The 120,417-nt window shown below is 40.3% G+C and overlaps 1 protein-coding gene and 2 pseudogenes across 2 annotated transcripts; 1 reads left to right on the forward strand and 2 right to left on the reverse strand.

Moving 5' to 3' along the window:
- The first annotated feature begins 6,482 nt into the window (after window positions 1-6,482).
- DNAI3 (dynein axonemal intermediate chain 3) lies at window positions 6,483-91,660 on the forward strand. Of its 2 annotated transcripts, XM_055402182.2 has the most exons (23): window positions 6,483-6,621; window positions 15,651-15,729; window positions 16,127-16,165; window positions 22,383-22,564; window positions 23,289-23,393; window positions 26,342-26,491; window positions 27,630-27,829; window positions 35,359-35,475; window positions 39,282-39,472; window positions 40,217-40,341; window positions 43,409-43,498; window positions 45,137-45,223; window positions 48,453-48,581; window positions 51,280-51,353; window positions 54,258-54,405; window positions 56,302-56,389; window positions 68,171-68,301; window positions 72,353-72,416; window positions 80,630-80,760; window positions 82,480-82,684; window positions 84,133-84,224; window positions 85,565-85,687; window positions 91,368-91,660. In XM_055402182.2, the coding sequence occupies exons 2-23, from the start codon at window positions 15,666-15,668 to the stop codon at window positions 91,509-91,511; spliced, it is 2,679 nt and encodes an 892-aa protein (XP_055258157.2). In that variant the 5' UTR covers window positions 6,483-6,621; window positions 15,651-15,665; the 3' UTR covers window positions 91,512-91,660. The 2 variants fall into 2 exon arrangements, with proteins under 2 accessions (XP_055258157.2, XP_055258160.2); XM_055402185.2 differs by lacking the exons at window positions 56,302-56,389; window positions 68,171-68,301.
- On the reverse strand, window positions 63,366-66,973 carry LOC129540784 (heterogeneous nuclear ribonucleoprotein A1-like; annotated as a pseudogene).
- LOC148778059 (small nuclear ribonucleoprotein G pseudogene) lies at window positions 79,591-79,849 on the reverse strand (annotated as a pseudogene).
- Window positions 91,661-120,417: the final 28,757 nt, after the last annotated feature.

A 120,417-nucleotide genomic window follows, 5' to 3' on the forward strand; every position in this document is an offset into this window, starting at 1 on the left:
GAGAATCTCATGGACCAAGAAGCCTGGCAGGCTACAGTCCATGAGGTTGCAAGAGTTGGACATGAGTTAGCAACTAAACCACCACCAGGCCTGATTGAGAAGTTAGCATTTTTGCAAAAACATGAAGGAGATCTGGTTTAAGTGTTCCGGTCAGAGGGAACAGCTAGTGCAGAGCAGGACCATGCCTGGTATGTTCAAGTAACCCGGAGGAGGCCAGTGTGTCTGCAGAGGCGTGAGCCACAGGGAAGAATGGTAGGAAATGAGACTAGTAACAGGGGCCAGGTTAAGCTGGACCTTGTAGGTCATTGTGAGAATTTTGTACTTTGGCTTTTACACAGAGTGAAATGAGAGCCTTTGGAGAATTTTGAACAGATGACTGGTATGATATGACCTACATTTTACAAGTGCATCCCTCTGATTGCCATGTCGAAAATACATCCCAAAAGGGTGAAGGATGGAAGCAAAGGCCTCAGAGGAAGACTGTTGGGTCTTTGCCTAAATAACTGTAAAGACGGAGTGGCCATCACTTGAGGTGAAGAAGACTGCAGGATGAGCAGGTAGTTCATCAGCTCAGCAGAGAATCAGGAGTTCAGTTTTGAACATGTGTTTGAGATGTCAGTTAAGTGCTTCTCAAACTATCTGTTGGAGGCAACGTGATTTGGTTTTGTTTCCATTTATCTCACAGATTGATATTTCTGTGAAATACAATAAAAATATATTCCTAGAAAATGGAATAAAGACATTTAGAGTACAAACCAATTTTTTTCATATGTGATAAAAAGCAGTAACTCTATCAAAATGCTAGAAAGCTTTTAAGCAACTTCAATTTCAGTACTTCTTTTGTTGTAGATTGTTAACAAATATTTCCTGGACTGGTAACAAATATTTACTGACTGATTCTGATCTGTGGGTCACACTTTGGATAGCCTTGTATTAGATATCCAAATGGAAATGTCTGTAGACAGTTGAATATTCACATCTACCTTCAGCTGTCATCAAAGGGCAGAGGCAATGTCTGAACAGACATTGAACAGAGTTTCAAATTAATTTTGATTCAACAATCACCATTGAACATATACCACTTTTTTTTAAATTTTATATGGTATGTGATTTTTTAAAAATTTTAATTGGAGGCTAATTACAATATTGTGGTGGTTTTGAGCATATACCACATTTGAGGCTCTATGTTGGCCTTTTTAATGGCAGTGCTATGAGGGAAGGACAGATTAAGATCTGTGGGTAATCTGGACAGGGTACTAATCTGTTATCCCTTTATACTAATATTCTTTAAAATTTTATTTTTACTATATATCTAGTGGGAATAGGGAAAAACTGATTTCTGCTAACAAACATGTATACGGTTTCTTTAAACTGAAAAAAAGTGTATTAAACACAATTTTTTAAACTAGTCACGTCTGAATAGGTTTTTACTGGGGACATACCGAACTGTTCAAAATTTAAATATGAAAACGCTAAACTCAGGAATGGAAACTTTACCCTTTTTAAAAAAACTTTGTGATTTGTACCCTCATATGGCAAACATATTAACATGATTTTGTTTCAAATCTGAAGCTACTTGGTTGAGAGAAGAATCAATTTCTCTCTCTCCTGGTATGAAGTCCCTGAACTAACTGACTGCCTATTTCCAATTCATACTGTGAAAAGTTATCTTTTTTGAAGAAAGCCATTTTCAGCAGCAGTGTGGGCGTTCTGACTCTTTATGTGACTTGGCTCCAAGGAAGGCATTATTATCCCAGATTTTGCAGAAGTAAAACTGAATTAGAGGGAGTTCAACAGCTTGTCTGAGGTCATTTATTCAGAAAGTGACAAATTTAGGCTCTAACATAATTTTTAACTTTATTTAACGTATTATTTGAATGATCCACTTAAAAAGTAGAATTTAAAGTACTTTGATAGCATTAATAAGTATACATGTAGAATTGGTTCCTGATGCCTGTTGATAGTGAAGGACTATCACCTCTGGACGACTCTCTCACTCACCAACTGTTTCTGGTGTAGAGTGGAGTCTCATCTATACTCACAAATAAGTCCACTCTGCTACCACATGACCCTGTATTCTCCTCAACTCCTGCATTGGTCCCTCTGGAGACACAGGCTGCCCTTAGCCTACAGACAGTCCACAGGCCCCCACCTGTTTGTGGGAAGTACCAACAGTTTTGATGGGAATGAGGGTTGTGCTCTTTAGTCACCATTAAACTTAAGCCATTCTGTCCAAGTGTCATAAGAAAGCCTATCATCTCACTTCAGTGTTGTTCATATTCTCATTTCTTATAGAGGTTTCCATTCATTTTTTTTTCTCCTAGAATTGCCACAGTTGGTCTTCTCCCCAGTAGATAAAGCTTTGTTCCCAGGTCAGATTTTTTTTTTTTTTTTGGTCTCTTCTCATTTCTGAATCTGGGTGCTCTTCTGGGATACTCCTCAGTTCCTCAGGTAGTCGGTTATGATAGTTTTCCCAAGCACTGTGCAAACGTGTCAGAATCCCAGCAACTTGGGGCTCAAACAAAGACCCTTCCTTCTCTCGCATCCTTTCTCTCTCCCATACATACTGATGCAGACAGACAGAATACTGGAGTGCATAGCCATTCCCCTCTCCAGAGCATTTTCCTGACCCAGGGATCGAACCTGGGTCTCCCGCATTGCAGGTGGATTCTTTACAGTCTGAACCACCACAGAAGCCCAACAAAACACATAATGACTCCTATTAAGGGTATTCAAGCTGTAGTTGCTGAACTAACCCTTAAACAAAATTCTGATAAGGGGTGAGGAAATCAAGCCCTAAAGTAGCAAAAAGCTAACTCATATCTAATTTGTCAAAGTGAAAGTGAAAGTGTTATTCACTTAGTCCTGTCTGACTCTTTGAGACTCCCTCGACTGTAGCCTGCCAGGCTCCTCTGTCCATGGCATTTTCCAGGCAAGAATACTGAAGTGGGTTACTACTCCCTTCTCCAGGGGTTCTTCCCCACCCAGGGATTGAACCTGGGTCTCCCGCACTGTGGGGAGATTCTTTACTGTCTGAGCCACCAAGGATTACCCTCTGTAAACCCAATCTGAAGTTATCAAGATGTCCTTAAACCATCAGAGAAGTATTTTTAGTAACAGCTTCTTGACTCATTACATTGTCACTCAACTAGTAAGTTTAGTCGCTCAGTCATGTCTGACTCTTTATGACTCCATGGACTGTAGCCCTCCAGACTCCTCTGTCCATGGGATTCTCCAGGCAAGAATACTGGAGTGGGTTGCCATTTCCTTCTCCAAGTGATCTTCCCCAACTCAAAGACTGAATCTGGGTCTTCTGCATTGCAGACAGCTTCTTTACCATCTGAGCCACCAGGGAAGCAACAAATAAAACTAAGCTGATTTTTAAATATCTTCAAATTGCCGGCAGATTTCACTCAGCATCCCCTGGGAGAGCATAGAAGTGTTCATTAGCCACCATGGGGACCACATCCATGAAAGAACATTCATTTATAATTTGAATTTGTAACATGAAGAAATTACTAAACATTTTCAATTTGATTTCTAGCCTTCTTGATATTGGGATTTATGACTCATTCCTCCAAATGGGCATCCCTTTGGGATGTCTGTAAAGATGACACAAAGGCTTGATATGTCATCCAAATCACAAGGTTATAATATTTACTTCCTTAAATCTGACTGTTTTTAAGAAAAGAAAACTCTTTGGAAGAATACAAAGAAACTTTTGTTAGAGAACTTTATCTAGATTTGGTCTCAAGAAGAGTTAATTAATTAAATGATTCAACATATATTAAATACCCATGTCAGATATTGTGCTAAACAACGGTGATATAATGGAATAAGACACCATCCCAGCCCTAAAGTCTAATGGGGAGATATCCATACAAACAAGCCATTGCCACACAATGTAATAGTTGCTATAAAGAAAAAGCAGAAGAAGCAATGACTAATTCTGTTGGATGTCTGGGTGTCTTTCAGGGAATATTGTATTTAAGTTGGTCTTGAAAAATAGTTTACTGAATAATGCAGATGAAGGAAGGCATTAGAGGTTGAGTAGAGGTAGAAGTGGATGCACAGTTATTAAAGGGCAAGGCGTATTTAGGGAGCAGTCCAGGGCTCTGCATAACCAGAGCTCCACCTCTCATCCTGGGACACACAGACTCCCGGGCCTGTGCAGCCGTATGCCAGGAGCTGTGGAAATCCTCAGGGTGAGCATGTCACAGCTGCCCAGGGCTTTTTTGAGTTTATTCCATGTTATATCCATTTTAGTTAATAGTGATTTTGGACACTTTTCCCAGTTTATTGAAATATAAATGAATAAGGGTTTTAGACATATTAAAGAACAAAAGCAAGCATGAACATGTTGTGGAGCAGAATGCTAAAACCTCATGAATTCTTTGTATGAAACAAACATCTCTCAGTTGCAGAAGTCCATTTCAAGTTGTAACCCCTCTAACTATCAGTCTGTTACCAAGCCCCAACCTTTATGGTTCCATGCCTCTCAGCTCTTAAAGGGGTTCAACTGAAAAAAACTGCACTAAAATGTGGACTGAATTAAGGTGAGAAGCAGGAAGTGAGGGTAAAAACATAACTCACTATCCTCTGGATATCTTTAAGGTGTCCTTCAGAACCTTATTTGTACGGGGTTTCATATGCCAGATTGAGAATATGTAAGCAGGGTGCTAACAGGATTGAATTTCTGTTTCAGAGCGCTCTGTGGCACTGTGGCAAATAAATTAGAGAGCAAGAGAAAGAACAAGTCAACAGACCATTGTTACCACCTAAAATAAGTCAGAGGCAGTGAAGATAGCTAAGAAGAGATAGATTATTTGAGAGATAATTTAGAAAGGGAAAATGACAGGATTTAGTGATATTGACTGTGGGAGGTAGGATTCAGGGATGACTCAGATTTCTTGCTTTGCAAGCTAATGGACAGTAAAGTGAAAAAAAAGTTTCTGAAGATACCTGAAAGACATATGAAAGATAATGATTGATTTTTGCTTCTGCTAAAATGTGATGCCTCTGGTACAGTAATTATTATCTTTATTTAGCAACCATTTAAACACCGTGAACTAAGCTAGATATACTTGAAAAGATCCAAGAGGTAGTCAAAATTCAGGTCTGGAATTTAAGAGATGTGTTCGGTTGAGAGTATAAAAATGGAAGTCACTGATGTGTTTGGAGGGATGGTTGAAGTAAAGCAGCATGGTTATGATGCCACCAGGAGAGTGCAAACAGTAGGAAAAGAAGATTCTTCAGGACTGAATCCAGGGGAGAACTAACCTTTCAGTGTGAGAAAGTGGAAGAGCCTGGAAAAAGGTTTTCGCAAAGTCACAATGATAAGACTTCCTCCTAGTTTTGTTTTTTAATGACTTAGTAAAATATACTTGCATTTTGAAAAACATAAATTCTTCAAATATTTGAAAGAATGTACATGATCTTCCTACACACCATATAAAGTCATCTTGTTCAGGGTTACTAAATTTCAGATATTGTTATGAATCTATCAGCTGTTGCCAAATATTTTCATTTTAATTGGGTATAAAATAGGGCTTCCCTGGTGGCTCAGAGGTTAAAGCGCCTGCCTCCAATGCAGGACACCCGGGTTCGATCCCTGGGTTGGGAAGATCCACTCCAGTATTCTTGCCTGGAGAATCCCATGGACGGAGAAGCCTGGTAGGCTACAGTCCACGGGGTCGCAGAGAGTCGGACACGACTGAGCGACGGAACGGAAAATAGTAATTTAGACCAATTACAGAAATCAATTGAATTACTTTATTAAATTCCGCCAGCTTAGAAATTAGGCAGTTTTAATTATTTTTCTAAAGGGGGGGAGGGCGGATAACAGAGGAGCTTTACTGTATGGATCCCGTAGGAGCCATAATTATAGATAAAATGAACCCTGGTGATGCTGAGGGATTTAATCAACTTCCCCTGGAGATTCATACTTTCATTTTGGCTCACACTTTGTACAAAAGTTATTTTGGCAAGAAGTAAATGTAAAACGTGAAAAGTTCCAGGACACCGCGAAACCCGATCGAGCCGTATTTTCTTTCCTTCAGACGGAAATCTAAGCAGGTTCCTGGGAGGGCATCAGGTCGCAGCTGGGGAGGCAGAGCAGCAGCCCTAAATCTTCACATCGTCCCTCGTTCCCTGATGCTAAAGACCTCACCCTAGAACGGTTCTCCTTTGGGTACGGCTGCTTTGGGTACGACGAGGCATGGATCAAGCCTGGCAGTCCTAAAGTCAGGCCAGGTTGCAGCTATCTACACTTTCAAGCTGCACATCTCCTTCCTTAGTGGTGGAAAACTTGCGGGCCTCCGTTCGGGTCAGGTTGAGTGACGTCATCACCATAGAAACCAATCACAAATCTGCTTTGAAAGAGACCGAAGGGAGCGGGCACTGTATTGGTGATGCCATTTTGTCAATCTCAGCAGAGGGCCAGCCTCTTTTCTCTTAGCAACGGATGCGTCAGGGTAACCGTTTGCTGGAGGAACAAGACTGTGTTCTTGGGACTCGTTTTTCTGAGAGAGGAGAGTCAAACTCTCATCTCCAGCTCCCGAAGGAATTTTTCTCCAGGGTATTGCGAAGAGACTTCTTTCCCCTTCACTTTAGCAGTATCAGGTAAGGGAAGCTCTGAGTGGGAAAAGAGGTTTGGAAAACAGTATTTTACTCACTCTTTCAAGGGCATTAGGAGCACTCGCTGTGCCAGCGATGTACACGGACATGGTGAAGACTACATAAATCTACAAAACTTTCCCTGCTTTCAAAGAACTTACAGCCTAGCCAGGGGACAAAAATAATAATGAGAGAGCAGTTAACGACACTCAGAACTTTGAGGGCCAGTACCTGTACACAGGTTTTATAGTCTCAGTGCTTTCACATTGCCTGGAACATAGTAGAAACCCGATAATTACTGGATGGATGGATAGATGGATGAAAAGGAAAACAGCATGATCCTGGTATAGCAGATCAAAGAAGTAATGATTAATGTGGATTGAAGTGATTAGATGTCATCAGAACTTAAGAAAGGGCTTTAGTAGATGGCATGAAGAAGGTAAACAGAGGAACATTAGCTCTTTGAAAGTAATGGCCTTATCTTATTCCTTTGTTGACTTCCAGAACCTAATTGACATTCAATAATTTCTCTTTCCTCACTGTGTATTCTGAAAGTTGAATGAACTTACACCAATCCTTCAGGCAGCTCTGAGTTTGAGGCTCTTGGCTTTGCAGAAGCCCGGCATAATTAACTAGGCTGCAGTGTGATTAGAAAGTATCAAGGAAAACAGGATTGTATTAGCCTGAGTGAGCAAATTGCAGAGGCTTCAGAGAGAAGGTTGAATTGAGCCTTTAAGAATGAGTAAGATTTCAGCAAGCAGAGATGTGCATCTTATGGAAGATGGGGGGTGGGGAGGGCAGGGAGTTTTCACTCTCTGTTTAGAGAATGGATAGTAATTCTATGAGGCCAGAGTAGAACTAGAAGAATAGACGTAGTAAGCTGACTGCGGAGGGTGTTAAAAGTGATGCTTAACGTTTGGACTCCCTTCTGTTTTGCTGAATCTGGTCTTCAGATCACAAGTGTAAGACTGCCTCTCATAGTAATTTAAAAAATGCAGAGTCCCAGGCTCACCCAGATCTTCAGAATCACAGTGGGAGTCCAGGAAACTTGCATTTCAAATGAATTCTATTTCTATACTGCTGCTGCTGCTGCTAAGTCACTTCAGTCGTGTCCGACTCTGTGCGACCCCATGATGGAAGCCCACCAGGCTCCCCCGTCCCTGGGATTCTCCAGGCAAGAACACTGAAATGGGTTGCCATTTCCTTCTCCAATGTGTGAGAGTGAAAAGTGAAAGTGAAGTCGCTCAGTCGTGTCCGACCCATAGCGACCCCACAGACTACAGCCTACCAGGCTCCTCCATCCATGGGATTTTTCTATACTACTAGAGGAGAATTGAAGAAGGAAATGGCAACCCACTCCAGTATTCTTGCCTGGAAAATCCCATGGACGGAGGAGCCTGGTAGGCTACACTCTATGGGGTTGCAAAGAGTCAGACACGACTGAGTGACTTCACTTTCACTGGAGGAGAATGCCTCTGTGGCTGATAGAAACCCACTTTATATTCCCTAGTATACAGGGAAGTGGCTTTTAAAGATCTGCAATTTAGAAAGAGCACTCTGAAGGCCTGCCCTGTAGGACTGTGCTGGTTGGAACAGAAGCGGAACATTTAACAGAAAGTTAAATGTTCATGATCTACTTGGTCGAGTGGCAGGGTAGGGGAAGAGGAATCCGTGGACAGAAAAAAAATTGCATGTTTATTTTGACTAACCACTAATTGAAATGCATTCTTTGGTAACAAACCACAGTAGTATTCACGGGACCTGTGACTTTCATCAAAAGATATTATACACCTTTTCATGTAATATCATGGATGTTATGTTATTTATGCTCACCACTTCTTCAAAATTAAGGCAGTCATTAGAACCACTGCTAGATCTTATTTAATATATTAATAAAGAAGCACATAAATTATTATACCATAATTTTTAAAATAGTTTGATAACTGTATTTCAGTATAATGTATTCCTTGTAATCCCATGTTTTTGTCTGATGCATGTTCTTCACCAAGCTGCCAAAGGGATTTATGGCACAAGACAGGAACTCCTGATACAGGAGGACATGTTGAAGGCCTAAACCAGAGGATGCTATGGGAAAGGAAAGCTTGGAATTCAGGAGATATATCAAAGGGAGAAGTCATGATTTAGCATCTACTTAAATAAGTAAATATCTGATCTTGGAAATAAATGGAAGTAGGTTAGAAGGGGAGAAACGAGAAGAGAAGACTAACAAATATTGTAGAAACAGTTATTTCTGGAGGGTGGGTGTCTTGCACTTCTCCAAAGATGGCAGAAGAGCCCAGGAGAACCTTGAAGCTTAATCATCAGGATCTTGGTAGAGACTGACCAAGAAGCAGCAGTTCTTGGAGACATACTTACAAGACTCCCAAGATGTTAGTCTTGGATCTTATTCTAAATCTCTATTTTTTAACAAAAGTGAAAGTGGTGGAGGCAAGCATGATGAACTTACATCTACTTTGGGAAGATAAAAGAGGATAAAGAGGCTGATGGCCATCTAGACAAGGTCAGATAATTGAAGAAGTCTTAAGGAAGTAATACTTTCATAGAAAGACACTAGGTGAAGATGAGATTCCAGTGTTACAGGTTTTCTTAGAATTAAAAATCTCGTGAATGGCTGTGAGCCACACAGGCATACGTGTAACAGATGGGAAAGTGTAAACAGGTATGTGCAATACAGCAGAATAAACTGAAGAGAGGAAGCTAATAACTGTTTACATTGCTGGATTATGTCAGTTATAATTCATGTCACTTATCCCTTCATTTGCAGTAGTTATCTTCCTGAAGCCTCATAGAAAAACACAGTCCCAGGCGAGTCTTTAGTTTGGAACCAAGTCATGGACAGCTCTGAATGCAATGCTCCTCATTATCAGTGGAGTGCCATCACAGGTTTTGAACGTGAACTGTTGCACAGAGCATTTACCCAGTACTGTTGTCCCTTAGTATCCATGGCAGGGTTTTTTTTTTCAGGCTCCCCCACAGATACCAAAATCCAAGGGTGCTTTTATAAAATGGTGTATTATTTGCAAAACCTAAGCACATCCTGCTGTACACTTTAAATCATCTCTAAATTACTTTTAATACCTAATATAATGTAAATAATAGTGCATGGCAAATTCAAGTTTTGCTTTTTGGAACTTTCTGGAATTTCTTTCCTCAATATTGTTGATCTGAGTTGGGTTGAATCCAACACTGGAACCCACAGCTATGGAGGAGGGTCCACTGTGCTCACTTCTTTTGTCACTCCCAATTGTCTTTTGCTGTTGTTATGGAAGGTAGAAAATGTGTCCTTTGGTACAACTGGTAGCAAAAAGGCATTCTGGAATGAGTGAGTTAATTTACAAAGAAAATTAATAGTTTTAATATCAGAAATACTTAAATGGAATTCTTAAATATTTCTAAGTATTATCTTTCATGAATTCTGTTTTTAAATTCAATCAGCTATGGTGGCTTTGAAAACCAATTGTAGTACAAGCCTCTGGGGTAGACATAACCTTTATTTTAGGAATAGATGAATATCTCTTCTGCTACTCTTAATCATAATGGAATTTACTTCCGTTGGGAACAGGAAAAATATGGTGAGCATTTCAGAGTAATCTTAGTAAAGTTGATAGCTGTATTGAAAGTTTTTCATGACCTTGAAGTAGTCAATTTAATGAGAGAATTTTGGAAAATATAATATAGCACATTCACTACACAAAATATGCTGTTAGTTTTATGAAAAAAATGTAGCAAGACCTGCTGTAATTTAGGGCTTCCCAGGTGGCTCAGTGATAAAGAACCCACCTGCCAATACAGGAGATACAAGAGACTAGTATTCCCTTTCCTACCAAGGATGCAAGGGATCAACAGACTAGCTAAAAATGTTTTCTACGACCCTAACAGGCTTCTCTGGTGGCTCAGACGGTAAAGAATCTGCTTACAATGCAGAAGACACAGATTCAATTCCTGGTTCAGGAAAATCCCCTGGACCAGGAAACGGCAACCCACTCCAGTATTCTTGCCTGGAAAGTCCCAGGGACAGAGGGGCCTGGAGGGCTACAGTCCATGGAGTCACAAAGAGTTGGACATGACTGAGAGACTAAGCACACCCATGCACATTTAATAGCAACATTTGAAAAGAACTGGGCACATATAATTGATTTGGTATTTCTTGGGATGGTTTATGTTGAGCTGAGACCTATACATTCAAGTAGCACCTGCCTGGAACCCGTGATTATTTTACTACATGTGGCAAAGAAGAATTAAATTTGTAGGTGAAGTTAAAATTGCTAATCAGTTGACCTTAAAAGAGAGAGATCATCCTTTATTACCGAGGTGAGTCCAGGGTAATCACCAGGGTTCTTAAAAGTGGAAGAGGGAGGAGGAAGAGAAGGTCAGAATATTCTATGCGAGAAGGACTTAACCCACCATTGCTGGTTTTGAAGATGGAGAAAGAGGGTCCACAAGTCAAGAAATGCTGGGGTCCTCCAGCAGTAGGAAAAGGCAAGGAATGAATTCTTCCCTAGAACCTCTAGAAAGGATGGAAATGCTGATTCATTTCCATGTTGACACATTGATTTTAGCCAGACTTTGAAACTACAGAACTATGAGATAAATTTTTATTGTTTTAAGATACTAAGTTTGTGATAACTGTTTTAGCAGCAATAGAACACTAATACAGCATGCATACAGCTTATTCACAGAAAAAAAAGAAGAGTGAAACCAGTAGTCACTCAGTCATGTCCACCCCATTGACAGTACCCCGAAAGGCTCCTCTGTCCATGGGATTCTCCAGGCAAGAATACTGGAGTGGGTAGCTATTCCCTTCTCCAAGGGATCTTCCCAACCCAGGGATCGAACATGGGTCTCCTGCTTTGCAAGCAGATTCTTTACCATCTGAGCCACGAGGGAAGTTAATCACAACTTAGGAAAAAGACTTTTTTTAGACTGGAATTTCATAAGCTAAGAATAGAAGAAGGGAAGGAAGGACCAAGGAATCATTAACAATTTTTCTTGGTACATATACTGTGCCAGTTACAGAGGTCAAAATAATAGGAAAGAAAATGAACTTCCATCCTCCCAGTATATAGTCTATTTCATGTGCCCCAAATTGAACTCCTGATCTTCCCTGTCAAAACTATTCTTTTCGGAGAAGGCAATGGCAAGCCACTCCAGTACTCTTGCCTAGAAAATCCCATGGATGGAGGAGCCTGGTAGGCTGCAGTCCGTGTGTTCGCTAAGGGTCGGACACGACTGAGTGACTTCACTTTCACTTTTCACTTTCACACATTGGAGAAGGAAATGGCAACCCACTCCAGTGTTCTTGCCTGGAGAATCCCAGGGACGGGGGAGCCTGGTGGGCTGCCATTTCTGGGGTCACACAGAATCGGACATGACTGAAGTGACTTAGCAGCAGCAGCAGCGATGCCATCTGAAGCAACATGGATAAATCTGAATATTATCGTAGTAAGTGAAGTAAGCCTTACAGAGAAAGACAAATATCACATGATATTGCTTATATGTGAAAATTTTTTAAATGATACAAATGAACTTATTTACAAAACAGAAACAGATTCACAGACCTAGAGAATGAATTTAAGATTATAAGGGCAAAAGGGTGGGAGACAGGGATAGACTGGGAGTTTGGAATTAACATGTACACACTGCTATATTTAAATAGATAACTAACAAGGACCTACTGTATAGCACAGGAAACTCTCAATATTCTGTAATAACCTATATGGGAAAAGAATTTTTAAAAGAACAGATACATATATAACTGAATCACTTTGCTGTATACCTGAACAAACACATCATTAACCAAGTATGTTTCAATATAAAATAAAAATTAAAAAAAAAAAAAACAAAAACTATTCTCCCCGGGAATCCCCGTCTCAATAGACAGCAAATCTATGCTTTCAGTTCTTGAGGCAAAACTCACTAAAGTCATCCTCGATCTCTTTCTTTCTCTCAGAACCTGCATCCAAGTCATCAGCAAATACTATGGGTCCTACAAAATCTATCCTGAATCCAGTCACTTTTTCCATCCCACTCTCACCTCTCTGATCTAAACTGCCACCATCTCTTTCTTGGATAATTGACTGTCTTTTAATTGGATTCTCTACTTCAGTTCTTTCCTTGCTATAGTCTTGGCATCACAGCAGCCACAGTGATTCTCAAAATGTGAGTCAAGTCAAGTGAAGTAACTCCCCAGCTCAAAACCATCCAAAGCTCCACACCTCGTTCACAGTGAAACCCAAAGTCCTTCTCCATGACCTAGCCCTCGTGTGGTACATTATATCATTGCCCCCAACTATCCACCTCCCTTGTAGGAGGGATCATACATTCTGACCCATTCCTAGGCAAGCATACATTCTTACCCCCTTATCAGGATTGACTGTGTGATTTGCTTGAGCCAATGGAATGTAAGCACAAAAAAGGACAGTGTACCAGTGCCAAGGAGAAGAGTTAGAAAGCATTACTCGATTTTATTAGCTCTCACGTTTTCTACTGCCGCAAAAGTAGTATGTGTCAAATAGGCACTGCTCCTTCAGCCTGTGTCCCAGAAAAAGACCTGAAGCAGCATCTCACCCACAGCCATAATACAGAACATGGGAAGAAAGGTTTGCTGTTGCATGTTACTGAGCAGTAAAGGGCATTTGTTTCTACAGCAAAATTGACTGTTAATATGACGGGGTCACACAGAGTTGGACACGACTGAAATGACGCAGCAGCAGCAGCAGCAGCATAGCTCCATTACCTCTCCAACCAACTTCAGGTCCTAGCCTTCCCCTCAGTCTCTCTGCTCCAACCATCATGACCTTCTTGTGTTTTCCTAAAGCACCACGCAAACACTTGCCCCAGAACCATTACACCTACCTTCCCCTCTGCCTGGAAATACCCTTTCTTCCCTTATTACCTGCATTTCTGGCTCCCTCCATTCTCTTGGGACTTTGCTTCAGTGTTACTTAAGTGAGGTCTTCCCTGAGTGCACCCTCTCTCCTCCTACACTCCCCCTCTGCTTTTCCTTTTCTCCTTGATAGCTATCATCATTTGAGGTACTGATTATTTTGTTCCTTTCTTTGCTATTTCTTTCCCCACTAGAACATAAGCTCTATCAGGGCAGGAATGTTGCCTATTTTTTCACAGCTATATTCCTAATACTTGGGAAAGCATCTGGCACATTATAGTCACTCAGTAAATATTTGTGAAATAAATAGTATGTGTGTGTGGGTGTGTGTGCATATGTCAGGTGAGTTTGGGTGACCTTCACGAGGTTTCTGTGTATTTTAAGTCAAATATCGCTGGGATAGAATATAGAGATGGGTACATTGATAAGAATCTTCTGAGACAAAGACTAGTTCCAAGATGGGAAATTACACTAAGGCTGGGAAGTAGGATGGAGGAGACTCAACAGGCTGAAACAGTGGGTCAGAGCCATCCATTGCACAATAATTTGCCTAAGGCCACTAAACTGGTATAAAGGTCTGTTTTTAAACCCTGCTGGTCAGACTCCTGAAATCACATCTTATGCATCTAACAAGATGGGTCAGAGCTGATCGCTGAGATGACAGGGATTTAGTGTCATGGCAATGACCTTGAACATGTTATATCCTGTCAAAATTGGTGAGTAATTCCACAGAAAACTTTTGGAGGTATTCTCTGAGAGTACAGATAAAGACACAGTGGTTACATGTACACATTCTAGGACAAAAGTACTATTTAAATTTTGTTGTCGTTCACTCTAAGTGGTGTCTGCACTTTGCAGCCCCATAGACTGCAGCACGCCGGGCTTCACCATCTCCCAGAGTTTGCTCAGTCTCACATCCACTGAGTCAATGATGCCATCCAACCATCTCATCCTCTGTCGCTCCTTTCTCCTCCTGCCCTCAATCTTTCCCAGCACCAGAGTTTTTTTCCAATGAGTCGGCTCTTCACATTGGGTGGTCAAAGTATTGGAGCTTCAGTTTTAACATCGGTCCTTCCAATGAATATTCAGGGTTGATTTCCTTTAGGATTAACTGGCTTTCTGTCCTTGTTGTCCAAGGGGCTCTCAAGAGTCTTCTCCAACACTGCAATTGAAAAGTATCAATTCTTCAGTGCCCAGCCTTCTTTATGGTTCATCTCTTATGTCCATACTTGACTACTGGAAAAATCATAGCTTTGACTATATGGATCTTTGTTGGCAAAGTGATATCTCTACTTTTTCATATGCCATCTAGGTTTATTTATATTATGCAAAAATCATGCATATTTGTACACATTGTGAGTCTGTGCCTGCCTATGGACTTTAAGCCTGTGTTTGTAGCTGGGACACCTGCCAGGCACAGGGCAGCACAGAGCAGCTTCCTAAAATGGAAACAGTAGCAGGAGGCAGGGGATCCAGTGTCCTCTTTTGTACTTCCATGTCAGGATCTGTGGTAGAAACCTTGAAGTGTCTCTTGCCAGAACTTCAGCTTCAGTTGAATGGCTGCCCTGGAATGGCAAGATCTCACTAAGAAGACTATTATTGCAATAAACTTTTGGTCACAAAACACCCGTCTGTGAAGATACATGTTGATTTGCTGTTGTTTAATCGCTAAGTCCTGTCCAACTCTTGTGACCCCATGGACTGTAGCCCACCAGGATCCTCTGTCCTTGGAATCCTCCAAGCAAGAATATTACAGTGGGTTGACATTTCTTTCTCCAGGGTACCTTCCCCACCCAGAGATTGAATCTGTGTCTTCTGTACTGGCAGGCGGATTCTTTACTCGTGAACCACTAGGGAAACCCACACCATGATTTCAGTTCAGTTCAGTTCAGTTCAGTCGCTCAGTCGTGTCCGACTCTCCGCGACCCCATGAATCACAGCACGCCAGGCCTCCCTGTCCATCACCAACTCCCGGAGTACACTCAAACTCATGTCCACAGAGTCGGTGATGCCATCCAGCGCTTTAGCCAAAGACAAAACTTAGGAAATATATTCTTATGTTTATTAGATGATAATACTTATTATTTGAAACTATAAATGATGCTAATTATATCCTCTCTTTATGCAGCTGAAAATCTGAGCCATGGCTCCAAAACCTCAAAAACGAAAGAGAACAAAACATGCCAAAACCAAAATGACATTACCTGGTAGGACGGTTTTCATTTATGGGATTTTTATGGATTTAGTATTTGTATGTCTGTTAGCAGCCAAAACAATCATGGTATTATCTCTCAAACATTTTTTGCTGTCATAAAGTCAAACGCAAGTGGAATTCAAAATATGGGGATTTATTATTATTTTTATTCATATCATTACAATGTCAACTAAATATCATGTGATAAATGACATAAATATTATAGAAAATATATAATTATATTATTCTGTGAGAAAGACAATTATTCAGTTTCTATTTGATTATTAATAAATAGCTTAAGTCTTCATTGTGTATTTGCTTTTGTGTTTTATGTTTTAAGACTTGGTAGAAGACTAAGATACATATCTGATTCAAAAATGTAAATTTAACATCATTTTATTATATTCTAGTTAGTGAAGAAGCAGAACCCATGAATATGGAGAGCATGGGTAAGTGGAAATACAATTCAGAGTCCATGTCCCCAGTTCTGCAACATTTTAATATGCAACAAGCAATATGCAATTATAAATTGAAATGATTGAACAAAATGTGCATGTACTAAAAGTACATCATGTTATTTAGAATATAAAATAAAATTTTTGAAGAAAGATTAAAAGAGTGGAAGAGAGAATTTAAAACTGAACAGTCTCTTAAAAATCTAACATCCTATGATTATTGAGACCTTTTGTAACTATAGAGTGTGTTGTTTATTTTGTAACGATAAAGTTGTTGATTTTTTATAATAATATTTTTCAAACTCTGGCTCATGGGCAACATATATCAGTACGTCATGTTAGGGTTCTATTATTTCAAGGAAAGAAGCTGATTTTTAAGCAAATAAACTAGAACTTAAACAACTAAACTGATGTTGTTCCTACTTTTAGAGGCTAAATAATCTTATTCTAGCAACTTTTATTTTTGTCGTTGTTGTTGAAACTTTCCCTTAGAGTTTTCTTAGATGATGCAGTTCATGTTTAGAAACAGGGAAATACATATATTGTTGATTCACTAACATTGAACTCACAGCCAACAGCACTGTAATTCAGGCCTGACTGGTGTTTATCTAATAATACACATGTTTTCTTATAAAATACATCACAACCTTCTTGCACTTCGGAACACTAGACAACACTTTAGCTGTAAGCTCAGGGACCATTTTAAACAGGCAAATCATCAGTACAAAGCACAAAAAATGTGGCACTGCATCAACAGTGGAAAGGACACTGCAGTTTGAGGGCAAGTAGACGTTAGAGCATCCTTGGCCACATGCACGTTGGGTGACTCACATTTTTTGCCACCTTGAAGCATGTCCACTAGTGAACGTGAAAGTGCCACAGCTATTGATCTTGGGTTACAAATGCATTTTAGAAAGTGAATTTGCAGGTACGTGATTTGTGAATAATGAGGACGGAGCATATTTATTAGTTTGTGCGTTTATATCCTGTTCACACACACCCATGCTGACTCGCCCTTGTGTGCGCTCGCTGCCTGTCACCCCCTCTTCCCTCTCCCTCCTGCACGTCTCTCCTCCGTCTCTCCCTTCCTCTCTCTCTGTTTCTTTCTTGCACACACACAAGCTTCAGGGGAACAGAAACTCTTGTTTACCACTGTACCCCAATGCCTATCTTGATGCAGAATAAACACTCAAAAAATATTTGTTGATTGACTGAGTGAATGAATAAACTGCTTTCCCTATTCTTCCTTTCTAAATAGACCACCAAAACTACTACCCTCCTTAGTTCTATGTTCTCTCACCCAGTTTTCTCCTAGGTAGCACTTGTCACCCTTTGTCCCTATTTGTTTCTGAGTGTATTTATATACTTAACATGTCTCCCCCTCTCAATTGTATACCCTAGCACTAGCACCATGTTTTTCGCGTGGTAGATGCTCAGTAAATATTTTCTGACTAAATAATTAACTAGTAAGCAGATCTATGACTTAGCATGCATGCATGCATGTTTCTTTAGGGAAGAAAAAAGAAATTTCAGCACTTTGTAGTGAGAGTTGAGAGGTTTGATTTAGCATCCCTTTGTCCTACAACCTCTCTCTACTCTCTACTCCCAGACTCCCTTGCTGTGGGCTCCTGTAATTGCCAACTGTCACTCAAGGCTTGGGGCTGTTGTGCTGCTTGAGAGTAGGATTCCCTTTCCTACCAAGGACCAAGGGATCAACAGACTGGCTAAAAAATGTCTCCTAAGGCTCTAACAGCCTTCCTTGGTGGCTCAGACAAGTAAAGAATCTGCTTGCAATGCAGGAGACACAGGTTCAATCCCTGGGTGGGGAGATGCCCTGAAGAAGGAAATGGCAAGCCACTCCAGTACTCTTGCCTGGAGAATCTCATGGACAGAGGAGCTTGGCTGGCTACAATCCATGGGTTTGCAAGACTTGGACACTGCTGCTGCTGCTGCTGCTAAGTCACTTCAGTCGTGTCCGACTCTGTGCGACCCCATAGACGGCAACCCACCAGGCTCCCCCATCCCTGGGATTCTCCAGGCAAGAACACTGGAGTGGGTTGCCATTTCCTTCTCCAATGCATGAGAGAATTGAAACAATTAAATCACCACCACCAAGGCCCTAACAGGCAATGTCTGGAGGTTTCTAGAGATGATGTGTGATTTTTCTACATAATTAACATTTATTGAGCTTTGTGTCAGGAATACTTCTCTCATTCCTTTAGCCCTAGGAAGTTAGTGTTACTGTGGCCATTAGAGGCTGGAGGTGCTATGACTCCCAAAAGTTAAATAATTTACCCAAATTATGTGTCACACTTTAATATCGGTTAGAATATCCATGGTATATTAATGGCTTATGGCCACTGTAACAAGTCATCACAAATTTATTATTGTACAGTTTTGAAAATTAGGAATCTGAAATTGCGTTCCCTGGGGTAAAATCAAATTGTCGGTAGGGCTGATTCTTCTGGAGTCTCTGAAGGGAAGTCTGTTTTCTTACCTTTCCCACCTAAAGGCTCCCAGTGTTAATTGACTCTTGGCCCCTTCCTCTGTCTTCAAAACCAGCAGCGTATCATCTTCTAATCTTTCTCTGACTTTGGCCTCTGCCTCCCTGTCACGTCTCCTCCTTGATATTGACCCTCCAGCCTTCCTCTTATAAGGACCCTTGTGATTTCACGTGACCCACCTCAGAAGCCCAATAACCTTCTCATCTCAAGATCCTTAACTTAATCACACCTGCAAGTCCCTTTTGTCACATAAGGCAACATGTTTCCAGGTTTCAGGAATTAGGATATGGCTGTCTTTGGGGGAAGCATTATTCTGTTTACCACAAGAGATTAATAGCACAGCTTTTGGAGTTAGACAGATGTGGTTTGAATCATAATTCAGCCACTTAGTGACTGTGTGGCCACAAATGACTTCACCTTTTTGAGCTTCTTCCCCATCTGAAGAATGAGGTAGCGACACTCATCTCATGACCATGAGGCAGAAGGGAAATTCGGTAGTACATGCATGCTTCCTTACACAGGGCGGTCACAGAGAAGGTCTGCATTAACTGTTGTTACTATAATACACTCCCATGCAGAGGAGCCTGGGTTCAATCCCTGGTCAGGGTACTAGATCCCATATGCTGCAACTAAGACCCAGTATAGCTAAATAAATTTTTCTTTTAATGCTCAGTGTGAAAGGATTGTTTTTATGACGAATATCTAGCCAGTAGGATTTGAAGTATGTTTAGTGGGAGTGGGTGACGTAGAATACCATCTTGGTCCCTGCCCTTCCAGTTTCTTGGATGGTGGGAAGCTTTCTGGCCTTTGTGAGCACGTCTGTTCATGAGAGACAGCCACCAGCCAACTCTAGCTCTGTGTGGGTCTCACAGTTCCACCTAGTGGTTTTCCATGGCAAAATTGCAGGAACTCACTATATATTGGACACTGCAAATTATAGCTAGCAGTATGGTTTTAAAGGATAATTGTATGTGAATCAAGTCAGCAGTTGTTTTTTGAGCACCTCCTGTATGCCGGGTGTTAGGATTAGTATTTTTCAGGAGATAAAAACGGGCAGTTTTTTTCTAATTTATCAACTTATATTCCAAATGTTTACTTATTATGCCAACTGATTGTACTTTGCAATATATTTCCATATATAATAAGTGTTACACCTATGCTGCTGCTGCTGCTGCTGCTAAGTCACTTCAGTCGTGTCCGACTCTGTGTGACCCGATAGATGGAAGCCCACCAGGCTCCCCTTTCCTGGAGACTAAAAACCCCCAAATCACCTGAATTATTATATCATTGAGCCACTAGGGCTAGAAGTCAGTGTTTCTGTGGGAAAATAAGCTCACAATTCCTACTTGAAAGGCCACCTGCACTTCTCCCCTCGATGATGCTCTTGTTGAGCAGTGGAGGGAGGGGGTCAGACACCCAGGTATGGGGCCTGGGAGGATGAGAGTGGGTTCTGAGACTCTGGGAACATGTTGTTAGGGGACAGAGTTCTGGGGGTAAATGCAGAACTGAGACTGGAGTGGTAGACGCTAGTGATGAGAAAAAGAAAATGAGAAGAAGGCTTGAGAGAGGAGATGGCAACAGGTAAAATGATACCTTGTTCCCTTCCATCCAGTGTCCTATGGCTTGCTGCTGCCCAGGACTGACCTGGGGTGGGGGCAAAGGGACAGGAAGAAGAGGAATGGAAGCCTCCTGAACTTCCCCTCTTCTTCTTCTGAGGGCAGTTCTGGGATTGGGGAACCAGAAGAGGGAAAAGGGAGTCCCTATCCCACCTTCCTCCTCACTGCCAGATTTACCAGTATGACCTAATTGGAAAGTCAGTAGCTTTAAGAAGTGAAGAATTGAACAACAAGTTTGACTGTGAAAAAGAGCCCTGGGGAGCAGTGGTACCTATTGAAGGGCATACTAAGGGCAAACAGCTCAGAGGTAGGAATGTCAGAAGGGAGGAAGAAGCACTGATGGGCTGAGAAGGGCGAAGAGGAGCAGGCAGGTCTTCAGACTGGAGGGAAAGGCAGAAAGTCAGGGCTTGTGCTGATCAGCTGGGCAGGGCTGCAGGCTGTCACAGGATCCTTTGCAGTACAGATAGAATTTTCTCTGTGAGGGGAAATGAGGTCACCTGGTGAGAGAAAGCAGCAGGTGAGCAGTGAGGGAGGGGGTGTTTTAGGAAGGTGATACAGGTTTAGGTTAGAGCCTCAGTTCAGTTCAATTCAGTTCAGTCGCTCAGTCGTGTCTGACTCTCCGCGACCCCATGAACCACAGCATGCCAGGCCTCCCTGTCCATCACCAACTCCCGGAGTTCACCCAAACTCATGTCCACAGAGTCAGTGATGCCATCCAGCCATCTCATTCTCTGTCGTCCCCTTCTCCTCCTGCCCCCAACCTTTCCCAGCATCAGAGTCTTTTCCAGTGAGTCAACTCGTCGCATGAGGTGGCCAAAGTATTGCAGTTTCAGCTTTAGCATCAGTCCTTCCAATGAACACCCAGGACTGATCTCCTTTAGAATGGACTGGTTGGATCTCCTTGCGGTACAAGGGACTCTCAAGAGTCTTCTCCAACATCACTGGCGATAATACCTTCAAACAAAAATTTCACTTTTAAAACCTATCCTAAGAAAAGAATTTGAAATGTGATAAAAATTTTATACTAGATATTTGTTTGTGCTGCTGCTAAGTCACTTCAGTCGTGTCCGACTCTGTGTGACCCCACAGACGGAAGCCAACCAGGCTGCCCCATCCCTGGGATTCTCCAGGCAAGAACACTGGAGTGGGTTGCCATTTCCTTCTCCAATGTGTGAAAGTGAAAAGTGAAAGTGAAGTCGCTCAGTCGTGTCTGACCCTTAGCGACCCCATGGACTGCAGCCTACCAGGCTCCTCCATCCATGGGATTTTCTAGGCAAGAGTATATTGTTTGTAGAGTTGTTTATAATCATTAGAAACAAATTAGAAAAATAAAAGTAATGCTTACCAACAACAGAGTGATTAAAAACTATGTTACAGAAATACGCTAGTTTAAAATGATGCATTAGAAAAATTATACAATGTCATAGTAAAATTCTACTGACATAATGGTAAGTACAAAAGGCAGGATTTAGAATTTCATTTAAGATACTATTAATATGTATGGAGTGACTGGAATAAAACAAACAATTAAAATAAGTTCTCTCTTGAGAGATAGTATTATGAGTAATTGTTATTTCTGGCTTTTTATCTTTTTGACATTTACAAAATTTTATTTCATTTTGGAGTGTAGTTGATTTACAATGCTGTGTTAGTTTCTTCTGTACAAAGAAGTGATTCAGTTACACAAATACATATATCTATTCTTTTTCAGATTCTTTCCTATTTAGGTTTTTACAGAATATTGAGTAGTGTTCCCTGTGCTAATCAGTAGGTCTTTGTTTGTTATCTGTTTTAAATATAGTAGTGAGTATATGTCAATCCCAAACTCCCAGTTTATCCCTCTCCCCCACCACGTTTCCCCTTTCGTTACCATAAGTTTGTTTTCTGTGAGTCTGTTTCTGTTTTATAAATAAATTTATTTGCTGACATTTTTTATAATGGACAAACTTACTTTTAAAATATGAACAATGATTTTAAAGTCTTTTAAAATTTTAACCAAGACCATTATTTAAAGCAAACAACTGCACATTTCCTAGTATTCATATTTTAAATGGTAATATTTAATGTCTAAATTCACTTTGCCTTTCCCAGGTCATCCAGAAATTTATCCTTTAGTGTTAACTACCAAGACCCAGGAAATATTTAACTGCAGAGTGGATGAAGATGTCACAGAAGAACAACCTTACAAACTTATCAGAAAAGAAGATATTTTTGCAGACTTTGCAAACAGAGCTGCAGTATCTGATTTCTACCCAGTCAAAAAAATTGTTCAGGTAAGTATGTCGCCCCTCTTTATTTTTCAGCCTTACCTCAAGAGGTTCCTGATACATAATTACAAAAATTGGAGAGATTCTTGAGTTCAAATCTGGCATTTCCCATTACCGTGGGCAAATGCTACCTTGCTCATGTCTCTTTGGGAATCCTTCTCAATGACCCTTTGTGAAAAACAAACTCCTATCAATGACAAATTGTCTTATTCCACACCCAGAAAAGCTCGTTCTTGCCCAATTTTAACTAGAAAGGGAACCTGCTCTATCTTCCCATACTGCTTTGATTGTAAACATTCATAATTTTGGTCCTAATTTGTATGCAAACATGCTAAAGAGTACAACACCAGATAAAAGGAATGCTTCCATTTTTCCCTTGTTAGAAATAAAATTGCGTGGTAAATTTCCCTGAACCTATTGTGGTTTTTATTTTTTTCCTTTCTTTCTTAAACTTTTTGTTTTGTATTGGGTTATAGCCAATTAGCAATGTTGTGATAGTTTTAGGTGAACAGTGAAGGGACTCAGCCATACATATTATCCATCTATTGTGTTTCAAGACCTTTTGTAAGTTAATAAGATAACTTTGCAATCTGGGGTTATTAATGATAGATTAGCACTATGGTTATCTTCTATGATTGATTGATTAAAGAAATATTAATTTTGTGTCAATATCTGAATAAACTGAATGACTGCTGAACATTAACCTTCTCTTTTGATTATATTTTTGTAGGAATATCCTGGAGAAGAGCTTCTCCTTGTTTACGATAGAGACTTCAAGTATGGACTTAACTTTTATCTTATTGGAACTGAAGAGGGCAAGGAAAACTATTTAAATGTAAGCACACCCTAAGTCAGTGCAACCTGTTGATTGTCAGAAGGAAACACTACCGCTGGGGGTGGGGAGCAGACACATTCATGTTTATTCTTGTTCGGCTCTGATTCCCTGGGACCTAGAGTTCAGTTCAGTTCAGTTCAGTCGCTCAGTCGTGTCCGACTCTCCGCGACCCCATGAATCACAGCACGCCAGGCCTCCCTGTCCATCACCAACTCCCGGAGTACACTCAAACTCATGTCCAGAGAGTCGGTGATGCCATCCAGCCATCTCATTCTCTGTCGTCCCCTTCTCCTCCCGCCCCCAACCTTTCCCAGCATCAGAGTCTTTTCCAGTGAGTCAACTCGTCACATGAGGTGGCCAAAGTATTGCAGTTTCAGCTTTAGCATCAGTCCCTCCAATGAACATCCAGGATTGATCTCCTTTAGAATGGACTGGTTGGATCTCCTTGCAGTCCAAGGGACTCTCAAGAGTCTTCTCCAACACCACAGTTCAAAAGCACCGATTCTTTGGCGATCAGCTTTCTTCACAGTCCAACTCTCACATCCATACATGACCACGGGAAAAACCATTGCCTTGACTGGACGGACCTTGGTTGGCAAAGTAATGTCTCTGCTTTTTAGTATACTATCAAGGTTGGTCATAACTTTCCTTCCAAGGAGCAAGCGTCTTTTAATTTCATGGCTGCAATCATGAGCATTAAGTGTGGAGTGAGGTAGCTAAGACATCTCCTTCTTTGCCCTTCACTTACCCAATGAGAGTGGAAATAGCGAATCTGCTCTCAGCCATTTGTTGGCCTATATTCCTGGTTCTTCTCCTGCCATCTCCATGACTTCAGGTAAGTTACTGACCTCTCACCTGCAAAATGGTGGTACCAGTAGAGCTGTCGTGAAGATTAAGTAAGCCAAAACAGGAAAAGCCCTTTGCACACTGCCTCACACAAAGCTGGGGCTTTATATATGTTTGCTATGATTATTCAAAAGCAAAAATTTGAAAGGACAACTTGGTCAGTGGGCAGTTGAAGGGAATTGGGTGTCAAAGATAAGCAAAAAATAACAGAATGGTAGTTTCCAAGGAAAAGAAGTCAATTCATCTTTGGGGTGTTGCATTCAAAGTGGTCATGAAAGGTAACAAGTTGCCTTCCAGTCTAGCATCCTCATAAGGAAGTGTAGTCAAAGTGAGGGAGACAGAGGCGTTTGCATGGTTGCCCAGTAGCAAGAAAAATAAAGGAAACCCATAGAGTTTTAAAATACCTAAGACTTTGAAAATTTGTTTTCAAAGTTATATATAACAAATATATATATAACTATATATTTGTTAGTCAACATTTTCTATTTCATTTTTATGGTTGTTTTTCTCTGTGTTTTAGTTTTTTATTATGCTGGAATATTTCCAGTGTATAGAAAGGTATACATGATGAAATAAATATCTATACAGAATTAACAAATGAACAAATTAACAAATATTGATATTTTATCATATTTACTTTAAATTCTTTTGAAACAAAATATAACAGATAACATTTCACTCCCTCTTACACATCCTTCTTAATTCGATTTTTCAAACATCTCTATAAGGAACTATTGTTCTAAGGTTGTTATCGTCTTTTGTTCATGGTTTCATACTGTCACCATGTATGTACGTTCTACAGATAATATATCTTATTGCTTAAAATTTACATAAAATTATACAACTTGTTTTTCACTGAATTGTAAAATTCTAGGATCTGTTCATTTTGATACATTTAGACATCATATATATACAGATTGAGTTTGTTCATTCCAATTGTTTTATGAGATTTTATTTTTTGATGATTCCACAGTGTATCAACCCTTTCCCTACTGACATTCATTTAATTGTCCTTTTTTTTCACTATTATGAACAAGGTAGCAATGAACATCTATCTATCTATGTCTGTATTTATATCCATACCTGTACCTCTCTGTACCTCTTCTTTATGGACATCCTGGTTTAAAAAAACATTCACTGTTTATAATTTAGTGGATATCATGTTTATTCATACATGTAATCTTCTTATCAAAAAGCATTATTAAATCAGAGAAAATTAGTTTTGTATTTTATCAAGTTTTAGCATTCCATATTCTTCAATACTTTTTTCTTACCACACATCTTTTCCCTTTATTCTTCTCCCATCTTTTTCTTCTTTCAGCTTCCTTTTTTGTCTTTAAATTCTTTCTTTTTTGCCATTTATTCTTCCCTTTTTTCTTAGTTTCCTTCTCATAACTGAACAGCATGAACCAACAAAGAAGAAAAATGATAAGGGAGAGCTTAATGAATTTATATAAAAGTAAAGTTTATTGCAAAATATACATGTATAATTATAACCTGAATTTGGTTATATATGTATGTATTTTTTGCTGAACTTATCTCTTTTTAAACAAATTGAAGTAAGGTTGATTTACAGTGTTGTGTTAGTTTCAGGTGTGCAGCAAAGTGATTCAGACATATATATACACACATACATATACTTACATATATATTCTTTTTCAGATTCTTTTCCCTTATAGATTATAACAAAATATTGAGTGTAGTTTCCTGTGCTATACAGTAGACCTTGTTGGTTCTTTATTTTATATATAGTAGTTTGTATATGGGGCTTCCCAGGTGGCGCTAGTGGTAAAGAATCCACCTGCCAATACAGGAGACATGGGTTCAATCCCTGGGTTAAGAAGATCCCTTGGAGAAGGAAATGGCAACCCACTCCAGCATTCTTGCCTGGAAAATTCCTTGGGCAGAGGAGCCTGGTGGGCTACAGTCCAAAGGGTCACAAAGAATAGGACACAACTGAGCGAGCTTGCACACATTCATGCACATTAGTATCTATATGGTAACCCCAAACCTCTAATTTACTTCTCTTCTCTTTTCCTCTTTGGTAACTGTAAGTTTGTTTTCTGGTAATACATTTTAGAATGCTATTTATTTTATTCCAGCCCCCAGAACTACCAGAAGATCAAGAAGAATATAAAGATCATATTCCTGAAGAGACATATATTTATAAGCCACCTATTTCTAAACCATGGGTTTCTTTGGGCAGTGAAAAAGAAATTGAAGAAGAATCAGTTAAGGATTCTACAAAACAGGTCAGCAGCTTGAATATGATCTCCAGTCATCACCTCCCTAGAGCTGAGCAACACTTATTCCTGAGGAATCCATATGCTCTGCTATGTTTGCTGTGGGGTTATGGTTTTTCTTTTGATAGAAGAATGGTCACTGTCTTAGGTGGGTGTTATGGGTTGAATTATAGCTCCTCCCGAAAGATAAGTTCAAGTCCTACCCTCCAGTACTTCAGAAAGAAATAAGGGGAGTTTTATCCAATATGGCAGGGGTCTTTATAAGAAGATGGCGTTGTGAAGAGAGAGACAGCAGGAGAACACCATGGAAGACGGGGGCAGAGGTTGGAGTGATGGATCTGCCCCCAGGGAACACCTAGGATTGCTGGCCGTGCCAGCAGAAGCAAGGAAAGAGGCAGGGAACGCGTTCTCCCGCGGAGTCTTCAGAAGGAACCAATCCTCTAACAGCTTTTTTCCTTTTTTTTTAAGTTGGGGTATAGCTGCTTTACCATATTGTGTTGGTTTCTGCTGGACAAGGAAATGAATCAGCTATATATACACACATCCATCCTTATTACAGACTTCTAGCCTCCACAAACAAGTGAGAATAAATTCCTATTGCTTTAGGCCACCTAGTCTGTGGTATGTGATTACGGCAGCCCTAGGAAACGAGGCATTCCCGGAGCAGCCCCTGCGAGGAGCAATTGTGTACAGGTGATTAACGTGTCTCAGAAAAGAATGGGGGGAGCAGCAGGACAGAGACATGGCAGAAGCTCTGCAAGGATGCACTCTTAGGCAAAAGTCTAGCAGAGGGAAGGCTTCAGCCTGCACCCCTAGGGAACTCTGGAGTGTAAGTTATACCTCAGAGTTGTCCCAAATAGAAGCAAAAGAGATGGGCTTACCTGTGTCTCCTACTGTCTATCCCTGGTCAGGATATAATCCAGTCACTTCCTGTTCCTTGTACCATCAGGCAAAGTGGCCTGGTAGCCCTAGAGCATCCTCCGTGGGGGAGCAATAGGTGGTGGATTTGGGAACTGAGAGCGCAAGACCTGGAAAGGTGCACAGAAATCGCATCCAAGAGGATATAGGCAGAACACCAGTGCTGTCGACCACACATCCGATCCTCTCCATAGACTTTTGTCTCCTTTACTGCTCACCTGTGTTGCAGATTACATATATGATTTCTCGAAAACGAAGTGAATTTGGCGCCCCCATTAAGTTCAGTGACCAGAACGCTTCCAGTGTGAAAGATGCCTATATTGAATGTACAGCCTACCCAGATAAAAATTTCACCCTTAAGCAACTTGAGAGAGATGTTGGCATGCAAGTGGTCCCCCAAATCAAGGAAACAAGTACTCAGACAAGATGGTAAGTATGAAATGAATATATATATATTTTTTTCTTTTCAAAAGCAACTATGGTAAAACCTAGCAGTATCTGTGATTACTGTGAGAGCTTTTTAATAGAAACTAATTAACAGTGATGCCACATCTCCACAGAGTAATCCAGCTCAAGAAAAACTAATTATAATCACTGATGCTTTTTAAAAATCTTACTAGGAAAATGAAATATAAGTATATATATGACTGTGTAAAGGGGCTTCCCCAGTGACTCAGTGGTAAAGAATGGGCCTGTAAAGCAGGAGATACGAGTTCAATCCCTGGGTTAGGAAGATCCCCTGGAGTAGGGTATGGAAACCCACTCCAGTATTCTTGCCTGGAGAATCTCATGGACAGGGGACCCTGGCGGGCTACAGTCCATGGGCTTGCAAAGAGTCAGACATGACTAAAGCAACTTAGCACACACGCAGGCTTATTTTTAGGATTAAAAAACTTTTATTTTGAAATAATTTTAGATCTATAGAAGATAAGTCACAAATGTTGGATATGATTTTGAGACCTAGAGAAAGAGAAAACTGCCCAGAATTTTTTTAATGACCTGAACAGTTCCAGGGGGTGGTATAAGCAGAGTTCGAAAAGGACTAGCCCAGGTTGGGTGGAGGGAGTAACAGAGGCAGAAGACAAGCAGATTCCCTGTGGCAGGCAGGAAGGAATTTTTTCAAGTTCTGAAGCAAAGAAGAAGAAAGATTAGAGCTATTAAATAAGTTGAGCCAGATTAATTTTTGAGAGCTTAGTATTGAAACTCCAATTAAAAATCTTAATTTATCTACTTAAAAAAATAGGAATATATAGTGGAACTATATGTAACCTTATCCCGTATTTTCCAAGTCTCCTGTAAATATGTTATCATACTTTCATAATTTTAAAAAAATTTAAATTAAAAGAAAAATAAGATGAGCAAGGCAGTATGTATTAGAGTACAGAGGGGGGAAAAAATCCTGTAGTTGAGGAGATTGGCTAGAGTCTGTTTGTGTGTGTGTGTGTGTGTGTTAGTCGCTTAGTCATGTCTGACTCTTTGCGACCCTGTGGACTGTAGCCTGCCAGGCAGCTCTGTCCATGGGATTCTCCAGGCAAGAATACTGAAGTGAATTGCCATGCCTTCCTCCAGGGGATCTTCCTGACCCAGGGATCAAGCCCACGTCTCCTGCATTGCAGGCAGATTCTTTACTCGCTGAGCCACCAGGGAAGCCCAGATAAGAGTCTTCTATAATTAAACCTGGTCACAGGTAAAATGTGACCAGTGTCTAAAATAAAGTGGTGGCAGTAAACCAAGAAGGAGTGAAGAGGAGACATGTATAAATACAAAATCCCAAAACTCCCATTATTAGAACCAACAAACAATTAGCTAATTGCTCTGCTTTATTTTTTCTTAACAACAAAACTCTTCACAGAAGCCTCCCACATTTTCTAATTCTACCTTCTCTTTTTCCATTCTGTCTTAAGCCCACTCTAGTCTTAACAAGGTCACCAAAGACCTGCAGTGGTCTGATTGCCTAATCCAGTTTTCAGATGCCCTCTCTCTCCATTTCTCAGCAGCATTTAACATGGTTGACTGCTTCTTCTTCTTGGCTTATGAGCAATATTCAATGTACTCTTTCAAACTCACTGGCAGTTCCTTCTCAGTCTCTTTTACTGGATCCTTGTCCTCCCAACTTCTAAACATTAAAGGACCCCCAAATCTAACTCCTTTTGATGTTTTTTCTAACTACACTTAATCCTTGGGTGAATTTTTTAAGTTAGAGCACATATACATAGATACCAGGGGTCAGGACAAGACATGAGTCAGAAGCCAGGGAGGCATATGGACAGACAGGCCAAACCAAAAACGATGAAGAGAAAGACAAGGATTGGTAAACAAGGACTAGTAGTCAAGTCTTGGCAGAGAATTAGGACATCAAAAATCACTAAACACTGACAAGTAAGGGTAAGACCAGAAGGAGAGTGGTGATTCATTATTACAAAAGAAACTTGGATTTTGAGACAAATTTCTTAGTCAAGCCAACTAGAGATTTCTGTTTACTCAGCCATAAAAAAGAATGAAATTGGGTCACTTGTAGAGATGTGGATGGACCTAGAGTCTGTCATACAGAGTAAAGTAAGTCAGAAATAGAAAAACACTGTATATTAATGCATATATGTGGAATCTAGAAAAATGGTACAGATGAAACTATTTCCAGGGCAGCAATAAAGATGCAAACATAGAAAACAGACTTGTGGACAAAGCAGGGGAAGGGAAGGAAAGGAGGAATTGGGAGATTAGGATTGACAAATAGACACTACCATGTGTAAAATAGATAAATCGTGGGACCCTGCTATAAAGTTCAGGAAGCTCATCTCGGTGCCCTGTGATGACCTGGATAGGTGGGATGCGGGTGGAGTGAGAAGAGGTCCAAAAGGGAGGGGATGTATGTATACATATAGCTGATTCACTTCATTGTACAGAAGAAACTAATGCAACATTGTAAAACAATTATACTCGAAAAAAATAAAAAGAATGAGTCAGCCAGGGTAGACTCAGAAAGGAACTTATGACCGCAGGGAACCTAATCACAGGATTTTAGATTTAGTAGGCTCTCCATGCATGTTGAGTGATTATGATGGATAGTTGTTTCTATGTAGATGGAGAGAAAAAAAATGAGAAATAGCTGCAGATCTTGACCCACAAAGTGAAGGAAAGTGTGGAGGAGTGAATCAAAAGGAATTCAGCGGCTCCAGCGGCGCAGGCGCAGACGCGGGAGACGCCCGGCTCCGGCGCAACCGACCACGTGCAGATTCGTGGCTGAGATGAGCTACCCCGCACCCAGGGTTAGGGCGGTGGCGAGAGGAGCTGTACCACATCCAGGAGGCGGTGGCTGCTTGGGCACCGGAGGGCCGAGAGGAGCTGATCCACATTCAAAGCAGGAGGGGCGGCCTTGAGGAGATACCCCTCGTCCAAGGTAAGGTACAGTGGCTGCGCCTTGCTGGAGCAGCTGGGAAGAGATACTCACGACCAAGTGGAATATAAGAATCCAGTGTTCTGGGGAGGAAGGAACAAGATGGCGGAGGGATAAGACGGCGAGATCACTTTCTCCCCAACAAATTCATCAAAAGAACATTTGAACGTGGAGTAAAGTCCACAAAACAACTTCTGAATACTGGCAGAGGACATCAGGCTCCCAGAAAAGCAGCCCATTGTCTTCTAAAGGAGAGAGAAGAAATCCAGCTCCACCCACCAGAACACCAACACATGCTTCCCTAACCAGGGAACCCGGACAAGTCACCCGTCCAACCCCACACACAGTGAAGAAACTACGTAATAAAGAGAACTCCACAAACTGCAAGAAGAGGGAAAGGCCACCCCAAACAAAGCAATATAAGCAAGATGAAGAGGCAGAGAAATACCCAGCAAGTAAAGGAACAAGATAATTGCCGACCAACACAAACAAAAGAAGAAGATATAGGGAATTTACCTGATAAAGAATTTCAAATTTTGATGGTGAAAATGATTCAAAATCTTGAAAGCAGAATGGAGTTACAGATAAATAAGCTGGAGAAAAGGATTGAGAAGATGGAAGAAAGATTTAATAAGGACTTAGAAGAAATAAAAAAGAGTCAATATACAATAAATAATGCAATAGATGAGATCAGAAACACTCTGGAGGGAACAAACAGTAGAATAACAGAGGCAGAAGACAGGATAAGCGAGCTAGAAGATAGAATTGTAGAAATAAATGAAACAGAGAGGAAAAAAGAAAAACGAATTAAAAGAAATGAGGACAGTATTAGAGACCTCTGGGACAATGTTAAACGCTCCAACATTCGAATCATAGGTGTCCCAGAAGAAGAAGACAAAAAGAAAGACCATGAGAGAATACTTGAGGAGATAATAGTTGAAAACTTCCCTAAAATAGGGAAAGAAATAATCACCCAAGTCCAAGAAACCCAGAGAGTCCCCAACAGGATAAACCCAAGGTGAAATACTCCAAGACACATATTAATCAAATTAACAAAGATCAAACACAAAGAACAAATATTAAAAGCAGCAAGGGAAAAGCAGCAAATAACACATAAGGGGATTCCCATAAGGATAACAGCTGATCTTTCAACAGATACTCTTCAGGCCAGAAGGGAGTGGCAAGACATACTTAAAGTGATGAAAGAAAATACCCTACAGCCCAGATTACTATACCCAGCAAGGATCTCATTCAAATATGAAGGAGAAATCAAAAGCTTTACAGACAAGCAAAAGCTGAGGGAATTCAGCATCACCAAACCAGCTCTCCAACAAATGCTAAAGGATCTTCTATAGACAGGAAACACAGAAAGAGTGTATAAACTTGAACCCAAAGCAATAAAGAAAATGGCTACGGGACCGTACTTATCAATAATTACCTTAAACGTAAATGGGTTGAAATTTTCAAAAAGGCTAGGAAACAATTCTCATAGCCATCAATAGTTCAGTGTTGAGTTCATGAATAGTTTTTAAAGTTTGGGACAAACTGTAGTATTTGCTATTTGAAGTACTATTTGTAATTGGCATATTACGATGTAACATTGGTCTTCATTTCCAACTTAAAACGCCTAAAAATGCCTAACAGGTTTTTAGATTTGTGAACTTTAGTTGAAATGTATTTTACGATGTTACTAAACCTGCAGAAATATTGAAATATTTCAGAGAACTCATTCACTGTACATTTAATTTATTTTATTTATAAAAGTTATGAACTGTAGAAAGTTTTACTTGTTGGGTCAAATGCTTGTTGCTTCAAATGCTTGTTGCATTTGAAGTGCTAGTTACAAGAAAATCAAATACCTTCAATGTATAAATGCTATTAAGTTTTTAAAGGACTCTGGAGTATAAGTAAGTTTGTTTAAAGAAATTTAGTCTGTTCTACTTAAAAAAAAATAAAATAAAATTGGAAAAAAAATAAATAAATAAAAGAAGAATAAAAGAAAAAAAAAAGGAATTCAAATAGTTCACATCCATGTAACTTAGGAGAGTGCTGGTACCATTTACTAAGATCAGAAATTAGGTGGAAAAGATGGGATATATGATTGTGATGGAAGAAGTAAAAAAAAAAAAATCAGAGATGAAGGTTCAGAGATTAATGACTATGAAAACAAATGTTTACAGCGGTCTTACGATATACCAGGCGTTTTTCTAAGTACTTTGCAGACACAACTCAGTTAATTCTCACAACTGCCATCTGAGGTAGACACTATTTCCATTTTACAAGTAAAGAAACGAAAGCAAAGAGGTTAAAAATGAAAGCACAAAGTTTAGAACATAATTTAAATTTCAAGCAGTAATGAATAGATTTGCTGAGAAACAACAAAACAAATCACATTTTAAGAAGTGAGAGTGACTCAGTCATGTTGCTACTTTGATGAAACCACCAGGCGCCACATAATTTCTTGCTTAATCCTACCCAGAGGGTACTAGTGTGGATAGAAACCAAAAGGTAAAGCTAAGATCTGAACCCAAGTCTCTGGTTCCAACACCAACATTCTCTCTTTCCATCATCCTGTCTTCTGCTGTGGACAGTGATCTAGGAAGGGAAAAAAGAAGTCACTGTTCAATTAAATATAAACAAAACTCTCTTTAGCACTCTTTTTGATTACTACCCATTAATATACTTGCCTTTCAGAGACATGTTACTGACATTTGTTCAACAGACACAGATTAAATACAACCTACATTTTTGGAGCACTTAAAATGTGCTAGGCACTATTTTAAAAGCTTTGCATCTATTAACACATTCAGTCCTGACCATGACACTGTGAGCTAGGGGACAGTAAGAACTTCAGTTAGAGATTAAAAAACAGGCACAGAGAGGTTCAATACTGGGTTGGCAAAAAAGTTCATTTGGGTTTTTCCATATGATGTAACAGAAAAACCCAAACAAACTTTTTGGCCAACATGTAATTAATTAGCTCAGGGTCACACAGCTAGTATGTGACAGAACCCGGCTTCAAAGCCAGGCAGCCAGTCACCAGAGTGCACTCTCTTAAGGACTTTATCATGTGATCTTTCTACAGCCCCATACCCTAAAATCAAGGAGCTCACCCAGTCTAGTGGGTGAGACTGACAAAGCCCAGAGGTATAATACAATGTATAATGTCCAAGGGTAGAGGTGAATACTGAGAGCAAACTGGGTGGCATAATTTCTCCCAGAATCCTGCTGTCATTACTGCCAAAATGTAAATTATTTCTGGTTTTGTATATTTAGAGCAGAGTTTCTCAACCTCAACACCACCGCCTGGATAATTCTCTGTTCTGGGGGGTCGGCGGGGGGGGTTGCCGTCTTATACTCTCTAGGGTGTTTAACAATATCTCTGGGCTCTATGCACTAGGTGCCAAAAGCACTTCCAGTTGTGACGACTAAAATTGTTTCCAGACATTACCAAATATTCCTGGATTGAGACGATGGGATAGGATCTCACTGGTTTAGAAACGCTGATTTAATGAAGTGAAGAAAGAATGAAAACCAAATGTAACAAAATGTTAATAATTGAGAACGGACTTGTGCACACAGTGTGGGAAGGAGAGAGTGGGACTAATTGAGAGAGTAGCATTGACATATATATACTGCTGCTGCTGCTAAGTCGCTTCAGTCGTGTCCGACTCTGTGCGACCCCATAGACAGTAGCCCACCGGGCTCCCCCGTCCCTGGGATTCTCCAGGCAAGAACACTGGAGTGGGTTGCCATTTCCTTCTCCAATGTGTGAAAGTGAAAAGGGAAAGTGAAGTCACTCAGTACTGCTGCTGCTGCTAAGTCACTTCAGTCGTGTCTGACTCTGTGTGACCCCATAGATGGAAGCCCACCAGGCTCCCCCGTCCCTGGGATTCTCCAAGCAAGAACACTGGAGTGGGTTGCCATTTCCTTCTCCAATGTGTGAAAGTGAAAAGTGAAAGTGAAGTCGCTCAGTCGTGTCCGACCCTTAGCGACCCCATGGACTGCAGCCTACCAGGCTGCTCCATCCATGGGATTTTCCTAGCATATGTGAAATAAATAGCTAATGGGAAGCTGCTATTAATATATAAGATAGGGACCCAGCCAGCAGCTCTGTTATGACCTAGAGAGGCAGGATGGGGAGGCAGTGGGAGGGAGGGGATATATATATATAATTATGGCTGATTCACGTTGTTGTATGGCAAAAACCAACACAACATTGTGAAACAATTATCTTCCAATTAAAGATTTTTAGAAATGTTAATAATTGATGAATCTGGGTGAAGAGTGTATGGGAATTTCTTATTCCCTTCTTAAAACTTTTCTGTAAGTTTAAAATAGTATCTAAATTTTTTAAAATAAAGAACTTGCTGATTACATCAGAGAGAAATTCACAAATACTTTGAATGGCAGCTGGTATCTAAGGTAAAGAAAAAATTCAATGTATAGAATTTAAATATAAAATAATATCCTAATATGGTCACAGAGAAAAATCTTTGCCCTGCCATGACCTATATTTGTCTTTGATCTAATTTTTGGCATTCAATTTCTTTTAATTTATTAGGACATGTCCCCAAAATGCTACTACGCAATATTATCCAAGAGAATTTTTGGAAGAAGAAAAAGAGGCATTGGGACAATCAAAGACTTTGTCTGAGTTTCTTAACAGTGTGTCCACAAGGTAAAAATTGTATATTAAATTTAAAAACATAAAATGTGTTTATTTATAAGAGACGTTAAAAAACAACTCCATACCTGATGTACAGGTAGAAAGTGTAAAGACAGTTCTTAGACACCCATGAACATGTGATACTTTGTACAGATTCTGTCTTCCTTTCCCTTCTATTGCTAAGCAACATCCTAGACCTTCCAAGCTAGGGCCACACCAAACGGTGTGAACCTGGAAGGTGTATACTGTTGAACATGTGAGGATGTTTTCCTCATGGCAAGTTACCATTTATTTACCATGGTTTCTATTATTTAAGTCTTTTTCTTGATTTTTCATAGGATTACAAAGATGGGGATGTTGTGGAGGTTGAGGATGATCATCACCATGTTCAGTTCAGTTTAGTTGCTCAGTCGTGTCCGACTCTTTGCGACCCCATGAATCACAGCATGCCAGGCCTCCCTGTCCATCACCATGTTAGGAATTTACAAAAATATATTTTAAATGAGAATCTGAATTCAGTTCAGATATAATTTTTGGATGTGTCATCCTTATCTCTAATTCCTATGTTGCTGCACTCTTATTGGCTCTGAAAGAGAAGTGTCTTCAGAATGCCCCCTTCACTCATACCAGGTCCCTAGGCAGACCCTGAGGACTTCTAAACCAGAGAAAAAGTTTGAAGGTCTCATCAAGTTGATATCAGAGTTCAAATGAGTGGAACCAATGGTGGACAAGTCTGCCAGCTGTGCCAATAGGTTGGGTTCCATTTTTTCCCAAAATTATAGATTTGGTAGACAAATTCAAACACAGCCCAAGTTAAACTTATTTTATTTTTAAGGGAACATTTTAAGAGTAAATGTCTTGAAAATTCCAACAACTCTCAAAAAGTTGTTACCTAGAGAGAATCTGGTTCAAATTTTCAGTATAATTATTCAGAAAGAGCTTATTAACTATTTGCCACTCAGTCAGAGAAGGAAATGGCAACCCACTCCAGTGGTCTTGCCTGGAGAATCCCGGGGATAGGGGAGCCTGGTGGGCTGCTGTCTATGGGGTCGCAAAGAGTCGGATATGACTGAAGCAACTTAGCAGCAGCAACAGCAGCACAAGTATGCTATAATTTTTCCTATGTGGACAATTAGAAAGAAACCAGAATACCTGAGGTTTCTTTTCCTTTCCACACAAAAGTTCAGTAATTATTGAAAATTTTCCTAAGAACATTAAAAATGAGAAGTCTGTCTATATACAATCAATTTTGAGGGAATAAATGCTCTATATATGCCAATTCTCAATTATCTACACTGCATATTATCTTTAGACTTGGACTTTTAATCTTCCCTTTCAGTTGCCATAAAGAGAGGGATAGTGAAGAGCTTCATAATTCCTTCCTTGAGATGTGGGATGGAGGAGCCAGAACTATAAGAAGAAAGAGGGAAAATTGGTACAGGAGTTTTAACAGCCCTGGCCAAGAATAAAAAAGAAACCCACATAACCATCACAGCCATGCTTCCCACTCTAAAACTGTTTTAAGGTTTGGTTAATTTTTTTTAATTAAAATAAACCTTGTTTTGTTCTGGAAGAGAACTCTTAGAAATGAGTTCCTTCTTTCTCATAGAATTTTGTCTAGAACAAACTAAAGCAAGCATCAATATGCAAAAGAAGAAAATGATCTGAGAGGAAAGTGAGAAACTTCAAGGGAGTTCAAAGCAACTGAGAAACATTCATCTTGAGGTTAAGAAAAAGAAAAAAACAATACCCATGGGCTTTCACTCAGACTACAAGCTTTGCAAGGCTCAGATTCATCACGCTCAGGAACCACGCAGTACAGTGCAGGGAAATCAAGAAACAGGAAACCAGAGAAAAGGTGTTGTCTTCACTTCTCCCTTGTGAATTACTTCCCAGTGCAGGCTAAAACAGAAATGATTTTCAAATGCTTCTACTTGAAACCGAGTTTAAGCCTTGAAGCTCTGGGTGTGAACCTGCCCTATGCAGGGTGATTCAAACTTTAATGTGCATATGAACCACCTGGGCATCTTGTTAAAATGCAGGTTCTGACTCAGTAGATCTGAGGTGGAACCTGTAACTGCATTTCTAATAGCTCCAGGTCATGCTGATGCTTCTGGTCCAAGGAAATGCATCTAGTTTCAAAGATGAAGTACAAAAAGAATTTAGCCCAGAATATTCAATTATGTAGTGAATGGTTGTTTAGTTGTTAAGTCCTGTCCGACTCTTTTGTGGGGACTGTAGCCTGCCAGGCTCCTTTGTCCATGGAATTTCCTAGGCAAGAATACTGAAGTGAGTTACCATTTTCTTCTCCGGGATATCTTCTCGACCCAGGGATCAAACCCACATCTCCTGTATTGGCTGGCGGATTCTTTAGCAACGTGCTACCAGGGAAGCCCACAGTGAACAGTAGTGAATGATTAATGACAGAGGTGTTAAATGGTACCCTTATTTAATGTGCTAGGAATATCTATTATGATACTTACTGCTTATATTTAATCATCTAACTAAAGGGTTTTTTTCTTTAGGAAATTCATACTTGAAAATCACTCTTTCAACTTATTGTATTTATTTTAAAAAATCAAGTCATTTGGACTTTCAACCATTAGGGTAAAACCTTGGGTGGCATTCTATTGTGGAAAAGCTCCTAGAGGCCTTGGGAGTGGGCTGAGTTTTCAAGCCTAAGCACATAAAGGGACAGTAGACATTATAGCAACTTATAAAACAGGAACTTGTCAAGCTGAGTTCCTTAAACCCAGAAGAGTACTCAGATTGTTTTCCAAAGGAGCAATATTAATACTTTTAGCAGGATAAATTTTCATTTTTAGGGACTGTCTCATGCATTGTGGAAAGATTAGAAATAGAATTAAACACACTAGCACTTCCCAGACACTGACAGCTAAAACCACCACACACACATGCATATACACACATTTCTAAACTCCAGATCTTCCCTTGAGAAACTCTCATTTGTTTTGAATTATATATATAGTATAATTATTATATAATACCATTATAATAATTATATATAAATACAGTAATTAGTATACATGATCATTTGGTACTGAATATGGCTAAAAATATTTGCTCTTTCTATCAATTTGGAGTTTTCAAAAAGCAAATGAGATCAAGTTCAAAGTAGACATTTACTGAGACGTTCACTGTGAAAAATAAAGGAAGAGGAAGCATGATTGAGCAGGGAGAGCTTCAAACAAAGTCTCAGCCAACGCGACAGGGAGCTGCAGAGGAAGACAGCCTGTTGGAGGAGTCCTGCCCAGGGCAGAATTGGCAGCTCTGGAGTCCGCTGTCATTGACCCACAGAGAGCACGATCTTGGCCAGGAAGCTGAGGCAGATTGTGATGCTGTTAGAAGCTATTGTGGGTTTCCCCAGTGGCTCAGTGTAAAGAATCTGCCTATGAGGCAGGAGACATGAGTTTGAACTCTGGGTTGGGAAATCCCCTGGAGGAGGGCATGGCAATCCACTTCACTATTCTTGCCTGGAGGAACCCATGGACAGAGGAGCCTGGTGGGCTACAGTCCATGGGGTTGTAAGGAGTCAGGCATGACTGAAGCAACTGAGCAGGCAGAGGCTATCAGCTAACAGTATCCTGGCACTAGAAGTTCTGAGTAGCACACTGCCATGAATTTTTTTTCTCTTAAGTCATTTAATATTTCACACAGGTATTAATCATTAGTTACCAAATACAACGGAGAACATTTTTTTCTTTCAGTATAAATGAAGCAGGAGGAGCTGCTGAAAGATGTATCATTGAATACTAAAATCCAACCTGTTAATTCTTCTTTTCTCATTTACAAAATAGTGTGGAAATAGCCCTACAGCAAAATGAAATCATGAATACATTTATTCATGACTGGAAATGCCTGGCAGAAGAAGAAGGCACCTTTGGGGATAAGACGGATACCCACCTGAAAGAGTACCAGTCCTTTACTGACCTTCACAGCCTCACCGAGAAGATGATCACCTGCGTCTCCTGGCATCCGGTCATCTACGGTGAGGCAGAGTCTTGACTGGGATTCCCTCCTGGGATGACATCAGAATAAACTTTTGCTTTTACATGTAAAGTTGCAAACTGGCTCACTTTCAGTGAGTCTTTATTTCTGAGTGCCTGCACCTGCCAGGAGCTTTCTTCACCCTCTCTTCATCTCTCCTCCCAGCTACCATTTGGGACCACACTGTGGTCTATACTTTATAAGGAGAAGACCAGAGCTCCCACGTTTCCCAGCTGGTGTTGACTGGGACTTGTTGGGCTCCCAAGGCTAGCTTCACTCCCTGCAATACTCTGCCTCTCTGATTACTGGGCAAGATAGGAGACACATCTCCTTTAAAGTTCTCAGCAGCTAAGATGGTAGGAATGTGCGAGAGCGGAACGATGGACAGAGCCAGCCTTGCTCTCTTTCTTCCTCCTTTCCTGCCCACTGTTGGCCCGCTCCTCACAAAAAACAAACATCTTTTGTTCTTACTAAGTCTTTAAAGTGCACCATTGATTTTATATCAGCAGTCCATCTCAGTTTGGACCAGCCACAGTCAAGTGCTAATAAGCAACAGTGGCTACTGGCAACCAATGTATTATTAGACAGTACAGCTCTAACAATACTCTTGGTCTCCTGTAGAATATTTTTACACAGGTTTCATTAAAATGGAAGTGAACAGTGACTATGTAGAAAAACAAAACCTAAAAACACTTCTCTGTGCACAATGGCTGCAGATTTTAATTCCCAGTTGTGTTCCAAACAGGGCTAATAGCTGTGTCGGTGGCTGTACGACTGTCCTTTGAAGAGAGGGTCCACTTTTCTGGTAAATTACTGCTGCAACCATCATTGATTCTTTTCTGGAGTTTTTCCGATCCGATACATCCTCAGGTAATAAAGGAGACTCATCCATATGCTCTAAAAATTTCAAATACTACTTTCACATATCTTTAGCAGTTTTAATTGCAAAACATTTTATAATCACTTAAGGTTGTAAACCCCTATAAAGCTAGATTTTCTTCAGAATTTTTTGTCATTCAATTTGAGCAAAACTCAAGTTTACACTTAGCTTATTGAAAAAGTTTATTGAACAAATCAGCATATTATTTTTAAAAATATTATAAGAGAAATGTTCAATTGATTTTAAAAGAACAAACTCTTTTATGGGCTTTATATCAATACTAATTGTTCAAATGCAAAGCGACTTTAGTTTCTCATGAACTTCGTCAATTCCGAGGATCACCAGCAGGAGGTGGTAATGAATAAAGATGACTATGTGGGAGATGGTGGGGAGTGGTGGGGACTGCAGCTCTGGAGAGTTCACAGCCCATCTGTGGTGACAGTACTCTTCAACTGTTGCTGTCAAGTGGTCCCGCTTGTCGACAGAATCCAGCAATTTGGTGGGAGATCTCCCAAGTTTTAAATACCTCAACTAAAACTAAACCAAAACACACAGAAATCCAAATAAAATAGGCTGATGGCTGGGTTTACCCCCCCACAGTGTTCAGTTTCCAATGTCTGCTCAAGATGAGTTCTGTTTAGGGGGAGGGAGTTTACAGTGTTAAGTTTTTTCAACATACTTAAATATATTAATATTTTGTTTCTATAAAGCATTGTTTAACTAAAGTTTCCCTAATAAGCCTTCAGTTCAGTTCAGTTGCTCAGTCATGTCTGACTCTTTGCAACCCGATGAACCTCAGCATGCCAGGCCTCCCTGTCCATCACCAACTCCCGGAGTCCACCCAAATTCATGTCCATTGAGTCAGTGATGCCATCCAGCCATCTTGTCCTCTGTCATCCCCTTCTCCTCCTGCCCTCAATTTTTCTCAGCATCAGGGTCTTTTCAAATGAGTCAGCTCTTCGCATCTGGTGGCCAAAGTATTGGAGTTTCAGCTTCAACATCTGTCCTTCCAATGAATACCCAGGACTGATCTCCTTTAGGATGGACTGGTTGGATCTCCTCTCAGTCCAAGGGACTCTCAAGAGTCTTCTCCAACACCACCGTTCAAAGGCATCAATTCTTCAGCACTCAGCTTTCTTTATAGTCCAACTCTCACATCCATACATGAGTACTGGAAAAACCATAGCTTTTACTAGAGGGATCTTTGTTGGCAAAGTAATGTCTCTGCTTTTTAATATACTGTCTAGGTTGGTCATAACTTTCCTTCCAAGGAGTAAGCATCTTTTAATTTCATGGCTGCCATCATCATCTGCAGTGATTTTGGAGCCCAAAAAATAAAGTCTGACACTGTTTCCACTGTTTCCCCATCTATTTGCCATGAAGTGATGGGGCCGGATGCCATGATCTTAGTTTTCTGAATGTTGAGCTTTAAGCCAACTTTTTCACTCTCCTGTTTCACTTTCATCAAGAGGCTCTTTAGTTCTTCTTCACTGTCTTCCATAAGGATGGTATCATTCTGCATATTGAGGTAATTGATATTTCTCCTGGAAATCTTGATTCCAGTTTGTGCTTCATCCAGCCCGGCGGTTCTCATGATGTACTCTGCATATAAGTTAAACAAGCAGGGTGACAATATACAGCCTTGACATACTCCTTTTCCTATTTGGAACCAGTCTGTTGTTCCATGTCCAGTTCTAACTGTTGCTTCCTGACCTGCATACAGGTTTCTCAAGAGGCAGGTCAGGTGGTCTAGGATTCCCATCTCTTTCAGAATTTTCCAGCCTTAGCCTCCCTTATCCCTTCTTCCTTAATTCATTTGAATAAAGAAAATTTTTACTGCTAGAGAGTCTAGGTGCTTTAATTATTATAGATACTGAGATCAAAATGACAGTTCTGTCATTCTTCCTCCTTGGTCTACTTACCACAAGAATGGTGCCATCTCTCACTGGGGTTTTCTAGCATTTTCCAGTAGTGTACAATTACTCTCCAGTCCATGCCATGGAAGTGTGGCTGAACCTCCTGGCACATAGGAAGAGCGAAGAAACACTCTCCTTTCCTCTATTTTGAAGAACAGTTTAAAAAAGATATGGAAATAATTTCTTAAAGATATAATGCAAGTGATTTTGCCTTTGTTCTAATCAAAACTATAAGAAAGTATTAAAAGATTTTATTTTCAAAAGTAAGAGTTTTCTCTAGAATTCACAAAATACCAAATAAACCAAGATAATCCATTCCAATTCCAATCTGAAATCTTTAGCTCAGTGCTGGTAAACCAGTGACCTTTGGAACCTGTATTCTTGGTCATTAATGTTTAGAGAAGAATGGTAACCGTGCCAGTGCTGAGCGTGGTGGCAACACAGTGGCACAGGTGCTAGCTATGGTCAGTATATCTGTTTCCTCGTACTGTTGTATTCCTTGCAGAGCTCCCTCCCTACCCCGTCCCCAGGCACTTGATTTTGTTTATGGGTTCTGTATTATTTTAAAATTTGAAATAATATCACTGGCAACTCCATCATCTATTTTTGTTCACACGTTTTTATTTTTGAGTACTCATTCTGTGCCATGCTGGTATATACAGATGGAAATAAATCATACAAATATCCTGACCTCCCATAGCTTGCTCTCCACACTTTTCAGAAGCACTGATTTCATATTTATTAAAAAAATATATAACATTGACCCACGGAGGGTGGAGGAGGGGAGACCAGGTCCCCCTAAGAACCCTGCTCTCATGTACACCTGGGGCAGATTCACGACAATGCATGGCAAAACAAACCAATATAATATTGTAAAATAATTAGCCTCCAATAAAAAAAAATAAATTAAAAAAATAAATAAATTGATTGAGAAAAAAAAAAAAAAGAACTCTGCTCTCATGTGCATGATCAACGTCCAGAATAAAATTCAGCAAAAGCAGCTTCTGCTCCGGAATGGACTCCATATGCATGTTTTTATAAACAACTATAAAATTAGACTTTTGACTTTATTAATATTATTTTCTTGCTATGATCATAATAGTTTTTCTCATTTTCTCTTGAATTTGGGGATTTACATTAGTTAATGCTGGAAAGCCCAGATGACATCTTCTGCTTCCAGTTCTGTCCGACTGACCCTAATATCATTGCTGGCGGCTGCATAAATGGGCAGGTACATCTGGGTTTTTTTTTTCAGCTCTTTATTAATTTAGGCAGCATTCTGTTTTACATTTTGACTGCTTATTTTTTTGAACTTAAGTGTTCAATTCAGCAGAGGAAAGGCATGTCAATTGCATGCAAATCACCATACAAAGAACTGGGGTATAAAAATGTAGTAGATATGGCATCTGGGCTCAAGATGTCCACAGGGCAACCCAGTTATATGGTAACTGGAAGAAAACCCAGTCAGATCTATTTGTGTGCTAAACTAGAACCATACATTGTGTAAGATTCCACGGAAGAACAAAAACCGTAAGCGTAATACCTCTTGGCCAGGAGGCCTCTTCTGAAATTTCCCTAGGGGTCGGAATTAGGGAATGATCCCGGATTCTCTGGAAAACATACCTATATTACTGAATTTATGTGTGTATAATTTGACACCTTTTTAAAATTATGTAATTTGTATAAAACTTAGATTCTCTCTTCCAATTGCCTGTTTCTCCAACAAAACAAAACAAAAAGCTTATAGCTATTTTATGATCAAAGTTCAAGTTCATTGTGATATAGTGAATTTGACCATTACAAAGGTATAATGATCTTTTATCATGTGGCTAGGAAAGCTTTCTTTTGGTTGAAATGTAAATGACTGCATCATCCATGCTCACTTATCGAGAACCAAAACATCTAAGTAAACTAATTTTCTTCCATGGTTTTGTTCAATAACAACTGGTGGTTATAATGAGGACCCAGAGCACATCCTCCAAGCCTCGCAAATACTGCCCTCTTTACTGATTGAGACGGTGACACAACTTTTCAGAATATTTTAGAAAAGCAAATGAGGAAAACAAAATCAGGCACAATTTTGTAATCTTGATATTTTAGTTTATGGAAATGACTTTTAATCATTGAAAATTGTTCTAGCTTTTCTCATTCTACTTTATTCTGATTTTTTTTAAAAATGACCATTGATGTATATGTAAATTCATAGCTGGCCATGCTGCTGCTACTGCTGTAGAGTTGTTAAGTTGTGTCTGACTCTGCAACCCCATAGACTGTAGCCCACCAGACTCCTCTGTCCATGGAATTCTCCAGGCAAGAATACTGGAGTAGGTAACCATTTCCTTCTCCAAGGGGATCTTCCCAACCTAGGGATCAAACCCAGGTCTCCTCCTTGGCAGGCAGATTCTTTACCACTGAACCACCTGGGAAGCCCTGGAATTGGCCGTGATATTCACTGAAATAGAAATCATCATTTCCTAGCCTTTCAGTCAATTTTGGGTGTTTGTACTTAATTCTGGAGAATGGACTTTTCTCCTGGGTCTAAAGCAGTTGTCCCCACAATCTTCCTCCAAACAGAGGAAGAACTGTTCCCAAAGCAGAGAGAATTGCATGATGTGTACCTTGGATTAAAAAATTTTGGCATTCATTAACACAAGCACAAAAAAGAGCTGAAAATGCTTTTAGAGAGAACAAAACTTTTCTATATTTCCTTTAAAAGCTGCTGACTTAGGATATAGGCTATTTTTTATTATCCTCCCAAGGTGATTGATTTATCAGAGTACATACAGTACCAATAGATTTTTTTAAATGTTCAAGACTCAATTTGCTAATTCCTAAAAATATGTTATGATAACATTTGTTTCTCTTTTAGGTTGTCATGTGGGATATTACTGCACATGCAGATCGAATAGAAAATATCAAGGCAGGTGGTAGTAGAAGTAAAAAAGTCACTCTCAAGGTTAGTTTTTATAACTGCTCACCTGCAAGTTTATTCCATTCAGGAGTTTATCAAAAAGTATATGACAAGGTTGCCAAGCTAAACAAAGACTCAACAGGAAAAAAAAAGTAGTATTTCCTGTCTTCGCATCTGCTGCAGACACATTTTGAGTTGCTTTTATGGAGGCCCTTGAAACAATAAAATGGGAAAGACTAGAGATCCCTTCAAGAAAATTAGAGATACCAAGGGAACATTTCATTCAAAGATGGGCACAATAAAGGAAAGAAATGGTATGGACCTAACAGAGGCAGAAGATATTAAAAAAAGGTTGCAAGAATGCACAGAAAAACTATACAAAAAAGATCTTCACGACCCAGATAATCACGATGGTGTGATCACTCACCTAGAGCCAGACATCCTGGAATGCAAAGTAAAGTGGGCCTTAGGAAGCATCACTGCGAACAAAGCTAGTGGAGATGATGGAATTCCAGTTGAGCTATTTCAAATCCTAAAAGATGATGTTGTGAAAGTGCTGCACTCAATATGCCAGCAAATTTGGAAAACTCAGCAGTGGCCACAGGATTGGAAAAGGTCAGTTTTCATTCCAATCCCAAAGAAAGGCAATGCCAAAGAATGCTCAAATTACTGCACAATTGCACTCATCTCACACGCTAGTAAAGTCATGCTCAAAATTCTCCAAGCCAGGCTTCAACAGTACGTGAACTGTGAACTTTGAGATGTTCAAGCTGGATTTAGAAAAGGCAGAGATCAAACTGCCAACATCCGTTGGATCATCAAAAAAGCAAGAGAGTTCTAGAAAAACATCTATTTCTGCTTTATTGACTATGCCAAAGCCTTTGACTGTGTGGATTACAGTAAATTGTGGAAAATTCTTCAAGAGATGGGAATACCAGACCACCTGAGCTGCCTCCTGAGAAATCTGTATGCAGGTCAAGAAGAAACAGTTAGAACCGAACATGGAACAACAGACTGGTTCCAAATAGGGAAAGGAGTACGTCAAGGCTGTATATTGTCACCCTGCTTATTTAACTTATATGCAGAGTACATCATGAGGAACACTGGGCTGGATGAAGCACAAACTGGAATCAAGATTTCCAGGAGAAATATCAATAACCTCAATATGCAGAATGATACCACCCTTCTGGCAGAAAGTGAAGAAGAACTAAAGAGCCTCTTGATGAAAGTGAAAGAGGAAAGTGAAAAAGTTGGCTTAAAGTTCAACATTCAGAAAACTAAGATCATGGCATCTGGTCCCATCACCTCACTGCAAATAGATGGGGAAACAATGGAAACAGTGTCAGACTTAATTTTTTTTGGCTCCAAAATCACTGCAGATGGTGACTGCAGCCATGAAATTAAAAGATGCTTACTCCTTGGAAGGAAAGTTATGACTAACCTAGACAGTATATTAAAAAGCAGAGACATTACTTTGCCAACAAAGATCCTTCCAGTCAAAGCTATAGTTTTTCCAGCAGTCATGTATGGATGTGAACTGCTGCTGTTGCTACATCGCATCAGTCGTGTCCAACTCTGTGCGACCCCATAGACAGCAGCATACCAGGCTCCGCCGTCCCTGGGATGCTCCAGCCAAGAACACTGGAGTGGTTTGCCATTTCCTTCTCCAATATGGATGTGAGAGTTGGACTATAAAGAAAGCTGAGCACCGAAGAATTGATGCTTTTGAACTGTGGTGTTGGAGAAGACTCTTGAGAGTCCCTTGGACTGCAAGGAGATCCAACCTGTCCATCCTAAAGAAATCAGTCCTGAGTATTCATTGGAAGGACTGATGCTGAAGCTGAAACTCCAATACTTTGGTCACCTGATGGGAAGAACTGACTCACTGGAAAAGACCCTGATGTTGGGAAAGATTGAAGGTGGGAGGAGAAGGGGACCACAGAGGGTGAGATGGTTGGGTGGCATCACGGATTCAATGGACATGAGTTTGAGTGAGCTCCAGAAGCTGGTGATGGACATGACCGAGCAACTGAACTGAACTGAGGCCCTTGATTAGAAACACCACAAAACAGATTGTACTGTCTATCCCAGGATTTCTTTTTTGTGGTCACTGTTGTTAAATAAAGGATCCGAGGGATTCTCTAAAGTGAGGCAGTTGAAAAAGCACTGGAGAGAAGCTCCACGTGTCCAGACTCTAGATCACAGTTTCGTGAGTTTGGGTATGTTCCCCTACCCCCAAATACCCCCAAGCATTGATTTTCTTGCATATAAAATGAGTTACAATCCTTCCTGGTAATAATATTCTCTGACTTGTGAAGCCATGGATTCTGCCAAGAGGTCTGGGAAGAGATGCCTCAGCTCCCAGCTCAGTACTCACCTACCATTTGTCCATTCCCATCCCCAGTCCTTCAACCTGAGCGTCACGGATCTCCACTCAAGAAACCGTGGGATGTGGTCTTCTGTGCATTTAAAAAAAATACTCCTTCAAAAATGGGATCTCATTGGTTCTTTCGGGTATGGGTCAGTCTTTCTTGTAAAAAGTTTAGAGGTAAAATCTTAGACTAAACTGAAGTGGAAAGAAGCTAAACTAATTAGGGGCTTCCCAGGTGGGGCAGTGGTAAAGAACCCACCTGCCAGTTCAGGAGATGCCAGCAATGATCCCTGGGTCGGAAAAATCCCCTGGAGTAGAAAATGGCAACCCGCTACAGTATTCTTGTGTGTGTGTGCGCGCTATAAAACAACCATTTATTATGCTCATGGATTCAGTGGGTAGGCTTTTAGAAGCTTAATATGTTGGCTTGTTTCTGTTCCATTGTCTGGTGCCTCATCTGGGGAGACTGGCATCTTGAGGAAGGGGGCTACTTGGTAACTTGGGGTGGGACCATCCGAAGGCATCTTCACTCACATACTTGAGGGGCGATCTGGCTTTTGACCCAGACTTCCCTAGGCTGTTGACTGGTACGGGTGCACCTCCACATGGTGTCCCCTCGTGGTGTCTTCACGTGACTATTTCAGGCTTTCTTCTAGAACATCATAGAACATCACTTCCACTGCCCGCTTCAGTATTTTTGACTAGAAAAGCTCCCTGGGAACTGAAGCAGAAAGAAGATAATCTAAATACCTAACTGTATAATACATAGAAATACTAATTTATGTTTTTCCTTGAACTGGTATTTCTTCAAATTATTGATTTTAATTGGAATGATACGTCAAGTATGAGTTCCTTCATCAGCTCTCTGAAATTAGCACATAACTTTCTTGTAACATTTTACAGCCTATGTTTCTCCTCGAACCAGAGAGTAATAAAGAAGCAATGTATATCAGACACTGTGCAGTCTCCTCAATAGAAAGTGGACATAGGAAAGTAATTACAGATATACATTGGCTGCCTGATACATTTGAGGTGAGTCTTAATGGCTTCATACTTTTCTCCTGCTGACTTGTAGGTTTTTGGAAAATTTTATTCAAAGAGTTTATTTCAAGTAAACAATTTATTTGCATTTAAATTGTAAATTACCAGGAACTAAACATCACACACTGTGTCACTGTTGACAAACCAAGATCTGACTTGGGGATGAGAAGAAGGCCAGGATTTCAACTTCCATGGTTTATAAACCATTAAAAAAATGTAGGTAGTGTCAACACTGATATAATACAATAATGAAGAAAATGAAGGTTGTAAAAACAGAAACAAATATTTTACACCTTCACGAATTTAAATTTTATGATTTCGCTGTTTAGAGCATACAACTGAAGATCTGGGACGTGTGATAATGTGTCGTTTTGCAAGGTGGTCTTGAATTGAGTGCATCGCGAGGCTGATAGGTGAAAACTCTCGACACCTGTACCGTGAGGGAGCCCGGCTGACTGCCCAGCATTTGTGCTGCAGTGTCACTTTGCAGTCCTGTGCTTTACATGCAAAGTCTGGTGTTTGTGAATTTGAAAACTAATAAACCTCCCAAATGTTTCCCTCAAGGGACTAGGGGTCTACTATGTACTTTCAAAAATTAAAAGATAAGAATATTCTAAAAACTTAGAGTTATGAAGGGAGAAGGCAATGGCAACCCACTCCAATACTCTTTCCTGGAAAATCCCATGGACGGAGGAGCCTGGTAGGCTGCAGTTCATGGGGTAACTGAGAGTCGGACACGATTAAGCGACTTCACTTTCACTTTTCACTCTCATGCATTGGAGAAGGAAATGGCAACCCACTCCAGTGTTCTTGCCTGGAGAATCCCAGGGACGGGGAGCCTGGTGGGCTGCCGTCTATGGGATCACACAAAGTTGGACACGACTGAAGCGACTTAACAGCAGCAGCAGAGTTATGAAGGGTGACAGGGTATCCAAGTGGATTATGCAAAAATATAATTACTTTTCAAAGTTCTAATGGGCCAAAATAAATACAATGAATTAGAATATCCTAATCCTAGATTCTATAGTTTTCTAAGCTAAATAATATTGAAAGAAATTTAAAATATGCACACGTAAATTTTTTAATTAAAAAATAAAGAGCAAGTAGCAAAATGAACAAAAACATTTGCCCCAAATATCGTAAATACAAATTTTCCAGTAAATAAGCTAAACACATATACTGAAAAGCAATTAGCAGATAAACAGGAAAATCATTCAGACTTTCTAATAATCAAAGAAATTAATCATAAAGCAACAATAATGTATTATTTTGGACCTATTTAATTCTTACGTGAGACTTTCAAGTATTATCTTGTGTTAGAAAAGATGAAATGGTGAAATCAATAAACTCTACTGGTTCCAATATAAAAGTTTTAGAATACAATTAGCCAATTGGTTCTTAAATCATTCACATTTTCAAAGTTTTTGACCATTAATACAAAATTTGGGGAATTTATACAAAGAAATAATCCAATTTGTGTCCTAAGATACACAGTCACAGGCATATCTTGACAAATCATGTCAAAGTGTATCCATGAAAAAGATTGGAAAAGGATATAAGGTAGAACTATATTTGATTTTAAAAATTTCTATTTCCCAAACTTTCATAATATGATTATGTTTTGTTTTTTTTTCAATCATTAATGCATAAAGCGCCAGAGTAAGTGCAAGTCTGGAGTCTTGAGCTTCCTACAAGAGGGAAGCCTTATTAGAGGGAAAGGAAACATGGGTTCCTGATTGTTTATCAATCACAGTGGAAGGTGACAGCTGTAACGGAACCTGACTGGGCTCAGGCCACAGCAGAGTCAGCCGGGTTTCCAGGGTCCTCGCCCCTGTGACGCCAACAGGCCTTACCACTGCAGCACCTGTATGCCTCTCCCACCCCTACTTTTACTGTTTATTTGCTGCTGGAACCCTCCACCTTTGCCGTTTTGCTCATCAGTTCTATCGGGTAGGTAGGGTATTGGGGAAAGTAATTTTTCCTGTTGATTTGAGAGTAGCGCTGTCATAGGTTGCCACAAAAAATCTTCCACCTCCTTTGAGAGCTGGCTGGTTGGAAATCTGGACCTTCGGCACTCTAAGCCACTAACCCTCCTTGGACTCTGTGTGCTTAGCAGACTTGTGCCACTAATTACTGAAAGAATGCAGGTGCCCAGCAGTCACTGCATGCTGTATCTAATTTAACACCAAGCCTCTTACCTATTGATCTTACCTGCTTAACAGTCTCAGAAAAGCACCTATGTTCAGCTCCATAATTAACAGTGAAAAGCAGAATGCATTTCTGTTTTTCTATTACATTTTGCATTTCTAATACATTTCTATTACATTTCTAATAATAATAGTAATGAAGTTACGGCACATCATCTATATATTAAAAACCAGAATGGCTTATGACTACCTAGATAAGTTTTCAAATTGCAGTAACTGAAAAATCTTAGGATGGAAATTTATATTCATGCTAACTAAAACTAATTTTAAAATGTAAAAATGTTTCTGTGAAAAAGGACTGGAAAAGATGTATGTCAGAATTATATTTGATTTCAAAACCTTCCAGTTTCCAAATTCTGTGACTGTGTTATGTTCTTTTTAAAAATGTTAAAGAAGAAAAGATTTTATCGTAAAAAGCTTTGAGAAAAAAGTCGTCACTGTTCTAGGTACACAGAACTTATTTCTAGCATTTTTAAAAATAGATTAACAGATTGGGAAATGTCTTTGAAAATCGGAGTGGAATATCCTGTCAACTTGTCACTTGTTCGGCAGACTGGTATGTCTTATTTTAATCATTACCTATTTGTTTTCAAACAATATATTCTTTATCTGATGCTTATAATATGATTGTTGTGCTCTTCTGTTCCTTAAATAATCTTTGTTGCAGCAATTAAGCCTAATTAAAGGACAGAATTTTACATTGTTGCTGGTTTTAAAAAAATCTTCTTATGGATATGGATATATTGTAAAAAGAAGAATGAACTAGATTTCATGACTGGTAATATCAAATAAACATTATCCATAATTGTTCTGGTTCTTCATAGTCACATATTTGTAATTTTGCAATGTTTGTTTATATTCAATTTTATCTCACAATTATGAAGATGACAATATTTAATTCTTTTAGAAGGTGGAAGAGTCTTGCATTTTTTATTGTACATTTATTACAAATGTTTTTAAAAATAATTCAGTAACTATGTTGAAGAATGTTTATTTTTAAAACTTGTATCACTCAATTTATAGAACTGAAAATTCATAGTGAAGTAGGACATATAAATGAGAATAGTATTATCTACAACCAGATACTAGCAAAACTTTACAATTCCAAATAGCTTTGACCCCCATAGAAATCACGACACCTTAAGCTTTAGGCACTGATTGCAGCAGAAGCAGCTGTGGAATGGCAGATGAAGGCATAAATAAATTGAATTAGTTAATCCTGTGAGCATGTATTGGGTAAGGTTCTGTGATTACAAGCAACAGAAATTGACTATAGGTACCTTAAGTGAACAAAATTAATTTATTGGAAGTTTATGCCAATACTGTAATACATGCTTTAGCAGGTTAACTCTTTTTATATTATCAATAACCCTGAAAAAATACTTATGGATCAAGGAAATGAGACATTGAAGGCAAATACATCATGTATCTATAGCTCACTATGTATACAGTGAATAGCCAGAACGAATGGCCAGCCTCTTCCATTAGAAGGGATCAATCAGTTCCAACCATTGTATCACTGTTCAAGATTCAGAGAAGAGATAAATCCAGAAATAAACCCATACATCTGTGGTCAACTGATTTTCAACAAGGGTACCAAGGCAATTTAGTGGAGAAAAATAGTGTTTCAACAAATGGTGCTAGGACAAATGGGTATTGCCTTGCAGAAGAATTAGCTCACACTCCATACAAAAATTAATTGAAAATGAAATAAAGAGCTAAATGTAAGAGTTAAAACTAAACAGCTCTTAGAAGAAAACATGGACACACATAAATATAAGTGTTTATGACCTTGGATTAGGTAATGATTTCCTAGATATTACACCAACAAAGGAAATGCAAATCAGAATCACTTTTTTTTTAGGTAATTAATTTATTTTTTATTGGAGGCAAATTATTTTTCAATATTATATTGGTTGGTTTTGCCATACATTGATATGAATTTGCCCTGGGTTTACATAAGTTCCCCCTCCTGAACACCCCTCCCACCTCCCTCCTCCCTTTATCCTCCCTCTGGGTCATCCCCGCATGCCAGCCCCGAGCATCCTATAACATGCATTGACCCTGAACTAGTGATTCGTTTCACATATGACAACATACGTGTTTCAATGCCACAGAATCACTTTTGATTAGATACCACTTCACACACACTAGATAGCCAAAATAAAAAAGACCAAAAACTAGTAAGTGTTGTTGAGAATGTAGAGAAATTGGGATCTTCAAGACAAAAGAAATAATCCATCTGGTGAGGATGTAGAGAAACTGGAATTCTCAAAAATGATTCAGTTGCTCTGGAAAACAATCTTAACAGTTCCTCAAAAGATTAAACATAGGTGCTACTATGTAACCCAGAAATTCAAGTCCTTAAATATATATCCAAGAGAGATGAAAACCTCCACCCACATAAAACTTATCAACAAATGTTCACAGCAGGATTATTCATAATAGCAAAAGGGGGAAGTAACGAAGTTTTATTTATTCGTTCATCAGTCCATCAAATGATGAACGGGTAAATAAAGTGTAGTATAGTCCACACAATGGAATATTATTTGACAATAAAAAGGGATGATGTACTGATATATACTACAACATGAATGACCTTCAAAAACATGCTAAGTGAAAGAAGCCAGTCACAAAAGACCACATATTGTATGATTCCATTTATATGAAATGTCCAAAATAGACAAATTTGTAGAGATAGTAAGTAGATTAGTAGTTGCTCAGGACTGGTGGGAGGGACTGAAGGAAATGGGGAATGACTGGTAATCTGTACACAAATTCTTGGAGGAGAGGTGATATGAAGTCTTCTAAAATTGATTTTGGTAATGGTTTGCACAATTCAGTGAATACATTAAAAACCACTTAATTCTGTACTTTAAGTGAAAGAAAGTGAAGTGAAAGTATTAGTTACTCAGTCGTGTCCAGCTCTTTGCGACCCCATGGACTATAACCCACCAGGTTCCTCTGTCCACGGGATTCTCCAGATAAGAATACTGGAATGGGTTGCCATTCCCTTCTCCAGGGGATCTTCCCCACCCAGGGATCAAACCCACATCTCTTGCATTGTAGTCAGATTCTTTACCACCGAGCCATCAGGGAAGCACTTTAAGTGTACTTTAAGTGGGTGAATTTTGTGGCATATGAGTTATATTTCAATAAAGTTGTTAAGTTTTTTCAAAAAATATTGCATCACAAAAAAGATTGTCAGTCGCCAAATTCAACTGCCATGTATGATAATATTAGTCTCAATACTAGCAAAATCATTAAATAATCCTATAAACTTTATAATTCTCTAAAATATGAAATGTAAAATAGTCCCATTTCATTAAAATCTTAATTTTGGAGATATCAAATATAGCCATAATCACAATGTTAATGTATAGCAGTGAGAATGGTAGTCTTGAGGTTATACCTTTTCTTTGTACTTAGTTAAAAAATAAACTGTAAACCTTTTTTTAAGCACAATATGCTTTTGGGATATCAGACCACAGAAAGCCTTAACCCCTCAACCACAGGCAGAGAAAAAGAAAGAAGAAAGTATTGAAATTCCTTTTGATATACCAACTACTTTTTTGCATCTAGATCTCAGCTGGAAACCTCTCTCAAAAGTAAGTAACATGGGATTTAGTCCATTTTATTTGCTTATATACACTATATAGTTTGTATGCATAGATATACATATATACATACTTTAAAAGTAGAGCAACTCAGATTAACACAGGACATTACAACTCATGTATTCATTCAACCAATAAATTCTTTCTTTGAGAGGTATTATAATGTCTGCCTAGGTCAAGACAGAAATCACAGTTACCGTGAACTCAAGATGGATGTTTGTTCATGTATAAGCAAGCAGCAACTTACCAATGTTTTTTAAAAACAATTATTCATTATTACATAGCAGTTGCTTAAAAATTAGTAAGCTCTTAGGTTAGCCCAGAAAAGCTAATTTTATCAGTCTTATAGCCAAAATTCTACATGTTTTACCCATCAATAGTAGAATTGTATCACAATACCTATGACCAAATAAAACTGAAGGTAGCTGAAAGAATTATTTGTAGTTGTCTTCAATGGCAGAGCTTGAAGAAAAGTAATTTTAATATAAGAAAAGTAGGGCTGTGAATGAGATGTATGTGAGAAGTATGAAGAAGCTTCTGACATTGATGGCTCCTTTTCTTTGAAATGTCTATTTCCAAATTTAATATTTTTATTTTCCTTTGATTTACAAGTATCACTAAAATTACATTATCATGCATTTGTTCCCATTGGAAGGGAAAGCACAGAGGTGAGAATATTCATGAAGTAACTAGGATTAGAAATTTTCTGGGCAGGATTTATAGAGCTGTTCAGTTCAGTTCAGTCACTCAGTTGTGTCCAACTCTTTGCAACCCCATGAATCGCAGCACGCCAGGCCTTCCTGTCCATCACCAACTCCTGGAGTTCACCCAAACTCATGTGCATCGAGTCGGTGATGCCATCCAGCCATCTCATCCTCTGTCGTCCCCTTCTCCTCCTGCCCCCAATCCCTCCCAGCATCAGGGTCTTTTCCAATGAGTCAACTCTTCGCATCAGGTGGCCAAAGTATTGGAGTTTCAGCCTCACCATCAGTCCTTCCAATGAACACCCAGGACTTGTCTCCTTTAGGATGGACTGGTTGGATCTCCTTGCAGTCCAAGGGACTCTCAAGTGTCTTCTCCAACACCACAGTTCAAAAGCATCAATTCTTCAGCACTCAGCTTTCTTCACAGTCCAACTCTCACATCTATACATGACCACTGGAAAAACCATAGCCTTGACTAGACAGACCTTTGTTGACAAAGTAATGTCTCTGCTTTTTAATATGCTATCTAGGTTGGTCATAATTTTCCTTCCAAGGAGTAAGCGTCTTTTAATTTCATGGCTGCAATCCATAGTTTTAAAAGGAACAAGTAAACAAAGTTCACCTGAGACTAGCTGTATAGCATGTGGACAAGATTTCTAACGGAGAAAAGTGGGGAGGGAGCCATGAGGGGAAAACCTTGTGTGTGACGGTTGCCCATTCTGGAGCAGACCCCGGCCACTGCCGGAACTCAAGGACTTGTATTTCCCTGAAGGGAACTGACAGTTCCAGGGAGGTGCAAGGTCCCTGCACAACTGTTTAGAACTTTCTTCAACTGAAAGATTTAGGGAACAGGGAAACAGGCCATTATTTTATATTAAAACTAACAATAAGATATTATGAAACAGAAGACAAAACAGTTTGAGAAATTTAACAACATATGCGACTTTGGGATTTGGAAAGGAGCCCCCAGACAAGCTCCCCTCAGTAGCCCGGTTTTAGAAACTGTGGTTTAGGTGCTTTCTGTGGGGAAGAGCAACCAAAATCTGAGGAAGAATGGAGAAGGGAGGAAAAGAGGGAAGTAGGGACATAGCCATGTGGGGACAGAGGGAAATGCAAGAATAAATCAGCCGTGGACAGTTTAAGAATATATGGTAATAATCATTCCTATATGTTCTCTCAAAAGATAAAGCTGTCTAAAGGTGAAACAACTTTAGACCACTGCCCAACCAAGTTAAGCCTGAGTGAAGACAATCTCCTTTTCAAAGCACAAGGTAACTGCCTTTGCTTATTAAAAAGGCATTTAATAAGGTTCCAGAGTTAGTAGTTTCAAGTACTACTTGCTGGGATAGTCTAATTTGTAAAAAAAAATACAGAAAAGCAAATCCTCCAGTATGGAATTTTACAATGGCTGTGATAGCTACAGCAAGCACATTAAAACTGCCTGAATACACCAAAAGCCTTGATAGAACTCAGTTCAGTTCAGTTTCATAGTTATTGAGCACATTCATATATTTTTGAAAGCTCATTATACTAAAACATTTAATGAAGATCACTTAATGAATATGTATGTGCTCAAAGAATAATTCTACAGAATGGAATGCATCTCAAGTCTAGCAAACTAAATTATGAAGTACTCAGAAACAAACCACCATTCTCAATCAGAATAGAAAAAATTAGTGTTTATATACCACCATAATAAAACTGAGCAGAGAAAGAACAATTGATTTTTAAATATATCTCAACCTGTATACTCTTTTGGAAGTAATTGAAGGGTGTGCTTATAAACTGTCAAAGCTTAAAGGTTTGCATTAATATCCCACCTGGAGAGCAACGCATAATGAAAGTATACTGGAATCACTAGCATCTGAAGTATTTTCCAAATATTTGCCCTATCAAAAAGATTTACATTTATAAACTGTTCAATGTTAATTAATAAGACACATAAGACAAACATATAACTAATATCAAGCTTGGGCAAAATTCACCTTGAAGGTGTATTTTTCATAGAAACAACCCGATACCTCATGCTGAAAAGAAAAAAATGGAATCACAGAATTTTTAGAGACATTTTCAAAACAATATTAACACATTGCATGTGTTTTATGTATTCGGGCCTCCTTCATTCCAGAGGGTGAGTAAGGAGAGCTCCCTCCTCCAACTCCTCTTTGTATTCCATTATTGGTTTCCATGTACTGAATTCCAGCCATGGGTCAGGTAATGTGCTAATATTGCACATGCTTTTATTCATTTAACAGATATTTATGAAGTATTTATTTTATGCTATGCTCTGGGAGTTCAATGGTGAGTAAAATAGACACTAGTAATCAAAACAGTCCTACAAGCTGGGAGTTATCATTATCAATGTAAAATTAAGGAAACCAAGACTGTAACTTGTAAAAAGTTGTCGATGTCCTAGTCTTATTTTTTTAACCTAATGAAAAAAGATGATCATCAGGGTATTAGTGCTTTTATCCAGTTTATAGTAAGGGTACGATTATGGCCTTTAAAGTGTGGGCTTTTTTTCCTTTTAACCACTTTATTGAGGTATAGTCAACATACAGTAAAATGCACATGTTAAAATGTTCAATCTGATATATTCTGACATATTAAAAACCCCTGAAACCATCATTGTAATCAAGATAATGAGCTTATCCATCACTTCCAAAAGTTAACTCCTGTAGGGACTCTCTTTGCAATCCCTTCCTCCAGGACCTCTCCCACCTCCACTCCCAAGCCACCACTGATTCACTTTATGTCACTAAGAGTTTGCATTTTCTAGAGTTTTATGTCAATCACACAGTTATACATTTTAGGTCTGTCTTCTTTTGATCAGCTCATTATTTGGGGATTCATCCATGTTGTTGTGCATATCAGTAGTTTATTCCTTTTTATTCCAGAGTAGTATTTCATTGCTTGGATATACCACAGATGTTTATTCATTCCACTGTTGATGGGCATTTGGCTTGTTTTCAGCTAGGACATAAATAAAGCTTCTGTGAATGTTCATATACAAGTCTCTGTAAGGACACATGCTTTCATTTGTCTTGGGTAAATATCTAGGAATGGACTGATTAGATCATATGGCAGATGCATGTTTAACTTTTAAACAAACCACCGGTGTTTTCCAAAGTATTTGTACCCTTTTACATTTCCCCCTGGCAGTATATGAGAGTTTGCTGTTCTCCTACGTCCTCACAAACAGTTGGTGTGATTGGTCCTTTTAATTTAATCATTCTGAAATATGGTGTGTGTGTGTGCTCTGCCACTCAGTGTGTCCAACTCTTTGCAACCCCACGGACTGTAGCCCATTAGGTTCCTCTGCCCATGGAATTTTCCAGGCAAGAATACTAAAATATGCTATTGATATCTTATTTGCCTTTATCTAATGGCTAAAGATGTTGACCATATTTTCATGTATTTGTTTACCACCTGTATATCTTCTCTGGCAAAGTGTCCAAAACTTTTGCCAACTTTTTAGTTGTATTGTTTGATTTCTTATTATTGAGCCTTATGAGTTCCTAATATAATCTGCATACTAGTCCTTTATCAAATACATAATTTGCAAATATTTTCTCCCAGCCTGTGATTTATACTCTAATAAATTGTTGTGTTATTCTTCTAACATTTCCTTTGAAAAGCAGCTTTTAACTTTAATAAAGCTAATTTATGCTCCTTCTTGACCCAAAGCAGAGGTCTTTCTAAAGTATCTAAAAGATCTTTCTAATGCTTTTTAAAATGCGTTATGAGATATGACTACTTATTTAAAAAAAAACAGATGAATTGTAACTTTAATGTTCTTCAAGTGAGTATAATTTCTATTGATCCTTCATTTCTTTACGTTAGACTCTTACCCCATCTCTTTCTGAAAATTTCCTAAATATGTTACCATCTCAGGAGACAGAAACCTTTTTTTCCTTAGAGAACATCATATTTCGTTTTAGTGTAGGCACAGCTAACAATAGGGAATGGGCACATAAAGCTCAATGTGGTAAGAGCATTATTTAGAAATACTGTCATCCTTTAACTTTTAAAGGATAATTTTCCCATTGTTATTATCTTCATATCTGTGTCTATTCAAAACATTTATTAAATTCCTACAAAGTACCAGTGTCTGAGGATATATCTGTGCATAAACAAGTCCCTACTTTCAACGAGCTTACATTCTGGTGGGACACACACTAAAATAAATGACAAATACATATCTGTATCTGCTTAAGGAAGGGCCTATATAAAATAAAACTTGAAGCATGCCCCAAATGCCATCAAACAGGAGCGTCATCAAATGAATGTTCTCTTTCCAGACAAAGTCATTTTGTTGAGTTCTTTTTGGTTTAGTCACTAAGTTGTGTCTGATTCATGATCCCATGAACTGTAGCCCACCAGGCTCTTCTATCCATGGGATTTTCCAGGCAAGAATACTGGAATGGGTTGCCATTTCCTTTTCCAGGGGATCTTCCTGACCCAGGAATCAAAGCCATGTCTCCTGCATTGTAGGCAGACTCTTTACCAACTGAACCACCAGGGAAGGGCAAAGTCACTCAGTCATGTTTGATTCTCAAATACCATAGTTAGATAGCCAACTCCTGCTAGCTGACCGGCGACAGGAGGCAGAACATGGCCATAGTAATGCCTTTAGAGATAAGAGGCATGTGTTAGATAGATCCAAGGGATCACCAAGTTAAGTATTTCACTTGATCCCCTGGATCTTTCTAACATATACTTCTTATGGCCCTTGGAGATTTCTTAGAAAAAGGGATATTTGACTAAATCAGCTCAGAAAAGAGGTATGGACATATGTTTTTAATTCTCATCTGAGACTATAGTTGGCCATGTCCTCTTACCTGTATTAAGTTGATATGTCAACGGTACCACAAATCAGAAAAAGACTTAAGTTTCACTTGGTGATCCCCTGGATCTTTCTAACATATGCCTCTTACCTCTGAAGGCACGACCATGTCCTTCCTGCCTCCTGTCGCCAGTCACCTTTCAGGAGTTGGAGATCTAATTATGGTATTTTGAGATCTTCCTTGCACACACTGCCATCTCTCCACCTACTCTGGCCAGATTTGGACCTGTTGACTAGAACACACTCATAGGCTTCTCTATCACATTTTGCTTGTTACGATGGGTTCACTGACTAAGAATCACGGGTGCGTGCTGTTCTACCATCATTTTCCTGAGTACGCCTTCAGTTTGTGTCTGGTACTCTGTTGCCATCTAGTGGCCACAGGCCTGCCATGTTCAGTTCAGTTCAGTTCAGTCGCTCAGTCGTGTCCGACTCTCCGCGACCCCATGAATCACAGCACGCCAGGCCTCCCTGTCCATCACCAACTCCCAGAGTTCACTCAAATTCATGTCCATTGAGTCGGTGATGCCATCCAGCCATCTCATTCTCCGTCGTCCCCCTCTCCTCCCGCCCCCAACCTTTCCCAGCATCAGAGTCTTTTCCAGTGAGTCAACTCGTCGCATGAGGTGGCCAAAGTATTGCAGTTTCAGCTTTAGCATCAGTCCCTCCAATGAACACCCAGGATTGATCTCCTTTAGAATGGACTGGTTGGATCTCCTTGCAGTATAAGGGACTCTCAAGAGTCTTCTCCAACACCACAGTTCAAAAGCATCGATTCTTCAGTGATCAGCTTTCTTCACAGTCCAACTCTCACATCCATACATGACCACGGGAAAAACCATTGCCTTGACTAGACGGACCTTGGTTGGCAAAGTAATATCTCTGCTTTTTAGTATACTATCAAGGTTAGTTATAACTTTCCTTCCAAGGAGCAAGCGTCTTTTAATTTCATGGCTGCAATCAGCATCGGCAGTGATTTTGGAGCCCCCAAAAATAAAGTCTGACACTGTTTCCACTGTTTTCCCATCTATTTCCCATGAAGTGATGGGACCAGATGCCATGATCTTTGTTTTCTGAATGTTGAGCTTCAAGCCAACCTTTTCACTCTTCTCTTTCACTTTCATCAAGAGGCTTTTGAGTTCCTCTTCACTTTCTGCCATAAGGGTAGTGTCATCTGCATATCTGAGGTTGTTGATATTTCTCCCAGCAATCTTGATTCCAGCTTGTGCTTCTTCTAGCCCAGCCTTCCTGATGATGTACTCTGCATATAAGTTAAATAAGCAAGGTGACAATATACAACCTTGACGTACACCTTTTCCTATTTGGAACCAGTCTGTTGTTCCATGTACAGTTCTAACTGTTGCTTCCTGACCTGCATACAGGTTTCTCAAGAGGCAGGTCACATAAAAGTCAGTGCTCTTCTAAATAGTAACTTTTCAGTAAGGTTTTTTAATTTTTGCAATCAGTCTGAATCCCCTTTCTTAAAAAAAAATTCTCTCTATATTTCTTAAAACTTCTCTTGCTATTGTGAATGGGAATTCTTTTTTAAAATTATAATTCTGAATTTATATTAAGTATAACACAATGCTGATTTCAAAGCAACTAACTTGCCTAAACCTTTTAGTTTATCTAGAGATTCTCTTGAATTTTCTTTGAAAGCAACTCTGTGAATCCTATTCACTTTGTCCTTTCTATCCATTTTTTTCATGGTAAATTTTTTCTAGTATTCTTTTAATAAATAGTGATCTTCAGAGAGATATTTTCAGGAGCCGATTTTATGAGCCAATTGTTGTATCTCCTCTTATCAAGAAAAGCACTAAAGTCCTTCATGGTGATGACGAATCCCCATGATACCAAAAGCTTCATGGGACTAGTAGAAACCTTCTGGAAAAATATGTGCTTAATTTCATATATTCTCTTTTCACCAAAATCACATATATACTGACCTTTCCCCCCTGCCTCTTTGGGGTAATTTTTCAGAGCTTTTTGAGGTGCTGTCTTTATATTCTTATAAGCAACAGGATGTGGATTTTGGAGGCTGGGTTTAAATTCAAAAGCCACAATTTATTATTTGAGCAGATCTGTCTGTGCCTTCCCCCACCCCCCCGCCATGTGTTTGAAAGGAGAGAGATGAAACTAAGGGGAGTAAATAATAGCAGTGACTACCTCCTAGAGTGTTATGAAGATAAAATGAGCTAATACAAGTAAGCTGTAAGAACTGCCTATCAGCAGCTCACAATCAGCATTAGCTACCATCTGTGAGACCTTGGGCAAGCTACTTAATCTCTCTGACCCTCAGTTTACTCACCCTTGAAGGAGGATTAACACTTCAACACCTTGGGAGTTATTGTGAGAATGGAATGATATGGTTTAGTGCACACAGCTTAGTGCCTGGTATGTAGTCAGCACTCAGTAAATGTTAGCAACTATTAGCAGCTGCTGATGGAAAATTCATGACCTGTGTGGATAACATTGAATTCAATACATATCCAAGTTATTCCAGGCAAGTCTGAATAAATGCAGCTGATGATAACATTTTTCTCAGGCCTCAGCCTCTTTGACTATCAAATTAAACACTATTGACTAAGCCCGTCTTCTTGGAGCTCCCATCTTGGATTCTGAGATTTTCCTGATCCCTGTTTAGTTTCCCTCCTCTGATCTTTTTCCTGGCTCCATTTCACCTTGCTGCCCTCTCATCAGGAATTTACCTCAAGCTCTAACTTCAGCTGTGTTTTCCCTATTGCACACTCTCCCTTTGATAACATAGTGTACTCTCCCACCTGTGCTGAGAATCCTTAAATCTTGTCTCTCACTGTCTCTTTGTACTGAACCCACCCTACCCATACAACATCAGTGCATCCAGAATAGAACTCATAACGTGAGTCATCCCTGCCTCTCTCCTCAGGCCCCCATGCCCAGTCTCTCACAGAGGATAACTAAATCTGTGTCCACAATGCCTTTTCCTTTTTGCACATTTGCCTTTTCCTTTGCATTATCAGCAGTGACCCTCGGATGAGGCACTTGGTTTCCCTTGTTAGACCAGGGGAGCACTCCCTCAGGAAACATTTTTTTTTTGAGGGTATTAAATCTTTTATTGATTACACATGATAATGGATGATACACAAGCTTCATTCCCATCTATAACTTTATCTGGTACCATAATTCAATTTAGATATATTGCATAGGATGTGTCAACAATCATTAATAATAATATTAAAAAAACTCCATGAATTTGCATGGGCGACCCTTTAAATGGTGAACTCCAGGTCACAACACAGTAACTGTCAGTTCAACTACACCAAGGTTCTGAAGACAATAGCTTCTCCACCAAAGCAGGTTGTAAATAAATTTCAAATGGAACCTGGTATCACCCTGAAGGAATTCTAACTTCAAACGGTAGTTTACCAAAATGGCTTCAGAGTAGACTAACTTTACACAGCACATTAAAAAAAAAAAAAAAGACATTTATTCTGTGTCATGATCAGACTATTACATTTAGCAATCAACAGCATGGGTGCAAAAAAAGAAATCTACATTAAAACCCTTTGTTGGAATGCTTTACACTTTCCACAGAACAGAAGCTAAAATAACCTGTTATACAATTAGTCACAAGTACAGTCCTCTAGTTTTTTGCCCATACACATGAGTATTGTCTAAAACATGTCTTCTTTGCAGCAGCTAGGCCCTGCCACCACTGTGCTTGGCTGAGTTCACGAATCTGTTGTAACCTATAGCTTCCCTGTCACTTCTCTGGCTCTCCTCTCCTGCTGAGCTTTGTTTCCTGGCAGTAATTAAAACCTTCTGCCACTGCCATAGCTACTGCTGCTGCTGCTGGAACCACCATAGCCACCTTGGTTTCGTGGGGCCAGAACTTCTACCTCCAAAATTTGCTCCTTTCATGGGTCCAAAATTTGAAGATTGATTGTTGTAACTGCCAAAATCATTGTAGCTTCCACCACTTCCAAAATTTCTTCCATCATTACCAAATCCATCATAGCCATCCCCACTGCCACCATATCTGCCACCACCACGGCTGCCACCAAAGCCACCTCAACCACTGAAGTTTCCTCCACTACCAAAGTTGTCACTCCCACCCAAACCACCTCCACGACTGCCAACAAAGTTTCCAGAACCACTTCAGCCTCTCTGGCTGGATGAAGCACTAGCCATCTCTTGCTCAGACAGGGCTTTTCTCACTTCACAGGTGTGGCCATTCACAGTGTGGTATTTCTGAATGACAGTCTTGTCTACAGAGTCATGGTCATCAAAGGTTACAAAAGCAAAGCCTCTCTTTTTGCCACTGCTTTGGTCTGTCATGATTTCACTCACTTCAACTTTCCCACACTATTCAAAATAATCTCTCAGGTGATGTTCTTCAGTGTCTTTAATGCCACCAACAAAAATCTTTCACAGGTAAATGGGCACCAGGTCTTTGAGAATGCTCTCTCGCAACGGCCCTCTTTGGTTCCACAACTCTTCCGTCCACCTTGGGTGGCCTTCCACTCACCTCCTCCACCATGGCGTATGTGACAAACCTGAAGCCTCTGGGGTGCTTGGTGTTTGGATCCCTCATTACCACATAGTCTGTGAGCGTTCCCCATTGCTCAAAATGGCTCCTCAGACTCTCATCAGTTGTTTCAAAGCTCAATCCTCTGATGAAGAGCTTCTGCAGCTCTTTCGGCTCTTTGGGAGACTACATGATGGCAGTGGAGGGGGGAAAGACTTCACCGATGCTTTCTTGGCAGTGTCCATGGGCAGAAAGGAGTAACCTAACGAACATATCTCAGGAAACATTTTTTAAGCATATATTCCCAATGAACATGTATTTATTTACAATGTATTTATGTATGTTCTACTCTGGTAATATATTTATGTACATTATTTTTAAAAGAAAAACAGACATAAAAATGTGAAGAATTTGAAATAAATATTTTAATTTTAATTTTATGTATTAAATAGATATGAAATGCCTTTTTTGCTCTTGCTAAATGCATTGTGAATAATATCTTTTAGTAAGAACAATGTGGTTGAATGTGTCTAGTTATTTCTTGAAATGTTGATGACACTGTGTAATACAGCTAGTTAAAGATTCCATGTTTGGCTTACTTTGGTACTTGTTTTTAATGTCTTCAGTTCAGTTCAGTTCAGTTGCTCAGTCATGTCTGACTCTTTGCGACCCCATGAATCGCACCACGCCAGGACTCCCTGTCCATCACCAACTCCCAGAGTCACTCAAACTCATGTCCACAGAGTCGGTGATGCCACCCAGCCATCTCATTCTCTGTCATCCCCTTCTCCTCCTGCCCCCAATCCCTCCCAGCATCAGAGTCTTTTCCAGTAAGTCAACTCGTCACGTGAGGTGGCCAAAGTATTGGAGTTTCAGCTTTAGCATCAGTCCTTCCAATGAACAGCCAGGACTGATCTCCTTTAGAATGGATTGGTTGGATCTCCTTGCGGTCCAAGGGACTCTCAAGAGTCTTCTCCAACACCACAGTTCAAAAGCATCAATTCTTCGGCGATCAGCCTTCTTTACAGTACAACTCTCACATCCATACATGACCACGGGAAAAACCATACCCTTGACTAGACGGACCTTGGTTGGCAAAGTAATATACTTTGGTTGGCTTTTTAATATACTGTCTAGGTTGGTCATAACTTTCCTTCCAAGGAGTAAGCGTCTTTTAATTTCATGGCTGCAATCAGCATCGGCAGTGATTTTGGAGCCCAAAAAAATAAAGTCTGACACTGTTTCCACTGTTTCCCCATCTATTTCCCATGAAGTGATGGAACCAGATGCCATGATCTTTGTTTTCTGAATGTTGAGCTTCAAGCCAACCTTTTCACTCTCCTCTTTCACTTTCATCAAGAGGCTTTTTAGTTCCTCTTCACTTTCTGCCATAAGGGTGGTGTCATCTGCATATCTGAGGTTATTGATGTTTCTCCCAGCAATCTTGATTCCAGCTTGTGCTTCGTCCAGCCCAACATTCCTCATGATGTACTCTGCATATAAGTTAAATAAGCAGGGTGACAATATACAGCTTTGACGTACTCCTTTTCCTATTTGGAACCAGTCTGTTGTTCCATGTCCAGTTCTAACTGTTTCTTCCTGACCTGCATACAGGTTTCTCAAGAGGCAGGTCAGGTGGTCTGGGATTCCCATCTCTTTCAGAATGTTCCACAGATTATTGTGATCCACACAGTCAAAGGTTTGGCATAGTCAATGAAGCAGAAATAGATGTTTTTCTGGAACTCTCTTGCTTTCTCCATGATCCAGCGGATGTTGGCAATTTGATCTCTGGTGCCTCTCCCTTTTCTAAAATCTGCTTGAACATCTGGGAGTTCATGGTTCACATATTGCTGAAGCCTGGATTGGAGAATTTTGAGCATGACTTTACTAGCGTGTGAGATGAGTGCAATTGTGCAGTAATTTGAGCATTCTTTGATATTGCCTTTCTTTGGGATTGGAATGAAGACTGACCTTTTCCAGTCCTGTGGCCACTGCTGAGTTTTCCATATTTGCTGGCATGTTGAGTGCAGCACTTTCACAGCATCATCTTTCAGGATTTGAAATAGCTCAACTAGAATTCCATCACCTCCACTAGCTTTGTTCGTAGTGATGCTTTCTAATGCCCACTTGACTTCACATTCCAAGATGTCTGGCTCTAGGTGAGTGATCACGTCATTATGATTGTCTTGGTCTTGAAGATCTTTTTTGTACAGTTCTTCTGTGTATTCTTGCCACCTCTTCTTAATATCTTCTGTTTCTGTTAGGTCCATACCATTTCTGTCCTTTAATGTCTTACCCAGTATGAAAAGGGATTGCTCAAAGTGTGTAGATCCCAAACAAAGTAAGTGTTGGTTGACTATGCTTAGTAAATCATGATGGTTATTTTTTACTTTTGTCTGAGATGATGGTAAAGTGTTTTTGAAATGCAAAATGTATTTTTAGTATAGTTGAAGTTTTCTTCTTCTATTTATTTTTCATTTATACTTTTGTCAGTTTTTCCATGGTTGATATATTTCCAGAGGATATATTAAGGGTGTGTGTGATGAGTAAAGTATTGTGAGCTTACATTTCTTTATGATCTTTCCCAGGAATATAATATCACATTAAAAAAAATAAGTGATTTGGAAAAATGCCCAAGATATATCTTCAAGAGAACAGAAAAGAAGGATAAAAAGCTAGAAAACCCACTTAAAAAATAAATTGTCTACATATAATCACCAAAAAGTAATATGAGGAAAATAGACCAATATTTTAATAGTGATACCTATGGGAAATGTGATAGTGAATGATCTTTGCTCTTTTATTCATGCTTTTCTCTCTTTTTGAAAGCTTCAGTTAACATTTATTAATTTAAGATCTCAAAAAATAGCATTTATTAATTTTAGGTTAATTAAAATCAATCAGATGCTTTTAAAAAGATAAAAGTTACAGATGACATTTGAATTTCACCCCCTAGTTTAGTTGTGCTCTTACTGTTTACGTGGAGAGCTATGATATAGTATAATCATTGATGTTCATAAACAATAAAGCTGAAATAATGAGCCAACATTAAATAATGTTCAACATGCTGTGTTTATGACAAACACAAATAACATGTTAGATGGATTTAGTTTTTAGCAGTTAAAAAATTTACACGCTAAAAAAAAAATTACACGCAAAAGGCTAACCTTGAATTATTTTTTAAAATTGCTGTATGAAGCCAACTATATAAAAATCATATGAATTGCTCATTAGAGATTTTCAAGGGTGTTAATTCAAGGGAAATATCAATGATATCTCTTATTGAGAAAATTCAAGGGTTGTTATATAACCTAGAGGATGTATTTTGTGTCCAGTATACTGTCAATAATTCTGAGATGATATAGATATTGTAGAAGTGACTTTCAGACTGTGCCATGGAAACTTTTAGAGCCCCTGAAAAGTGGGCAGAGGAGTCTTTTTCCCACCCAAGAAACACTTCAACCGGAGCAGTGTAGCTTTGATCAGGTTTACAGGCAAAGGATTCCATATAAACTTTGGCTTGAAAAAGGCATTCTCCTGCTAAATTAGAAGTCTAAAAATTCTTGGACTTTTGCCCACCACACTGGGGAGGAAGTAGGTTGGATGTGTGTGACAAAGGACAGAGAATATAAACTAATCATATTTTAGAAGATCTTTCACTGTAAATATGTGCTTCTTCTATCCAAATGTCTCTAAAAGAAAAAATATTAGCCCAGAGCAAAGCGGTGAAGGCAGGAGAAATGAACCCATATCAGAATCTGGAGAATGCATTGAACAATATTCTCAAGCCAATAGATGACTTCTGCACCAAGTTCTTTGTGGGAACAGAGGTGAGTTGGAATTACCTGCTTCTAAAACTAGCATTTAAATTACATTTAAAGATATGATTCTGACCTCTATAGTATGTTTGTCTTATGAGGGCTTACAATAATTTTTTTAGTCTTCTATCTTTGGGCCTACAGTATTTATCCTGTTTTCATATTTTCATATGCTTGCTCACATTTAAAAATTTTAAATTCAGTGTCTCATAGATTCATATTTGAATAGTCTATCAAGTTCTTAGATGTCTTTAAATTCATAAATGTGAATAGTCTATAAAATTAGATATGACTTTTTACTAATAAAATCTATAAAATTAGGTATGACTTTTTACTAATAAAAGACTATACAAGTAGGTATGACTCTTTTTACTAATAAATTATCAACTTGAAAATATTTATCAAACACCTATACAATATGGAAAAACCATGTTAAGTGTTTCAGATTTACTAAGAAAATATATTGTTTTGTTAGGCCAGTACAATCTAGTAGGAGAGTGAAAAACTCATTCAATTCAAAAGGTAAATAGCAATTGGATATAGTAACAATAATGACAAAATATGCATAAACATGAAATTTACCATCTTGACCATTTTTGTGTATACCATTCGGTGGTACTAAGTACATTCATATCGTTGAGTAACTCCAGTTGAGTTCCAGTTGAGTTATTTCAAATCCTAAAAGATGATGCTGTGAAAGTGCTGCACTCAATATGCCAGCAAATTTGGAAAACTCAGCAGTGGCCACAGGACTGGAAAAGGTCAGTTTTTATTCCAATCCCAAAGAAAGGCAATGCCAAAGAATGCTCAAACTACCGCACAATTGCACTCATCTCACATGCTAGTAAAGTCATGCTCAAAATTCTCCAAGCCAGGCTTTAGCAATATGTGAACCATGAACTTCCAGATGTTCAAGCTGGTTTTAGAAATAGCAGAGGAACCAGAGATCAAATTGCCAACATCCACTGGATCATGGAGAAAGCAAGAGAGTTCCAGAAAAACATCTATTTCTGCTTCATTGACTATGCCAAAGCTTTGACTGTGTGGATCACAGTAAACTGTGGAAAATTCTGAAAGAGATGGGAATCCCAGACCACCTGACCTGCCTCTTGAGAAACCTGTATGCAGGTCAGGAATCAACAGTTAGAACTGGACATGGAACAACAGACTGGTTCCAGATAGGAAAAGGAGTCCATCAAGGCTGTATATTGTCACCCTGCTTATTTAACTTATATGCAGAGTACATCATGAGAAACTGGGCTGGAGGAAGCACAGGCTGGAATCAAGATTGCCGGGAGAAATATCAATAACCTCAGATATGCAGATGACACCACCCTTATGGCAGAAAGTGAAGAAGAACTAAAAGGCCTCTTGATGAAAGTGAAAGAGGGGAGTGAAAAATTTAGCTTAAAGCTCAACATTCAGAAAACAAAGATCATGGCATCTGGTCCCATCACTTCATGGGAAATAGATGGGGAAACAGTGGAAACAGTGGCTGACTTTATTTTGGGGGGCTCCAAAATCACTGCAGATGATGACTGAGGTCATGAAATTAAGTTTCTCTTTGGAAGGAAAGTTATGACCAACCTAAACAGCATATTTTTGTCAACAAAGGTCCATCTAGTCAAGGCTATGGTTTTTTCAGTAGTCATGTATGGATGTGAGAGTTGGACTATAAGGAAAGCTGAGCTCAGAAGAATTGATGCTTTTGAACTGTGGTGTTGGAGAAGACCCTTGAATGTCCCTTTGACTGCAAGGAGATCCAACCAGTCCATCCTAAAGGAAATCAGTCCTGGGTGTTCATTGGAAGGACTGATGTTGAAGCTGAAACTCCAATATTTTGGCCACCTGATGCGATGAGCTGACTCATTTGAAAAGACCCTGATGTTGGGAAAGATTGAAGGCAGGAGGAGAAGGGGACGACAGAGAATGAGATGGTTGGATGGCATCACTGACTCAATGGACATGAGTTTGGGTAAACTCCATGAGTTGGTGATGGACAGGGAGGCCTGGAGTGCTGCGGTTCGTGGGGTCGCAAAGTGTCAGACATGACTGAGCGACTGAACTGACCTAACTGAAAGCATGACACCCTTGGCTTGAACTCCTCTTTAGTGACTTCTTCATGATACACAAAAAATCCAAACTCCTTACACCAAGGCCTGTAAGTTTCTGCATAAGTTACCTCCTTTCTCTCTCTCTAACTCATCTGTACCAATCTCCTCACTCTGTCTGCTCTGATTTTTTTCTCTCTCATTTTTTGAACCAAACTCTTTCCTGCCTTTCAGGTCCCTGCACTCCTTGGAATGAATGACATTCATCATTCAGCAGTTATTTATTGATCATTTAATATATGCTGGACACTGTTCTTCACCAAGGGAATATAGCAGTGAACAGAACAGCTAGAATTCCCTGCCCTCTAGGGGGATGACATTCCAGTTGGACACTCTTCTACCAGCCCTTGATGTGGCTGACTGATCCTTCTACTTCGGACAGAAAATTTAAGGGAGTTTAATGGGGGCAAAGGGCTGAATCAGGAGGGAGTGGAGCCCTGGAAGCAGAGAGGCCAGGTTGAGGGTGAGCTCAGGTGGGCCCATCCAGGGATGAAGAGAGCCTGAGCAGTGGGGACAAGAATGTCACATAGGTGTAGGGGGAGTGGAAGTGTCAGAACTAAGTAACCAGATGGAGAGGGTGTGAAGGTTTCCAGCCAGGTAGCCGGTGATATAACGGGTGTGTGTGCATGTGCGCTGTCACTTCAGTCATGTCCAACTCCTTGTGACCCTATGGACTGTAGCCCACCAGGTTCCTCTGTCCATGGGATTCTCCAGTCAAGAACACTGGAGTGGGTTGCCATGCCCTCCTCCAGAGGATGCCCACCACCCCTGCCCGCCAGGGATCAAACTCATGTCTGCCCGTGTCTCCTGATTTGCAGGTGGATTCTTCACCCACTGAACCACCAGGGAAGCCCAATATAATGGGCTCTCAACAAATATTTATTAACTGGGTACAAATTATTCCTTTGACTCAGTTCAATGTCAAAATCCCTCATTTCAGCTATGAGAGCCAGGAGATACTAACTGTCTTAGAGGACTTTGATAAAGGCTGAGGTCACATACGTAAAGCTCCTGACAACTCCAGCAAGCACTGTTAGTTCAGTTCAGTTGCTCAGTTGTGTCCAACTCTTTGTGACCCCATGGACTGCAGCACGCCAGGCCTCCCTGTCCATCACCAACTCCCGGAGTTTAGTCAAACTCATGTCCATTGAGTAGGTGATGCTATCCAACCATCTCATCCTCTGTCATCCCCTTCTCCTCCTGCCTTCAATCTTTCCCAGAATCAGGGTCTTTTCCAGTGAGTCAGTTCTTCTCATGAGGTGGCCAAAGTATTGGAGTTTCAGCTTCAGCATCAGTCCTTCCAATGAATATTTAGGATTGATTTCCTTTAGGATGGACTGGTTGGATCTCTTTGCTGTCCAAGGGACTCTCCAGAGTCTTCTCCAACACCACAGTTTATGATGTTGGAGTAAATCATAGACCCAAGGGTGATGTGTACAGTAGGCATATCCCAGGTGCCTGTTCTGTTAGACTCTGTACCAAGAGGGGAGGGAAGACTTGTCCTCAGGCTCTGAATTTCTAGCACCAAACACAGTCCTTGTCTGTCAAGTGAGTTGACGTGGATGAATGTCAATGAATGTCAATGAAAGCCCATCACCCTCAGGCTTTGCTGGTGGCTCAGACGGTAAAGCGTCTGTCTGCAACGCAGGAGACCCGGGTTCGATCCCTGGGTTGGGAAGATCCCCTGGAGAAGGAAATGGCAACCCCACTCCAGTATTCTTGCCTGGAAAATCCCATGGAGCCTGGTGGGCTAGAGTCCCATGGGGTCGCAAAAGAGTCGGACACGACTGAGTGACTTCACTTCATTCTTCCATCACCCTCACTGCACCAAACTGTCATTTGATTAAATCAACCTGTTGCTTTGTGTTTGGGTTGCAATCAGTCTTAGCACATGAATGTGAGGTTTTTTGTCTCTTGTCAGTGTACTCATCGGGAACCTGTCATGTTTTTAGGAAGGTGAAGTGATATACACAGATTGGAAAATGGAAAAAGACCCTGAAACTGGCCGATTTATGGGTAAGGTTTATTCCTTCTTTATTGTTTCTTTATGTTTCCTATTATTTTTCAATAATTCAATTCATTTATTTTTAATTGAAAGATAATTGGTCAACAATAAATTGTGTTGGTTTCTGCCAAACATCAACATGAGTCAGCCATAGGTATACCTGTGTCCCTTCCCTCTTGAACCTCCCTCTCACCTCCCTCCCCATCCCTCCCCTCTAGGTTGTTAAAGAGTCACACAGCAGTTTCTCATTGGCTACCTATTTTACATATGGTAATGTACATGTTTCCATGTTATTCTCTCCAAACATCCCACCCTCTTCTTCCTCCCCCTCACCATGTCCATAAGTCTGTCCTCTTTGTCTGTGTCTCCATTGCTGCCCTGCAAACAGGTTGATCAGTACTGTCTTTCTAGATTCCATATATATGCGTTAATATACAATATTTGTTTCTGACAACTTCACTCTGTATAATATGTTCTAGGTTCATCCTATGAGTAAGTTTTGATGCTCGCTCCATTATTAATAAGCTGTTTCTTTTTTCCAAAGCACTGAGGAGCCCTGGCCTGCCTTATGGGAGGGAGGGCATGTGAGTTTCTGACCCTACACTTGCTATTAAAGTGAGGGCTTCAGATAAGCCGCACCATTGTCACCTAGGAGCTTGTTAGAAAAATAGGATGCTACCCCAGGCCTACTGAATCTAAATACAGATTTTAATAAAATTCTCCAGGTGATTTGTTTTCACACCAAAATCTGAGGAGCACTAATCTGTTGGTACTTAAATTATGGAGATGCTTGGACAATTTATTTTTAAAACAACAATGCTGTTTCAATACTTCAACAACCCAGTAGCTCAGCAGTGTGGAAAACCTATCAAGGTGAAATTATAAGCTAAATTCACCATGATCTTGAAGACCTCAGCACTGTAAGGGAGAAGTAACTCTAGGGGCTGGGACTGGTGGTGTCCATGTGTTCCCCTGATCTTAGGCCCGGACTCTGGGCAAATGAACAGAGGTATGAGGGTCACCACGCCCAGGTATGAACAAGAATCAGAGTCAATGATTCAGGCTTCCCTGCTGGCTCCAGATCCACCTGCCAAATGCAGGAGACGCAAGAGACTGGTTCAATCCCTGGGTTGGGAAGATCCCCTGGAGAAGGAAATGGCAACCCATTCCAGTATTCTTGCCTTGGAAATCCCATGGACTGAGGAGAATGGCAGGCTACAGTCCATGGGGTCACAAGGGTTGGACATGGCTTAGCAACTAAACCACCACCACCAATAAGCAAAGTTCCCTGTCAAAGCTCAGAGCCTTGAGGCACACTACAATTACAACCACTTGCTTTAATGCTTTGGATTTTATCATGGTGTGAACATATATTTGACCTATTTTTCAGAGTGTGGAATAACCATGAGATAAGGAAGAGGCAGCTCCTGGAACCACTTGAACCCTGTGGAGCAGTGAGAAGGAGCAATGAGGCTTGGTTTGCAGAAGGGCTAGTCAGTCTTGTGGGTGGTTGGAGCAGATGGACCTTTGTGAGAGTGATTGAGGTCCAGAGGTAGAGCCACCGCCTGCAGGGGACAGCTGTTGGAGCTCAGATCTCTGCCTTAAACTTAATCTTCACTTTTGAGTCTGGTTCTGCAGGTTAGTGTCTGCCTTAGACCTGCAAAATCGGCTTTGTCAGCATTGCCTCCAGGGTGGTCATTTTCATTTGGAAACAAAGGCATTCCTACTTTCCTTACACAAGTCTCCTGCCTAGAGACCTAAATATGTGTTATTAATAAGAGTGGGGCATTGAGAAAGGATTGGATATGTCTTAAAAAAGAGTCAAGTGCATGTAGAACCAAGACTGATTTCCCATTTTCCAGTCATTTTCAATTCCATGATTTAAGGTTGAACTCAACATTATATACTAAGTATAATATAACATAGTGAATTACATTCAACTACTTTTAGGCTGATTCATGTTTCTATTTATTTAATAATTCATGAATGTTAGTAGTGCATGTGCTGCAGGCCAGGCACATTAGTGCATGGTAACAGTCTCCTCCACACCCCTGGGATACAAGTTGAGGCGATGACTCAGTTTGTGACACCATGACTTGGTTGTGCACAGTTGAACATGGGTTCCTCCTGGTCTCAGATTTTCTTGGAGGCTTACCCTAAACTGCTTTTAAGGTAGCCCATGGCAAACAGGTTGAGCTATTTATTTTAAGTGAATTGCATTCCATCTATAGAGCCAGTGACAATAAACTTAAAAACTAAAAGCTTTATGTTTATACCTCTTTGATGTTTGTTCTTACTTTCATTCATTCATCAAATCATTACTGAGAATCTACTATGTGCCAGGCACTAGGGATACAAAGATAAACAAGATAATTTCTCCCCCAAAGGAGATTGCTGATTTATTGGAAGTCAGCCACATAAACAAATGATGACATTACACTGTCATTGGTGCTGTGGCTGGCAGCCAACACAAATGATATGGAATCCCACAAAGGGACCACCTCTCTTGGGTGGTTAAGAAAAGGCCCTACAGGGAGTTTGGGGGAGAACAGATAGATATGTGTGTATGGCTGAATCCCTTTGCTGTTCACTAAAACTGTTGCAACATTGTTAATTGGCTATGCATGCTCAGTGGCTTCAGTCGTGTCCGACTCTTGTGACCTCTTGGACCACAGCCCAATAGGCTCCTCTGACCATGGAATTTTCCTGCCAAGAATACTAGAGTAGATTGCCATTTCCTCCTACAGGGGAACTTCCCAAGCTCCCAAGGATGAAACCCACATCACCTGCATCTCCTGCATTGCAGGCAGATTCTTTACTGCTGAGCCACTGGGGAAGCCCTAATTGGCTATACCAGAACACAAAATAAAAAGTTTGGAAAAAATGAAAAGGCCCCACCATAGAGAGATACAGTTGAGCTGGGTCTTAAAGGGTAGATTTCAAATTTTCAGATGGAGAAAGACATTCCAGGTAGAAAGAGGAGCAAATGCAAAAACACAGAAGCATGATACAGGATGCTTGGGGCTGGTGCATGGGGATGACCTGGAGGGAGGATATAGGGAAGAGGGAGGTGGGAGGGGGGTTCAAGAAGGGGAACACATGTATACCCAGGGTGGATTTGTGTCAATGTATGGCAAAACCAATCAATATATTAATATAAAGTAATTTACCTCCAATAAGGAGAAGGCAATGGCAAGCCACTCCAGTACTCTTGCCTAGAAAATCCCATGGATGGAGAAGCCTGGTAGGCTGCATTCCATGGGGTCGCTATGAGTCAGACATGACTGAGCGACTTCTCTTTCACTTTTCACTTTCACACATTGGAGAAGGAAATGGCAACCCACTCCAGTGTTCTTGCCTGGAGAATCCCAGGGACGAGGGAGCCTGGTGGGCTTCCGTCTGTGGGGTCACACAGAGTCGGACACGACTGAAGTGACTTAGCAGCAGCAGCAGCAGCCTCCAATTAAAAAAAAAAAACACACACACACAGAAGCTCAGAAGAGCAATGGACAAGTAGGAAACAGGGAGACCTCCTGGCCAAAGCGTAGCAGTAGAGAGGACTACAGCAGCAGGAAAGGCTCCAGGAAGGACATTTTGGTCTACGATGGCAAAGAGCCTTGAGTACCTCAATAAGCCATGGACCTCATCCTAGTACCATCAATATGATCAGAAAATCACTGTGTCAGGACAGCAGGGGTTGCATTAATTTATTGGTGGGTCTTACAATGGCAGCAGGGTGACCAGTTGCAATAGTCTAGATGAGGGATGGAGAGGACTGACATGCAGGTATGGTGATGAGGATGGACAGATGAGGGAGAGGTTTAGAGGTAAAAATGCCAGGGCTTTGTGACCAGTGGGATATGAGTGGAAAAGTAAAACAGAAAGTGCTTTTTATTTCTTGGCATTTAGTTCATTCCTAAAAAAAAAAAAAAGAGAGAGAAATAGCTCTAACCACCTACTTAAAGGTCATTTTTAAATCATCCTCTTACTTTAATACTTTAAAATTACCAATCAAGGATTTTGTAACATGGAAAGTCAAATGACACTTATTCCAATTGGATAATGGTTGAAGTTCAGGGACTGTCAATACATAGAGGTGCTGAACTGTAAATTGTACGGCTTACTTACATTCTGTGAATTGGCAGTGTTTTCCTTGGGAGTTACCAGCCCAATGGCATTCATAAACAGCATGGACATTTCCTGAGGCAATTACTAGGACCCATTTTCTCTTGATCTGCCCCAAGTTCAAATGTGCAAGGCAAGAAGAAAAGTTTCTTCTTTTAAGAAGAAACTTCTGAAAGATAGATTACCCTACCTGAAATATGTGTGATGAAGAAGTCATAATCAAACAAGGCTTCCGGATGACCCAAGAAATACAGACTGATGTATTTGATGATGATGACACTTGACATAATCATCTCATGTACTCAACTCACAAATCGGCACATGTCATGTGTCAGGCACTCTTCCCAATACTTTCCATGGATTAACTCATTTAATCTTCACAGCAACACTGTGGATTTGAACCCAGGCCGTCTGTGCTCTAAACCACATCAGGATGCAAAATCCTTCTTTAGATAATGACTCTGGGAACTACTGTTTTGTTTGTTTAAGTTTCTTACGTGACTGGGGGCTCTGGAATTTCATTGAATAACTTAAGGATAGCTCCATTTACTGCTGAATGGCACTAAGGTCTTTCGAAGGACAAAAGAAAGGAAAAGTTATATGGGCCGAGAACATTCAACATGTTAAAGCACCAGTCTTGATGGTTATCTATATTCCTATCACTCATTAAATTTTGCCGAGGGTTTCTAGACTCCTGGATAGCCCTGTTCATAGAGTGAGATGGTATAGGAAATCCCAGCTCAACAAGGACAAAACCAGGATCTGAGAAATACAGCATCAGCAAGAAGAAAGCTGCTGGTTTCCAGGGATCTCCTGCCTTCCCAGGAATCTTCCAGATCACTTCAAGATGGCCTTAGAAATAAGTCTTCTCTGCTGTCTTCAAGATGGAGCTTTGGCTAGAGGAAAATTGGCCTTTTTGTTTGTTTGTTTTTAACTTAGAAGAGCCAAAGTTAAATTTATATTTTATAAGGTTTTTCAAATAATTTTTAAATTGAGATAAAAATATACATAAACAAGAAATTTAACATGTTAACCATTTTTTAAATATAGTTCCATGGTGTCAAGTGTATTTACACTGTTGTGCAACTAGTCTCCAGAACTCTTTTCACCTTGTGGAACTGAAACTCTGTTCTGGTTAAACACTAGCTCCCACTCCTCTTTCCTCTCAGCCTCTGGCCACCACCTTTATGCTTCCTATCCCTATGAATGTGACTGCCATAAGTACCTTATGTCAGTGGAATCATACAGTATTTGCCTCTTTGCGACTGGCTTATTTCCCTTAAAATAATATACTCAATTTTCATTCATGTTGCAGCATATGTCAGAATTCCCTTGCTTTTAAAGGATGACTGATACTCCATTGTATGGGTATACCACATTCTGCTTATCCATTCATCCATTGATGGACATTTGAGTTGCTTCTACATTTTCAGTATTGCAAATAATGCTTCTATGAACATGGGTGGACAAATATCTCTTTGACATGTATCAGCTTTTTGAAAGATTATGGTAGCTCTTTTTTCTGCTTAATGTTATGTTGGTGTTCTGAGAAAAAATCGAACCTTCACATAGCTATTAATATGTTGAGATTCAGAGTAAGTTGGTGGTTTTAGTACAAAGTAGCCGCACACTGCAGTTTGACCTCGACAGGCACGTATTTTTAGGGCCATCCTTGGGACTTGTGGGTGTGGGCAGCAAGGCGGGAGGAGCAGCCGGCTCTAAAGCCAGGCCAAGGCAGAGAAAACCAAGCCACAGCAGAGTAGATGGACTCGGGGTGCCCAGGACAGAGACAAAGGGGAGGTCATCATTTTAATATCCAAATCAGCTCATCCTCTAGTCTTCCCAGTGGCAATAAATGGAAGGTACAATGAGCCCGTCGCTCTCACCAGAAACCTGGTTGTCATTTCTTTCACCCCTCATGTCAACTCTAGCTCACAAATATTTCTTGATTATCCACTCCTCCCTTGCATCTTCATTCAAGTCACCATCCTTTCTCACCATAACTGCAGCAACCACCTCCCATAGTGTCCCCTCTTTGCTTTTATCTCCTCTGATCTAGTCTTTCCACAGCAGTCAGAGAATCATTTCATATATCAATCAGATCATCTTCTAGCCCTAAAGGACTCATTAAATCACATTATTCTCAGAATGTAATCTAAATGCTTTTCCTAATAAGGCTCTGCAGCACCTGGACTCACCCAGGTCTTCATTTGTTTCCTATGTTTCACCCTGAGATTATCAATTGTTGTTCAGTTGCCTCCAACTCTTTGTGACCCCGTGGACTGTAGCATGCCAGGCTTCCCTATTCTTCACTATCTCCTGGAGTTGGCTCAAACTCATGTCCATTGAGTTGATGATGCCATCCAACCATCTCATCCTCTGACACTCTCTTCTCCTCCTGCTTTCAATCTTTCCCAGCATCAGAGCAGACTCACGGGAGTCAGCTCTTCGCATCAGTTGGAAAAAGTACTGGAGCTTCAGCTTCAGTATCAGTCTTTCCAACAAATACTCAGGATTGATTTCTTTTAGGACTGACTGGTTTGATCTCCTTGCTGTCCAAGGGACTCTCAAAAGTCTTCTCCAGCACCATAGTTTGAAAGCATCAATTCTTCAGCGTTCAGCCTTCTTTATGGTCTAACTCTCATATCTGTACATGACTAATGGAAAAATCATAGCTTTGATTAGATGGACCTTTGTCAGCAAAATGATGTCTCTGTTTTTTAATATACTATGTTTGTCATAGTTTTCCTTCCAAGGAGCAAGTGTCTTTTAATTTCATAGCCATAGCCATCATCCACAGTGATTTTGTAGCCCAAGAAGTAGTCTGTCACTGTTTCCATTTTTTCCCCATCTATTTGCCATGAAGTGATGGGACTAAATGCCATGATCTTCATTTTTTGAATGTTGAGTTTTATTTTTTTTTATTTTTTGGCTATTACAAAAGTTTATTTAACAAAAAAGTTCGGTAAGAAAATGTACACAACCCAATTTTTCTGATAATAAAATGTGGAGAGGAGACACATGGAAGCAGTTGATTTCTCTGGTGAACACAGCCATTGTTCATACCTGTTCCAAGGCTTCTAACATGATGACACTATTTCCTCGTATTACCACCATTCCAGTATTGTTCTGTTGCCCACTAGTTGCCATCTCCACACATTCATCTATCACAATATTCATAAAGGGATCAAATCCCCACAGTATTCCTTGGACATGTCTGCCACCATTTAATTTCAATGATAACTTCTTGTCCATAAATTTCTTCAACTCGGGAGGGTGTGCTTTGCTCATGATGTCTACTCTGCGAGCTCAAAGAAGCCTCCAAATGGAATTCGAGTTGCCCTCACCGAATGTTGAGTTTTAAGCCAGCTTTTTCACTCTCCTCCTTCACCTTCATCAAGAGGCTCTTTATTTCCTCTTCACTTTCTGGATTATCAGACTCCAGTCCTATTGCCTTCCTCAAAATTATAGATGCTCTAAACACTTCCCAGGACTCTGTTGTGTATTATTCCTTCTGTCTGGAATGCTACTCCACACCAAAATCTTCCTCTGCCGAACTCAGGCTTAAATGACTCACCTTCAGAGAATCCTTTTGAAATGTCCTTTGTTATTTTTTCTTGTGATATTTTTTTCCTTCATAATACATTTCACATTTTCTTATTATATGCCTTGGGATATGTTTATGGAGTATCTGTCTTTCCACTGGATTTTAAGTTCTGAGAGGGAAGATAATGTTTGTTTATTAACCATTGTTTACCCAGTCATCCATTATAGCTGGTACTTACAATCCACAAATATTTATTGACTAACAATCTATAACACTGACTAAATGATGGATTAATAAATTGAGTAAATGAATAAGAACGGAAAGTGTTCCTTTGAGCCTGCAAAGTGGCTTCGATGGGCATTTCCCTGGACTTTCCATAAAAAGAGGAAGAGCTGTCCCTTGACAGATTGATTCACCCCAACTGACCTCTGGTTCTCCACTCTCAAACCTCATTAATCAGGACCTATCTGCCCTTTGGAGATCTGCCCATTCTTCACTGTAGGAATGTAAACAGTGTTATGAAAGATGAAATGGCCTTTTCCACTCCAACAGCAAAGAAGCCCGTGAGCCTCTACACAGTCCATGATGGAGCTGTCCACACCGTTCAGAGGTCGCCTTTCTACAAGGACATTATCCTCACTGTTGGGGGTTGGAATGTGGCCATCTGGAAAGAAGGTATTATGGTAAGTTGCCTGCAAAATGTAGGAGTAGGTGTGTGGTCCTTTATTATTGAGAAAAACAATAGGAACAACAGACTGTTCTGACATAACAATGCCTTTGGGATGCTTTTTAGAAATATTGGAACAGATGGCCTGGGCCCCAGCCTGTCAGCAGAACCAGTACAAGCCTTTGGAAAACACAACCATTTGCTTTTCTTCCCTGAGGGCAGGAAACATTTACAAGTCTTTTGTTCTCTGAAACCAATGTTGTCTTCTAAATATATGTTGCGAACTCTTCGCTTGGTTTTTGTTTTTCCCCTCCTCTTAAAATACAAGATGACATACTGATTACTGTATGAAGCCCAAAGAGAAGCAATGGGTCTATCATCTTTACTCCTGCACCAGGCAACTTGTCACCGGAAAGTGGGAGTAAGAAATCTAAGGGATCTGTCACCAGGCAGACAGAGACATGCAGAGGTCAGGATGAGGCAGTGCCAGGAATCTGGTGGTCAGGATTTAGGACAGGGCCTGGATCCAGATAGTCAGAAGCTAAACTGCCAAAACCTAGAAAGATTGGTAAAATTGAGTGAAGCAGGAGTGTGGGAAAATCAGTATGATGTGAACCTTTCATAAGCTACTTAAGAGAATTATATATATATGAGTTTCACATCTGTAATATATATATTCTTTGACCTAACACTTTTCCCTTTTATTTCTGGGACTCTAACTTACATGAATACTCAAAAAAATTGTGTGTGATATATGTACAAGTTTGTCATTGAAAAAATGTTGGGATCTTCTTAAGTGTCCTTCCAGAAAAGGACTTCTACTTCATACCAATGTACTTTGATATGATTTTTTTTCTTTACAACAAGCAAGTATTAGTTTTTCAGTTAAAGAGAAAAGAAATTAAGCCAAGATTGTCCAAATCTGTGCAGGGGTCAAGAACCTGGTTATCCACAGAAACTGAAGTAACTGAGCAAGAACAGATTGGAGTGTCTCCTGTAAGCAGTCCATGAATTAGTGATGTTTGTTTCCCACAAGAAGCCTTTGTTTGCATGTTTGGAAGGGTAGGAGACAGCTCCATAGCTTAGGTTAGTCCCAGAAGATGTAAGTAGGTGAAGGGGTCCACCTGGTTGCCAGGTAGAGCATGATGGTGGAAAGAGAATGCATTTTGATCTTCTGTCTCTATGAAAACCCCCCGAAGAAGGCAAAGTACCCCATAGCAGAGAAGAGAAATAATCTTATTATGTTGCATTGGTAGTCCAAAATCTCTCCCCCAAAATATCCATAAACTACTGGATGCAGCTCACAGGACTGACTGTTCATTCCTTTTCCTGAACACCAGAGCTGTTTCCACGGTGAGTAGGCACCTGACAGGAAAATAAAGATATAAGCAAAACTTATAATCTTATAATTTATAATCTTTACTCATCCAGTGTCCATCAGTCTCCAAACAGCAATGGACTTTAGGAACAGTTGAATTGGAATCACCAATAGCTCAATTAGAGAATTTGATCTTTTCTAAAAAGTCACTAAAATAAAAAAAAAAAATGCTATGAAAATATACAAGAAAGAAAAGAGCCGGCATATATAAAAACCCTATAAGGAAAACTAAGAAGACTTCTGAGTAGGCATAATTCTGCTCTTATATGATCATAGCCATCTGAGTTTTATTCTAAAAACAAAAAACCTTGTGAATATCCCTCAGATAATAACAAAAACTTTTGTTTTTAATTTTAGACCGGACCCCTCCTTCAGTCGTGCTGTGCACCAAAAAGGTACACCTCAGGGCACTGGTCCCTGACCAGGCCTGGAGTCTTCTATATTGGCCGAGAAGATGGATACATCGATATCTGGGACCTTCTTGAGAAAACTCATGAACCAGCCCAGTCCCAAAACATCTGTATAACTATGATCATGTACATCAAACCCTGGACCTTTTCTGGTATGTTAACTCTGATTAAAGGAGCAAAGTCATTTTGCCTTTTTTGGGCAGGGGGCATTTTGACATTCATCTGGAAAGCCTCTGATGTTGCTTCTCAAGTTTTCTCTCCCCATGCCACCTCCTCCCTTCCCATCACTGCACTTCCTTTCCTTCCCTCTTCTACTCAAATTTTGGTTACAACCTGAGTTTCACTAGTTTCTTCATCAGTTATTTCTGAGACACATTTTAGTATGTCAAGCAGGGGCTGATTTTGAACCACTCAATGAAAAGCCTCTTTGTTACCCTCTCTGGGTCCCTAAATCACAGGGTGAACTCTAAATCCTTGCTACCTTTTGCTGCTTCTTTTTCAAATAGAATAAGTTCTGTATCTTTAATCTTTTGTTATGTCACAAATTTTCAATATTTTATCACTTTTATGGCTTTCCCCTGGACAATATCAAGCAGTTCTTTTCATGAAATCTCAATGACTCTGTGAGGTCATATATCTGTTTAAACTATAACTTCTGAACTAACTGTGAGGAAAAAATAATGTATAACAGAGCAAGCAGAAATTCAAGAATGTTTCGATAGAAAAATAATTTATATCTTTTATCTCAGTTTCTCTATTTCACCCAAGTAATACTTTCTACCCAGACTAAGTATATATTTGCCTCGTTTAAAAGAAGTTTACCTTTGTTTCCAGAGATGCACAGGCATAAAATTATCATTTTCTCAGAAGAAATATGAGGTTTAGAAACACAGTCTTCAGGATTTCTAGAGTGTCAGAGTCTGGCTACTACTTGACCATATGTGTCACGAAAATGTGTTTTCCCATATTTGCTGCAAAACATTGCTTTTGCATACCTACAGGGATTACAATTCTAGGATTTAGCAGCGTGAACCAGACCTTCTGAAAAGGAGAAGAAAAAAGTTGAGATAAAAAATTAAAATTCTCCAATATGCTTGTGTTTTACACCCATTTAAAATGACCAAAAGGAGCAATTTGTTTCTGTAATAAGAAAACTGGTTTTGACTGTATTTGAAATTCATCTGGATAATGGCATCCTTTAGCCCTTACTGTCTTTGGTGAAAATTGGCGTCATGATTTTTCTGTGAAAATCTTCCATGTATTGTACCCGCTTCCTTCTCAAATCTGCCATGGATCCAGTCAGAGGGTCAACCTCACCTGGGAGTCACAGTCCTTAAGTAGAGGCTAAGAAAACATGATTGGGGATGAGCAGGGTGGCTGAGAAAGGCTCAAGGTCTCAGCTTTCATTTCACCAACTGGAAAAATGTCTTTCATGTGTTATTATGATCTCCAGTCATGAAGGTCTGATGAGATGCCAAGATTATCACAACCACAACAGGCCCTTTGGGAAATGACAAAGCAAAAATGCAGTACGTGTTTAACTTCTAAGATGACTTTCTGATTGCAGAGCTGTTTTTTCTCCCCTTTTTGAAACTTTCAGCTAAGCAGCAATTTATAGCCATAGCTGATTATTATGGAACACTGCATATATTGGAAATTCCTTGGACATTAAGTCACCCTTCAACCAATGAGGTTAGTAACTTTTGGCTTTGAGGATTTATGTGATCAGATACTGCTGAGACATGTTTTAGAAGTATGTTCAGAAATGACAGCATTTTTGCTCTGTAAGAAAATAAAAGAATCATGCAGTCAAAAATAAGAGGATATTAACCTAAATGGGAAAAGAATTTGAAAAAGAATAGATATATGTATACATGTAGCTGAATCACTTTGCTATGCATCTGAAAGTAACACAACATTGTTAATCAACTATGCTCCAATATAAAATTAAATAATGAGGGGATGTATTCCTGTTGTATGAGATAAATGGCTTAAAGCTAGAGGGGAAAAAAGCATGCAATGAAAGAAAGGCCAAGTAAATGAAGCCCAGATTCAGAGAATAATTGATTTGGGGATTCATAATCATAAGAAGTTATTTTCAGATTGTAACCCAAGCATGGGACCCTTATTTTGGTGATACCCTTCCCAGAGGACCCAGCTGACATTTTTATGCATCTCTCCATTGCCAGCCTCCATCCATCCTTCCCCAGCATGGTGTACTGTAGGCAGCGGGTCTAAAGTGGCAGTGTTCTCTATGCCCCTCCATGCATCCCACCCAGGAGTTTCGTTTCAAGCAGTGTATAATAGTTATAAAAGGAAGATCAATAAATAGTACATAAATATGGGTACAGTAAACATTAAATATATACATTGCAATCTGTTGCAAGTTCCAACAACATCAACCTAGTTCAGTTCAGTTCAGTCGCTCAGTCGTGTCCGACTCTCCGCGACCTCATGAATCACAGCACGCCAGGCATCCCTGTCCATCACCAACTCCCTGAGTTCACTCAAACTCATGTCCAGTTACTTGCAGGCAAAAAACTCTCCCTTCTTTGGTCACCTCACCCAAGGTCTCTGATGCCTTCCTTGCTTCTATTCTTCTGCCCACACATGCTAAGCTCTCCAGGGGACCAGGAACTTAGCTCTGCTTCCATCCACTTTAGGGTTTCCACTGACATCCTCATCTGGGCTTTCCAAGTTTGACTGATAATGCAAAACTTCCCTCAGCCTTAAAAGTGAGAAGGAGAGAAAGGAGGGAAAAGACGCATCCAAGGATATTTCTTTTACAAAATTGAAATTTTTCGCAGCTCTCTCCTTCCAATCCCACTCCTTTTCTGCCATCCCCCAATTCGCAGGTCCCTAAACCTCCAGTAGCCCACGAATTAGCTCCTCTGGTAATGGGCTTTGGGCCTTATCCCAAAGCAGGCAATCTAGCTAATAACTTATAAGCAGCAGACGTTCTTCCAGAGCCTTGTCAAGAACATGGGGGCTTCTCTGTGAGCCCCCCTCTCATGAGCCTGTATTTCTAACAGGTATCAAGTATAAGCCACTACTTTGAAAGAGAAGTCAAACATCTGGAATATGTAGAACAGCGCAGAATAATTCGTGAACAGGAAAAGAGAGAAATGGAGCTGGAACTGGAGAAGAAAAAAGTCGTAAGTTAAATTTCAGAAACCAAAATTACTTCCCTCCTAGAAATCCCATGGATGGAGGAGCCTGGTAGGCTGCAGTCCGTGGGGTCGCTAAGGGTCGGACACGACTGAGCGACTTCACTTTCACTTTTCACTTTCCACTTTCACACATTGGAGAAGGAAATGACAACCCACTCCAGTGTTCTTGCCTGGAGAATCCCAGGGACGGGGGAGCCTGGTGGGCTTCCGTCTATGGGGTCACACAGAGTCGGACACGACTGAAGTGACTTAGCAGCAGCAGCAGCAGCAGCAACACTAGTAGGATTATATTTGTTTGGCTTATTCCACAGATTCAAAAGAAAAACTATGCCTTTTCACATTCTTCTCTTCTTCTCATGGGAGTCAAGAGGGCAGTTCTCTGATTTCCTAGCTTAGTGTGAGTCAAACAACCAATTGGACACCTAGTGAGATTCTATCCAATTTAGTTTCTGACATTTTCTATATTTCAAGTCCTTTAGATTTGGTGGTATCTAAATAACAATATGGATACAGAGATTCAAAGTTTGAATGCTTTCATTTCATAGAAACTTAACATTTAGTGAATAATGCATTAAAACAGTGTAAAAAACAGTGGAATATGAATTAGGACATGTGGGCTCACATCTCATGTCTTCCACTTACTAGCCATGAGATCTAGAGCAAGGTTTGCATCTTTGCTGAGTTTTGGTTCTCTTGTTTTTAAAATGGGAATATTAGTAACAACCTTTTAAGATTACTGTGAGGATTTCAGTTAGGTAACCTGACAAATAATAAACTGTCATTAAGTGGGAGCTAGTATATAGAGGGCATAATAGCTACCAGTTGTTGCTCAATCCCATCTGACTCTTTGCGACCCCATGGACTGTAACCTACCAGGTCTCTCTGTCCATGGGATTCTCTAGGCAAGAATACTGGAGGGGGTTGTCATTTCTTCCTCCAGGGGATGTTCCCAACCCAGAGATTGAACCTTCATCTCCTGAGTCTCCTGAATTGCAGGTGGATTCTTTTCCCCTGAGCCACTAGGGCTCAGAACCCACCTGCCAGTGCAGGAGAGGTAAGCGACATGGGCTCTATCCCTGAGTCTGGAAGATCCCCTGGAAGAGGGTGTGGCAAGCCTCTGTAGTATTCTTGGTGTGCTGTGGTCTCCTGGTGGGCTGTGGTCCATAGGGTCGCAAAGATTCAGACCCGACTGAAGCAGTTTAGCACAGCACAGCACAGTGTATAGAGTCAAACGAACAAATAGATATAAATTTTACTGTAATAGACTAGAACTGTGAAATTTGCGATTGAGGCTAATTTGGTATAGGACGCATCCTTCTTAAACTCTACCAAAAAGGAACCTAAAGCTCTGGAGCCCCCAGCCTCCTCTGTCTCAATCTCTCTGATGTGATTTTACTTTGTTGGTCTTCCTTGACCAGTGGAACTGGGGGCTTTAAACGGTCTGTGAATTCAGCTCTTCTTTCTTTCTCACTTGAGGTCATCTCAGTCCATATTTCTGCTTGTCTCTTGCTCATTCCCTTCCTTGCCCTTTTGGCACCAACAGTTTCATCACTGCCTGCTGTTTCCTTATAACCAAATATATAGCCTCCCCCAATGTCATTACTCATGTGAGACCCGAGGTCTCAATTAAAAACACAAGCATGTGGAAATATTTTCATGTATTGCATTAGCAAATAGATTAACATTATCATACTGTCAGATACAGATTAGTGTAACAAAAGGAGATGAAGCATCATTTCAAAACTTTGTTTAGTGGTGATGAGGTATAAAAAAAGCCAATTAATTGACCTTGTTTACTACAAAAAAAATGGTCTTGGTCTGTTCTTTTACACGGTCACAAACATTGGATGAACTTCTGTCATGGGAGATTACCTGCCACCTTTCCCCACACCAGCAATCATCCACAATTACTAGGAGTGTTTACTTATTTATTTTTTATAATTTTACTTTATTTATTAAAAAGTTTGGGGAGGGCTATGCTGGGTCTTCACTGTTGCTCAGGCGTTTCTCTAGTTGCAGAGAGCGGGGGCTACTCTCCAGTTGCAGTGTGTGCGCTTCTCATTGCAGTGGCTTCTCTTGTGGAGCACAGGCTCTAGGGCACCCGGGCTTCAGTAGTTGCGGTTCCTGGGCTCTAGAGCGCAGGCTCAATAGTTGTGGCACACAGGTTTAGTTGCTCCGCAGCATGTGGGATCTTCCTGGACTAGGGATGAACCCCTGTCTCCTGCGTTGGCTGAAAGATTCTTTACCACTGAGCCACCAGGGAAGCCCCTCAGTTCAGTTCATTCGCTCAGTCGTGTCCGACTCTTTGCGACCCCATGAATCACAGCACGCCAGGCCTCCCTGTCCAGCCCCTAGGAGTGTTTAAATAGCATAGTGACAGCTAATTATCCATATAAGATAATAATAATTTGCATGTGAAGTACTTTTGAAACACTCAAATATTGTAATAATCATATCTTGGAACAGAGTTTCCAAAACTTTTCCACCTCCTTCTTGTAACTTCATTTCCATCTGACATAGTACCCTGCTTAGAGTAGAGCTTCCATGTCTCAAGTTTTCTCTGGAACTAGACGGTGGATAAATGAATACATTTAAAGGGGCTCCTCTGTTACATTTAGAACATGAATAGAGTCACCAAGGAAAAACAGCTAATGTTCATCAGAAGTATCTCCTTACAAGCAATGGCTGATGATAGGAGAAATGGGAACAAACTGTAACAGCCTCAGACAATTGCCGTGGGGATTAAATGAGTTAAATATTTACAGCACTTAGCCAGTAACTGACAGATGGGAAGTGCTAATGTGTCCACTATTAGTATTATTACAGAGGGCAGAGATAATCACATATCCATCCAGCAAGGCTGGTCTTCATGAGCGCCCCCCTCAGCTGGCAGAGATTAGGCCATGCACTTCAACCCACAGATATGAGGGTAATCATATCCGTCTCTTTGCAAACCTTGAATCTGGATACCACTCACTTATTGAAAAATAATAGTAATCACAGCTCTAACAGCACGCAAAATGGGAATTTTCTTAGCTGGAGTTTCAGCTGGAGACCCAAAGCAGAAAACAAGCAGTAGTTTCCATGTGATTCATTCAGAATTCAAAACAATTCTGCAGCCCTTAGTCAGTGACCCACACTCCAGGCTGCACAAGGGAGGCAAGATTTATGGGGAAAGAGGTTGGAAGAGAAGATTTTTTCTTTTTTGAAGAGAAGCATTGGAGGGCTATATATTCCCCATTCCTGCTCCTGCTATACCACTCAGACTCTGGGAGGAGACCTGCAAGGGAAGCACTGCTGGAGACAGGTTACTGGTGAGGATGGACAATTGGCCTCATACACCTGGCAGGAGTTTCGCTAAGCCACAGAAATCCAAGGGCCAGGAACTGCCAAGGGATCAGAGCAGACTGTCCAGGGAGAATACAGGAAACCCAGAGACAGGGACCTGACTCCTATGGCTGGAAAGTCTGCAAGCAAGAGGTTGGCTTCAACAGCTCTGACAGACAAGTGAAGAGAGGAGTGAAGTGAAGTCGCTCAGTCGTGTCCCACTCTGAGATCCCATGGACACCAGGCTCCTCCGTCCATGGGATTTTCTAGGCAAGAGTACTGGAGTGGGTTGTCATTTCCTTCTCCAGGGAATCTTCCCAACCCAGGGATTGAACCCATGTCTCCCGCATTGTAGACAGACGCTTTACCGCCTGAGCCCCCAGGGAAGTCCAGTGGAGAGTGGACCAGTGAGCAAAGAACTTGTACTGATGGCAGAGTGAGGGGGGTGAGTTGTCCTGGGGTCAGGTGGAAACCTGAAAGTGGCTAGGCTCAAATCAAATGCCTCAAGGGACCTTCTTAATGGAGTGAGGCAACCTGTGGAGGCAACCAATGGAAGTGCGCAGGGGGCATTGCAGTGCGGGCATTGCAGTTCTTCACTTACATACTGGGCTGGGCTGGATCTTCAAATAATCTGAAAATGACACTATTCCTAATACCTAAAAGTGGTAGGAAATGCTATGGAAGCTGTCACAAATGTGGCAAAGGACAAAAGTTAGGAGAATAACATCTTTCTACTCTTACCCTGTCAAGTCCTGCTCTTTTTGTGAACTGGTTATTGTAGTTAACACCTATTAAGTGCTTACTGTGTGCCATGTACCATTCTGAGGACCTGCCATGTTTAATAATTCATTTAATACTCACAGTGGTATAATGTTACAGTGATTAGACATGAGGAATCTGAGGAAGCAGATATATTAAGAGAGGGAGAAAGCAAACATATGGCACAAATACATATGAAGGGATGAAGGGAACTTCAGGCATGGTGAACACTGCAAAGAAGAAAATGCTTCTTGCAAATGATTCTCAAGAAACTAGAATAAAATGTGGTGGTGGTGCCCTCAATAGAATCCTCAAAGACAGAGTTTTGTGACAAGAGATCAGAAGGCACAGGATGACATTAGGGTGGGGACAGGACAAGAGGAGGAGAAACAGAACCAACGCAGGGGGATTCTGTGGCGGCTCAGTGGTAGAGTCCGCCCGCCAATGCAGGAGACACGGGTATGAGCCCTGGTCCGGGAAGATCCCACATGTCACAGAGCGACTGAGCCCTGTGCCACAACTATTGAGCCTGTGCTCTGGAGCCCCAGTGCCACAGCTACTGAGCCCACACACCACAGCTACTGAAGCCCATGTGCCCTAGAGTCCGTGCTCTGCAACACAAGAAGCCACCACAACTCGAGAGAAGCCACAACTAGAAAATAGCACCCACTTGCCACAAATAGAGAAAAACCTGTGTAGCAATGAAGACCCAGCACAGCCAAAAAGAAATAAATAAGATTATTTAAAAAAAAATCACAGGACAACATACCAATATGAAGTAATCGTAAGTTCATCGGAGACACAGATGAGAAGAAACAAAATCTTAAAAATCGTAATGACTGCCCTAGCAGATACTACAATAAATTTAATTAATTAATTAAATTAAAATTAAAATACTAGCTAAAGCAGAACAGTACTCATGCAAACATTGACAGATCAAAGAACAAAACAGATGAATCAGATTATTCAGCAAGTAGTGTTGGGTAAAGGAGCTGAGTAAATGCTTTTTGTTGTTTTTCCCCTCCCCTCTCAACATGCTCTTCCCTCTACCGTGGCAGGAGCTCATAGGCCAGCCTGATTTCCCTCTGCCCCTGAGAGCCCACGTCCAGTCCATAACAAAATTTGATCAGCTCCACCACTAGGAGATACCTTGAGACTGCACACACTACTCTGCTGATCTGTGCCCCTCCTATTCAGGGTCAGCAGCCCCTCTCCCTGACTATGCAAGAGATGCCCTCCTGCCCCCTGACCCACAAAGCCCTTCTGGAGAACAGCAGCCAGTCCAGCCCTTCAGAAATAACGGAAGTCCCTTCCATGGGACTTCCCTGGTGGTCCAGTGGTTAAGACTTTGCCTTCCAATGGAGGGAGGTGTGGGGTTTTATCTCTGGTTGGGGAGCTAGATCCCACATGCCTCATAGCCAAAAAACCAAACTAAAACAAAAGCAACATTGTAACAACTTCAATAAGGGATTTAAAAAGTCCACATCAAAATCTTAAAAGGAAATAGTCTCCTCCAGTCTTTGGTATGTATCTCTTGCTGTCAGAGTTTTATACCAGTGACTTGCTTTTCCCCCTCTAGAAAACATTTCAGAAGTCAAAAGAACAGTTGGAAGCTGAGTTGAAAATGGACTACGAGAGTTATTTGGAACTGGAGAAGAACATCCTCAGCAATCTAGGTCTAAGCAAACAGAAAGAATCAATGTCATACGTGGAATTAACATAGAAAAGTTTTCTGTAGAGGTGTTTTGGGGGTCTATGGGACTTTTCTTTTTGCTCATTATTTTTCATGTAAGGTGAACTAGCAAACTAAACATTAAAAAAATTTACTTGCACATATTAAGTTTGTATCTCACTACAATTAAAACTTTTGAATTAAGCGATAAGATCTGTTTCAGTTTGGGGACTGAATATGTACTAAACTTTGTACTGAATATAAAAGGTGTTGATAATGAAGCTTTCATTTTCCTGTAGTATTACAGAGCTTAAGACATCCACACTCAATCCTCAGCCAACATCTATTCAGAACCCCTGATGCCAGACCAGAAGTGGAAATCAAACTTTGCTTCTAATTATCAGGTTGCTTTTGGTCATATCTCCACAAAGCGCTCCCACTGGGCCACTGCACAGATTATCAGGCCATGAGCTAAACAAAATATTAGTAAATTGAATCCAGAAATATACACTGAAAAAGGGTAACATCTGAAGAGCACATTGAGCTTATCTAGGAATTAAAAAGTTAGTTAACAGTAGTGCTCAGTCGCTTCGGTCGTGTCTGACAAGAACACTGGAGTGGGTTACCATACCCACTTCCTGACCCAGGGATCAAACCTGCATCTTTTACATCTCTTCCTGACCCAGGGATCAAACCTGCATCTCTTACATCTCTTGCTTTGACAGGTGGGTTCTTTACTGCTAGCGCCACCTGGGAGGCCCAATGTAACAGTAGAAAATAAATCAACAATTGACTGAAGGAGAGAATTTATGATACAAAATAAACGCAGTAAAACATTCACTAAAATTCAACAGCCACTCATGATAAAACAGTAAATTCTTTGCAACTACAAAAATGAGGAAACCTCCTTAACTGGATGCAGGGTGTCTAAAACAATCCTACAACAAACGTTATACTTAATGGTGAAAAGCTGAAAGTTTCCCTCAGAAGTGTGGAATGAGATGGTGTGCACTCTCCTGTCTCCCAATCAATATCTGGTTAAACTGAAGGTTAACCAGTGTGGGCACATAAAGGCAACAGCATATGAAACTGAGTTGTGAAAGAGCTTAATGTGTCTCAATAAGAGATTCAACACACACACACACACACACACAGACGGGATTTCCCTTGTGGTGGTCCAGGGCTTCCCAGGTGGCACACGTGGTTAAAAAAAATTCCACCTGCCAATGCAGGAGACACAAGAGATGCAGGTTCAATCCCTGGGTGGGAAAGATCTCCTGGAAGAGGAAATGGCAACCCACTCCAGTATTCTTGCCTGGAGAATCCCATGGACAGAGGAGCCTAGCAAGTTATAGTTCAGGGGGTCACAAAGAGTTGGACACAACTGAGCGACTGAGCACACCAGTGGTTAAGACTCCCCAGTTCCACTGCAAGGGGCACGGGTTTGATAACTGGTCAGGGAACTAAAATTTCCACATGCTGACTGCCCTCTCCTTGCAAAAAAAAAGAGGTTCAACATCACAGGAAAGTAACCAGCGTGGGAGGTGCGTTGAGGGGAAAATAGCAGGAGATGAGACTGGAGCTGAGACTTGGAGCTAGATGGTGAAGGCTCCCTTAAACTAAGCAAAAGAAGTTGGATTAGAGTTTGCAAATAATGGGGACTTAATGGAAGGGCTCAGCAGGAAGGTGACATGATCAGCTTTATATTCAGGAAGATAAGGAACAGGTTAGAGTGGGAGAGTCTTGAGGCAGGAAATCCTATCAGGAGACTGTCACAACAGTTCAAGGTAAAAGATTAGGACACCCTGTCCCAAAGCTTAAAAATAAAAGGCTGATTGGATGGGGTAGGGAAGACAAAGGATGATGCCAAGGTTTATAAGTTAAACTGCTAGAGGAAGTAAAACTCAAAATTATTTATCAAAAGTCAGGTAAGTAGTAGCACATGTCTGAGTGCCTTTGGCCGGATGATTTACTGCTGAGAAACATTCTCCTGTGGAGTAACATTTTATAAGAGCAAATGAACACCTGCATATAAGTGATGATGGCCAGCACATGTTAGCGTCATTATTGGAATGTCCTAGGGACTCAACTTGGTGCCTGAATTTTTTTCTTTCTTCTTCTTTTTTTTTAATCCACACTCATGTCTTCGCTGAATCTATCCAGTTTCATAGCTTTACATACAACCTCCATACCTGGCTGGGACTTTCCCATAAAATCGAGCTGTATATTCGCTTGAGTATTTAATGTCTCTACTTAGGTGTATAATGTGTGCATGCTCAGTTGCTCAGTCATGTTCGACTCTTGGTGACTCCACAAACTCTAGCCCAGCAGGCTCCTCTGTCCTTGGGATTTTCCAGGTGTGGGTTGCTTATTTCCTCCTCCAGGGAATCTTCTCGACCCACGTCTCCTGCGTTGCAGGCAGATTCTTTCCCATTGAGTCACTGGGGAAGGCTGGGGATATAGTAGGCATCTCATATTTAAACATGTCCAAAATTGAGTCCCTGAATTTCCCTCCAAAATCCATGCTTCCTTCCCACAGTCCTCTAGTCACCTTGCTTCTAGTTGCTTGGGCAAAAGTCTTGATGTCATCCTTCATTTCTCTCTTTCTCTCACAATTCGTGGCCAATCTATGAGCAAATTCTTTTGACCACACCTTCAAAATACACCCGGAACCTGATCACACCTCTCCTTCCCCACTGTTCCCGCCATGGTCCAAGCCACCTTAAGCGCTGGCAGAATTGTCGCATTGACCTCCTAACAGGTCTCTCTTCAGTCTCTCTCAACAGCAGTCAGGTGGTGGTTTTAAGTGTAAGCCAGTGGCTGTCATTCTTTTGTTCAGAGCTCCTCCTCAGCTTCCCAGCTAACTCAGGGTAGGAGCCAGAGGCCTTCCTGGACCTGTAAGTGCTCATGTGGTTAGACTTTCTGTTGTCATCTTGGTTTCATCTCTCCTCCTCCTCCCCACATCACCCACCATCATGCAGCCTCCTTCCGCCCAACATGCCAGGCTTGGTCCTGACCCAGGTATTTGTGCTCAATAGTCTGTGCTTTCTGTGGTAATTTTCCCTGTTTTATTTTCATATGCTCTCTCAAAGGGGAAAAAAAATATTTTGAGTACTTGCTATGTACCAGGCTCTACATTAAAAAAATTTTTTTTAATTGAAGTATATAGTTGAAAGGAGCTTCCCAGGAGGCTCAGTGGTAAAGAATCTGCCTGCCAATGCAGGAGACGTGAGTTTGATCCCTAGGTCAGGAAGGTCTCCTGGAGAAGGAAATGACAATCTACTCCAGTATTCTTGCCTAGGAAATTCCATGGACAGAGGAGCCGGGCAGGTTATATATTCCATGGGGTTGCAAAAGAGTCTGACATAACTTAGTAACTAAACAACAAATATAGTTGAACAGAGTATTCAGGGTAAGTCTTACTGGGAAGGTGATATTGGAGCAAGGATCTAAAGAAGGTGAAGTGTTTTGCCCTGCAGTCTTCTAGACTGTGTTTGCTAACCCAGCCCCCTCTTCAACCCCAGATGACTTCTGCTTTAGTTTCCTGGACAGAGGTGTGGTCACCTCTTAGTACAAAAGAAGAAGGTGGGACTACAGAGAAAACAGGAGTGTTGTGGTTACATGACAAAATCCATTACCTGGAGCTGGCACATTGTCTCAAACAAAAGTGGGGTTTTCTTGGCATAGACGATACTGAATAAGTGTCTCCTTTAGGATTATCAAGTAAAGAGCTTAGCATGGTAGGGCATACAGCAAGCAGTAAATGTTTTGCTACTATTTTGTCTAATTTTTAAATACAATATGATTGTAACATTTATGCTATTGAAACTAAACATGGGGTTCACTTTGCCTATGAAAGCAGTTATTATCAGTTCAGTGTGAAATTTTTATTGTGTGTTTATAACCTTAGTTTTTCCAGTTCTCATCATCTCACCAGCCTGCAGCCTCCAATGGAGTCACATCAACAGCTGTAGCCCACTTTTCATGGGATCCTACCCCACCTGCTTATCAGGGATTTCATCCTTCTGCGAAGCCCCTCCAGGTGTGTTCTGTAGTCCCTGGGAAGAAGGTAGAGTCATATGTTTAAAAACAAGCCCACAACCACAGGCCCTTCTCCCAATATGCTGGAGATGCTAATGGCCTGTGACAGAGGGGGAAATGCTGGGTCAATCCCTATTGTTAGTTCAGGTTACTAACCTATGTGTTAGTTCAGATCCAGAAAGAAGCGAACACCAAGGCAGCACTAGATGTGCAAGAGATTTACTGGGAGGCCGAGCAGGAGACGCAAGGGAGAGTCTTCAGAGCTCGATGCAGGTCTGGTACCCATGGAAGAGAGAGGGAAGAAAGGAGGATGCATGGGGTGAGTCAGACCACCCAGCATACTCACTTCCCTTTGGAATTTGCGCAGACTCACTGTGCTGCCTCCTTCGTTTTTGGGATGCGTTCTTTCTAAGACTCCTCAACTTCTCCAGCAAATGCTTCTTTTCTCTGGCTCAGACTCTCCATGTAGCAGACAAGGTCAGACCTGCTGAACCCCATCAGAGAATACAGTTGGGAATCAGTTCCCAGGCTGGGAACTCTGACTGAAGGTGTAGAAATATTGAGTATGAATGAAATTGGAGTTCCCTGCTGTAGCTCCTTCCAGTTCTCACGACTCCAGCCCTTTCCCCTACTGCCCCTTCCTTCCCCACTGTGGGTCAACCCAGTTTTCTTTTTCTGCACTTAAATCTTTTGATCTAGTGTATAGTGTAGTGAAAAGAAAGGGGGTCTTGAAATCTTAGCAAAATTGAGTCCTAAACTCAGTTTTTTCACCCAGCTGTTCTGTCCCCCAAGAGTGGGTTATATCATCTGTAAAACTGGGCTAATAATCATACCAACCTCCTACAAAGACCATGTATGTATAACATCTGGCATATAGTTAGTGATTTATAAATGTTGCCTTTTTTTCTTGCTTGGTCTCAGGTGTATACACTCATGCACCAGAGAATCCATAGTGTTTCCTCTTTGTCCTAGGTAATACTCTCTGATTTTAACATTTTTGTTATTAATTATAATGAAAATGTCTCTCACTCTCAAATATGACTTAAATGGGGGCTCTGCATGCTTAGTTTAATATTAGCCTTTGATCATATCAGTAAGAGACCAGACATATTGGATGTAGTATTTAAAATTTGAAAGTAGCTTTTTTTTTTTTGCAAACTTAAAATGTTTATGACTACTCTGAAAATCAATCATTTGAGTAAGGATTGATTTATTAGATTAAATTTAATTATCATTCAGCTGTACAAACTGCTTTTTACCCATTAAGAAATGTTGCATAATTAAGCCAGTGTATTTTCAGGCTCTCAGATAAACATACCGTCTGGGTGCGCTTCGCATGAAAAGGCCGTTGGCTCCAGCAGACCATGGCCCAGGCCCACTTCCGCAGCCTCAGTAGTAATCCGCCACTGTAAATAATTAACACTCCCTGTGCCCTGCATCCAAAGCCTGCATAGATAGGGTAGGCACTCTCCACCTGGTTGCTAAGCTGCCATTGCCAGGTCAGATACTATGTGACTGAGCAAGGCCCCTGCGACGGAAATTGAATATCTCAGTGAAGGGCAAATTAAACCCTATGTGATGAATTCACTCCTTCCACAGCTGCTGAGCTGTTTGAGGGTCATAGGCTCATGTAAAACCACTTCACACTATCAGAGTTTCAGAACGCCAAACATCAAAGAAACCAGCCATGGAAGTTTATGGAGACAATAATGATTTTAAAAAATTGTGTAATTGCTTTCAAATGCTTTCTTGTTCACAAATACGACATTAAAACATATGCAGTGTGGGTGGTAAATAATACAGGTTGTGTTTTTCTGCAACAATGCCAATGTTCCAAAGGGCAAAAAATAAGGTTTCTCTGTTACCTGTATATGTGATATTCTAAACTGTTTTTAATCTTTTATTAAAGAGGGGAAGGAAAGAAGATGTGAAAGAGATTTCATATTATTCCTTGTCAACTAAGATACATTTCCAGTCCTTTTGTGAAATCATATTTTTAAGAAAAATAATTCTCTTAAAAAAACCACTCTAAAAAAAGAAAACAATTCTAAATCAAATCTAATATATGGCAAGTGCCCACTTTATGTCAGCCTGAATAAAGAAGCTAAATTAACCTTTGAGACTGACAATAATTTTTCAGTTTTCATGAAGTTTCTTGACTGTATGGATCTAAATATAACAAATTAAGAAAACAGAATAAACTCAGTTATCCAGAATCCTAACAATCCTTAACTAGAACTTCTGTGCATTCTAGTTTTGTAGTGAACACTTTCGACAACAAAAGACCAAAAAAGTCTTGTTATTAGGGATTTATTATTAGAGGTTTCCGTTCCGTTCCGTCGCTCAGTCGTGTCCGACTCTTTGCGACCCCGTGGACTGTAGCCTACTAGGCTTCTCCGTCCATGGGATTCTCCAGGCAAGAATACTGGAGTGGGTTACCGTTTCCTTCTCCAGGGGATCTTCCCGACCCAGGGATCGAACCCGGGTCTCCCGCATTGGAGGCATACACTTTAACCTCTGAGCCACCAGGGAAGCCCATTAGAGGTTTATTAGGGATCAATTTGAAGGTCCATTGGAATATCAGTAGGATACAGCCTGCAGGTTGTCTCTCTAGGACTCAACAACAATTTCTGATTGTCATTAGGTATAGAGACAGTTATGTAGAGTTTAAGCTCAGCCACACTCAAGCTTTGTAATATTGGGCAAATAACCTTTCTGATCCTCCATTTCTTCATCTATTAAATGAGGATGATAATACCCATTGCACAGAATGATCATGAAGATTATAGTCAGATAAAACATATGAAAGTTCCTTATAAAATTTAAGTGCTTTAAACATGAGTATGTAGAATAATAATAATAATAGACGGTGAACTATTTTGGGATTCTAAAGTGATTTTCGAATCATCGAAACAAGTTTACTTATGCTTACTATAGTGTATTTTATTGCATTATAACGCCTTACAGTGTTTAATTAGCATTCAACTAGCCAAGATATTCCATTCTGTTACCTCACCGGATGTAAATAATTTATCTATGTTTCTAGCCAATTAATTTGGTTTAACAGTCCACTGACTCAATGGACATGAGTTTGAGCAAACTCCAGGAGATAGTGAAGGACAGGGAAGCCTGGAGTGCTGCAGTTCATGGGGTCACAGAGTCAGATATCAGATGTCTGCTTCCTAGAAAATACTATTCCCTTTCCATGGATTAAAAACCACCAAAGAGCTTCCCTGGTGGTCCAGTGGCTAAAGCTCTGCACTGTCAATGCAGGGGGCCTGGGTTTGATCCCTGGTCAGGAAACTAGATCCCACATGCTGCAACTAAGAGTTCACAGGCTGCCACTAAAGATCCCAGAGCTGCAACAAGGATGAAAGATCCCATGTGCTGCAACTAAGACTGGCACTACTAAATTAAAAAAAAAGCTACCAAGAATTAAAAAATGCTCTAAAATGAATCACTACCTAATGCAGCACAATAGTGAGTATCTGCATGCATGTAGCCCACCAGCCTCCTCTGTCCATAGGATTCTCCAGGCAAGGATACTGGAGTGGGTTGCCATGCCCTTCTCCAGGGGATCTTCCTGACCCAAGGATAGAACCTGTGTCTCCTGCACTGCAGGCAGATTCTTTATCACTGAGTCACTGGGGAAGCCACAATAGTATCTACATACCTTTTAAAGATAGTAGTTCATGTGTGGTCTTCCTATAGGAAAATGAACAGTGCTCATAAGAGCTTGTTTAGAGACTAAAAAGGAATTGACAATGTGCTGTTAATAGTTTCCAGTCACAAAGTAAGAGGGGAGTCAGGGCTTTGGAGTCAGAAAGAATTCTGAACCACTTACAATCTTTAGAGATTTAACCATGGCAAGCTTCTGCTGTAGTTGAATGAATTCTCAAAAATGGCCACAGCAATATATCTGCTCCCACGAGCTCTTCAAAACCCTTGCCACACCCCCTCAAAAGATAGACTCTATTTCCCCTCCTCTTGAAACTGGGTGGGGCTCTGTGGTTGCCTCAAAGAACAGAATGCAGCCAAAATGGCTGCATGACTTTTTTTAGAGAAAACTGAAGGTGTCCCCTCTCTCTTACATTGCAGGAGGAATTTTTACCTATTGAGCCATCAGGGAAGCTTGCAGATCAATGCAACAGAATAGAGAACTCAAAAATTCACCCACACAAATATGTCCAACTGATTTCTTGCAAAGACACAAAAGCAGTTCAATGAAGGAATGATATTTTGAGTTTATCTTTGTGTATGGTGTTAGGAAGTGTTCTAATTTCATTCTTTTGCATATAACTGTCCAGTTTTCCCAGCACCATTTATTGAAGAGGCTGTCTTTGCCCCATTGTATATTCTTGCCTCCTCTGTCAAAAATAAGGTACCCATAGGTGCATGGGTTTATTTCTGGGCTTTCTCTCTTGTTCCATTGGTCTGTATTTCTGTTTTTGTGCCGGAGCCATACTATCTTGATGACTGTGGGTTTGTAGTGTAATGTGAATTCAGGAAGGTTGATTCCTTGGCTCCATTTTTTATTTTTAAGATTACTTGGCTATTCAGGGTCTTTTGTGTTTCCATATGAATAGTGAAATTTTTTGTTCTAGTTCTATGAAAAATGCCATTGGTAATTTGATAGGGATCGCATTGAATCTGTAGATCGTGTTTGGTAGTAGTCATTTTCACAGTATTGAGTTTTCCTACCCAGGAACATGGAATATCTCTCCATCTGTTTATGTCATCTTTGATTTCTTTCATTTATGTCTTATAATTTTCTGAGCACAGTTCTTTTGTCTCCTTAGGTAAGTCTATTTCTAGATATTTAATGCTTTTTGTTGCAATGGTGAATGGGATTGATTCGTTAATTTCTATTTCTGATTTTTCATTGTTAGTATATAGAAATGCAAGTGATTTCTGTGTATTGATTATGCATCCTGCAACTTTGCTAAATTCACTGATTCAGTTCAGTTCAGTTCAGTTCAGTCGCTCAGTCGTGTCCGACTCTCCGCGACCCCATGAATCACAGCACGCCAGGCCTCCCTGTCCATCACCAACTCCCGGAGTTCACTCAAACTCATGTCCATCGAGTCGGTGATGCCATCCAGCCATCTCATTCTCCGTCGTCCCCTTCTCCTCCCGCCCCCAACCTTTCCCAGCATCAGAGTCTTTTCCAGTGAGTCAACTCGTCGCATGAGGTGGCCAAAGTATTGCAGCTTCAGCCTCAGCATCAGTCCCTCCAATGAACATCCAGGATTGATCTCCTCTAGAATGGACTGGTTGGATCTCCTTGCAGTATAAGGGACTCTCAAGAGTCTTCTCCAACACCACAGTTCAAAAGCATCGATTCTTCGGCGATCAGCCTTCTTCACAGTCCAACTCTCACATCCATACATGACCACGGGAAAAACCATTGCCTGGACTAGACGGACCTTGGTTGGCAAAGTAATGTCTCTGCTTTTTAATATACTATCAAGGTTGGTCATAACTTTCCTTCCAAGGAGCAAGCGTCTTTTAATTTCATGGCTGCAATCAGCATCTGCAGTGATTTTGGAGCCCAAAAAAACGAAGTCTGACACTGTTTCCACTGTTTTCCCATCTATTTCCCATGAAGTGACGGGACCAGATGCCATGATCTTTGTTTTCTGAATGTTGAGCTTCAAGCCAACCTTTTCACTCTCCTCTTTCACTTTCATCAAGAGGCTTTTGAGTTCCTCTTCACTTTCTGCCATAAGGGTAGTGTCATCTGCATATCTGAGGTTATTGATATTTCTCCCAGCAATCTTGATTCCAGCTTGTGCTTCTTCCAGCCCAGCGTTCCTCATGATGTACTCTGCATATAAGTTAAATAAGCAAGGTGACAATATACAACCTTGACGTACACCTTTTCCTATTTGGAACCAGTCTGTTGTTCCATGTCCAGTTCTAACAGTTGCTTCCTGACCTGCATACAGGTTTCTCAAGAGGCAGGTCAGGTGGTCTGGGATTCCCATCTCTTTCAGAATGTTCCACAGTTTATTGTGATCGACACAGTCAAAGGCTTTGGCATAGTCAATAAAGCAGAAATAGATGTTTTTCTGAAACTCTCTTGCTTTCTCCATGATCCAGCGGATGTTGGCAATTTGATCTCTGGTGCCTCTGCCTTTTCTAAAACCTGCTTGAACATCTGGGAGTTCACGGTTTATATACTGCTGAAGCCTGGCTTGGAGAATTTTGAGCATGACTTTACTGATTAGCCCTAGCAATTTTCTGACACTATCTTTACTATATATCTATGTATAGTATCATGTCATCTGCAAACAGTGAGAGCTTTACTTCTTCTTTTCTAATCTGGATTCCTATTATATCTTTTTCTTCTCTGATTGCTGTAGCTAGGAATTCCGGAACTATGTTGAATAATAGTGGTGAAAGTGGACACCCTTGTCTTGTTCCTGATCTTAGGGGAATGCTTTCAGTTTTTCACCATTGAGAATGTTTGCTGTAAGCTTATCATACTGTGTTGAGGCAGGTTCCTTCTATGCCCATTTTTTGAAGGGTTTTAATCATAAATAGGTGCTGAATTTTATCAAAGGTTTTTTCTGCATCTATTGAGATTATCATATGGTTTTTATTTTCCAATTTGTGAATATGGTGTTTCACATTGATTGATTCCCATATATTGAAGAATCCTTGCATCCCTGGAATAAACCCAACTTGATCACGGTGTATGAGCTTTTTGATGTGTTGATGAATTCTGTTTGCTAAAATTTTGTTGAGGATTTTTGCTATTGGCCTGTAGTTTTCTTTTTTTGTGTTGTCTTTGTCTGGTTTTGGTATCAGAGTGATGGCGACCTCGTAGAATGAGTTTGGAAGTGTTCCTTCCTCTGCAATTTTTTGAAAGAGTTTTAGAAGGATAGGCATTAGCTCTTCTCTAAATGTTTGGTAGAATTCTCCTATGAAGCCATCTAGTCCTGGGCTTTTGTTTTTGGGGGGATTTTTGATCACAGCTTCCATTTCCTGGTTCAGTCTTAGAAGACTGAACTTTTCTAAGAATCTGTCCATTTCTTCCAGGTTATCCATTTTATTGCCACATAGTTGTTCATAATAGTCTGTTACAATTCTTTGTATTTCTGCATTGTCTATTATAACCTCTTCTTTTTCATTTCTAATTTTGTTGATTTGATTCTTCTCTCTTTTTTTCTTGATGAGTCTGGCTAAAGGTTTGTCAATTGTGTTTATCTTCTCAAAGAACCAGCTTTTAGTTGGTAAATCTTTACTATTGTTTCTTTCTTTTTCATTTACTTCTGCTCAGATCTTTATTTCTTTCCTTCTACTAACTTTGTTTTTTGTTCTTTTTCCAGTTGTTTTAGATGTAAAGTTAGGTTGTCTATTTGATGTTTTTCTTGCTTCTTGAGGTAGGATTATATTGCTATAAACTTCCCTCTTAGAACCGCTTTTGCTGCATCCCATAGGTTTTGAGTTGTCGTGTTTTCATTGTCATTTGTTTCTAAAATTTTTTGATTTCCCTTTTGATTTCTTCAGTAACCTGTTGGTTTAGAAATGTGTTGTTTAATCTCCACATGTTTGTGTTTCTTACAGTTTTTTCTCATAATTGATATCTAGTCTCATAATATTGTGGTCAGAGAAGATTTCAATTTTCTTAAATTTACTGAGGTTTGATTTGTGACCCAAGATGTGGTCTATCCTGGAAAATGTTCCATGTGCACTTGAGAAGAAAGTGTATTCTTCTGCATTTGGATGGAATGTCCTAAAGATATCATGAGATCCGTCTCATCTAATGTATCATTTAAGACTTGTGTTTCCTTATTAATTTTCTGTTTTGATGATCTGTCCATTGGTGTGAGTGAGGTGTTAAAGTCTCCTACTATTACTGTGTTACTGTCAGTTTCTCCTTTTGTATCTGTCAGTGTTTGTCTTATGTATTGAGGTGCTCCTGTGTTGGGTGCATAGATATTTACAATTGTTATGTCTTCCTCTTGGATTGATCCCTTGATTAATATTGTATTGTATATACCATTTTAAAATTAATTAATTCTTTTAATTTGTTAAAATACATATAGCATAAAATGTATCATTTTAACCATTTTAAGTCTATAGTTCAGTGCATGCATGCACAAGAGTTGTGTAACTACAACCACCATGCATCTCCAGAATTTTTGTCATCTTGCAAAACTGAAGCTGTATACCTGTTACTCAATTATTCAACCATTCCATCCTTCTCCGGCCCCTGGCAACCACCATTCTACATTCTGTGTCTATGGGATTGATTACAATTTACTACAAAAGTATCTTAATTGAATGCAATCAAACAGTACTTGTTCTTCTGTGACTGGCCTATTTCATCTAGCAAAATGTTTTCAAGGTTCATCCATGCTGTTGTTGTTTAGTTGCTGTGATGTGGTGTGGCATGCGTGCTCAGTCATATCCAACTCTTTACAACCACATGGACTGTAGCCCTCCAGGTTCCTCTGTCCATGGAATTTTCCAGGCAATTATACTAGAATGGGTTGCCATTTCCTATTCAAGGGAATCTTCCCGACCCAGGGATCAAACCTGTGTCTCCTACATCTCCTGCACTGGCAGGGAGATTCTTTACAACTGAGCTACCTGGGAATGTATTAAAATTTCTTTCCTTTTAAAGTTTGAATCATATTCCATTGTGTGTATATACAACATTTTGTTTAACTGTTCATCCATCAATGGACACCTGGGTTGCTCTAAATTTTGGTTACTGTGAATAGTGCTGCTATAAACATAGGTGTAACATCTTAACTAAAAATGGATCATAGATATATGTAAAATGTGAAACTAGGAAAGTTACGGGAGGAAATCTTCAGGACCTAGAACTAGGTAGGCAAAGAGTTCTTAGCCTTGACATCAAAAATGTCATCTATAAAATTAGATCTTAATAAGACTTTTCTCTGTGAAAGAGGATAAAAAGATAAGCTACAGAGTAGAGAAAAATGTTTGCAAATCTCATATCCAACAAAGGAAAAGATGCAATGATAGTAATACACAAATCTCTTTTGTCTTGCTGCGTGGCTTTTAGGATCAGAGTTCACGAAGTAAGACCCGCTGCAGTGAAAGCATGAAGTCCTAACTACTGCACCACCAGGGAATTCCCAATAATATGCAACTTTTATGAAATGCTGACTACGTGCTAGATGCTGTTATATATGTTAAATTACCTAATCCTCCTCATTCTCTTATGGAGTATTAGATATTATCATTGTTACCATTTTATGAATGAGAAAACTGAGGCACAGGCTTAATAACATACCCAGTGTCACACAGCAAAACTGATATTTGAACCCAGGCAACACGCCCTTCAGATCAGGCCTTTAACTTATTTTTTTGACAGTGAGGTTAGCAAATTGTGTTTTATTTTTCAATTTTTATTGGAGTATAGTTAATTTATAATGTTGTCTTAGTTTCAAGTGCAGAGCAAAGAGTATTGGGTCAAAGAGGTGGCAAGAATACACAGAAGAATTATACAAAAAATATTTTCATAACCCAGATAATCATGATGGTGTGATCACTCACCTAGAGCTGCACATCCTGGAATGTGAAGTCAAGTGGGCCTCAGTAAGCATCACTACAAACAAAGCTAGTAGAGGTGATGGAATTCCAGTTGAGCTATTTCAAATCCTAAAAGATGATGCTGTGAAAGTGCTGCACTCAATATGCCAGCAAACTTGGAAAACTCAGCAGTGGCCACGGGAGTGGAAAAAGTCAGTTTTCATTCCAGTCTCAAAGAAAAACAGTGCCAAAGAATGCTCAAACTAATGCACAATTGCACTCATTTCACACGCTAGTAAAGTAATGCTCAAAATTCTCCAAGCCAGGCTTCAACAGTACGTGAACTGTGAACTTCCAGATGTTCAAGCTGGATTTAGAAAAGGCAGAGGCACCAGAGATCAAATTGCCAACATCCTTTGGATCATCAAAAAAGCAAGAAAGTTATAAAAAAACATCTACTTCTGCTTTATTGACTATGCTAAAGCCTTTGACTGTGTGGATCACAACAAAGTGTGGAAAATTCTGAAAGAGATGAGAATACCAGACCACCTGACCTGCCTCTTGAGAAACCTGTATGCAGGTTAGAAAGCAACAGTTAGAACTGGACATGGAACAACAGACTGGTTCCAAATAGGAAAAGGAGTGTATATATATATATATATATATATATATATATATACACATATGACTGTATATATCACCCTGATTATTTAGCTTATATGCAGAGCACATCATGAAAAATGCTGGGCTGGATGAAGCAAAAGCTGGGATCAAGATTGCGGGAGAACTATCAATAACCTCAGGTATGCAGATGACATGACCCTTATGGCAGAAAGTGAAGAAGAAAGATGAAAGTGAAAGAGGAGAATGAAAAATTTGGCTTAAAACGCAAACATTCAGAAATCTAAGATCATGGCATCTGGTCCCATCACTTCATGGCAAATAGTGGGGAAACAGTGGAAACAGTGACATACTTTATTTTTTGGACTCCAAATCATTGCATATGGTGACTGTAGCCATGAAATTAAAAGACTCTTGCTCCTTGGAAGAAAAGGTATGACCAACCTAGACAGCATACTGAAAAGCAGAGACATTACTTTGCCAACCAAGGTCCGTCTAGTCAAGGCTATGGTTTTTCCAGTAGTCATGTATGGATGTGAGAGTTGTACTATAAAGAAAGCTGAGCATCACAGAACTGATGCTTTTGAACTGTGGTGTTGGAGAAGACTCTTGCGAGTCCCTTGGACTGCAAGGAGATCCAACCAGTCCATCCTAAAGGAATCAGTCCTGAGTATTCATTGGAAGGACTGATGCTGAAGCTGAAACTCCAATACTTTGGCCACCTGATGCGAAGAACTGACTCATTTGAAAAGACCCTGATGCTGGGAAAGATTGAGGGCAGGAGGAGAAGGGGACGACAGAGGATGAGATGGTTGGATGGCATCACTGACTCAATGGACATGAGTTTGAGTAAACTCTGCGAGTTGGTGATGAATAGGGAGGCCTTGCATGCTGCAGTCTGTTTGGTCTCAAAGAGTCAGACCTGACTGTGCAACTGAACTAAACTGAGTAGAGTTTCCTGTGCTATAGGGTAGGTTCTCATTAGTTACCTATTTTATACATAACACTGTGTAAATGTCAGTCCCAGTCTCCCAATTTGTCCCTCCCCTATGCATCCCCAGTGGACTTCCCTAGTGGCTCAGAAGGTAAAGCGTCTCCCTACAATGCGGGAGACCTGGGTTCAATCCCTGGGTCGGGAACATCTCCTGGAGAAGGAAATGGCAACCCACTCCAGTATTCTTGCCTGGAAAATCCCATGGATGGAGGAGCCTGGTGGGCTACATGTGGTCGCAAAGAATCAGACATGACTGAGCGACTTCACTCACTCATTCACTAACTCATGCATCCCCATGCTCTTAAATCTTAAAAAGCCTCTCTGTACTCAAGATTGTTCATACCAGTACTGCTTATAACACTGGAGCATTGGAAATAACCTCCATATCCATCAATGAGGACTGTTATGTAATCATTCATGTGTGCACGCTCAGTCGCTTTTTCATGTCCGATACTTTTCAACCCCATGGACTGTAGCCTGCCCGGTTCCTCTGTCCATGGAATTTTCCAGGCAAGAATACTGGAGTGGGTTGCCATTTCCTACTCTGGGGATCTTCCCAGCCCAGGGATCTAACCTGGGTGTCCTGCATCTCCCACATTGGCAGGTGGATTCTTTAGCCCTGAGCCACCTGGGAAGCCCATGTACATCATTGAGAAGGTGTAAAAAGTAATACTATAAATTCACTAAAATGATGATGTATAACTTTATTTATTGACCATGAAAGACCTAGAATATGATATTGAGTTTAAAAAGCAAGTTGTAGAACAGTACATATGCAGTCCCATTTTTGTAAGATTTCATACACAAAACTACATAAATATTATGTAGACTCTGAGATGTCTGAAAGGATAATCACTGATATGTTACCAAACCACTTTTTGAATGTTCAGAGTTTTGATTATTTTTCCTTTCATCTTTGTATCTTTCATATTGTTTGAATTTTTAAAAACAAACTGTCTCATTTAAAAGAAATAAAGCCAACTTTTAAAAATCTATTAGCTTTAAACAAATATATAAGAATAAAAGATATTAGAGAAATATTTCTGATGGCTTTGAATATTTTATTTTGTAGGATCAAAATTCTTGCTCAAGTAAATGTGTCTTAGAAAAGAACAAAGACCTTCAATCATTTGCAAAACAGTCTTCTAAGCTTGGATATGCCCAGGTTGGGCTTCCCAGGTGGCACTAGTGGTAAAGAACCTACCTGTCAATGCAGGAGACATAAGAGAGGAGGGCTCAGTCCCTGGGTTGGGAAGATCCCCTGGAGGAGGGCATGGCAACCTACTCCAGTGCTCTTGCCTGGAGAATCCCCTGGACAGAGGAGCCTGGTGGGCTACAATCCAAAGGGTCACAAAGAGTCAGACATGACTGAAGCCACTGAGCGTGCATGCACACATGCCCAGATTGCTCTACTCTTACTACCAACTAGTCGGAAGAGCCCACACTTAGAGCAGTGGTTCTGTCTGGCGTGCATGTCATAATGACCTGCAATGACTGTGAAAGATCAGATGCACAGCCAGGGTTAAGAATCACAGGCCAAAAGCAGCAGACATAGGAGAACAAGCAATTGCAGGAGGGCATCTATTCTAGTTGCTTCCAAGCAAGCACCTTTTGAATTGAGGCCTGAAGATTTAGGCAGGTTTAAGTTGAGGAGCTAAAAAGGGTTTCTCAAATTTAGCAGCTTAAAAAAAAATGGAAATTTGTTCTTTTACAGGTCAGGATGATCCTCTGGAGAAGGAAATGGCAACCCAGTATTCTTGCCTGGAAAATCCCATGGACAGAGGGGCCTGGCAGACTAGAGTCCATGGGGTAACAAAGAATCAGACACAACTTGGCAACTCAGTAACAAAAAGAACAAGAAGCCAGAAGTCAGAACTGAGTCTTGTGGTCTGAAATCCAGGCAGGGCTGCTTCCTTCTGGGTGCAGTGGAGGTGGGGCTGCTCATTCCTCTCGGGGGCTGCGGGCATCCCTCCTTTCACAGCCTCCTCTCCCACCTATGCTGTGCTGTGTGCTCAGTTGCTTCAGTTGTGTCCAACTCTGTGTGACCCCATGGACCGCAGCACGTAAGACTCCTCTGTCCATGGGATTCCCCAGGCATGAACTGGAGTGGATTGCCATTTCCTTCTGCAGGGAATCTTCCCAACCCAGGGATCGAACCTGCATCTTTTACGTCTTCTGTATTGGCAGGAAGATTCTTTACCACTAATGCCACCTGGGAAGCCCTTAATGAAGATCACTATATGGCTAATCTCCTTGAATCTATTATATTCATCACTTGAGATTTTTTTGAAGCAAAGGGACCTTCACTTGTAAGAGGTCTGTATTACTTGAGTATTCTATAATGGGCCTTTATGATTTGACAGTGATTATATTTACTGCTGAAAACTGTAAATTGATGACACACTACTAATAATGATAACTAACGTTTCATGTGAATAAAGCTGATCGCCGAAGAATTGATGCTTTTGAACTGTGGTGTTGGAGAAGACTCTTGAGAGTCCCTTGGACTGCAAGGAGATCCAACCAGTCCATTCTAAAGGAGATCAATCCTGGGTGTTCATTGGAAGGACTGATGCTAAAGCTGAAACTCCAATACTTTGGCCACCTCATGCAACGAGTTGACTCACTGGAAAAGACTCTGATGCTGGGAAGGATTGGGGGCGGGAGGAGAAGGGGACGACAGAGAATGAGATGGCTGGATGGCATCACCAACTCGATGGACATGAGTTTGAGTGAACTCAGGGAGCTGGTGATGGACAGGGAGGCCTGGCGTGCTGTGATTCATGGGGTCACAGAGAGTCGGACATGACTGAGCGACTGAACTGAACTGAACTGAACGTTTTATGAGCTCTTACTGCAGCATCAGGTACTCTCCTAAATGCTTTAATATCTTTTAATCCTCAACAATCCTGTGAGGTAGTGGGTACTATCCCCATATTACAGTTAAGAAAACTGAGACAGAAAAATCATGTTACTAGCCCAAGAAATGTGGTGAGACACAAACCAAGACTGGCTTCAGAGTTCCTGCTCTCACAGGCAGTGTTCGACTGTGAGTCTTAGCATATTGTGCTACCCGAGTCTCATAGGTACAATACACAATAGTACATGGACACACTTAAGGGTGATACTAAGACTCGATGGACATGAGTTTGAGTGAACTCCAGGAGTTGGTGATGGACAGGGAGGCCTGGCGTGTTGTGATTCATGGGGTCGCGGAGAGTCGGACATGACTGAGTGACTGAACCGAACTGAACTGAAGGTATAATTTACATGAAATACACTGTGTATATTTTATTCTTTTAAAGATTGATTTTTTTTTTTTTATTTTGGCTGCACTGGATCTTCCATGCATTGTGGTGAGTGCGGGCTCAGTCACTTCAACTGTGTTTGACTCTTTGTGACCTTATGGACTGTATCCCATCAGGCTACTCTGTCCATGGGATTCTCCAGGCGAGAATACTGGAGTGGGTTGCCATACCCTCCCCCAAGGGATCTTCCCGACCCAGGGATCCAACCTACATCTTCTGAAGCCCATGCATTGAGGGCGGATTCTTTACCACTGAGCCACCAGGAAGCCCCTAGTTTCGGTGAGTGGGCTACTCTTCATTGCAGTGTACAGGCATTGTGGTAGTCTCTCCTGTTGTGGAGCACAGGCTCTATGGCTTGTGAGCTACAGTGGTTGCAGCACAAGGGCTCCAGAGCACCGGCTCAGTAGTTGTGTTCCAAGAGCTTCAGTTACTCCATGGCATGTGGTATCTTCCCGGACCAGGGATCCAGCCCATGTCCCCTGAGTTTGTGGGCAGATTCTCATCCACTGTACCAGCAGGGAAGTCTTGTACATAATTTAAATATAGAAATTTTTAGGTCTTGACATATGTATTTGGGCATGTCAAGTCAAGAAATAAACATATCCATCACCCCCAAATTTTCCTCATGTTGTTTTTCAATAGTTCCCTTAAGCATTTCCCCTCAATTCCCAATCACTTATCTGCTATTTCTATTACAATAGGTAAGCTTGCATTTTTCTAGAATTTTATATAAATGGAATCATATGATATGTACTTATTTTTGTCTTATTCTTTCACTTTTGACATACATCCATGTTGAGGGTATAAATAGTTCATTAGTTTTTATTGCTGAGATATATTCCATTGTATGGATAAATCACAATCTGTTTGATGAACACTTGAATTGGTTATTTCCTGTTTGGGTTCATAACAAATTAGTCTCCCATGATCATTCTTGTGCAAGCCTTTTAATGGACATAAGCTGTTATTTCTCTTTGATAAATATCCAGGAGTAGAATGACTGGATTATATGGTGTGGGTATGTTTGACTTTCTAAGATATTGCCAAATGTTTGCAAACCATTTTACACTGCCACCAGCAGTGATGGCTGTTCTAGTTCCTATACATTCTCACCAGTAGAGTTGGTCTTTTTTTGGGGGTGGGGGGAGGGTTGCCCTGGGTCTTCATGGCTGCACATAGGCTTTCTCTAGTTACAGTGAGCGGGGCTCCTCTCTAGTTGCAATGTGAAGTCTTCTCATTGCAGTGGCTTCTCTTGTTGCAGAGCACAGGCTCTAGTTGCCTGGGCGTCAGTAGTTGTGCTTCTCGGGCTCCAAAGGTCAGGCTCAGCAGTTGTGAAGGGCTTAGTAGCTCTATGACGTGTGGAATCTTCTTGGACCAGGGATCAAACTCGTGTCCCCTACATTGGCACGTGGATTCTTAACCAGTGGACCACCAGTGTCAGTCTTTTAAAATTAGCCATTCTAATTAGGATGTAGTAGTATCTTACTGTAGTTTTAATTTGTATTCCCCTAATGACCAACCTAGATAGCATATTAAAAAGCAGAGATATTACTTTGTCAACAAAGGTCCGTCTAGTCAAGGCTATGGTTTTTCCAGTGGTCATGTATGGATGTGAGAGTTGGACTGTGAAGAAAGCTGATCACCGAAGAATGGATGCTTTTGAACTGTGGTGTTGGAGAAGACTCTTGAGAGTCCCTTGGACTGCAAGGAGATCCAGCCAGCCCATTCTAAAGGAGCTCAGTCCTGGGTGCTCATTGGAAGGACTGATGCTAAAGCTGAAGCTCCAATACTTTGGCTACTTCATGCGAAGAGCTGACTCACTGCAAAAGACTCTGATGCTGGGAAGGATTGGGGGCAGGAGGAGAAGGGGATGACAGAGAATGAGATGGCTGGATGGCATCACTGACTCTGTGGACATGAGTTTGAGTGAACTCCGGGAGTTGGTGATGGACAGGGAGGCCTGGCATGCTGTGATTCACGGGGTCGCGGAGAGTCGCACACGACTGAGCAACTGAACTGAACTGAACTGAATGAGTAGCACTGTTGAGCTTATTTTCCATCCACATATCTTCTTTCATGAAAATGTGTATTCACATCGGTTCAGTTCAGTTCAGTTCAGTCGCTCAGTCGTGTCCGACTCTCCGCGACCCCATGAATCACAGCACGCCAGGCCTCCCTGTCCAACACCAACTCCCGGAGTACACTCAAACTCATGTCCGCAGAGTCGGTGATGCCATCCAGCCATCTCATTCTCTGTCGTCCCCTTCTCCTCCCGCCCCCAATCCTTCCCAGCATCAGAGTCTTTTCCAGTGAGTCAACTCGTCGCATGAGGTGGCCAAAGTATTGCAGCTTCAGCTTTAGCATCAGTCCCTCCAATGAACATCCAGGATTGATCTCCTTTAGAATGGACTGGCTGGATCTCCTTGCAGTATAAGGGACTCTCAAGAGTCTTCTCCAACACCACACTTCAAAAGCATCGATTCTTTGGCGATCAGCCTTCTTCACAGTCCAACTCTCACATCCATACATGACCACGGGAAAAACCATAGCCTTGACTTGACGGACCTTGGTTGGCAAAGTAATGTCTCTGCTTTTTAATATACTATCAAGGTTGGTCATAACTTTCCTTCCAAGGAATAAGCGTCTTTTAATTTCATGGCTGCAATCAGCATCTGCAGTGATTTTGGAGCCCCAAAAAATAAAGTCTGACACCGTTTCCACTGTTTTTCCATCTATTTCCCATGAAGTGATGGGACCAGATGCCATGATCTTTGTTTTCTGAATGTTGAGCTTCAAGCCAACCTTTTCACTCTCCTCTTTCACTTTCATCAAGAGGCTTTTGAGTTCCTCTTCACTTTCTGCCATAAGGGTAGTGTCATCTGCATATCTGAGGTTGTTGATATTTCTCCCAGCAATCTTGATTCCAGCTTGTGCTTCTTCCAGCCCAGCGTTCCTCATGATGTACTCTGCATATAAGTTAAATAAGCAAGGTGACAATATACAACCTTGACGTACACCTTTTCCTATTTGGAACCAGTCTGTTGTTCCATGTCCAGTTCTAACTGTTTCTTCCTCACCTGCATACAGGTTTCTCAAGAGGCAGGTCAGGTGGTCTGGGATTCCCATCTCTTTCAGAATGTTCCACAGTTTATTGTGATCCACACAGTCAAAGGCTTTGGCATAGTCAATGAAGCAGAAATAGATGTTTTTCTGGAACTCTCTTGCTTTCTCCATGATCCAGCGGATGTTGGCAATCTGATCTCTGGTGCCTCTGCCTACTGATTATTTTGGAAGGTTTTGTTGTTTGTTTACTATTCAGATTTGTGAGTTTTCTGGATACAAGTCCTTTACCAGATATATACAAACATTTAGTCCCACTCTGGATTATTTTATTATTCTCTTAACAGTGTTTTTCAAAGGGCAGAAGCTTTTAATTTTGATGAACTTCAGTTAAGCAATTTGTTTTTTTATGGATCACATTTTTCATGACCTGAGAAATTTTTGCATAACCCAAGGTTTTTTTTTTCTGGAAGTTTTGTACTTTTATGCTTTACATTTAGATCTATGATCCATTTCTAGTTGATTTTTGTATGGTATATTATTGAAGGTTTTTTTCCAAATGAATATCCTATTATTCCAGAAATATTTGTTGAAAAAGACTATTCTTTCTCCCCTGGATTGCCTTTGTCAAAAATCAGTTGTCCATATATGTATGAGTCTTTTTCTGAACCCTCTATTATGTTTCATGGATGTTTTGTCTAACCTGGTGCCAATACCATACTGTCTAAATTAGTATCACTTTATAAGTCACCTTAAAATCAGGTAGTATTGGTTCTCCAGTATTGTTTTGGCTAGCCTAGGCTTTTCATATGCAATTAATTTACATATGCAATTCTGGCTTTCATAAAATTTCCATTAAGTGATTTGCTAGAAGCCCCGCCCCTTTATGACTTGGGCCTTGTGTAAGTGTATGAAGAACAGAGCTGATGATGACTTAAGTACTGTTCCTCAGTGGCTAAGGATGTAAGCAGATTTGGGAAGTGGAGATGGCTCATACAATGGCTGACAATCTCCCAGAAGTGAATGTGACCTTGCAAGGTAGCAGCAGCATCAAGGGAGCCCACAGTCAACAGAAAGAACCGAGAGAAACTCATAGAGTTCCCCTGATATTTCCTTTGCATATTCTTTAAAAGCGGCTTAATTTTAAAATAGAGGCTCTCATTTTAAAATAAAGTACAGATAACCCTGCCATCAACACCATAGCATTTTAATCAGATGAGGGGACTGCACACTTTCCAGTGACTCTGGAGGATCAAACAGAAGGTGAGTCTTCCTGGAGGCAGATGAAAAGGAGGTAGATTGTGCTGGGCATGGGAGGGGAGGGCAAGGCTGCCCTGAGGCTTGAGGCACCAGAGCTGGCACATGGCCTGAGAGGCTTGAGGAGAAAAGGACTGATCATGAGAGGCAAGAATATGCCCAGTTTTGGCCACTGTGCAGATTAACCAGGGTGCCGAATGGCAATGATTTCCTAGCAATTACCTGGGAAACCTTTGCATATTGTTGTTGGCTGCCAACATGCCATTCAGCATTTCTATTTCCTGCTGCATTTGATGAAGTGTCCCCAAGTTCATCCTGTGACATTTGGTCACTAGAGGAGGAAGCAATAGGAGGCAATTGTTGGGCGATAACATCCTGTTCTTCTCCTGTTTCCATGAAAGCGAGGGAACTTCCCCACCTCTCAAGGGAACAGGGCACAGGAGGAATGCTTCAGCTTCTCTCTGCCCCTAATTTACTGTTCAAGTCACAAGAAGACAGATTCATCTGAGTGAGACTGAGCAGGACATGAGTCTGCTTGGCTGGGTGCCTTCTCTCTTCCTTCACACACACAGCCAGCCTGTGGGTAGTAGGTAATATGTATATGTTTTTTATATCTCTGACAGCTTCCACCTCAGCCAGGAGAGGCTTGTTTTTCACCAAAGTTGCCAGTGACTGGCTGAGGGGATCAGATCACAGGGATGTAGAAAGAAGCCCATTTCGCTGCAGATCAAAGTCACATTCTCCAGCTTACTAATACTAGAATATATATATATGTGTGTGTGTGTGTGTGTGTATACATTAAAATTTTTCTTAATGTTATTTATTTTTAACTGTGTTGGGTCTTTGTTGCTCTGCATGAGCTTTCTCTTGTTGAGGGTGCATGGGCTTCTCACTGCAGGGGCGTCCCTTGTTGCAGAGCACAGTAGTTGTAGCACACGGGCTCAGTTGCCCTGCAGCATATTAAATCTTCCCAGGTCAGGGATTGAACTTGTGTTCCCTGCGTTGGCAGGCAGATACTTAACCACTGGACCACCAGGGAAGTCCTCCAGCTTATCTGCTATTTTTATCTCCATGTGTCTGGTTCCTATCCGTTCCGTTCCGTTCCGTCGCTCAGTCGTGTCCGACTCTATGCGACCCCGTGGACTGTAGCCTACCAGACTTCTCCGTCCATGGGATTCTCCAGGCAAGAATACTGGAGTGGGTTACCGTTTCCTTCTCCAGGGGATCTTCCCGACCCAGGGATCAATCCCGGGTCTCCCGCATTGGAGGCAGACGCTTTAACCTCTGAGCCACCAGGGAAGCCCTATAATAGGCTCTAATTCCAGGAGGGAAAGATGGGCGTTGTGTCGGTCTCCTACAACACATGCTAGCACAGACGTAGTTGGGAAGAAGAGACGCTGGCAGGAGAGGGCTAAAAGAGGAAACAAAATGAAAACTGTGGTTGTGGTCAGGGCCACAGCCCTGAGAAGACCCTAAAGTAGGAACCCCAGCTGCAAGAATTGACTTTGGTTCTGTTCCCGCCAGTGTGGGGCCTGCAGGGCCACTGGAGTTGGCAGCACAGGGCTCATGAAGAATGGATCCCACCCAGGACATATCTCAGACAGGCTGTTGACAGACCCTTCCTAGCACTGCTAGGAAACCCTTCAGCTCTCTCCATCATCAAGATGAGACTTTCACAAATCTAGATGTAATGTTTTTGTCCCTCCCTGGTGTTATCTATGTGTCCAACATTCAATGCAGTTGTGACTTTGCTTGTGTCCCAATATTTCTGGTACGAAAATTGGATAAAACAGGGACTGTCATTCAGTATTTCCCCAAGTGTGATATGCATGCCAAAGTGTACATTATGAATCTGTTTTAGTGTATTGAAAAAAATATATGAAGTTAACTTGTTTATGACAAATGATTACTGGTTTTCCTTTTATGGTAGCAATATGAAGTTTATAATAATAATAAATTTTAATTTTATTTTATAATAAAATTATAAAATAAATTTAATAGAAAAATGTTTAGAGAAAATAATAAAATAATATTACACATGGTACTTGAATATGGCAGAAATTGTAAAGGTTGTCTGTATAATGTAGGTCTGGGATAGCTAAAAGTAACATGGAAAGGAACACAGGATACCCAAAATATGCATTTTTTCAGAGGATTTTCATAGCAATGGATCTTTCTAACGATGATGAAACCTAGGATTTATGGTGAATTCACATATGACTCTTAGAGGTTAATTATAATCACACAAAGTTTATCTCCAACTCAATTTTTGTGGTGTCCAAAATGACACATTGTGACATGTACTAGAAGTCAGCAACTTACTTTAAAATGTACCAAGAATTAAGACAAAAAAAGAGTGGATACATAGGTACATGATCAAGCAAATACAGCAAAATGCTTAACAATGATAGAAGGTAGGTGGTAAATATGTGAATGTTCACTGTATGATATTCAGCTTTTCTTTATGCTTTAAAGTATTTATAATAAAGTGTTGATGGAAAGAGATATTAACTGGCCTTCTTTTATGTATAGATTGGTTGACTTTACAGGTGAGTTTTGACATTATGTACAGATCAAACATAGACTCATAACCTAGGACAGACGGCCCTTTATGCTCTGACAATTTTCATCTCCCAGGTTTAGACAAGTTGTTTTCACTAATCTAATGATTCAGAGTTGCTCTTAGATTAAAATGTGCACTCACACTGGTGGGAAGGGGGTGGGGTGGGAATGGAGGGGAGGAGTGGGGTTTGGGAGTCAGTCAAGAAGAGACACAAATAGATCCATTTTCCTGAACAAAGGTCAGGAACAAGGGGTTCACTCACTGTTCAGTGTCTGTGGCTGTGAAAAAATGTAAGCTGCAGGCTCATCACTTTCACAAAAACATCTTAGATGTGAAGGTCTTTCCCGTTTCATAATTCAATATCCATTTGTACTTGTCTAAAGCTGGAATTTTAAACTCTCCTTGGAAGAGTTTACTTTGAAGAGTAAAATTTCCAGTCGAAGAAGTGTGTAGAATACTGAGGTCAATACCAAGTTTTCACTACATAATACATCCACTAAGCCAAAAAAGAAAGATTAACTCAACTGACTTAAAAGCATGCCAAAGGCCTTATCAAACAAATAAGGATTAAATTAACACAATTCAGGGGCAATATTTAGGTGTTTTTTTTTTGTCACTTGCTTAAAACAAACACTCGTTTGAGAAAAATGAAAACACTAAATGTAGTTCCTCGCCCTAAAGTGGTCTCTGTTATTCTAATTTTTTTAAAAAAAAGGAATTGTTTATAGTGTTCATTTAACTTTATGAAAATATTTTCTAATAAAGTGAAAAGTAGGTTTTTCCAGTTCTACTAAAAAGTACATGAAAATTAACAGGATATTTTTCATCCCAATTTCTGTAAAGAAATAAATGATTCATTTTAACAAAAGCTTTCTTAGAAACCTTTCTTTCTTATGGTAAGATGTACCTTTTCACACACATATCATTTAAATCATTGTTTCCACTGAACTCTGCAGCACAAAATTACCTAAAATTACCAACCCCCTTATTTTTTAAGTCACTAAATTTTCCCAATGTCATTCTAGTTCCAAAAGAAACACAAATCATTGAAAAAATAAAGGAAACATTATTTTCTTAACCACAAATGATTTATTGATCAGGAGTGAATATTTGAAAAATTACATACACGTTGCGCCTTATAGTGCTTAGTCTTTTCCTGACAAAAGATAAGCATTCTCTAAGAATCCCTTTTTATTCATTCATTTATTAATAATTAACATCTTCAACGTCATAAGTCCTAGGCCTATGGCAAAGAACTAGATACACAAGGTCCCTGTTGCCATGGAAATTACATTCAAGAAGGGTGGGCACAGATAATGATCAAATACACAAGGTACTTTCAGATATTGATAAACGTCTTGATGAAAGTAAGGCAGGAAACATTTTCCAAAGTTATAAATATCTGTAGTTTAATCATATAGTAGCATAACTTTGGGGGCTTGTTACGAGAAATAGAAATCTTTGTCTTCTTCCTCCCCCATTCTCAAAGCAGTTACTGACTACGTTGACATTTAAGCAGAGATGTGAGATGATTAAAAAAGGGCACCCAAGTAAGATCTGGGTGAAGCGCTTTCTAGACACTGGGAATGGCAAGTCCAAAGATCCTTACAGGACTGAGGTCCTCCGTGTTGCTGAAGCACAGGGTGCATGGGAAAAGGTCCAGGAGAGGGTGCGGCTATCTTTTCCAAAGTTTACTTTAGCTTCTGTGGTTGAAATGGATTGTGTTTGTGGAGAGTGTAGAGAGATAGCAAAGAGATGAACTAGGAAGAGACAGAGATGCTGGTGGCTTGGACGAGGGTGTTGGTAGTGACAAACTTCAGTGCACAGAACTGCTGACAGGTTGTGTATAAGGACTAAGAGAATGATTCCAAGTGTGGGGCAACAGGGCGAGATGAAGGCTAGGGAACTGTTGCTCAGGCTGCTCAGCATTTAAATCCCTTTTTTATTTTCATAGAATTTACCTTGGCTAAGTTTCAGAGAAACAATGCTGGCTAACTGCTCTCTGTCTCCTGGACGCTGGGGCAAAATCTGATGCTTCTGTCAGGGACGTTTATCATATTTGAGACTTACTGAATTCAAAGCAAACATGTGGCAAGGAAAGGAGAAAAGAGCATTCCTCTTAGTACCAAATTCCTCAGGTCAGTGAGACTCAAATTAGGACTTAAACATAAAACAGCTTTATCACTGTCCAAGTAGCTAAAGTTTGATGTTCTTAAATTATAAAATCCTAAGCCTCAAAATCATTCTTTGGTCTGAAATTAAATTCTTTCCAGGAACCGAATCACTCCTAACCCTGTTTCTTTAGGGTCCCTGATATAAAGCTACGCGATCTGAAAATTTCCAAAGACAATTACACTGTGGGGCTTTGCTTTCTTGTATTCTTATTCTTACAGTGACTCTATGGGCACCATCGCCAGGTACAGAAGCATTAGTACTTGAGAGTTAATAAGGAATTTATAAAGCATTTCCATAACCACCGTGTTTATAACAGCAGCATCCACTACAAGGAACTCATTTAAAAAACACAGTGTCGTCATATCAATCTTATCTGATAGCAACTCCATCCTTCAGTTGCTCAGGACTTACTCCTTTTGCTCTCAGTCCACTGGCAGATTTCTTTGGCTCCTACTTCAAAATGTATTGAAAATACAATCACTCCTCACCACCTTATTGTCTCCTTGCTGGTCTGAACCACCATCATTCTTGCCTGGATTACTGCAAAGCTGGATGCTAGAAGATAATAGAGAAATGTCTTCAAAGTTCTAAGGAAAATGTGTTTGAACCTAGGACAAGTCCAATCAAAGTGAAGTATGGAAAAGGAATAGAGACCTTGTCAGACGTGCAAGGACTCAAAGTTTATCTCCCATGTGCCTGATTTTTGGGAAGTGGTAGGGCAGAGGGCTACTTATAAATATACTTCAGCAAACAAATCAAAAAAGAAAAAATGAAATTAAGAATACAAAACAAAAAAAGTAGCACATAGGAGTGCAAAGAAAATATATCCCAGGAAGCAGCTAAAAATTGCTAAGCACAAGTTTGATAAAGTTAATTAAGAAGCTTAAAATGATCCCTGGGTTATAGTAAGGAAAATATTTTTCTTCTGTCAAAGAAAAATAAAGGTAATGACACCCTTCAGGAATCCTAGGATGAAAGCTAAAAGTAGTCTGAATGAATTTGGTAATTTAATGACAAAGGAAGTGTAATAGTAAAGTATTCTTCTCTCCAAGAACAAGAAAAGTAATTACTTACTCCAGGAAACATTAAAATCTTCAAAAGCCATTATGAAGCAAATAATACATGATTTAGAGAAACTGATGGCTGTAAGATAAAATATTCCATTTGACCTTTAGTTTGTATTCTGCTTAAATCAGTATACAGACTTTAAGATTGTAAGATTACAATCACATGGTAATATCACCCATGAATATTTCTGCATAATTAGCACAACTGCTTGTTATTGATTAGCAGTTTATAGAATCAATACCTAAATGAAAATCAAAAGTATAGTTTCCCCAAATAACATCTATTAATGATTGATTATATAAACTAACAGTATAACTTAAAGAAGTTGGAGGTAAAGGACAGTAATGAATTGGAAAG

This window comes from Moschus berezovskii, chromosome 4 (assembly GCF_049115385.1).
Source record: "Moschus berezovskii isolate FMDL1 chromosome 4, NW_MosBer_1.0, whole genome shotgun sequence".
Lineage (NCBI taxonomy): Eukaryota > Metazoa > Chordata > Mammalia > Artiodactyla > Moschidae > Moschus > Moschus berezovskii.

Bases quoted from the DNA above. Each gene is read 5' to 3' on its own strand.
- DNAI3 (XM_055402182.2), top strand. From the start codon at position 15,666: ATGGCTCCAAAACCTCAAAAACGAAAGAGAACAAAACATGCCAAAACC. The intron at 22,565-23,288 runs GTAAGTATGTCG...ATATTTTTGTAG, and splicing joins CAGTCAAAAAAATTGTTCAG to GAATATCCTGGAGAAGAGCT. The intron at 27,830-35,358 runs GTAAGTATGAAA...TTAATTTATTAG, and splicing joins ACAAGTACTCAGACAAGATG to GACATGTCCCCAAAATGCTA.